Below are 144,179 nucleotides of genomic sequence, written 5' to 3' on the forward strand. Positions count from 1 at the left end.
AAGTACTTCATTAAAAAGTAGAGAATCGTCAGAATGTATTAAAAATAAATATGCTGACTATAAGAAAGCCACCTACAGTACACTTATATATAAGAATAAAAGTTATATATAGCAGATTGAAGGAAAAGAGTGGAAGAGATACCTCATGCAAGCATTAATCAAAGACAGCTGTGATGTTTACATTAAAATCGGACAAAGTAGATTTGAAAGCCGAGAAACTGTTCAGGAATAATGAGGGCTGCTAAATAACTACGATTGTCCATTCTCCGGGTAATACTGTTCCAAATGTATATGAGGACACAGATTTTCAAAACACATAAACAAAATTAGATAAGCCAGGTAAAAATAGCAACATCCAATTAAAGTTGAAGACACTAAAACTCCTCTCTCAGTAATTGGTAGACTTAGTAGACAACAAATCGACAAACATGTTGGAGAACTGAACCACACCATCCACCAATGGATCTAATCAACTTCATAACGCAAAATAAAAATTTAGCCAGAAAGCAAAGACAAAAATTAAAAGAAAAGTAAGATCATGTTATAACCAGGAAATTAAGAGTGGTCCAGCACACAGAAGGGTGCTATTACTGAAAGAGTTGGAAATAGTGACTTAGTTATTTTGAAACATTTTTGAAGGTGTTATTTAGCTGGAAATGACAGAAAGACTGACGATGGTGAATCTGGAGGTGGATCTTCCGTTGTCTGTATTTATCTTGTCTTCTTTTGAGGTCTGGGGTGTCTATACTTCCTCTGAATTACCTGACCGTACTACAGTGTCTGGCACAGAGCATCTCCCCAGTGAAGATGTATTAAATGAGTGGATAGTGATTGATAGATTCAAAAGAGTTGTGCAAGAATAGTGTCCGTTATTTGGCAAATCATCGAATGTGGGTGTTTGAAGGAAGACAATGAATCAAGGTTGACTAGAAAGGTAAGCCCAAGGCCAGACGTGGTGGCTCATTACTGTAATCCCAGCCCTTTGGGAGGCCGAGATGGGCGGATCCCTTGACGCCAGGAGTTTGAGACCAGCCTGGGCAACACAGTGAAACCCTGTCTCTACAAAAAAAATACAAAAATCAGCCGGGTGTGGTGGTATGCATCTCTAGTTCCAGCTACTCAGGAGGCTGAGGTGGGAGGATCCCTTGACCCGGGAGGCGGAGGTTGCAGTGAACAGAGATCGCACCGGTGCCCTGGCAATAAAGTGAGACCCTGTCTTAAAATAAAATAAAATGTAAAAGTTAAGCCCAGGCCGGGCGCGGTGGCTCACACCTGTAATCCCAGCACTTTGGGAGCCCAATGCAGGCGGATCACCTGAGGTCAGGAGTTTGAGACCAGCCTGGCCAACATGGTGGAACCCCATCTGCACTAAAAATACAAAAATTAGCCAGGCACCTGTAGTCGTAGCTACTTGGGAGGCTGAGGCAGGAGAATCACTTGAACCCGGGAGGCAGAGGTTGCAGTGCGCCAAGATTGCGCCATTATGGCGACCCCTAGACCCCTGGGATGGTGATCCCTAGACCACTTACGAACCAGATTTAAATAAACTGAAATAAACTAGGAACAAGAACATACAAGAATTGAGACAAGGGGAACAAATGATTAATAGATCATTAAAAAGTAGATCTATGGGCGCGGTGGCTCACGCCTGTAATAACAGCACTTTGGGAGGCCCAGGCAGGTGGATCACCTGAGGTCAGGAGATTGAGACCAGCCTGGCCAGCATGGTGAAACCCCGTCTCTACTAAGAATACAAAAAAATTAGCCAGGCATGGGGCCGGGTGCCTGTAATCCCAACTACTCGGGAGGCTGAGACAGGAGAATCACTTGAACCTGGGATGCGGAGGTTGCAGTGAGGGGAGATTGTGCCATTGCACTCCAGCCTGGGTGACAAGAGCAAGACTCCACCTCAAAAAGAAAAACAGTGGATCTATCTAAAAACTTATGTATAAAAACATTAAATGTAAATGATCTAAACCCATGAGTTGAAAACCAGAAATTGTCAGAATGTGTTATAAATGAATATGCTGACTATAGGAAAGTCACTAGTAATATGCTTATATATGACATTAAAAGTTACATAGCATATTGAAAGTAAAGAATGCGAAAAGACATGTCATTTAGGCATTACTCAAAGAAAGCTGTGGTGGATATATTCAAATCAGACAAACCAGATTTTAAATTGTAGAAAACTTCCAGGGATAAAGCTGTTACATAATTAGAGGTGTCAACACACCAGAGAAATAATGTCCCAAATGCATATAAGGACACAGGGCTTCAAAACTCATAAGCAAAATTGGATAATCCAGATAAAAACAGAAAAATCCAATTACATTTGCAGACGTTAACACTCCTCTCTCAGTAATTGATAGATCCAGCAGATAATAAACCAGTAAACACATTTGAGAACTGAACAACACTCATCCAGCAATGGATCTAATCAATCAACTTTCTAAAGCAAAATCACAATTTGGGTAGAAAGAAGAGGAAAAAAAATCAAAGAAAAGCAGGATCATGTTATAACTAGGAAATCAGGAATGTTCAGAGTGCAAAAGAGTGATATATTGAAACCGACATTTTTGAAAGCGTTATTTAGCTGTAAATGACACGGAGACTAAAATGGTATCTTCCCTTGTCCATATTTATCCTGCCTTCTCTTGAGGACTGGGCTGCTTGAATCTTTAGAATCTCCTGAACTTACAACAGTGTCTGGCACAGAGCATCTTCCCTGTGAATGTGTACTGAATCAACGGAAAGGAATTGACAGATTCAAAAATGTTTTGCGGGAATAATGTTTACTCTTTGACAAATCACTGAATGTGGTGTTTGAAGGAGAAAAATGTGTCAAAAGTTGACTTGGAAACGAAGCCCAAAAGGTAAGTAAAGGGGATTTGGGGAATGAGATATTTGGTGTGTGAATGAATGCGGTGCTGTGGAGAGGAGTAGGCAGTAAGATTGTGAACTGGAGCAGAGAAAAGAATCACGTTTTAAAATCTAAAACATCTTCTCCGTTCAAGCTTTGATACTTAGCAGCTCTGGCACCTTAGAAACGAAACTTATCTGAGGTTCCATTACTTCTAGAAAGTGCAGATTAGGACACATAGTTTTGTTGGTGAAGTTCCATTGGACTATATGAAGTAAACTCAATAAATCTCTCAGTATAATGAATGGCATACATGATTTGCTTTACGCTTTTTGTAGCAGGATTGTCTCCAGTCATGTAGATGCAAGTGGAGATAGAGAGTAAGACAAAGTAGTATGGACAGGAGACACCTTTAAAGACTATTTTTTCATTCCTTCATTCATTCAGTTGGTCAGTCAGTGAACTATTATGGACTGAACATGTCCTGTGTGTCTTTTCAAAAAAGGAGACCATGGGAGGTGTAAGAGTGGCTAAGATCTCTGAAGGAGGGAGAAGCCAGATGACTGGGCCACAAGAGGGAAAAAGTCAGCAAAACAGGTGCAATTGTTCCTGGCCTCTTGCCTCAAGATGGTTGTATTGTTAGGTGAATACTAGAAATGGGTAGATTCCGCCTGTCCTGAGGAAAAAATTCTTTGGTTGCAGGATTGGATTGGCTGATAAAGAGTGATTTCCAAGCACCATTGATTGTGTTCTTTGAAAGTTAGGAACTGATAAAGCAGCAGTGCTTGGGAAATAACATGTGGGATGTCAACTCTTAGGCGAGAACTGCCTTCTTTCTGCAGGAGGCCACACGTCAATCTCAAAATCTAAAGGTTTTGAGTTTGAACATCAGAGGGGATACAGTTTTTTTTGCTGCTATTTTGGTTGAGGGAAACAAAATGGGTGCACTAAATAATGAAATGCAAATGCTATGAGATAGCAATTTGAAGACTGACTCAATGTTAGCTTAGAATGGAAAAGTGGTTTAGGTTTTCTTTGTTTTTTGGGGTTTTTTTTTGGCTTGTCAGTGTAAAATGAGTGGTAAAGGGATATAGATGACACAAGAAACTGCAAGCTATATCATATAATTGGTCTTTCTCGCTAGCTGATGGAAGAAACAGGAACTTTTTCATCCAAATTCCTGCTCTCAAGGTTACCTAATTGTAATTATGAGGTGAGTGGGTGAAGTCATTTCTTTTAACCTACATGTATTTCTCGAGCACATATCTTGTTAAGAGACTGTTTGGGGTACAGCCATTTAACAGTGAAAAAACACATATATTCCCACCTTTGTGAAACTACCTTCTAGTGGATAGGAGTGAGGGGAGAAACAGAGCAGAAGCAAACAAGAAAAATACATAAGATGTTATGTGACAATGTCTACTGGGAAGGAATCCGTAGGCGGTAAGGGACTTGGGAGTGTGGAGGTGGCCCATTCAGAAGCTTTTAGGAGCGGAATCTGAGAAGTTGTCACCTTGAAGACATCCTTTATCCACTCCCCATCCCCTTCCCCACTCCCCACTCCTGCTTCTTCCTTCAATCATCTTTCTTCACATGGGAAATGAGGACTCTGGGATTCACTGGCTGGATCGCAGCACCTAGAGATGGATCTGATCAGTAAGAACTGCTCAGTAAGCATTAGCTACTGCTTTGGTTGCCTTCCCCCTGTGGAGTGCTGGCCTCTTGGATTGAGCTTGCATCATAGGTGTTCAGTAGGAGCTTGCTTAGTGGACTTACAGGTTGAGGTTAGAACCCACCAGGATTCTTCTCCTGGGAAGAACAGGCTTCCCTCTAAGGCTTCCACAGACGGTGGGTGAGGAAAGAGCCCTAAATTGCTTGAAAAATTGATTGCTCTTTGGGCAAAGCAAGAAACCCTCCTACGGAAGGGCATCATTTGGGCATCTATCGGGGTCTCAGTACAAAGATGAGTGCTCAAGAGGTCAAGATGCTCAAGCGGAGAATCTGACCAGAATGTTCGTGGTACAGAGAAGCAATCCTGTTGGGAGAAGGAAGACAATTGAGGCCTTGGAATATAAGCTAAAGAAGCTTCAAAGGGAATACTAAAAAGATTCAGGCACAAATCCTTTACTACATTCTTTTGTACAAATCAAATTTTGCCTAGAAAATCATACCTTACTATACATCCCTATTGTGTTCCTCCACCATCTATTTTATTTTTTTAAGCGTTATTTCATTTTTATGTTCACAGAAGCTTGTTGCTACAACTAAATGAGCAAAACAGCCAGTAGCAACAGAAATGCGTTAATCTCTCTCCTCAGACCTTGAAAGCATTTTCCTTAAAGGTGAACAATATTCCACATACAAGGACTTTTACAGCACTCTGTGCCAGAAATTATACTGAATGTTTATTAATTTTTATGTAAGTCGGTCAATACAGTTTTTCAGCTTCTCCCAGTATTATTACTCCAGTGTTATAAATGACACTGAAGTAAAGGACATATCGCTCTCTTTATTCTGTGTATGTGTGTCTGCTTACAGCTAAGGACTTCCCAAATTATAGTTTTGTAAACATTAGTTCTAAATCATGCCGATCACTTGAATTTTGAAAACGTCAAAGCCAATCACATTAGTGTAGTAGAAAATACGGGTTTGCGGTGCATTGGCTCACTGTTTTATTCGCTATGGATCAGTGGAGTAGAAATTCCCAACGCGGAAAGGGGTTCATTCCTGTCTCTCAGCCTCAGCAAAGTTAAGACATTTCAGACCTTTCCTGACTTTGGATCTATTGCGCATGCTCTGTCCTTTACCACTATCCAATCCTAGGGGCATATAGAGCCACTCAGAGCCTTAGAAGTACATTCAGCGAAATGGAACCAATCACCATATAGTGTAGCCTATTGTTCTTCAGATCAAAACGCACCGTGTTGAGATAGCATGAATTCTACAGACCCGTGAAGTCCATGTGGACCACAAGACACTCTTTCCATCCTGCCTGCACACATATCCCTCACTCTTCATTGATTCATGCAGACTTTTAAAAGTGTTTAGCAATAAGCATCCTACCCCCAAGAAGCTTATGATCTCATGGAGAAGATGGCCAAGCAACAGACAATCACAACGTGGTGAATGCCACAAAACAAATTGTACCTGGATCTCCGTGAGTGCTAGGAGGAAGGCAACCCAAACTCAGAAAACTAGGAGAGGTGTCAGGGAAGACATTTCCCAGAAGATGGTGTTGTGTCTAACAAAGCCGTGAGACCAGCAAAGAGGAGGTGAAAGGCTCAGCGTTCTGTGGGACATTTCCTTAAGTCCAGTATCTCTAGAATTGAGTGTGGGAAGTAAAAAGAGCGGAAATAGAAACGAAAAATGGGAGTTCTTGAGAGGCTTTTTTACCCTGCACAAGCCAAGGACTGGTCTGCAGGAAGTAAGCAGATGCACAGTTAAGAAAGCCCATATCAGGAGTTAGTCATGATAGAGAAGGATTTGTACACTTTGGAAATCGTAAAAGAATGAAAAGCCCAGGTCTTTATTTCCGTGTTTTCGCCTCTGTTTTTCACGTTCCTCCCGGATTTCAATTTCCTTCTGGAATCTCAGCTCTCTTCATCATCTGCTCTTGCAGGAACACTAAACTGCAAACGCAACCCTACGATTCAGGGAACTACGTCCCATCAAGATTAGTGGGTACGTATATATTTTCTTTCTTGTTCTCTTGCGACTTTCTATACCACTGCACACAATTGTTACCGTGAAATAAGCATTAAGAGTCTGCGTAGATTACCGGGTACATATACATTTACTTTCTTGTTCTCTCGTGACTTTCGATATCACTGCGCACAATTGTTACTGTGAGATAGACATTAAAAGAGTGCGTGTGGCCCGTACGGGGATCGAACCCGCGACCTTGGCGTTATTAGCACCACGCTCTAACCAACTGAGCTAACCGGCCCCGCTGACGGAGGGGCACCCTGCGTCTTATGAGAGGCTTAAAGGCGAACGTTATTCCAGTCACCAAAGGAAGTTTCCTGAAAGTTCTCGGAGCTGGAAAGAACTTACGGTCTTTGCTAACTTCTTTACGATCCTCGGCAAATTTCTTCGAACCCTGCAATTTCATTTAAAATACAACTCGGCGGAAGGAAAGTTCAAATGTCACCTGCTTCAGTGTTTCATGACGAGGGGTTTTAGTGACCACCCTTTTAAATGCAACGCCATCACCTTCCGCTGGTACTGTAGCCCGACCCTATCACTCCTTTCTACTTTGCTTCCGTAGCTTCTGAGCGACCCTTGAAGAAATTGACGGAAAACGGGAGGAATTACCGCCAGTTCCTCTCCACGGGCGGTCAAGGCCAATATGAGTCTCCACCCAGGCTCCTCTGCTCGTAACTTCTAGCACAGTTCCCACTGTGTTCGCCCATGTTTCCCGAAAGTGAATATTTGATCCCTATCCCACCCCATTTTTAGCAAACTCAGGAAAACGCTCTCGTTTTTCTACCTGAAAAGGGCACTTTAGAGAAATACGTCCCGTTACAGTCTTTGTGTTCGCATTTTATTCCATCTCGATGAAACAGGTATAAGTTCGTTTCGTTGGTATTTTATGCACAAGACAACTTTGAAGCCCGACTCATGGCCTTTGGCCTTTAGATTAGGAAACATTCTCCGGGAGCTCTGCTGATCGCTAGGTCTTACGAGGTTGACGCCTTCTGTCCCAAAGAGAACTATTTCTCTGCGTGTTTCCGCCTGGCTGCCCACTTCTCCAGTAGAGAAACGGCTGTTCCTCGGGATTCATTTTTGGAAGTGCTTTGGGTCCTGGGTAATGAGGCCGCATCCTGCAGCATCGACAAGGTGGTTGAATACGCAGGAGCACCCACAGTACCCAGGGACCAATAAATAGCTCAGTAGACCCATTTCGAATAATTGAATAAAGGAAGTCTCAACCAACCCCCTTGCTGTATTACAGATGGTCCGCCTCTCTGCCTAGACTATTGTGCTGACGTCCTGTTCCTTCTCCTGGCTTTTGAACTAGATTCTCACCTCTCTCCAATCCATCTTTCGCGGGGCTGGCCTGTCTTTCCGCCTCACTTCTGAAATTCTATCCATTGCCGCCTCTATGCAAACCGACTCTGGTTAATACTTCACTCGGTATGGCTCCCCTCTTCCTTCCGCACTTTGCACTGCGAGAAATGCCCTTCCTTGAGTCAGCTGGAGGCCTCCTTCTGCTGAGAGCTTAGTTGTGGACACAGCCTGGAGTAGAGGCGAAAAGGAAAGAAGGCCGGGAGATAATCGGGGAAACACACACACCTTTCGTGTGGTTTGAAAGCTGGTGCCCGAAAAGGGGAGCGAAAGAAACAAGAAAAAAACCACGCTCCAGAAGTGTCTGAGATTGCTGCGGCCATAAAGGAGAGAGCACTAACCGCGGTACGGATACGGGAGGGGAGGAGGGCTCCACCCCCGGGCCTGTGCCCACGGACCTAGGTGAGGACGGGCACTCCTGCCTCCGCGCCCAAATGTTGCATTTCCCAAGAGCACCCCGGCCCGCCACGACCCCATCCCGTGCCTATAAAAACTCCCGAGACCCTAGCGGGCACAGACACAAGCGGCTGGATGTGAAGAGGAACACGCCGGCGGGAGAACACAGAACACCCACCCTCTCTTTTAGTCACCCTGGAGGCGTCGGAGAAGGCGGTTTCAGGGATCCGTGAAGAGACCCTGAGTCTTTTACATCCCGGAGAATGACGAGAGAGAGAGAGTACCTAGGCGACGTTTACTTTCTGGGATTTCGGGAGATGCGGTTTTCTACACGCCAGGGGCCAAGCCTGAGAGATAGGTAGACGGCAGGGATAGGAGCTCTCTCCGCGCCCCAAACGCCCCTGTTCATACCTGGGTTCCTTGATTTTCCTGCCTATATAACCGAGCCTCCCATGGCCGGGCTCTGAGCTCTCATTCTGCGAACTGGGACAAAGAGGTTAACTGTGATGCGCTTTGTATAACCCCAGGATTCTACACTTGCCCAAGGGCGAGGCGCAAATCCAAAACCAGGCACAACTGAACACCGAGATCAGCTGAGCCCTGAGTGTCTCACGACATAAAGTCCCTACGATTTTAACAAGGGCTGTATGTGTGCTAGTACTGTTACTGACAAACGCATGTCAGATCCCATCTGTCTTTAGCTCAATGTGTGACGTTAGACATGTCGTTTTGCTCCTCAACTTTCTTATTTGTAAAAAGAAAAAAAAAGTGTTCTGGATTTGCAGAGGGCCTCTTCAGAGGTAAGTTCCAGTAGCTGTACTGTAAATTGATCTCTTGGGCAGCCCTGTTGGTGAGGAAAGAGGACAAATTGAGAAATGAACAAACAGAGAAGCTGCGAAAGTCTTGTGACTTACAGCACAGGACAAGTCTACAAACCATGCCACGCCGCACTAAGCTCTAATTGTTTTAACACCAGCTTACTCAGACCGGGTGATCCAAGATAAGACCAAAGCCAAACTGATCCAGCAACTCTGCACAGATCTTCATGTTCCGGCAGCTAAGTTCCGCTGAATAAACCTGTGATTCGCCTAGTTTAGAAATTCTGTCCAGTCCCTCCTGAGAAGGACCTTGCTAACTTTCCCCCTAAAACTGTCCTTTGAGTATCTCCAGTCCCCAAACCCTGTAAATTCTGGTCTCTGACTCGCCCTTGTTTTAGGCAGTACTGGGACTCCACAGAGGTGGGGCTCTTTGCTCAGCAAGTTTAATAAATCCAAGGTAGTAGAATCGATTTGTTTTCTTGGTCGTCTTTTTTTGGGGAGTGGGTCTTCTAAATGTTGATTCTGATCCCCGCCTATGGATACTTATAAATAAATAGATATTTGCACTCCATCATTATGTGGAGCTAAAAGTGTTAAATTTAACTGTCTAATTACCTCTAAAATAATCATGAAATTCAACGATCTGAAACTTATCTAATGAGTTCCACATTCTGGAATGAAGGGATGTAATAGGTAATAACAGGTCTCAGTCCCGAATGGAGAAATAATCACACAGACACCAGGTGAAAGATGAGTAAAGTGGAAAGCAATAGGCAGAACAATAATTTGCTTTATGCTACGATTTTTGGAGTGAAGCAAGAAAATTAACCAAGGAAACAAAGAAGAAATCCAAGACATAGTAGTGTTGGAGTTGCGTTTTTGTCATATGACACTACTTCGATTCTACAGGATTCACTTAGTCTCCATCTGACCTCCTCAGAGTAGACTGCTCTTCCCCAATCACTCCTGCAATTACCCTAGGAGATTTGTGATCCTAAAGTAAGGGGGAGTTTTAAATTTACTCCTAAGTACACCTGCATGATGCCATTACTCAGGACAGGGTAGCTGAACAAACTCAGCTCTGAATCCTTTAAGCAGAGGCAATAATTACTGACACTCTATTTAATCAGATTCTGAGCATGATGTGCCACTTTTCCTTTTGGGTCTGAAGTGACACCAGCCATTTTCACAGTTTCTTCCACTAGGAGGTCCTGGGAGAAAAGTGATAAAGGTAGATTCAAGAATGGTTAGTTTGAGAAGAGAAATAAAAAGGCAAGTGTATTTTTCACTCAGTTCACCTTGGTTCTAAGAGTGGGTCTATATAAAGAAATGGAACATGCTTCTGCTAATTAATATTCAGGCAGAAAAAGTCATGAATTTCACTACAAACCCATGTCCCTTCTTCCACATGACAAATTGATGAGGGTATTCTCTCTTCTGTCGGTAAAACGAAGTCTGGGATATAGATTGCAATATTAGCAGTGCCATAGTGCAGAATTTCTCATAATTAGCACTTTTTACTTAAATACATAAGAAAACAGAATTGGAATGTAAAGTTAATAAATTAATCAGGTTATAAACAATATGAACATAGAAGCAACAATTGCATGGTCTTTGGCATGCAGTCTTTGATTTGGGGAATGCATTCTTTTCTATTTCTATCAGGAAGGAGGAAGAGAAACAGTTCATATTCACATGGAATAGACAAAAGTATGCATTTATGCTCTTGCTCCAGAGGTATATCAAGTCCCCCAATTTTTCATAATCTAGTCCAAAGAGAATTGAACTGTCTGGACTATCAGCAAAACATTGGTACACTGTATTGATAGTATCATTTAAATCTTCAGTGAGCAAGAAGTGTCAAGTAAGGTATAGATTTTGTTAAGCCCTGCATGTTCCAGAGGATGGGAGAGAAACACAGAAACCATTCATCGACCTGGTCCGTGAATGAAAGTTTTTAGGATCTGTGAAATTCTCAGACATTTCCTCCAAGGTAAAGACTCATTGTTGCATCTCGAAGTTCCCATCACTTAGAAGGGAGTGCTGTGCTCACCATGTTTCTTTGGGCTGTGAAAGCGGCATGTCCCGCACTTGGAGGCCCTTCTCTGACACACTTACCAACAGATACTGAATTAGAATATTAACAAATTGAATCCAGCATTATCTATAAAGCATAATGCACCATGAGTTAAGGGAGATTGCCTCGGGAATAAAAAATTAGTCAAGCATTGAAAAGTCAATTAAATGTAATATACTACATTAACAAAACAAAAAATACATGTAATCATCTCACTAGATGCAGAAGAAATATTGGACCAAATTTGCCATTCATTCGTGGTTTTTAAAAATTATCTCAGTAAACTAAGAACGGAAGGAAAATTCCTCAGATGAATAATGGGCATTTAAGAAATTCCTACAACTAACAACAGAGTTAATAGTGGAAGAACAAATATGTACCCTTTAATATTGGAGAAAAGTGCAAAATATCTGTTCTCACTTCTTCTACATGTTACAGAAAGTCGTAGCTAGTGCCAGAAAGTAAGGAACACATGAATAAAGAATAAATGAATAAATAAATCATTTTAGAATAAGAAAAATATATTCATTTGCAAACAACATAATCAGATACACGAAAAATCCTAATGCATCTACAAAAATAAGCATTATAAGTAAATACAGCTATGTCACAGATTACAATATACAAAAATTAATTGGATTTCTATGTACTAGCATCAACAAAAATGGAAAATTAAGTTACCATTTTCAATAGGATTAAAACAAATGAAATATTTAGAGATAAACTTGTCAATGTGCACAAGACTTGTACATAGAAATCTACAAAAGATTGCTGAGAAAAACTCAGGAAAATCTAAATAATTGGTGTTTTTGCCATATTTACAGATTGAAAAATTTAATATTATTATGACATCATTTTTTTTCTCTGAGTTGATCTGTAGATTTACTACAATCCCAACAAATATCCCAGCAGGAGTTTTGTTTTGCTTTGTTTTGTTTGTTTGTTTCTACAGAAATTGACAAGCTTATTCTGAAGGACCTAGAGTGACCAAAATAATTAGGAAAAGAAAAACAAAGATACAGGACTTACACCAAGTGATTTCAAGACTTACTATAAAGCTAAGGCTAATCAAAATAATGTGGTATTGTCTCAGGGATACTTACACAGATTGATGGAATAGAATAGATAGTCCAGAAATAGACGAACGTTTGTGGTCAACTGATTTATGACACAGGTAAAATGTTATTTAATGAGCTTTTTAAACAAATCGTCCCAGGCAACTGAGTATGGAAAAAATGATTCCCTACCCTTACCTCACATCCTATACAACAATTAAATCAAAATGGTTTATATACATGAAGCTTAATGTTAAAGATATCAAACTTGCAGAAGAAAAGAAGAAAAGAAGTCTGCACATATTTGATGTAGGCAAAGCTTTTTCAGAAGAGACCAGGAAAGCATGAGCCCTTACAAAAAAAGATACATTGGATTTCATAAAATATTAAAATGCTTTTTCTTTGAAAGACAATATTAAGAAATTGAAAAGGCAAGACATAGACTTCAAAAGAAATTTAATATATGTTATATGCACACACAGTTGTTATACATCATATGTGTTATACATACACATATAACAAAGGACTTTTATGGAGAATATAAAACACATTTTAGAACTCAGTGATACAAACACTCAGTAAGGATAAGGGCAAAAAACTTGAGCAGGCATTTCACAAAATAAGATACTTATATGGCCAATAGACACACTAAAAGATGTTCAACAACATCAATCAGTACAAAAATGCAAATTAAATCTATCAAAGATTAACAGGAAACAACAGATCTCAAATCCCCTAAATGGAGAAACAATTAGTAACACAGATATTAGATAAAGATAAGTTACTTGAAGGATCAATTGATAAAAAGATACTTGGGTTTATTTCCAGGTTTGCGTTATCAAAAAGTGATGCATTCAACAGAGCATTTGAGGTAACTGCTAATTAGGGACGGTACTTCCTTCTCTTTCATCTAATGGGAGAGTGAAATCGGATTAGAACTAGAGCTTTCCTAATGAGATCTTTTCTCTCTTTGTCAGGATCCCGACTCAGATTGAAAAAGCAGAGGATGGTCACTGCCTTCCAGGTCTGAGGCCGTCTCCCAGAAGCTTCACTCCTGGCTTCGCCCTGGTAAGGAAGTTTCCGGAGGTGTTTGAAAACCTGGACACTTAAGTGGGACATGGAACGATATTTGTACTTGTGTCCCGGTTATAAGAACAGGCAGAAAGGATAAGTGTAATATGGGGGAATTAGCTCAGGTGGTAGAGCGCTTGCTTAGCATGCAAGAGGTAGCAGGATCAACGCCTGCATTCTCCAGCTTCTTTTAATCCCTAGTCTACCAACGGTGTCTGATAAATACTTTCAGCGGATTTACCGCTCTTTATTCAATTCAGTGTCATCCTGTTATGTACATCTTTTTCTTTTTAAGGAAATGATACGTAGTATTACATGGAAAAGCAAAAAAAGGAAGAGATTAGTCACAAATGAGTTTTGCAAATACAGGTTTTGGGGCTTCAGCTCGAAGTTAATAAAATGTATTTTCGTGGGGAAACCAAACCTTAGCCTTTTGGGTTCAAAATATGAGAAACAGCCTAGAAATAGTGTCCCGAGGCAAGAGCAGGAGATTTGAATGTGCCAGTCTTTTGCTTTTAATTACATTGACAACACATGGTCCGGTAGAGGATGAAAATGTGTCTTCTATCAGATTATCTGAGAGCTGGCCAGGTATTTAGAAGAGAGACATGCAGGAGAGAGGTAAGGAAGGAGTATAAGTGAAGGTGGGAACTAGCATATTAACTCTAGTAGTCGGATACACTCACTAAGAAAAGTGATATTCAATCCTTCCATTCAACTCTCTGAAAGCTCGTTGTGACAAAATGTGCTCAAAATAAATTGGGACCTAGGTCTTCCTCTAATTTCCAACACGAACCACAATGTAAAAAATAAATAAATAAATAAATAAATAAATAAATAAAATGTATTTTGGAAATTGCAACACTATCCTCTATTTAAAGAAACTACATGAGGCTCTGTATTAACAACACATAGGTTGACTTTAGCTCAGCTGGCCAAAGCAGAGCTCAAAATGCTGAAGAGAGTGGTCTTTGTGTAGGTGACTCCAGGAAGTTCTTGTAGGTCCCTGGGACGTGCCACTCTTTCCATCCTTCTTTCTTTCCCATCACTCAGATCTCTCTCTGACACCATTTGACTTCTCAGCATTGCCCTTTGTCAATTGTAATAGAAAGACCATGTTATTGATTACATGTTTTTCTATCTTATTTCCTTATTCATAAATGAACTCAAAAATGAATGTCAGAAATAATGAACATGTTGTTGAATTTTTGTCCCATAGGAGCAGCCTCTTGCATTCTCAGGATGTGCCCTCCTAATAAACTGGGACCATGAAGGAGGGACCTGAAGCTGCCCCAAACCACCTGCGGCTCCATGAAGGTCATGCCTCCACCCACTAATCACTCTGAAAGTAGCGCCCCTCCACTCTTCCCCAACCACATTTCCTTTTCAGGCAAAAACATTTCTACGGGTTTGTTAGACCCTAGCTTCTAATCCTTTCTTCAGTCTTTACTGATCTGAAGCCACTCTCTCCTTTGAGGTTTCTAAATTATCTGTATAGCCTTTCTCCATTCAGCAAATTTTCATCAGGCAAAATCCTACTTGATGCTACTTATACTCAGAGAAAAATGACTATGTTACTGTCTTAAATGAGAATTCTTCATAGGTGGAAAGCAGATTTGGAATCCACTACAACTCCAAGGCAGTGGAGCTAATGTAGCTTCCCCTGGGCTACAGGGGAAGTCTTCTTCGGTGGGCCTGGGAATTGAAGAACTAGACAGGCGTAAGAAGGACAAGTGTGGTGCCCAATGCAGCAAGAGAAGGGGGGAGGAAGCTGACAGGGAAGGAGAATGGCAAGGGAAGCACCTAAACAGCAGACACTGTATAGCCTGCATCTGTTTTTCCTTTTGCCTGAGAGATCCTGAGCTCTGTGGTGACAAATTTCCATAATTTTTCCATATAAAAAACCGAAGATTAGAAACTATTTCTAGGCATTTTACCTGCATTAATATTAGTATGTGTACAGCATCCAAAATAGGGCCTAGACGACAATTGCACAGTACTACTACTTGTTGTTGTGGCAGTTTCTATGTGGATCATTGGCCTCATCCACTGTGCCTGGTGCTGAAGAAGTGCTTCAGGAATGACTCCACAGATTGAGATTAAAAATTCTCAAGCTTTCTCTTTCTCAGCTCCTCCAAGGTTCTCTATCGCTTTCTGAGTCCTACAGGAGGAAAGTGCTCTTGAAGATGCGGCCGCGTATGGCGTAAGGCTCTGGGGCTGGGAGAAGGCGCCCCACTACTTCCGGGCGGCCTTGCCTGCAAGGAGCAGGTGACGATCACAACTCTAGAGCAGGCTGCAAGAGCCATGCCCGCTAGCCAGGCAGTTCCGGGTGGTGCTTCTCCGTCTGGAATGTGCTCTCTACTTCCGAGAGATGAGGAAGGCGAAACTGGGAAGTGAGGAGAGAGGGTCTCCCTCATGACCTTCTTTGGAAATCCCTATTCTTCACACTGTCAGGCTCATAGAACTTTGCTCAAGGCAGTATCTGAGAAGCTCCGCCCTCAATCTTGTCCTACCAGGGGTTTGGCGGCCCAGAGTCCCGGCAGGCTCCTAATAATCAGGAAAATGGGTGGGGCGCGGCGTTCCCCCAGTGGGGAATTAGCTCAGGCGGTAGAGCGCTCGCTTAGCATGCGAGAGGTAGCGGGATCGACGCCCGCATTCTCCAGCTTCTTGTCCGGTTTATGTCTCTTGGTCTGTATACCACGTTCTTTCTCCTGTTGACGACATCGGTGCTTCTTACCTGGGAGAAGATCAGAGGAACCCGCCGCCTCCCTGGAGCCCGTGTTTCCCTGCTCCCCATACAAGAGTCTTGTTGCCCTTGCTTCCAGCCTCCCTTCTTTTCCACTCCTGCCTCAGGTTTGGCACTTCTAGGTACCCAGGTCTCAAGGCAAATTTCCCGTCTTTCGGCAAGTACAGCTAAAAGTGATGCCACACGATCTCTCAGTTCCTGCTATAGCTTCACAAATATCGTCTCCTCCGGAAAGTATGTCTTTAAGTTATTCGCTTGTTTTTCTCTCCCCTAGATTGGGAGCTTCCTGAGTACCAAAACATTATGTAGTCTATGTAGTCTGTGTAGACTGTGCTCAACTCACTTCATCCCCATGTGTAGAGTTAAGGTTCTATAAAATACAGTTACTACCTTGAACAGATGAGGTGGGTGGTATAAGGAAACAGGGAGATAAAACACAAAGCAATACTTAAAAACATCATCCTGCCACATTTCTCAAATCTTAATAATGGCATTCACTAATGTATTTTGGTTTTTCTTTGTGCTTTCTCCATATCCATTTATTTATTTATTTATTTATTTATTTATTTATTTATTTATTTATTTTTTACATTTGACTGACAATTTTACTTTTTTTTTTTTTTTTAAATGACCAATCAGATTTTGCTATTTTCTAGTTAATTCCTGTGTTTCCTTCACCATTCTATTTTCTGGCTTTCTATCAGGCTGGTGATCTTCTTCTTCTTCTTTTTTTTTTTTTTTTTTTTTTTTTTTTTTTCCTTCTTTTTCTTACTTCGTATATTTAATGCACTGATTTCTTCTAATGTTTTGTAACTTGGGTATTTAAAGGTATAATTTAAAATTAGAAAGCAGTTTCTACAGAATCCTTAGAAATATGTCATTATATTCTAAGGAGCTTGAAGATATACTTTTGATTCGTTTCTAAACTGTGCATTTGAGAATCTCTTCATGTTTACTTTTATGTTCATTCTTTCAATGTTATTTTCTAATTTTTGTGCATCATTTCCTTTATCAACACACAAATATATGAGTTATATATACCTGTACTTATGAATGGCAGCGGAACCACACATTAGTGCTAATATTGGTGTATTAATAATTATTGGTTTACCAATTGTAGCAAATGCACCACAATGATGCAAGATGTTAATAATAGGGGAAATTGTAAGAGAGGGAGAGTGATGGAGTTTATGGAAATTCTATGTATTCTGATCAATTTTTCTTTAAACCCAGAACTTCTCTAAAAACATAATGTCTATCAATTTTAAAAACTAATATCAATAAAAGAAAGACCAGGGACCTTTTATGGATGAAAAGAGTCTTAAAAAACATAAAAATCTGTAGATTTTAGTTTATTATTTATAATCAGCCATTAAGAGAAATTTTTTTTTTGTATGGGTGACAATCAGAAAAAAAGTTAGTATTAGATCATATTTATGATCTATTACCAATTTGTTAACAAGTACTTAACACACATACAAACATGGCCCTAAAATTTCCTAGTTCTCTCAAGCGTTGATTTCATCCTTATCTCCACGGCCGAGTTCAAGAAAGCGAAATGTGTAATGGGTATTCCTCCTTTCCAAACTTCCTTCCAGTTCACAGCCTAGTGCAGTCTACTTGCATGGGATGTTTCTTTTCCATCACAATGCTCTGAGATAACTAAGTCAAGGGAAGTTTGAGCAGCCCTCCAGACCCTCCAGATTTCAAAGGAAAGCCCACTGCTGCTGGTCTGGGGGAGCTGATGCCTATTCATGGATGAGATGGACTAAGGACAGTGGGAAGCATAATGGACCAACAGTGTTGTTGGAGGGGACTGGGTGAGGAAGCAGGAGCCTAAACAATACTCTCCAGACACTGCCTGAACACTGTCTCCAGACCGGTCTTGTAGCATCAAAAATTACAGCTAAATATTGATTTCTTTCTGGTAATTATTTTGTTCAGCAACCTGGAAAAACCGACAAAAAATTATCTCATTCCCTTTCCTATCTAAAGTCTGAAATATTTCATTAAAATTTTAAAACTTAAAAAAAGTGCTTATTAGGCCAGGCTCGGTGGGAAGCCGAGGTGGGGGCGTGGCGGGGTGGGAGGTGGGAATCACTTGAGGCCAGGAGTTTGAGACCAGCCTGGCCAACACGGGGAAACCCTGTCTCTACTAAAAATACAAAATTAGCTGGGCGTGGTAGTGCTCGTCTGTAATCCCAGTTAGTCGGGAGGCTGAGGCAGGAGAACCTCTTGAACCTGGAAGGCAGAGGTGACAGTGAACCGAGATCGCACCACCGCACTCTCAAAAAAAAAAAAACAAAAACAAAACAAAACAAAAAAAAAACAAAAAAAAAAGTGCTTATTGAAATTTTTAAACTTGAAAGTGCTCTGACATATACATAAATCATTTTCTCTATATACATGGTTTTTGCACTTATACATGTCTAGACACCCTAGGAATGGTGGTGCCGTGGTGTGAACATGGAGCCTGGAATGGACAGCCCCAAAACCTCCTCCTCCTCAACTGTTGGCTCATCAACAGTCAGTCCGTAATCATAACTTCCTTAAAATACAAGAGCTGCAGAACATTCTGGGATATCTGTGCTAATTAATCTGGCAGTTCCCGCTGTGGCTTGCCCCAGGTGTGACGTGCTCTCTTTCGTGAAATTAGTAACTACGAACTGTAACGGGAACAAGGCAATTGATTGCCTCTGCACTCTTGCCCAAAGCGTTCTCTGAGATGTTTGGTAGTTATTTGGGTCCTTACTTGACCTTCGTGGCCTTAAAACTAAGGGAACATGGCATTTGTGAATCTGAAAGACTTGTGATAATTTTCTCATTTCCTCCAGGCTGTGTGCTGCATCACTTTGAGTTTGCGGAGGGAACAGCCCTTTCTCAGGGCCCCCTCACGTCCTGAGTGTCATCCTCAGAATGTGGAGCTTGGGCTCAATTTGAAGAGGGTGTGAAGGCCAGCCAAAATGCAGTCCTGCTCTGTAAATCCCTTCCTCTGACTAGCTTGATTTTAGGCTCTGAGAATGGATGGGGTGGGATTGCTCTTCAGTACTTTCTGCTGAGACATTTTTGTATATTCATTTCTATCTCAAGGAGCCTCTATAACAAAGAAGAAAAAACTGTCTCGGGTTCTGTGTGTGGCACATGAGTTTGAAGGATTTCTCAGACTATTGTTCAGGACTGGCGTTACAGATGAAACGCCAGTTAGATTCAGGACCGGTGATGATGGGATCCCTGGCAGGCGGATATAACACCTCGTTGAGGACAGACTGCCCACCACTCTCCTTCTTTCTCTCTTTCTGAATTTATTTTCTATAAATTCCACTGGGTATCAGAACCTTCCTTCGGCTGACTGGCGCTTTGCAATTTCCTCTCCAAGCCCGGATCTGTTCCCCCAAATTCTCTCGTTCCCGCTTCTAGCTTCTCTTTTTAGCTTCTCTAGGTTCGCGTCATCGGCTTTCCTTGTTTCCCAGGTTGAATCCCCAGTTCCAAGCAGCGGAGAGGTCTTCTTGTCATAAAATTAACTTCCCTCGGCTCCTGTAACCCTCCCACCCGCCGTGTAGCACTCTGCATCTCTGAGAAGAAAGTGACCACCCCAGCCCAGCACAGATTTTCTTCGTCTTTGAGCACCTGCTCGGAGTTCCCGCCCCTGGTCGCTCCTCGGTTTTCCCGCATGGCACACATACAGTCTGTTGGATGTCGGTCAAAGATATAAAGATATTGCCAGCCCCCGCCAGGGAACCATTTGGGGGAAAACAGATCAGTGATTCCCTGTCGTCTGTGTACCATAAAAATAAAAACATAAAAATAAGAAGATCAATGTATTCGACATCTGCACCCAAGCGTACAGCTCTTAGGTGATCAACTGGGAAGCGACGGTTGCCCACCCAGAGGGAAGAAAGGAGCAAAGCCGGAGAATGCGGACGCGGACCCTGCAGGCCGCTGCCTCCCAAGTGAGCTGGTTACAAATTCCGCTATCCCCAGCCCCCACCCCGCTATTGGCTATTTGAGGCTTGCGGGAGTTTTTTCCGGACTAGAAGTCTTATGTTCCACCTGGTTTTTTCGGGGCCACTCAACATTCCTGAGCTCCACCCCTGCCAAGGTAGAGCCAGCACAGGACTGCAGGCGGAGTCTCCAGACTCATCCAGAAACAGCCACTGCGCGGAGCCGCGAGCGCGTGTCAAACGAGCACCCATAGACAGCTACTGTGGGAAAGCTCTGGGCCCGACGCAATTCCACTTGCTTGATATTTTAGAAAAGAAGCAATTATACCCCAGCTGTAAAGGGAGTGGGAATTACAGCTACAACAGGTACCAGGAAAGTAAGCGTTCCTTGCAAAAGCTGCCCTCTCTGAGGCTCGAACTCAGGACCTTCAGATTATGAGACTGACGCGCTGCCCACTGCGCTAAGAGGGCGACGAAATGCGGGGCCCAGCGAGATTCTACAGGAATTTCCTACTTTCTTTCCGCAGGCGGGTAATTTTGGGGCTTCAGTTTTCTTCGCCCGGGGTCGCTAGTTCTCTAAGATTCTTTCCAATAGGCACGCGTAGGCTCCTTTTTAGCCCATCGGAAGAACCTCACACTCGGAAGCCATAGTGTACTGAACAATTATGCCTGACCTCATTTTCTATTGATCTGGATCTTCGTCCCCTCAGATGTATTAGGCAATATTTACTGTCCACAGTTTCCTTAGTTGGGATAGCGGGCTCTCAGTAAATTGCAGTTGAATGAATGAAAAGCTCCCAAACACGTCTGTAGTTTACACTTAACCTGTCTTAATTTAAATTTGCATTTCCACTTATGTCACCTGAGATATTCCCCTCAAAATACACCAACTGATTTTATGATGAGTCTTCATGTTTTCTTCACCGCTATGTTCCAAAAAACCCTATTGAAGATTTTATTCCCATAATTTCATTGAGTCCAGTTTATTGCCATAAATCTATACATCATTATTCCCATCTTACTGATGAAACTGAGGCTCAGCGGAACTAAATCCACAGCTGATAAGGGGCAAAACCAGACCTTGAAAGCAGATTTTGTTTCCAAAAAGTGCGTTGTGCTCTTTCTCCCTCTAGATCATGTAATCTCCCCTTTTCCTCTCCACACCACCACGCTCATTCGTTAAGCAAATAGTTACAGAATTTTAGATTCGTTGGTCCGTTCAACAAACGTTAATTCACCATCTGCCGTGTACCCGGCATTTATGTTCTAGATTTCCAAGGCATCCTTGGCCCTTTTATCCCTCACTTCTCTACAAACACCTTGAATCATGTGTTCTCAAAGTGCGGTGCCCAGACCCACCACATAATTCTTGAGGACACATTCCATTTCAGGTACTGTGCTACCTGAAGGCTTTGAGGATTCAGAGGAAACTGAGCCATCCCTGACCTCAGGAGCTGACAGGACAAACTGTCCTGTCCGGTCCAGGTCCAGTTCCTATACTCTCAAACTTCCGGATTCTTATAAATGCATTCTCCTAAATATTTTATTTTGATACTGTAACTCTTCTGCTCTGTACTAGTTTGCGAGGGCTGCCATAATAAATATCACAGACCCAGTGGCTTAACCCACAGAAAATGTTCTCAGTTCTGGAGGCTAGAAGGGTTGTTAACTTTGATTTCTCCTGAGGCCTCGCTCCTTGGCTCGCAGATGGTCACTTACCTTCTCGCTGTATTCTCGCATGCTCTCTCTCTATACACGTATTTCCATCTTTTCTTATAAGAACGCCTGTTGGGAGTTACGGTTTCAACATGAATTTGGTGACGGGTGGGGCGGGACACAATTCTACCAAAACATGCTCAAAATTGTTTACATTTTCACCTTCAAATTTGCCGTAGACTTTGTTACTGGAAAGCACTACGGGTTTTTTTGTTTTTTGTTTTTTGTTTTTTGTTTTAACAAATATTTTAAAGTCCCTTAATTAAACAGACCCACATACCTTTCCTTATCTAGGAATTCCCACTCCAATGCCCGGTCCACACCCCCATTATTTCTCCTCATCTCCGTTCTTCAAGGCCCATTCTTGATTCTTTCATTCTCATTTGAAGCAATGTAGCATGGAGGAATGTAGCACACTAGTTTTTCCCTCTGAATTGCATGACTCGTTGTCAGTAACTGTCTTACGGTTTTTGCTGTTATGACATTTAGTATGGATGTGTGATATTTTTCATTAATATCCTCCATCTAGTAGTCATTGTTTCCATAAGGAAGCGCAGCCAGTGTGAACTACAGTCCAAAACCTCACATATGCATAGACTGGTTATGTAGTCTAAAGAAATTCCTGGCTCTGAATCCTAATTCTGAAGGTTGTGGTAAACTTCAGTCCTTTGCTGTCTTATTCACTCAGGTTCATGCCAAGCTTATGGGACCCAATGCAGGTCCCAGGAAAAGGAGGGAGGGATGTAATGCTAAACCTGTTCCTATTTCTACCTGCCAGGTTTGTTGTTGTTGTTTGTTTGTTTGTTTTTCAGGTGGAAGCTCAACAGCATCCATGCCATGGGTGATTGATGCTATGTTTCTCTAATGTTAGGAGTATCTTTTTCTAACGAACTCTCTCCTTGATGATCTCTTGTCATCTGTCTTGGCCAATGTCAGTAAGGGGTCTGCATGTAAAAATGCTCATAGGCACTTGAGATGTTCATCTTTTCCTCCTTGTTTGGGTGAATTGTTTCTTTCTTAATGCATATATGCACGTGCACATACATGTGTACATACATGCGCACACAGCTGCACACGCACATGTGTAGATGCATGCACTTGTATGTGTACATACATGTACGCATACACGTATGCATTCTCATGTACATACATGCACGAATGCTCGCATGCATGTTTAGGTACCTGTATACAAACGTGATTCACACACAAATACGTGTGTGACACGTATTCACACATAAATACGTGTGTGCACAATGCATATATGTATGCATACACATGTGTGCATGCATGCGTACACACATGCATACGCACATACATGGATGCATACACACGTATGTGGGTAAACACATACACATGTACACACATGCATGCAGACGTGTGTGCACATGTCTATCTGCATGTATATCTACACACATACCTGCATACATAGTGTGTACACACATCCATGCATGCATACATACTGTGTACAAAATGCATGGATACACATACATCCATGCACACACACCCACATGCATTTGCACATACATGTGTACATATCTTTACACACTCACACATGCACACACGTGCACATGTATACATACACCTGTGCACATGTATACGTACACCTATACTCAAGTAAACATGCATGTACACGTTTGTACACGTGTGTACATACACGTAGGCATCTACACATACACGTATACACGCACATCTACACATACACGTATACACACATACACACATACATGGACACATACATACTGCATACATAATACGTGAATACACATAAATGCATGCCACACACACGTATTTTTACACGTTCATGTGTGTATGTATGTGTGCGCACACATGTATGTGTGTATACGTGTTTGTATGTACGTATAGGTGTACATATACATGTGCACAGACGTCTGCATGCATGTGTGGGTACACATGTGTATTTGTGTGTATGTGCGGGTGCATATGCATATGCATACATGCATGTACATGCTGTGCACACGTAGCTATACATTCCAGCTTGTATGTACACATACACACACATATACACACTGGGATGTACAGCTGTGTGTGTGTATGTGCACATACACACTCGGATGTATAGCTGTGTGTGTGTATGTGCACATACACACTGGGATGTATAGCTGTGTGTGTATGTGCACATACACACTGTGCACACACACACTGGGATGTATACATACACACACACATTTCAGTATACAGTCCAGTGTGTATGTGCACATACACACATGCTATAGGTGTGTGTGCACATACACACACACAGCTATACAGCTATGTGCACATACACACACAGTATATGTGTGTGTATGTGTACACACTGTGTGTATGTACACATACACACACAGCTATACATCCCAGTGTGTATGTGCACATATATACAGTGTGTGTGCACATACACACTGGACTGTATGCTATGTCCCAGTGTGTATGTGTACATACACACTGGAATGTTACACACACATGCTGTACATCCACAGTGTGTATATGTGTGTATATGTGTACATACAAGCTGGAATGTATAGCTACGTGTGCACAGCATGTACATGCATGTATGCATATGCATATGCACCCGCACATACACACAAATACACATGTGTACCCACACATGCATGCAGACGTCTGTGCACATGTATATGTACACCTATACGTACATACAAACACGTATACACACATACATGTGTGTGCGCACACATACATACACACATGAACGTGTAAAAATACGTGTGTGTGGCATGCATTTATGTGTATTCACGTATTATGTATGCAGTATGTATGTGTCCATGTATGTGTGTATGTGTGTATACGTGTATGTGTAGAGGTGCGTGTATACGTGTATGTGTAGATGCCTACGTGTATGTACACACGTGTACAAACGTGTACATGCATGTTTACTTGAGTATAGGTGTACGTATACATGTGCACAGGTGTATGTATACATGTGCACGTGTGTGCATGTGTGAGTGTGTAAAGATATGTACACATGTATGTGCAAATGCATGTGGGTGTGTGTGCATGGATGTATGTGTATCCATGCATTTTGTACACAGTATGTATGCATGCATGGATGTGTGTACACACTATGTATGCAGGTATGTGTGTAGATATACATGCAGATAGACATGTGCACACACGTCTGCATGCATGTGTGTACATGTGTATGTGTTTACCCACATACGTGTGTGTATGCATCCATGTATGTGCGTATGCATGTGTGTACGCATGCATGCACACATGTGTATGCATACATATATGCATTGTGCACACACGTATTTATGTGTGAATACGTGTCACACACGTATTTGTGTGTGAATCACGTTTGTATACAGGTACCTAAACATGCATGCGAGCATTCGTGCATGTATGTACATGAGAATGCATACGTGTATGCGTACATGTATGTACACATACAAGTGCATGCATCTACACATGTGTGTGTGCAGCTGTGTGCGCATGTATGTACACATGTATGTGCACGTGCATATATGCATTAAGAAAGAAACAATTCACCCAAACAAGGAGGAAAAGATGAACATCTCAAGTGCCTATGAGCATTTTTACATGCAGACCCCTTACTGACATTGGCCAAGACAGATGACAAGAGATCATCAAGGAGAGAGTTCGTTAGAAAAAGATACTCCTAACATTAGAGAAACATAGCATCAATCACCCATGGCATGGATGCTGTTGAGCTTCCACCTGAAAAACAAACAAACAAACAACAACAACAAACCTGGCAGGTAGAAATAGGAACAGGTTTAGCATTACATCCCTCCCTCCTTTTCCTGGGACCTGCATTGGGTCCCATAAGCTTGGCATGAACCTGAGTGAATAAGACAGCAAAGGACTGAAGTTTACCACAACCTTCAGAATTAGGATTCAGAGCCAGGAATTTCTTTAGACTACATAACCAGTCTATGCATATGTGAGGTTTTGGACTGTAGTTCACACTGGCTGCGCTTCCTTATGGAAACAATGACTACTAGATGGAGGATATTAATGAAAAATATCACACATCCATACTAAATGTCATAACAGCAAAAACCGTAAGACAGTTACTGACAACGAGTCATGCAATTCAGAGGGAAAAACTAGTGTGCTACATTCCTCCATGCTACATTGCTTCAAATGAGAATGAAAGAATCAAGAATGGGCCTTGAAGAACGGAGATGAGGAGAAATAATGGGGGTGTGGACCGGGCATTGGAGTGGGAATTCCTAGATAAGGAAAGGTATGTGGTCTGTTTAATTAAGGGACTTTAAAATATTTGTTAAAAAAAAAAAAAAAAAACAAACAAAAACAAAAAACAAAAAAACCCGTAGTGCTTTCCAGTAACAAAGTCTACGGCAAATTTGAAGGTGAAAATGTAAACAATTTTGAGCATGTTTTGGTAGAATTGTGTCCCGCCCCACCCGTCACCAAATTCATGTTGAAACCGTAACTCCCAACAGGCGTTCTTATAAGAAAAGATGGAAATACGTGTATAGAGAGAGAGCATGCGAGAATACAGCGAGAAGGTAAGTGACCATCTGCGAGCCAAGGAGCGAGGCCTCAGGAGAAATCAAAGTTAACAACCCTTCTAGCCTCCAGAACTGAGAACATTTTCTGTGGGTTAAGCCACTGGGTCTGTGATATTTATTATGGCAGCCCTCGCAAACTAGTACAGAGCAGAAGAGTTACAGTATCAAAATAAAATATTTAGGAGAATGCATTTATAAGAATCCGGAAGTTTGAGAGTATAGGAACTGGACCTGGACCGGACAGGACAGTTTGTCCTGTCAGCTCCTGAGGTCAGGGATGGCTCAGTTTCCTCTGAATCCTCAAAGCCTTCAGGTAGCACAGTACCTGAAATGGAATGTGTCCTCAAGAATTATGTGGTGGGTCTGGGCACCGCACTTTGAGAACACATGATTCAAGGTGTTTGTAGAGAAGTGAGGGATAAAGGGCCAAGGATGCCTTGGAAATCTAGAACATAAATGCCGGGTACACGGCAGATGGTGAATTAACGTTTGTTGAATGGACCAACGAATCTAAAATTCTGTAACTATTTGCTTAACGAATGAGCGTGGTGGTGTGGAGAGGAAAAGGGGAGATTACATGATCTAGAGGGAGAAAGAGCACAACGCACTTTTTGGAAACAAAATCTGCTTTCAAGGTCTGGTTTTGCCCCTTATCAGCTGTGGATTTAGTTCCGCTGAGCCTCAGTTTCATCAGTAAGATGGGAATAATGATGTATAGATTTATGGCAATAAACTGGACTCAATGAAATTATGGGAATAAAATCTTCAATAGGGTTTTTGGAACATAGCGGTGAAGAAAACATGAAGACTCATCATAAAATCAGTTGGTGTATTTTGAGGGGAATATCTCAGGTGACATAAGTGGAAATGCAAATTTAAATTAAGACAGGTTAAGTGTAAACTACAGACGTGTTTGGGAGCTTTTCATTCATTCAACTACGATTTAGTGAGAGCCCGCTATCCCAACTAAGGAAACTGTGGACAGTAAATATTGCCTAATACATCTGAGGGGACGAAGATCCAGATCAATAGAAAATGAGGTCAGGCATAATTGTTCAGTACACTATGGCTTCCGAGTGTGAGGTTCTTCCGATGGGCTAAAAAGGAGCCTACGCGTGCCTATTGGAAAGAATCTTGGAGAACTAGCGACCCCGGGCGAAGAAAACTGAAGCCCCAAAATTACCCGCCTGCGGAAAGAAAGTAGGAAATTCCTGTAGAATCTGGCTGGGCCCCGCATTTCGTCGCCTTCTTAGCGCAGTGGGCAGCGCGTCAGTCTCATAATCTGAAGGTCCTGAGTTCGAGCCTCAGAGAGGGCAGCTTTTGCAAGGAACGCTTACTTTCCTGGTACCTGTTGTAGCTGTAATTCCCACTCCCTTTACAGCTGGGGTATAATTGCTTCTTTTCTAAAATATCAAGCAAGTGGAATTGCGTCGGGCCCAGAGCTTTCCCACAGTAGCTGTCTATGGGTGCTCGTTTGACACGCGCTCGCGGCTCCGCGCAGTGGCTGTTTCTGGATGAGTCTGGAGACTCCGCCTGCAGTCCTGTGCTGGCTCTACCTTGGCAGGGGTGGAGCTCAGGAATGTTGAGTGGCCCCGAAAAACCAGGTGGAACATAAGACTTCTAGTCCGGAAAAAACTCCCGCAAGCCTCAAATAGCCAATAGCGGGGTGGGGGCTGGGGATAGCGGAATTTGTAACCAGCTCACTTGGGAGGCAGCGGCCTGCAGGGTCCGCGTCCGCATTCTCCGGCTTTGCTCCTTTCTTCCCTCTGGGTGGGCAACCGTCGCTTCCCAGTTGATCACCTAAGAGCTGTACGCTTGGGTGCAGATGTCGAATACATTGATCTTCTTATTTTTATGTTTTTATTTTTATGGTACACAGACGACAGGGAATCACTGATCTGTTTTCCCCCAAATGGTTCCCTGGCGGGGGCTGGCAATATCTTTATATCTTTGACCGACATCCAACAGACTGTATGTGTGCCATGCGGGAAAACCCAGGAGCGACCAGGGGCGGGAACTCCGAGCAGGTGCTCAAAGACGAAGAAAATCTGTGCTGGGCTGGGGTGGTCACTTTCTTCTCAGAGATGCAGAGTGCTACACGGCGGGTGGGAGGGTTACAGGAGCCGAGGGAAGTTAATTTTATGACAAGAAGACCTCTCCGCTGCTTGGAACTGGGGATTCAACCTGGGAAACAAGGAAAGCCGATGACGCGAACCTAGAGAAGCTAAAAAGAGAAGCTAGAAGCGGGAACGAGAGAATCTGGGGGAACAGATCCGGGCTTGGAGAGGAAATTGCAAAGCGCCAGTCAGCCGAAGGAAGGTTCTGATACCCAGTGGAATTTATAGAAAATAAATTCAGAAAGAGAGAAAGAAGGAGAGTGGTGGGCAGTCTGTCCTCAACGAGGTGTTATATCCGCCTGCCAGGGATCCCATCATCACCAGTCCTGAATCTAACTGGCGTTTCATCTGTAACGCCAGTCCTGAACAATAGTCTGAGAAATCCTTCAAACTCATGTGCCACACACAGAACCCGAGACAGTTTTTTCTCCTTTGTTATAGAGGCTCCTTGAGATAGAAATGAATATACAAAAATGTCTCAGCAGAAAGTACTGAAGAGCAATCCCACCCCATCCATTCTCAGAGCCTAAAATCAAGCTAGTCAGAGGAAGGGATTTACAGAGCAGGACTGCATTTTGGCTGGCCTTCACACCCTCTTCAAATTGAGCCCAAGCTCCACATTCTGAGGATGACACTCAGGACGTGAGGGGGCCCTGAGAAAGGGCTGTTCCCTCCGCAAACTCAAAGTGATGCAGCACACAGCCTGGAGGAAATGAGAAAATTATCACAAGTCTTTCAGATTCACAAATGCCATGTTCCCTTAGTTTTAAGGCCACGAAGGTCAAGTAAGGACCCAAATAACTACCAAACATCTCAGAGAACGCTTTGGGCAAGAGTGCAGAGGCAATCAATTGCCGTGTTCCCGTTACAGTTCGTAGTTACTAATTTCACGAAAGAGAGCACGTCACACCTGGGGCAAGCCACAGCGGGAACTGCCAGATTAATTAGCACAGATATCCCAGAATGTTCTGCAGCTCTTGTATTTTAAGGAAGTTATGATTACGGACTGACTGTTGATGAGCCAACAGTTGAGGAGGAGGAGGTTTTGGGGCTGTCCATTCCAGGCTCCATGTTCACACCACGGCACCACCATTCCTAGGGTGTCTAGACATGTATAAGTGCAAAAACCATGTATATAGAGAAAATGATTTATGTATATGTCAGAGCACTTTCAAGTTTAAAAATTTCAATAAGCACTTTTTTTTTTTTTTTTTTTTTTTTTTTTTTGAGAGTGCGGTGGTGCGATCTCGGTTCACTGTCACCTCTGCCTTCCAGGTTCAAGAGGTTCTCCTGCCTCAGCCTCCCGACTAACTGGGATTACAGACGAGCACTACCACGCCCAGCTAATTTTGTATTTTTAGTAGAGACAGGGTTTCCCCGTGTTGGCCAGGCTGGTCTCAAACTCCTGGCCTCAAGTGATTCCCACCTCCCACCCCGCCACGCCCCCACCTCGGCTTCCCACCGAGCCTGGCCTAATAAGCACTTTTTTTAAGTTTTAAAATTTTAATGAAATATTTCAGACTTTAGATAGGAAAGGGAATGAGATAATTTTTTGTCGGTTTTTCCAGGTTGCTGAACAAAATAATTACCAGAAAGAAATCAATATTTAGCTGTAATTTTTGATGCTACAAGACCGGTCTGGAGACAGTGTTCAGGCAGTGTCTGGAGAGTATTGTTTAGGCTCCTGCTTCCTCACCCAGTCCCCTCCAACAACACTGTTGGTCCATTATGCTTCCCACTGTCCTTAGTCCATCTCATCCATGAATAGGCCATCAGCTCCCCCAGACCAGCAGCAGTGGGCTTTCCTTTGAAATCTGGAGGGTCTGGAGGGCTGCTCAAACTTCCCTTGACTTAGTTATCTCAGAGCATTGTGATGGAAAAGAAACATCCCATGCAAGTAGACTGCACTAGGCTGTGAACTGGAAGGAAGTTTGGAAAGGAGGAATACCCATTACACATTTCGCTTTCTTGAACTCGGCCGTGGAGATAAGGATGAAATCAACGCTTGAGAGAACTAGGAAATTTTAGGGCCATGTTTGTATGTGTGTTAAGTACTTGTTAACAAATTGGTAATAGATCATAAATATGATCTAATACTAACTTTTTTTCTGATTGTCACCCATACAAAAAAAAAATTTCTCTTAATGGCTGATTATAAATAATAAACTAAAATCTACAGATTTTTATGTTTTTTAAGACTCTTTTCATCCATAAAAGGTCCCTGGTCTTTCTTTTATTGATATTAGTTTTTAAAATTGATAGACATTATGTTTTAGAGAAGTTCTGGGTTTAAAGAAAAATTGATCAGAATACATAGAATTTCCATAAACTCCATCACTCTCCCTCTCTTACAATTTCCCCTATTATTAACATCTTGCATCATTGTGGTGCATTTGCTACAATTGGTAAACCAATAATTATTAATACACCAATATTAGCACTAATGTGTGGTTCCGCTGCCATTCATAAATACAGGTATATATAACTCATATATTTGTGTGTTGATAAAGGAAATGATGCACAAAAATTAGAAAATAACATTGAAAGAATGAACATAAAAGTAAACATGAAGAGATTCTCAAATGCACAGTTTAGAAACGAATCAAAAGTATATCTTCAAGCTCCTTAGAATATAATGACATATTTCTAAGGATTCTGTAGAAACTGCTTTCTAATTTTAAATTATACCTTTAAATACCCAAGTTACAAAACATTAGAAGAAATCAGTGCATTAAATATACGAAGTAAGAAAAAGAAGGAAAAAAAAAAAAAAAAAAAGAAAAAGAAGAAGAAGAAGATCACCAGCCTGATAGAAAGCCAGAAAATAGAATGGTGAAGGAAACACAGGAATTAACTAGAAAATAGCAAAATCTGATTGGTCATTTAAAAAAAAAAAAAAAGTAAAATTGTCAGTCAAATGTAAAAAATAAATAAATAAATAAATAAATAAATAAATGGATATGGAGAAAGCACAAAGAAAAACCAAAATACATTAGTGAATGCTATTATTAAGATTTGAGAAATGTGGCAGGATGATGTTTTTAAGTATTGCTTTGTGTTTTATCTCCCTGTTTCCTTATACCACCCACCTCATCTGTTCAAGGTAGTAACTGTATTTTATAGAACCTTAACTCTACACATGGGGATGAAGTGAGTTGAGCACAGTCTACACAGACTACATAGACTACATAGTGTTTTGGCACTCAGGAAGCTCCCAATCTAGGGGAGAGAAAAACAAGCGAATAACTTAAAGACATACTTTCCGGAGGAGACGATATTTGTGAAGCTATAGCAGGAACTGAGAGATCGTGTGGCATCACTTTCAGCTGTACTTGCCGAAAGACGGGAAATTTGCCTTGAGACCTGGGTACCTAGAAGTGCCAAACCTGAGGCAGGAGTGGAAAAGAAGGGAGGCTGGAAGCAGGGGCAACAAGACTCTTGTATGGGGAGCAGGGAAACACGGGCTCCAGGGAGGCGGCGGGTTCCTCTGATCTTCTCCCAGGTAAGAAGCACCGATGTCGTCAACAGGAGAAAGAACGTGGTATACAGACCAAGAGACATAAACCGGACAAGAAACTGGAGAATGCGGGCGTTGATCCCGCTACCTCTCGCATGCTAAGCGAGCGCTCTACCGCCTGAGCTAATTCCCCACTGGGGGAACGCCGCGCCCCACCCATTTTCCTGATTATTAGGAGCCTGCCGGGACTCTGGGCCGCCAAACCCCTGGTAGGACAAGATTGAGGGCGGAGCTTCTCAGATACTGCCTTGAGCAAAGTTCTATGAGCCTGACAGTGTGAAGAATAGGGATTTCCAAAGAAGGTCATGAGGGAGACCTCTCTCCTCACTTCCCAGTTTCGCCTTCCTCATCTCTCGGAAGTAGAGAGCACATTCCAGACGGAGAAGCACCACCCGGAACTGCCTGGCTAGCGGGCATGGCTCTTGCAGCCTGCTCTAGAGTTGTGATCGTCACCTGCTCCTTGCAGGCAAGGCCGCCCGAAAGTAGTGGGGCGCCTTCTCCCAGCCCCAGAGCCTTACGCCATACGCGGCCGCATCTTCAAGAGCACTTTCCTCCTGTAGGACTCAGAAAGCGATAGAGAACCTTGGAGGAGCTGAGAAAGAGAAAGCTTGAGAATTTTAATCTCAATCTGTGGAGTCATTCCTGAAGCACTTCTTCAGCACCAGGCACAGTGGATGAGGCCAATGATCCACATAGAAACTGCCACAACAACAAGTAGTAGTACTGTGCAATTGTCGTCTAGGCCCTATTTTGGATGCTGTACACATACTAATATTAATGCAGGTAAAATGCCTAGAAATAGTTTCTAATCTTCGGTTTTTTATATGGAAAAATTATGGAAATTTGTCACCACAGAGCTCAGGGATCTCTCAGGCAAAAGGAAAAACAGATGCAGGCTATACAGTGTCTGCTGTTTAGGTGCTTCCCTTGCCATTCTCCTTCCCTGTCAGCTTCCTCCCCCCTTCTCTTGCTGCATTGGGCACCACACTTGTCCTTCTTACGCCTGTCTAGTTCTTCAATTCCCAGGCCCACCGAAGAAGACTTCCCCTGTAGCCCAGGGGAAGCTACATTAGCTCCACTGCCTTGGAGTTGTAGTGGATTCCAAATCTGCTTTCCACCTATGAAGAATTCTCATTTAAGACAGTAACATAGTCATTTTTCTCTGAGTATAAGTAGCATCAAGTAGGATTTTGCCTGATGAAAATTTGCTGAATGGAGAAAGGCTATACAGATAATTTAGAAACCTCAAAGGAGAGAGTGGCTTCAGATCAGTAAAGACTGAAGAAAGGATTAGAAGCTAGGGTCTAACAAACCCGTAGAAATGTTTTTGCCTGAAAAGGAAATGTGGTTGGGGAAGAGTGGAGGGGCGCTACTTTCAGAGTGATTAGTGGGTGGAGGCATGACCTTCATGGAGCTGCAGGTGGTTTGGGGCAGCTTCAGGTCCCTCCTTCATGGTCCCAGTTTATTAGGAGGGCACATCCTGAGAATGCAAGAGGCTGCTCCTATGGGACAAAAATTCAACAACATGTTCATTATTTCTGACATTCATTTTTGAGTTCATTTATGAATAAGGAAATAAGATAGAAAAACATGTAATCAATAACATGGTCTTTCTATTACAATTGACAAAGGGCAATGCTGAGAAGTCAAATGGTGTCAGAGAGAGATCTGAGTGATGGGAAAGAAAGAAGGATGGAAAGAGTGGCACGTCCCAGGGACCTACAAGAACTTCCTGGAGTCACCTACACAAAGACCACTCTCTTCAGCATTTTGAGCTCTGCTTTGGCCAGCTGAGCTAAAGTCGACCTATGTGTTGTTAATACAGAGCCTCATGTAGTTTCTTTAAATAGAGGATAGTGTTGCAATTTCCAAAATACATTTTATTTATTTATTTATTTATTTATTTATTTTTTACATTGTGGTTCGTGTTGGAAATTAGAGGAAGACCTAGGTCCCAATTTATTTTGAGCACATTTTGTCACAACGAGCTTTCAGAGAGTTGAATGGAAGGATTGAATATCACTTTTCTTAGTGAGTGTATCCGACTACTAGAGTTAATATGCTAGTTCCCACCTTCACTTATACTCCTTCCTTACCTCTCTCCTGCATGTCTCTCTTCTAAATACCTGGCCAACTCTCAGATAATCTGATAGAAGACACATTTTCATCCTCTACCGGACCATGTGTTGTCAATGTAATTAAAAGCAAAAGACTGGCACATTCAAATCTCCTGCTCTTGCCTCGGGACACTATTTCTAGGCTGTTTCTCATATTTTGAACCCAAAAGGCTAAGGTTTGGTTTCCCCACGAAAATACATTTTATTAACTTCGAGCTGAAGCCCCAAAACCTGTATTTGCAAAACTCATTTGTGACTAATCTCTTCCTTTTTTTGCTTTTCCATGTAATACTACGTATCATTTCCTTAAAAAGAAAAAGATGTACATAACAGGATGACACTGAATTGAATAAAGAGCGGTAAATCCGCTGAAAGTATTTATCAGACACCGTTGGTAGACTAGGGATTAAAAGAAGCTGGAGAATGCAGGCGTTGATCCTGCTACCTCTTGCATGCTAAGCAAGCGCTCTACCACCTGAGCTAATTCCCCCATATTACACTTGTCCTTTCTGCCTGTTCTTATAACCGGGACACAAGTACAAATATCGTTCCATGTCCCACTTAAGTGTCCAGGTTTTCAAACACCTCCGGAAACTTCCTTACCAGGGCGAAGCCAGGAGTGAAGCTTCTGGGAGACGGCCTCAGACCTGGAAGGCAGTGACCATCCTCTGCTTTTTCAATCTGAGTCGGATCCTGACAAAGAGAGAAAAGATCTCATTAGGAAAGCTCTAGTTCTAATCCGATTTCACTCTCCCATTAGATGAAAGAGAAGGAAGTACCGTCCCTAATTAGCAGTTACCTCAAATGCTCTGTTGAATGCATCACTTTTTGATAACGCAAACCTGGAAATAAACCCAAGTATCTTTTTATCAATTGATCCTTCAAGTAACTTATCTTTATCTAATATCTGTGTTACTAATTGTTTCTCCATTTAGGGGATTTGAGATCTGTTGTTTCCTGTTAATCTTTGATAGATTTAATTTGCATTTTTGTACTGATTGATGTTGTTGAACATCTTTTAGTGTGTCTATTGGCCATATAAGTATCTTATTTTGTGAAATGCCTGCTCAAGTTTTTTGCCCTTATCCTTACTGAGTGTTTGTATCACTGAGTTCTAAAATGTGTTTTATATTCTCCATAAAAGTCCTTTGTTATATGTGTATGTATAACACATATGATGTATAACAACTGTGTGTGCATATAACATATATTAAATTTCTTTTGAAGTCTATGTCTTGCCTTTTCAATTTCTTAATATTGTCTTTCAAAGAAAAAGCATTTTAATATTTTATGAAATCCAATGTATCTTTTTTTGTAAGGGCTCATGCTTTCCTGGTCTCTTCTGAAAAAGCTTTGCCTACATCAAATATGTGCAGACTTCTTTTCTTCTTTTCTTCTGCAAGTTTGATATCTTTAACATTAAGCTTCATGTATATAAACCATTTTGATTTAATTGTTGTATAGGATGTGAGGTAAGGGTAGGGAATCATTTTTTCCATACTCAGTTGCCTGGGACGATTTGTTTAAAAAGCTCATTAAATAACATTTTACCTGTGTCATAAATCAGTTGACCACAAACGTTGGTCTATTTCTGGACTATCTATTCTATTCCATCAATCTGTGTAAGTATCCCTGAGACAATACCACATTATTTTGATTAGCCTTAGCTTTATAGTAAGTCTTGAAATCACTTGGTGTAAGTCCTGTATCTTTGTTTTTCTTTTCCTAATTATTTTGGTCACTCTAGGTCCTTCAGAATAAGCTTGTCAATTTCTGTAGAAACAAACAAACAAAACAAAGCAAAACAAAACTCCTGCTGGGATATTTGTTGGGATTGTAGTAAATCTACAGATCAACTCAGAGAAAAAAAATGATGTCTTAATAATATTAAATTTTTCAATCTGTAAATATGGCAAAAACACCAATTATTTAGATTTTCCTGAGTTTTTCTCAGCAATCTTTTGTAGATTTCTATGTACAAGTCTTGTGCACATTGACAAGTTTATCTCTAAATATTTCATTTGTTTTAATCCTATTGAAAATGGTAACTTAATTTTCCATTTTTGTTGATGCTAGTACATAGAAATCCAATTAATTTTTGTATATTGTAATCTGTGACATAGCTGTATTTACTTATAATGCTTATTTTTGTAGATGCATTAGGATTTTTCGTGTATCTGATTATGTTGTTTGCAAATGAATATATTTTTCTTATTCTAAAATGATTTATTTATTCATTTATTCTTTATTCATGCGTTCCTTACTTTCTGGCACTAGCTACGACTTTCTGTAACATGTAGAAGAAGTGAGAACAGATATTTTGCACTTTTCTCCAATATTAAAGGGTACATATTTGTTCTTCCACTATTAACTCTGTTGTTAGTTGTAGGAATTTCTTAAATGCCCATTATTTTTCTGAGGAATTTTCCTTCCGTTCTTAGTTTACTGAGATAATTTTTAAAAACCACGAATGAATGGCAAATTTGGTCCAATATTTCTTCTGCATCTAGTGAGATGATTACATGTATTTTTTGTTTTGTTAATGTAGTATATTACATTTAATTGACTTTTCAATGCTTGACTAATTTTTTATTCCCGAGGCAATCTCCCTTAACTCATGGTGCATTATGCTTTATAGATAATGCTGGATTCAATTTGTTAATATTCTAATTCAGTATCTGTTGGTAAGTGTGTCAGAGAAGGGCCTCCAAGTGCGGGACATGCCGCTTTCACAGCCCAAAGAAACATGGTGAGCACAGCACTCCCTTCTAAGTGATGGGAACTTCGAGATGCAACAATGAGTCTTTACCTTGGAGGAAATGTCTGAGAATTTCACAGATCCTAAAAACTTTCATTCACGGACCAGGTCGATGAATGGTTTCTGTGTTTTCTCTCCATCCTCTGGAACATGCAGGGCTTAACAAAATCTATACCTTACTTGACACTTCTTGCTCACTGAAGATTTAAATGATACTATCAATACAGTGTACCAATGTTTTGCTGATAGTCCAGACAGTTCAATTCTCTTTGGACTAGATTATGAAAAATTGGGGGACTTGATATACCTCTGGAGCAAGAGCATAAATGCATACTTTTGTCTATTCCATGTGAATATGAACTGTTTCTCTTCCTCCTTCCTGATAGAAATAGAAAAGAATGCATTCCCCAAATCAAAGACTGCATGCCAAAGACCATGCAATTGTTGCTTCTATGTTCATATTGTTTATAACCTGATTAATTTATTAACTTTACATTCCAATTCTGTTTTCTTATGTATTTAAGTAAAAAGTGCTAATTATGAGAAATTCTGCACTATGGCACTGCTAATATTGCAATCTATATCCCAGACTTCGTTTTACCGACAGAAGAAAGAATACCCTCATCAATTTGTCATGTGGAAGAAGGGACATGGGTTTGTAGTGAAATTCATGACTTTTTCTGCCTGAATATTAATTAGCAGAAGCATGTTCCATTTCTTTATATAGACCCACTCTTAGAACCAAGGTGAACTGAGTGAAAAATACACTTGCCTTTTTATTTCTCTTCTCAAACTAACCATTCTTGAATCTACCTTTATCACTTTTCTCCCAGGACCTCCTAGTGGAAGAAACTGTGAAAATGGCTGGTGTCACTTCAGACCCAAAAGGAAAAGTGGCACATCATGCTCAGAATCTGATTAAATAGAGTGTCAGTAATTATTGCCTCTGCTTAAAGGATTCAGAGCTGAGTTTGTTCAGCTACCCTGTCCTGAGTAATGGCATCATGCAGGTGTACTTAGGAGTAAATTTAAAACTCCCCCTTACTTTAGGATCACAAATCTCCTAGGGTAATTGCAGGAGTGATTGGGGAAGAGCAGTCTACTCTGAGGAGGTCAGATGGAGACTAAGTGAATCCTGTAGAATCGAAGTAGTGTCATATGACAAAAACGCAACTCCAACACTACTATGTCTTGGATTTCTTCTTTGTTTCCTTGGTTAATTTTCTTGCTTCACTCCAAAAATCGTAGCATAAAGCAAATTATTGTTCTGCCTATTGCTTTCCACTTTACTCATCTTTCACCTGGTGTCTGTGTGATTATTTCTCCATTCGGGACTGAGACCTGTTATTACCTATTACATCCCTTCATTCCAGAATGTGGAACTCATTAGATAAGTTTCAGATCGTTGAATTTCATGATTATTTTAGAGGTAATTAGACAGTTAAATTTAACACTTTTAGCTCCACATAATGATGGAGTGCAAATATCTATTTATTTATAAGTATCCATAGGCGGGGATCAGAATCAACATTTAGAAGACCCACTCCCCAAAAAAAGACGACCAAGAAAACAAATCGATTCTACTACCTTGGATTTATTAAACTTGCTGAGCAAAGAGCCCCACCTCTGTGGAGTCCCAGTACTGCCTAAAACAAGGGCGAGTCAGAGACCAGAATTTACAGGGTTTGGGGACTGGAGATATTCAAAGGACAGTTTTAGGGGGAAAGTTAGCAAGGTCCTTCTCAGGAGGGACTGGACAGAATTTCTAAACTAGGCGAATCACAGGTTTATTCAGCGGAACTTAGCTGCCGGAACATGAAGATCTGTGCAGAGTTGCTGGATCAGTTTGGCTTTGGTCTTATCTTGGATCACCCGGTCTGAGTAAGCTGGTGTTAAAACAATTAGAGCTTAGTGCGGCGTGGCATGGTTTGTAGACTTGTCCTGTGCTGTAAGTCACAAGACTTTCGCAGCTTCTCTGTTTGTTCATTTCTCAATTTGTCCTCTTTCCTCACCAACAGGGCTGCCCAAGAGATCAATTTACAGTACAGCTACTGGAACTTACCTCTGAAGAGGCCCTCTGCAAATCCAGAACACTTTTTTTTTCTTTTTACAAATAAGAAAGTTGAGGAGCAAAACGACATGTCTAACGTCACACATTGAGCTAAAGACAGATGGGATCTGACATGCGTTTGTCAGTAACAGTACTAGCACACATACAGCCCTTGTTAAAATCGTAGGGACTTTATGTCGTGAGACACTCAGGGCTCAGCTGATCTCGGTGTTCAGTTGTGCCTGGTTTTGGATTTGCGCCTCGCCCTTGGGCAAGTGTAGAATCCTGGGGTTATACAAAGCGCATCACAGTTAACCTCTTTGTCCCAGTTCGCAGAATGAGAGCTCAGAGCCCGGCCATGGGAGGCTCGGTTATATAGGCAGGAAAATCAAGGAACCCAGGTATGAACAGGGGCGTTTGGGGCGCGGAGAGAGCTCCTATCCCTGCCGTCTACCTATCTCTCAGGCTTGGCCCCTGGCGTGTAGAAAACCGCATCTCCCGAAATCCCAGAAAGTAAACGTCGCCTAGGTACTCTCTCTCTCTCGTCATTCTCCGGGATGTAAAAGACTCAGGGTCTCTTCACGGATCCCTGAAACCGCCTTCTCCGACGCCTCCAGGGTGACTAAAAGAGAGGGTGGGTGTTCTGTGTTCTCCCGCCGGCGTGTTCCTCTTCACATCCAGCCGCTTGTGTCTGTGCCCGCTAGGGTCTCGGGGGTTTTTATAGGCACGGGATGGGGTCGTGGCGGGCCGGGGTGCTCTTGGGAAATGCAACATTTGGGCGCGGAGGCAGGAGTGCCCGTCCTCACCTAGGTCCGTGGGCACAGGCCCGGGGGTGGAGCCCTCCTCCCCTCCCGTATCCGTACCGCGGTTAGTGCTCTCTCCTTTATGGCCGCAGCAATCTCAGACACTTCTGGAGCGTGGTTTTTTTCTTGTTTCTTTCGCTCCCCTTTTCGGGCACCAGCTTTCAAACCACACGAAAGGTGTGTGTGTTTCCCCGATTATCTCCCGGCCTTCTTTCCTTTTCGCCTCTACTCCAGGCTGTGTCCACAACTAAGCTCTCAGCAGAAGGAGGCCTCCAGCTGACTCAAGGAAGGGCATTTCTCGCAGTGCAAAGTGCGGAAGGAAGAGGGGAGCCATACCGAGTGAAGTATTAACCAGAGTCGGTTTGCATAGAGGCGGCAATGGATAGAATTTCAGAAGTGAGGCGGAAAGACAGGCCAGCCCCGCGAAAGATGGATTGGAGAGAGGTGAGAATCTAGTTCAAAAGCCAGGAGAAGGAACAGGACGTCAGCACAATAGTCTAGGCAGAGAGGCGGACCATCTGTAATACAGCAAGGGGGTTGGTTGAGACTTCCTTTATTCAATTATTCGAAATGGGTCTACTGAGCTATTTATTGGTCCCTGGGTACTGTGGGTGCTCCTGCGTATTCAACCACCTTGTCGATGCTGCAGGATGCGGCCTCATTACCCAGGACCCAAAGCACTTCCAAAAATGAATCCCGAGGAACAGCCGTTTCTCTACTGGAGAAGTGGGCAGCCAGGCGGAAACACGCAGAGAAATAGTTCTCTTTGGGACAGAAGGCGTCAACCTCGTAAGACCTAGCGATCAGCAGAGCTCCCGGAGAATGTTTCCTAATCTAAAGGCCAAAGGCCATGAGTCGGGCTTCAAAGTTGTCTTGTGCATAAAATACCAACGAACTTACACCTGTTTCATCGAGATGGAATAAAATGCGAACACAAAGACTGTAACGGGACGTATTTCTCTAAAGTGCCCTTTTCAGGTAGAAAAACGAGAGCGTTTTCCTGAGTTTGCTAAAAATGGGGTGGGGTAGGGATCAAATATTCACTTTCGGGAAACATGGGCGAACACAGTGGGAACTGTGCTAGAAGTTGCGAGCAGAGGAGCCTGGGTGGAGACTCATATTGGCCTTGACCGCCCGTGGAGAGGAACTGGCGGTAATTCCTCCCGTTTTCCGTCAATTTCTTCAAGGGTCGCTCAGAAGCTACGGAAGCAAAGTAGAAAGGAGTGATAGGGTCGGGCTACAGTACCAGCGGAAGGTGATGGCGTTGCATTTAAAAGGGTGGTCACTAAAACCCCTCGTCATGAAACACTGAAGCAGGTGACATTTGAACTTTCCTTCCGCCGAGTTGTATTTTAAATGAAATTGCAGGGTTCGAAGAAATTTGCCGAGGATCGTAAAGAAGTTAGCAAAGACCGTAAGTTCTTTCCAGCTCCGAGAACTTTCAGGAAACTTCCTTTGGTGACTGGAATAACGTTCGCCTTTAAGCCTCTCATAAGACGCAGGGTGCCCCTCCGTCAGCGGGGCCGGTTAGCTCAGTTGGTTAGAGCGTGGTGCTAATAACGCCAAGGTCGCGGGTTCGATCCCCGTACGGGCCACACGCACTCTTTTAATGTCTATCTCACAGTAACAATTGTGCGCAGTGATATCGAAAGTCACGAGAGAACAAGAAAGTAAATGTATATGTACCCGGTAATCTACGCAGACTCTTAATGCTTATTTCACGGTAACAATTGTGTGCAGTGGTATAGAAAGTCGCAAGAGAACAAGAAAGAAAATATATACGTACCCACTAATCTTGATGGGACGTAGTTCCCTGAATCGTAGGGTTGCGTTTGCAGTTTAGTGTTCCTGCAAGAGCAGATGATGAAGAGAGCTGAGATTCCAGAAGGAAATTGAAATCCGGGAGGAACGTGAAAAACAGAGGCGAAAACACGGAAATAAAGACCTGGGCTTTTCATTCTTTTACGATTTCCAAAGTGTACAAATCCTTCTCTATCATGACTAACTCCTGATATGGGCTTTCTTAACTGTGCATCTGCTTACTTCCTGCAGACCAGTCCTTGGCTTGTGCAGGGTAAAAAAGCCTCTCAAGAACTCCCATTTTTCGTTTCTATTTCCGCTCTTTTAGCTTCCCACACTCAATTCTAGAGATACTGGACTTAAGGAAATGTCCCACAGAACGCTGAGCCTTTCACCTCCTCTTTGCTGGTCTCACGGCTTTGTTAGACACAACACCATCTTCTGGGAAATGTCTTCCCTGACACCTCTCCTAGTTTTCTGAGTTTGGGTTGCCTTCCTCCTAGCACTCACGGAGATCCAGGTACAATTTGTTTTGTGGCATTCACCACGTTGTGATTGTCTGTTGCTTGGCCATCTTCTCCATGAGATCATAAGCTTCTTGGGGGTAGGATGCTTATTGCTAAACACTTTTAAAAGTCTGCATGAATCAATGAAGAGTGAGGGATATGTGTGCAGGCAGGATGGAAAGAGTGTCTTGTGGTCCACATGGACTTCACGGGTCTGTAGAATTCATGCTATCTCAACACGGTGCGTTTTGATCTGAAGAACAATAGGCTACACTATATGGTGATTGGTTCCATTTCGCTGAATGTACTTCTAAGGCTCTGAGTGGCTCTATATGCCCCTAGGATTGGATAGTGGTAAAGGACAGAGCATGCGCAATAGATCCAAAGTCAGGAAAGGTCTGAAATGTCTTAACTTTGCTGAGGCTGAGAGACAGGAATGAACCCCTTTCCGCGTTGGGAATTTCTACTCACTGATCCATAGCGAATAAAACAGTGAGCCAATGCACCGCAAACCCGTATTTTCTACTACACTAATGTGATTGGCTTTGACGTTTTCAAAATTCAAGTGATCGGCATGATTTAGAACTAATGTTTACAAAACTATAATTTGGGAAGTCCTTAGCTGTAAGCAGACACACATACACAGAATAAAGAGAGCGATATGTCCTTTACTTCAGTGTCATTTATAACACTGGAGTAATAATACTGGGAGAAGCTGAAAAACTGTATTGACCGACTTACATAAAAATTAATAAACATTCAGTATAATTTCTGGCACAGAGTGCTGTAAAAGTCCTTGTATGTGGAATATTGTTCACCTTTAAGGAAAATGCTTTCAAGGTCTGAGGAGAGAGATTAACGCATTTCTGTTGCTACTGGCTGTTTTGCTCATTTAGTTGTAGCAACAAGCTTCTGTGAACATAAAAATGAAATAACGCTTAAAAAAATAAAATAGATAGTGGTGGAGGAACACAATAGGGATGTATAGTAAGGTATGATTTTCTAGGCAAAATTTGATTTGTACAAAAGAATGTAGTAAAGGATTTGTGCCTGAATCTTTTTAGTATTCCCTTTGAAGCTTCTTTAGCTTATATTCCAAGGCCTCAATTGTCTTCCTTCTCCCAACAGGATTGCTTCTCTGTACCACGAACATTCTGGTCAGATTCTCCGCTTGAGCATCTTGACCTCTTGAGCACTCATCTTTGTACTGAGACCCCGATAGATGCCCAAATGATGCCCTTCCGTAGGAGGGTTTCTTGCTTTGCCCAAAGAGCAATCAATTTTTCAAGCAATTTAGGGCTCTTTCCTCACCCACCGTCTGTGGAAGCCTTAGAGGGAAGCCTGTTCTTCCCAGGAGAAGAATCCTGGTGGGTTCTAACCTCAACCTGTAAGTCCACTAAGCAAGCTCCTACTGAACACCTATGATGCAAGCTCAATCCAAGAGGCCAGCACTCCACAGGGGGAAGGCAACCAAAGCAGTAGCTAATGCTTACTGAGCAGTTCTTACTGATCAGATCCATCTCTAGGTGCTGCGATCCAGCCAGTGAATCCCAGAGTCCTCATTTCCCATGTGAAGAAAGATGATTGAAGGAAGAAGCAGGAGTGGGGAGTGGGGAAGGGGATGGGGAGTGGATAAAGGATGTCTTCAAGGTGACAACTTCTCAGATTCCGCTCCTAAAAGCTTCTGAATGGGCCACCTCCACACTCCCAAGTCCCTTACCGCCTACGGATTCCTTCCCAGTAGACATTGTCACATAACATCTTATGTATTTTTCTTGTTTGCTTCTGCTCTGTTTCTCCCCTCACTCCTATCCACTAGAAGGTAGTTTCACAAAGGTGGGAATATATGTGTTTTTTCACTGTTAAATGGCTGTACCCCAAACAGTCTCTTAACAAGATATGTGCTCGAGAAATACATGTAGGTTAAAAGAAATGACTTCACCCACTCACCTCATAATTACAATTAGGTAACCTTGAGAGCAGGAATTTGGATGAAAAAGTTCCTGTTTCTTCCATCAGCTAGCGAGAAAGACCAATTATATGATATAGCTTGCAGTTTCTTGTGTCATCTATATCCCTTTACCACTCATTTTACACTGACAAGCCAAAAAAAAAAACCCAAAAAACAAAGAAAACCTAAATCACTTTTCCATTCTAAGCTAACATTGAGTCAGTCTTCAAATTGCTATCTCATAGCATTTGCATTTCATTATTTAGTGCACCCATTTTGTTTCCCTCAACCAAAATAGCAGCAAAAACTGTATCCCCTCTGATGTTCAAACTCAAAACCTTTAGATTTTGAGATTGACGTGTGGCCTCCTGCAGAAAGAAGGCAGTTCTCGCCTAAGAGTTGACATCCCACATGTTATTTCCCAAGCACTGCTGCTTTATCAGTTCCTAACTTTCAAAGAACACAATCAATGGTGCTTGGAAATCACTCTTTATCAGCCAATCCAATCCTGCAACCAAAGAATTTTTTCCTCAGGACAGGCGGAATCTACCCATTTCTAGTATTCACCTAACAATACAACCATCTTGAGGCAAGAGGCCAGGAACAATTGCACCTGTTTTGCTGACTTTTTCCCTCTTGTGGCCCAGTCATCTGGCTTCTCCCTCCTTCAGAGATCTTAGCCACTCTTACACCTCCCATGGTCTCCTTTTTTGAAAAGACACACAGGACATGTTCAGTCCATAATAGTTCACTGACTGACCAACTGAATGAATGAAGGAATGAAAAAATAGTCTTTAAAGGTGTCTCCTGTCCATACTACTTTGTCTTACTCTCTATCTCCACTTGCATCTACATGACTGGAGACAATCCTGCTACAAAAAGCGTAAAGCAAATCATGTATGCCATTCATTATACTGAGAGATTTATTGAGTTTACTTCATATAGTCCAATGGAACTTCACCAACAAAACTATGTGTCCTAATCTGCACTTTCTAGAAGTAATGGAACCTCAGATAAGTTTTCGTTTCTAAGGTGCCAGAGCTGCTAAGTATCAAAGCTTGAACGGAGAAGATGTTTTAGATTTTAAAACGTGATTCTTTCTCTGCTCCAGTTCACAATCTTACTGCCTACTCCTCTCCACAGCACCGCATTCATTCACACACCAAATATCTCATTCCCCAAATCCCCTTTACTTACCTTTTGGGCTTCGTTTCCAAGTCAACTTTTGACACATTTTTCTCCTTCAAACACCACATTCAGTGATTTGTCAAAGAGTAAACATTATTCCCGCAAAACATTTTTGAATCTGTCAATTCCTTTCCGTTGATTCAGTACACATTCACAGGGAAGATGCTCTGTGCCAGACACAGTTGTAAGTTCAGGAGATTCTAAAGATTCAAGCAGCCCAGTCCTCAAGAGAAGGCAGGATAAATATGGACAAGGGAAGATACCATTTCAGTCTCCGTGTCATTTACAGCTAAATAACGCTTTCAAAAATGTCGGTTTCAATATATCACTCTTTTTGCACTCTGAACATTCCTGATTTCCTAGTTATAACATGATCCTGCTTTTCTTTGATTTTTTTTCCTCTTCTTTCTACCCAAATTGTGATTTTGCTTTAGAAAGTTGATTGATTAGATCCATTGCTGGATGAGTGTTGTTCAGTTCTCAAATGTGTTTACTGGTTTATTATCTGCTGGATCTATCAATTACTGAGAGAGGAGTGTTAACGTCTGCAAATGTAATTGGATTTTTCTGTTTTTATCTGGATTATCCAATTTTGCTTATGAGTTTTGAAGCCCTGTGTCCTTATATGCATTTGGGACATTATTTCTCTGGTGTGTTGACACCTCTAATTATGTAACAGCTTTATCCCTGGAAGTTTTCTACAATTTAAAATCTGGTTTGTCTGATTTGAATATATCCACCACAGCTTTCTTTGAGTAATGCCTAAATGACATGTCTTTTCGCATTCTTTACTTTCAATATGCTATGTAACTTTTAATGTCATATATAAGCATATTACTAGTGACTTTCCTATAGTCAGCATATTCATTTATAACACATTCTGACAATTTCTGGTTTTCAACTCATGGGTTTAGATCATTTACATTTAATGTTTTTATACATAAGTTTTTAGATAGATCCACTGTTTTTCTTTTTGAGGTGGAGTCTTGCTCTTGTCACCCAGGCTGGAGTGCAATGGCACAATCTCCCCTCACTGCAACCTCCGCATCCCAGGTTCAAGTGATTCTCCTGTCTCAGCCTCCCGAGTAGTTGGGATTACAGGCACCCGGCCCCATGCCTGGCTAATTTTTTTGTATTCTTAGTAGAGACGGGGTTTCACCATGCTGGCCAGGCTGGTCTCAATCTCCTGACCTCAGGTGATCCACCTGCCTGGGCCTCCCAAAGTGCTGTTATTACAGGCGTGAGCCACCGCGCCCATAGATCTACTTTTTAATGATCTATTAATCATTTGTTCCCCTTGTCTCAATTCTTGTATGTTCTCGTTCCTAGTTTATTTCAGTTTATTTAAATCTGGTTCGTAAGTGGTCTAGGGATCACCATCCCAGGGGTCTAGGGGTCGCCATAATGGCGCAATCTTGGCGCACTGCAACCTCTGCCTCCCGGTTCAAGTGATTCTCCTGCCTCAGCCTCCCAAGTAGCTACGACTACAGGTGCCTGGCTAATTTTTGTATTTTTAGTGCAGATGGGGTTCCACCATGTTGGCCAGGCTGGTCTCAAACTCCTGACCTCAGGTGATCCGCCTGCATTGGGCTCCCAAAGTGCTGGGATTACAGGTGTGAGCCACCGCACCCGGCCTGGGCTTAACTTTTACATTTTATTTTATTTTAAGACAGGGTCTCACTTTATTGCCAGGGCACCGGTGCGATCTCTGTTCACTGCAACCTCCGCCTCCCGGGTCAAGGGATCCTCCCACCTCAGCCTCCTGAGTAGCTGGAACTAGAGATGCATACCACCACACCCGGCTGATTTTTGTATTTTTTTTGTAGAGACAGGGTTTCACTGTGTTGCCCAGGCTGGTCTCAAACTCCTGGCGTCAAGGGATCCGCCCATCTCGGCCTCCCAAAGGGCTGGGATTACAGTAATGAGCCACCACGTCTGGCCTTGGGCTTACCTTTCTAGTCAACCTTGATTCATTGTCTTCCTTCAAACACCACATTCGATGATTTGCCAAATAACGGACACTATTCTTGCACAACTCTTTTGAATCTATCAATCACTATCCACTCATTTAATACATCTTCACTGGGGAGATGCTCTGTGCCAGACACTGTAGTACGGTCAGGTAATTCAGAGGAAGTATAGACACCCCAGACCTCAAAAGAAGACAAGATAAATACAGACAACGGAAGATCCACCTCCAGATTCACCATCGTCAGTCTTTCTGTCATTTCCAGCTAAATAACACCTTCAAAAATGTTTCAAAATAACTAAGTCACTATTTCCAACTCTTTCAGTAATAGCACCCTTCTGTGTGCTGGACCACTCTTAATTTCCTGGTTATAACATGATCTTACTTTTCTTTTAATTTTTGTCTTTGCTTTCTGGCTAAATTTTTATTTTGCGTTATGAAGTTGATTAGATCCATTGGTGGATGGTGTGGTTCAGTTCTCCAACATGTTTGTCGATTTGTTGTCTACTAAGTCTACCAATTACTGAGAGAGGAGTTTTAGTGTCTTCAACTTTAATTGGATGTTGCTATTTTTACCTGGCTTATCTAATTTTGTTTATGTGTTTTGAAAATCTGTGTCCTCATATACATTTGGAACAGTATTACCCGGAGAATGGACAATCGTAGTTATTTAGCAGCCCTCATTATTCCTGAACAGTTTCTCGGCTTTCAAATCTACTTTGTCCGATTTTAATGTAAACATCACAGCTGTCTTTGATTAATGCTTGCATGAGGTATCTCTTCCACTCTTTTCCTTCAATCTGCTATATAACTTTTATTCTTATATATAAGTGTACTGTAGGTGGCTTTCTTATAGTCAGCATATTTATTTTTAATACATTCTGACGATCTCTACTTTTTAATGAAGTACTTAGATCATTTACATGTAATGCTATTATAGATAAGTTTTTAGATAGATCTGCTATTTAATAATTTATTCACCTTTGTTCCCTCCGTTTTAATTCTTCTATGTTCCCCTTTCTGTCTTGTTTTGGTTTATTTAAATCTGGTTAGTAAGTGGTCTAGGGATTACCATACACATATGTAACTTTTCACAATATACTTAGAAGCAATATTTTACCACTCAAGTTGAATATAGAAACTTCATCAAGAGTTAGGCCCATTACACTTACCCTTTTGTCTTATTTATGTAGTACGTCTACATACAATGACAACTGTTTCTGATAGAGTTACAATTTTCGCTTTCAATCACCAAACATACCTTAAGGAACTCAAGAGAAGAATAAGAGTCTGTTATGTCTACCCAGACATTTTCTATTTCTGCTGTTGTTCCTTCATTGATGACGTTCTAAGTTTCCTTCTGGTATCACTTTTCTCATCTCAAATCTTTGCTAATTATTTTCTAGCATTCTCGCTAAGAATGAGAATGGATTTACTCACCTTCCAATGAGAATGCATTTATTTGCCTTTATGTCTGAAAGATACTTTTGCTCCGCATAGTATTCTGGGTTGATAGGTCTTTTTCTTTTGTTACTTACTAAATACTATGACATTTTTTTTCTGGCCCCTGTGGTTCCTGAAGAGAAATCTACACTCATTCACATGGTAGTTTCTTTTCCATTTTCCTTTGACCACTTTCAAGATTGTTTTGTGCTTTCCTCGTTTTCAGCAGTTTGATTATGATATGTTTTGCAATGGGTTTCTTTGGGTTTGTCCTGCTTGACCTTTGCCGAACTTTAAAAACCTGGTTTATATCTTTTGAGAAATTGGATACATTTTCAGCCATTAATTCTTCAAAGTTCTATCCCACAAAGTCCTCTTTGTCCTCTTCTTTTCAGATTACAATAATGTGAATGTTAGATTTGTTGTTTTTATTTGTCCCTGAGGCTCTGTTCATTTACAAAAATCCTCCTTTCTCTCTATCATTCAGATTATGTAGGTATTCTTGTTCTGTTTTCAAGTTCGTTGGCTTTTTCTTAGCATCTGCATTCTGTTATTGAGATCATCCAGTTAAGCTTTTTATTTCCCCTAAGAGTTTTGGTTAATACATTTTTTTTTTAATTCTTAAGTTTAAAATTGGTTTTATATATTCCAGATATTTGCTGACACTTTCCAACTTTCCATTCACTTCACGAATGTTATCCCCTAATTCTAGGAGCATTGTTATCATGACTGCTCTAATGTATGCGTCTGATGATTTTGACATCTGTGTCCTCTCAGTATAGTTATTCGAGGAGTCTCTTTGCCATGTGAATTAAGATCTCCCTGATTTTTCATAATGCTGAATATTTTGGGGCTTGTAACCTGGACTTCTTTGGATTATGTGATGAGACGCTGTGTTTTGTTGAAATCTTAAGAATAATATTGCTATTTTTGTTTTTGCAGACACAAAAATTGCCTTGTATTCAAGTTCCAAGTACCAACCAGCCTTCCATGTGTTGTTGTTTTAAAGATAACCCTATTTGCAAAGCCTTTGCACTGCTGTTCTGAGATCTCCGGAATGTGTGCAACCCAGTGGTCAGTGAGGACTGGAAAGTTGGCCATTGCGCAGTTCAGCTCTCAGGCTCTTTTTTGGTAAGCTGTTTGGGATTAGAGCCACTTATTCACAGCTGGCAGGTGCGTCCACAAGCTCATGAACAACTTTATGGGTTTGCTTTCTATAGTATCTGTCCAGGCACATTCTAGTTACTTGACACATCCTGGTTTCAGTCCCCTGACCTGAAAGCCGGGGTGGTATTTACCCAGGTGGCGCTGCCCTGCACTTTTCACAATTGTCTCACATTTAGGACCAAGCTGCAGGCAGAAACAGGGAGAAAAGAACAGGTGTATATGTCCCTTGGCTTCACAGCTCCTTGAAGAAACAGAAAATGAATTACACAGTAGATCTACACTATACTGAATGCCAGGAGGGAGCCGTCACCAGCCCTGTATTGTTGCTGCTCCTATGTCTTGAACCAAAGCAGCATCCTCCTCTCAGACACTAACTTGGGTTTGGAGATCTGAGTTTTTGGAGACCCAAGGTCCGAATAATAAAGCTTGGAGAATGTGGGCATCGATCCCACTACCTCTTGCATGCTAAGCAAGCGCTCTACCACTTGAGCTAACTCCCCACATCAGGGGAGCTTTACTTATCCTTAGTGGGTGGCATGGAACACAGGTGATTTCAGGGACTTCAGCGCAAAAGCAGGACTCTACTAAGAGCAGATCTTCTCATTGATAGCCCAGGGCAAGGCCCAGTGATAGTCATTCTCTGCAAAGAAGGAGAAAAGGGAAAAAGGAGAAAATCACAAAGGGAAAACACGTGCTTCCAAAATGCCAAGTTTAGGATATTCCGGGAATATCCTAAACTTAGAAAAAGGCACATCCCAGCAAAGGAGGACTTGCCTAGACCTGCCCAGCTAAGGTGTCACAGATTTTTAAAAAAGGATTAAATGATAAAAAATGATTAAATGATTTTATGTGTGTGCGTGTGTGTGTGTGTGTGTGTGTGTGTGTGTGTGTGTGTGTTTTATAAAAGTGGGATGGCATTATCACTTGTTCCTTGTAGCTGAGACTGTCTGGGGGTTGTGAGATGGTACGCATTTCTGGAAGGCAGAAAGCTCCTGTTGTTTTCATAACTAGGCCCTTTCACGAATGAGGCCAGTGTGCTGACCACTCCCCTAGGAAACCCCTGAAGAGTGCTTCTTTCACTTACATCTGAGATATGGGTTGCCTCCTTGCACGTACAAGTTACGTGTCCAACTATACGTCAGAACAACAACAACAAAATTACAGAGCAGAGCCATGAAGAATAAGAGACAAGATCATATCAGAGTGTAAGAATATGTATAATATCAGAGTGTAAGAATCAAAATTGAGCTATGCAGAGAAGGAGTGGACATATGTTGGAGAAAACCGGGCTGTTTTTAGGAATTCCTGTGGGAAGAAATAAATCTGTTCGATTTAAGTGGAGTGTGTGTGTGTGTGTGTGTGTGTGTGTGTGTGTGTGTGTGTGAGAGAGAGAGAGAGAGAGAGAGAGAGAGAGAAATACACATGGAGGGAAGCAGTGATTGAAAAGCCTGGCCCCTTAGAAATATGTTGGGAGAGTTTTATGAAAACTTAAGATACATTGAAAAAATCCCAGGCAAAATGCTTAAATAATTCAAGCAACATGTTAGAGAAAGGTATTTAGTTTTGAATGTCCGAGCTCGAACATGAGAAAACAGGAACTGGGGAGAAAGGGAAAGAAGTCATAAAGATATTAAAGGATTGAGATTTATCTACATTTATCGTGTCAGCTCCTGAGGTGGACAGCAGGAGTCTTTCCGCAGCACCAGTGCCCATCACACTTCAGGGTGCAGAAACATCCTGCATAAATAGTGTAGCACGGATGATGACAGAGGTGAATGAAAATGAAGAAAAAGATTCTGGGGACGTTGTGCAGGAAGGATCTACAGTATTTGTCAAGACATTGGGTGGAGAGATTTGAGGGAGAGGAGACAAAGGCACTGGGAAGTTTGACCTAGTGTGGTAGACACAAAAGAGATTCTGAATTAATATCTGATGAATGAATCCACTCATTCATTTGTATTTGTTATGTGAATGAATGTTACAGGAATGCCCTGGTGTGGAGAAAACAGATGGTGAGACTATGTGCTAGGGTAAAGCAAGAGCTCAAGTTTTTTTGGTTTTGTTTTTTAATTTAGAAAGAAATCTGCTTTTCATATCTGGTTTTCCTGTTTAAAACTACATAATTTGAGGAAAATGGTTGAACTCCTCCGAGCTTTAGTGTCATCTACAAAATTTGGATAATGTTACTGAGGGAAACTGAAAAGACACATCAACCAACTTATATAAAGAATAATAAACATTCACTTCCATTTCTAATGCGTGGTGCTGAAAAGTCCTTGTATGTGGAATGTTGTTCACCTTTAAGGAACCTGCTCTCAAGAGCTGATGAGGGACTATTTTAGTGCAGCTCTGTTGTCACCGGCTGTTGTGCTCATTTAGTTGGCACCAAGAAGTCTCTGTGAACATAAAATAAAATAAAGATTGCAGAGGAATAGAATGCAAACACATCGTAAGGTGAGATTTGCACCACAGAATATAGTGAAGGATTTGTGCCTGATTCTTTTTGCATTCTCTTGGAATCATTTTTAGCCTTTATTCTAAGTCCCCCATTATCGTCATCCTTCTTCCAACAAGATTGTTTCTCTTCACCATGGATATTCTGGTCAGACTGTCTGCTTAACCATCTTGACCTCCTGAGCACTCTGTACTGAGACCCTGATTTATGTTCAAATGATGCTCTTCCATAGCAGGGCTTCCTGCTTTGCCCAAAGAGCATTCAATTTTTTAAGCCATTTAGGGCTCTTTCCTCACACCCAGTATCTATGTGAAACCTTAGAGGGAAGCCTATTCTTTTCAGGAAGAGAACCCTACTGGGTTCTAACCTCAATCTGTAAATCTGATGGGGTAACTGGGATTAGCTCAGATTAACAACTGGGGTTAGCTCAGCTACTCCAGAGCTTACTCTCTGAGAACGGATGGTGCTGCTACTTCCCATGAAGGCTGAATAAAAAGAGGCATCTTCAGGCAGGCGAAAGCGCTATGGTAGTTGCTGGCAGATTCCTTCTGACCGTTGGCTATCTCTCTGACCTGATGGGTGAAGGGTGACAAAAATTGGAGACTTGAAAAACAGGCAAAAAAAAAAAAAAAAAACCTCAAATTTTAAAAGAACCATGCACAAATTCTTAGATTCTTTTATCCAAATCCTTTTTGTCTGGAAAATAATACCTTACTATATATATCTGTATTCTATTCCTCCATAGTTTATTTTATTTTATTTTATTTCAATGTTCACAAGAAGCTGGATGCTAGCTACCAAATGAGCAAATCAGCCATGACAACAGAACTTCACTAAAACCTCTCATCAGATATTGATACAGTCAAGGCCCTCATGAATGCCTATGATACAAATTCAGTGGGAGAGGCCAGAATTCCACAGGGAGAAAGCAACAAAAGCAGTAGCTAACACTTGCTGAGCAGTTCCTACTGCCCAGATCCACCTCTAGGTGCTGAGAACCAGCCAGAGAATCCCACAGTCCTCATTTTTCATATGAAGAAGCATGCGAGGGATTGACCACCCCAGTCCTCATGTATCATCAGTTTTCCAACGAAGCCAAGTAGCCTTCTGTGCAAAAAGCTCTCCTAACCCCCGGTTGCCTTGATGGTAAAAGTACTCTGAAGACAGTGTTAGAAAAACATGAGCACAGGTGTCCCGGCAAGATGACTAGAAGAAGGGGAGGCTAAAGTTGTCAAGGTGACAGAGTCCCTGATTGTCCTCCTGAAAGCTGAATGTGCCACCTCCACATTCCCAAACACTTTACTGCCTAGCGATTCCCTCACAGTAGACATCGTCAAATCACTTCTTACGTATTTTGTGTTGTTTCCTGTCTGTTTCTCCCCACTCCTCCCAGGTAGGATGTAGTTTCACAATGGTAGGAATATTTGTGTTGTATACACTTTCTCCCCACTCCTCTCAACTAGGACATAGTTTCACAAAGGTGGGAATGTTTGCGTTGTGTTCACTCTTGACCCAAAACAGCCTCTTAACAAGATACGTGTTCAAGAAATATTTGTTGGATGATGAAAAGAATAAATGACTTCACCAATCCACCCAATAATTACTGTTAGATGAACCTGAGAGCGGGAAGTTGGAAGAGAAGTTTCCCCTGCTTCCTGTGTCAGCTAGAAAGACCGATGATATGACATAGCTTGTAGTTTCTGGTGTAATCTACTCTTCTGTTTTCACCACTCATTTTACTCCAACCAGTGGAAAGTCGAAGAAACAAGAAAACTTAAATAATCTTTCCATTTTCTACGAATATCGGGTCAGCATTTATGTTCCGATATTTAGTGTATGGAACTAATATACTAAAACAATGCCCTCTCTGAGGCTTGAACTCAGGACCTTCAGATTATGAGACTGACGCGCTGCCAGCTGCGCTAAGAGGGCTCCCGTTTATAGTTTTACAACATCCAATTTATCAAAGTTCATTTCCCACCTGCTTTACGGTTTCAGCTTTTAAAAACCACAATCAATTCTACTTGAAAGTTACTCTGTATCAATCCATGCCGCACTAGGAAGATTCCACACCCAAGACCAGAGGGGTCTACGCCTTTCCAGTATTTCATAGGACCGTCTGGGTTCTGCGTTACCAGGATCAATTGTACCTGTCTTTTGCTACTCTTTTTCCCTCTTGCAGCCCAGTGATACGGCTTTTCCTTCCCTCAGAGATCTTAGTCACTCTTACACTTTCCATGGTCTCCTCTGTTGAAAAAAGACACGAGGTTCTCAGTTCATGATAGTTCACTGACCACCTGGATAAGTGAATGAAGAAATGGTCATCAAACATGTCTCTTGACCATACTACTGTCTTCCTTCATATCTCCACTTGCATCTACACGACTGAAGACATTGCCGCTACAAAAAGCACAAACCGCTTATAATAGTACCGTCCTTGTTTCTTACTCCTTTGTTTTTTCCTGTGTGCTATTAATTACACTACGAGATTTATTACGTTTACGTGGTCCAATTGAATTTCGCTAACGAAACCATGTGCCCTAATGTGCACTTTCTAGATGTAATGGATTCTCAGATAATTATTGTTTCTAAGGTGCCACAGATGCTAGGTGGCAAACCCTGAACTGAGAAGTAGATTTATTTTAGATTCCAAAATGGGAGTCTTTTCTCTGCTCCTGTTCATTATCTCTCTGCCTGTTTTTCTCCACAGTGGTCCACAGTAGTCCATTCATGCATACACCAAATTCTCAACCTCCTCCTGGGCCTAGACTTCCAAGTCATCTTTGACTCATTGTCCTCCTTCAAACACCACATTCAATGATTTGCCAAATACTGAAAATTATTCTTGCACATCTCTTTTGAATTTGTCAGACAGAAAGCCAGAGTCAGGGAATGAAGGATTTGGCACAAACTCAATTCTTAGAAAAAGGTCCCACAGGCAGATCAGGAATAGGGTGTATGTGGCAGCAGGCAGTGAACTGTGGTTATTTCCATCTGCCTTGGGCCTCACCATTGCAGTACCCTGTCTACTATTTAATGTAATAACATCCAGGGAAAATTCCTCTGGATAACCTCCTATATTACAAACAGAACAAATGAGGACATTTTTCAGGGTCACACATGAAACCTGGCAGATTTTTTTTTCTCTAAGTGGACAATGAGCTGGACATCGACCTAATCTTGCAGTAAATGCTCAGCAGAACATGCTGTAAAGCAATTCCTTCCTCATCAATCCTCAGAATCTGGTGAGGGTGAGCTAAAGGGGAAGGGCAGGAAGGTGATGATCCACATTGAGCTGAGCAGAGGGACCGTCCCTGCATTTCACCTCAGGAAAAGTCTGCAAGGAACTGAGATGAAGCTCTGATACAAGGGTCCTCTGGAAATGGAGTGACCTTGATTGCTCGGGACTTTGGTGTGCAGTCTCAAGGCTTGAGAGAAAAAGAACATTTTCATATTTGGCTCTGCTGTCAGTCTGGTAACTGGGGTCCTCCATTGGCTCGTCTTCTGATTGCCCACAGAGGCCCAGACCCCAGCTGTAGGCCTCTGCACTCTACCAGTCTTGCTCCAGACCCAGAACAGTGGACTCATTTTCATCACTGAGGCCACAACTCAAATGTCACTGTCTCAGAGAGTCCTTCTTTGACCTCTCTGGCTGAATCAATGTCCTGCCTCTCTCTCCATCTTTTAAATAAAATTTTTAATAAATTGGAAAGCATCTTAAATTATTTTTTATTTTCGATCTCTCCCCTGGAATATAAGTTTCTTGAAAAGCTGACAATCTAGATTTCCCAGTTTATGCCCAGCGTCTACAGTTGTGATGATACTTTCTTGTATTTTCCTGTTCAGAAATCAATGACATGCAGAGGGAAAGCTTTCTTCTGTGTGTTTTCTTTCATAGGGTAAGTTCAAAAAGAATTCTTAAACCAAGATAAGATGGCAAGCTGTGAGCTTTTCTGGAATGAGCAAGATAATTGGTCACAGGTGAAAAGAAGCAAGATCAATCTACCCATGAAGATTTCGCAGTTATTTCTACTTTGTAATCATAAAGTATGCTCTTTTGAGCTCTTACTAGTTTGAGGAAAACGCAATTGGCATGACAAATTTGTAATAAATAGAAGTCATCAGCTTTTCCCAGTGGCCTGCCATGATCATACAGTGGTTAGTATTCTGCATTGTGGCTGCCACATCTGTGGGAATCTGAATATGGCAGTCTGAAATCTACTGCTTTGTTTTTTTTTTTCAATCCCAGAAACTGATTCTAAGGCTTTAATGGGGAGCTAGGTTTTGTGTTATTTAGATGTAGAAAGAAAACCTTCTTTGACTCCTTTCTAGGCACTGATTATCAAACCAGACAAGAATGATAAAGCATAGATTTTTACAATCCATTATCCTTCAGCTTCCCTTTTCTCTCTATCTCCACTCAAGGCAGTATCCACAGTTACATTTAAAAATGAGGAGCTATCCAGACGCCTTGCTCAAAGGTATTGGCAAAGTCTCAGAAGAATAAAACAACAGGTTTTGAAGCTGAATTAACAATGATTTTGTTTTCTGAGAGTGTGCATAGGATTTAATTCCAGGAGTAAAGCTGGAAGACAGGCCAGGTTTTTACGAAGGGCTTTGAATGTCAGGATAAAATGTTTAAGCACTATATGCAAAGTTTGCTGGTAAATGAATTTAGGACAGACTGTAACTGAATTTGCATTTCAGTATCATTCCATTAGGGCACAGAGTTGAGAGTTGAGTGCAAAGATCATGAGGAAGGTCAGGGCATTACCACAACGGTCTAGGCAGAGAAAGTATACATCTTTAACAGGGCAGGGCAATGGAGTGAGACACCTTCATTCATTCAACAAATCTTTATGTGGGGGCATATGGTATGCCCCTAGGCTCTGGGGACGCTGAGTGCCAGTCTGAGGATTCAGCCATTGAACGGTTGCTAGATGACATTGACCCATGAGTCACAAGTATGAGGCTCTTTCATAATTTAATCTCATGTGGAATTATATGGGGAGATTCCAAGGAACCACTGTTTCTCTACATGGAGAAATAGCATTCTGTAAAACAGTATATGGTACACAGGAAGAGAAATTAAGTCTAAGTTTTGAAGTTGAATGTGACAACCTCATCTGTTGATTGACTGGGGGAATTGGTAGAACTTTCCTTTCTTAATCTGAAGATCCTGGTGTGGGGGTTTAAAGCAAGTTCATTTTTCTGTGCATAAAATGTCAATTCACTTATCTGATTAACAAGAATATGAATCCAATCAACACAGATGTTAAGCAAACATATACAGTCCCTGATTTAGGATGGTTCAACTTACAATTTTTCAGTGTTACAATGGTGCAAATATGATATGCATACAGTGGAAACCCTACATCAAATTTTACATTTTAATGTTTTCTTGGACTAGTGATATGTGGTATGATCCTCTCTTTTGATGCTGGGTAGCGGCAGTAAGTCACAGCTTCCAGTCAGCCACGTGATCATAAAGGTAAAAAACTGATAGGCTACAGTGTAATGTGTTGCCAGATGATTTTGCCCAAATGTAGGCCAAAGTGCTCTGGCCACACTTAAAGTAGGCTAGGCTAAGCTATGATGTTTCACTAGGTGTATTAAATGCATTTTCAATTTATGATGCATTTATTGGAATGTAACCTCTCTGTAAGTTATGGAGCATCTGTACTTCCATAATTCCTTTTATAAAAGCAGGTTGGATCTGCAACCAGAAGTTGGTGCAAATTTCAGGAGAATCAGAGTATTTCCCTTTTGGAAAAATCGGTAGAGTTAAAAGTTGGAACTGGGAGAGAATCCAGGAGCAGAGAGGCTGAATGTGTGCTTCTTTGCCTTTGCACCTTTGCAACTTTGCTCAACCTGATAGGCTGGGAAAAGGAGGAAATTTTATCTTCAGTCAGCCTCTGAGGATCATCAAAGTACTATGGAGATAAAGCAGGAAGAAGGTCTAGAGACAGACCAGGATATGGGGGTAGCAGGTACGTTGCCTTGTAACAAGGGTCATCACACTAAGCAGGTGACATCTGAAGTTTCCTACTGTAGAGTTTCATAGAGACCAAAATTTCAGGCTAGATACAAAGAGGAGAAGATAAACTTTTGTCTTAGTAATGAACCTGAGTAGGGGAAAAGTAACTCTGAAGTACGTATTATTATTGACCATTCAGGGAAACGCCTTAGAGATCTGATCAAAGCTGTTAGTATTCTTGTAGTTCAGTTTGGTTACCATGGGCTGTCTTCAGCGCCTAGGGAGTAATATTACCTTGTTAGAAATCCCAAGACAAAGTGAAGCGTAACTATAACAGGCGATCTTGTACCAATGATTTTGCAAGCAGGAAGAGAATGCGAAAGCAAATTCATAAATACTTTTCTCCTGCGCGCACCCACAGTGCTACTGAAAGTGGTTGTCAGTGACGGGGCAACCTGGGCAGTGGTATTAGTGGCGTCTGTCTTTTCACCCCTGGAGCGTATCTCACCTTCTAAACGTTTAGAAAGAATACTTGAGCTCTATTAACCTACAAGGTCACGACAGAGCCAGGAGATAAGGCCCTGTTCAGAGAATCCGGGTCGCTCTCCCTGTCTCCGACTCCTTTTCCGTTTTCTGTCGCCGGAATTATTTCAGCCGCCTCCCGCACGCTTTCAGCGTTGCCCTCATTCGAACAGGATAGAAAAACCCGACCATTCACTGCCTGGAATTTGTCTCCTGCTTCTCTTCTGCGAACTGACCGGCCCACTGGTGCGTCTGCGTCCGTCGCGAGGCGTCGGTCCTTCCCCGACGGCGAGCGCCGGGCGGCGGCAGGGACTCGCCACCCGCAGCTCTGGAGTCGGGCCGTGAGCGCCTGCGCGGCGCTGGGTCGCTGTCCAGCAGATGTCTGCGCGGGAGACCCAGCTTGTGTGGCTACCTGCTCCCGGCTGATCCCAACCCGGTCCCCCAGCCATTCGATAGAAACACAATTCACATCGTCCCCGTTCCTGAGTGAAGATCTCGTCCCCCACGACCTGCTTCGCCTCGCTCGTGATGATTTCTTACACTTGACTGGGGATCCCGGTGCGTTCGGCCCTCCCTCCTTAAGCTTCTGTCCTCTATCTGTTATGAAATTGTGTAACTTGTTTTGGTGTGAACTGATATAGCTGAACTTCGGAAGAAATTAGGCAGGATTCCCCGAAAATGTGTGTGTGTGTGTGTGTGTGTGTGTAAAAAATAAATATATATATAACATATATATTATATTATACATGTAATATATATTATACATGTAATATATATATTTAATATATATTACTGCTCTTTGCGGAGCAGGCCAACCAGGTAGTGTGCCCAGAATAATCAAAATTTTTGTTGATTCTCAGGAGGGAGCATTAAAATGAAGAGCCAAAAGTTCTAAAACGGGGGGCTTTTCACTCGAAATGGGCTGATGCAGAAGATACTATTAGTCAATTTGTACCAGATTCTTGTTTTATTCTGTTGTAAATCTTTTCCAGCCTTCTTCACCTTCCCCCACCCAATCTTTCTCAGGTGTGTGAGGATCCAAAAAGAGTAATAATGTAAGTTTTATGAAGACCTCCTCATAAAGAAAAGTTTTCAGAAATATCGTTTTCTGTTTACTTTTTGATATGTGGATCAGAAATAACACCCCATCTTTCCAGAACACAAGGAGGGGGCAACTTCAAGCTAGCAGTTGAATTGGGAATCTTCTGATACATGATGCATTGCATCATTGGCCCTGCTTAATTAAGTCAACATAGTTTTTCAAAAAAATCGTATTGTGTTAAATTTTATTTGTAAAACTTTCTACCAAATAAAGATATGCAGATTAAATAAAATTTCTAAATGTGGTTGATAGCACTTGGCCTCCCTCCCATTTGTCCACTGTCAGCTTTCCAGCTGAAAAAATGTAAAGATTCACGGTCTACTTGAAGCATCATTAGTTCATTTCCTGCCAGCCTCAGGTCCTTGACCTCAGTGGTGAGGAACCTGAAAGCAGCAGATGATGGAGATTTTAGGATTTTGTTGTTGGAAAAGGAAACCAGGTGTCAGGGACCAGTATAAACAAATGAAATAACAGAAACACTGGTAAACACAATCAGGCTACTAATTCTTGAGAGTGGTGTTCCTTTCTGTACTTCTAGTGTGCAGAGTATGCATCTCAATTGTGACTTTTATTACAATTGTAAACAGGTGTTTCCTCAACTGTCTTCCCTACTCCATTGTAATATTCCTTGAGGGCAGCACATTCGGGGTCTACAAAAAGTAATTTTACATTAAAAGTCTGCACACATGCATGAAGGGTTGAGTGAAAAAAATGATTGCAAGCATCAGGAAAAAGGTTTAACTCTTGAAACAGGTAGGCTCACAGGTGTATGATCCTGTACTATTCCAACCAACACGTTTAAATGAAAAAACAGTGGACTGCTATATACAAAAGTGGTTTTCTGGATTTCTTGGATATAATAACTTTGAGGCTCACAGTGGCTCTTATATCCTTAAGGTAGGAGAGAGTTGGCGCTGGGCATGTGTCAATTAAACCTAAAGCCACTGACAGACCATAGGGCTAGGTCGGAGCCAGTGGCTGAGAAGTTGGCCTCCTAAGTGAAGAGAATGTCTAATTTATTGACAGGAAAGTAAAAGCTTAGTGAACCAAGTGCATGCCAGACAGACATTTTTCATACCGTTTATGTGGCTGGTTTGAGTTAATGCTAGTGATTAGGATTTAGAACACAATACCCACCAAACTTGTTAATGAAATATTTAGCACAAAGATCTCTACATTACTAGAAAAAAACTCGGGAAACTCTCAGCAACAGCTCTACAACATTAAAACCACTCAACTGGCTTAAACAAAGTAGATTTATTACCACACCTAGTAAGTCCAGAGAGTAGAGAGGTTCCATCATGTCATCAAGACCCATGATAAATCTTTAAATATTTTGAGTTTTTTGAACTTTGCACTCTGTCACTCTCAACATATGGGTCTCATGTTTTGGCTGGTTCCCCTGCAGTGCCTCAAACTCTCACAGTCTCATGATAAATTTCAGAAAAACAAACAAATTGACCTCTTCCTTGTATCTCTTGTTGAGGAAAACTTGTCCTATATGATCTCCAGTAGATTTTCTCTCACATTGTGAAAAGATCCCAGTCATGAAACTCCCAGAAGGCAGAGAATTTTATAAAAACTCAGGCTTCATAGGTGAAGAAAAAGCTTTGTCACTATTAGAAACTCCTGCCAGGGACCACAAATAACAGTGAGGGGGTGGGATGGGCCTAGGGAGTCTACAAGGTGAGGAGAAAGTTTTTCATTATCAGTCTCCAAGAGCCAAAGATGCATTCATCTTCTCCCACACAACTGTGTCTTCTCTCCTGTAAAAACCCAGGTTCCTAGACTCCTAATCCATATTTGAACAATGATTAGTGAAAGGCCAACTCTTTTCAGTCTTACACAGTTATTAAACTAGGGTGTGCGTGTGACTGTGAAGTCTTGAACGACAGGCTAGATATGAACTTTCAGAAGTTACCCTTGTCACTACTGCCAAGGTTAGCCTAGCCATCTCTACCCAGTTTCCTCTCTGTTTGATATTGGATTCACATTGGTTACCGATATTTACACGGGTTGCACTTGGATTGGTTGCAGTAAAGCACATCGAAGCCAACAAGGAAGAAAGCTGAAGAAGCAGAGAATTCCTAAGGAAAGAAATGATATAGATGAAAATGACTACAACATTTGATATTTATTTTAAAATTACAGTTTTTAAACGGGCTTAACAAATGAGAATGTTGTTTAGGTAAAGTACAGGTTATGCTGGTAGTAGGAGATCAGGAAAAAATACAAATTAAAAAGTTAAAAAATAAGTATAGGTTACTCTATTAATCCCATTTCTTTATCCCAGCCCTTGCCCTACTACAATTTATTTTACAAATTCTCTTATCTCCAAGACTTGGTTCTATCAGAATTTATAAGAGAAATAGATTCTTTGCCTTCTATGAAGGCAGAATTCTAACAGAGTAAGAACAGCCGTGACGAGCAAATGAGAAGCCATTGTACCAAATAATGCCTAGAAACTAGCAAGGGAAACAGTTGAAACTGATAGATATGATGGTCATAGATTCAGGACCTACCCCAACTTCCACTCGCAAAGGCCCAAGAACACTTACCAGATAAGGGAAATAGTGCGGCACTGCATCAAAGGATGAAAGGCGGGAAGAGAGGGGTGGTTTTCACTTTCTTGTATAACTTATTTACTTTCAAAGCCTACAAAGAGCGCAGCAGTAATGCAAGGAACGCACAGATACCTGTTACTCAAAAAAAGAAAAAAGGTGATGATCCATCACCTAGTTAGCTTAGTCTACTGCCTAAGGGCTAATTCCCAGAACCTTAAGTCGTCATTTTAGCTCCCCCTACTCTGGTTTCTTTTTCTCCTTTTTCCCTGAATCCTCCTTTTCCTTAGCAGTCCCTGAGCAGTTTCCAAGAGACTATATCTAATGGAACGCCACCCCACCCAGAATCAGGACTATTGAGGGAATCTCCTTCCTCCTATTTCTTACCTATAATGATGAAGGTGATTGTGCAGATAAGGTGCATTTCCAGGTATCATGAAAGAAATGAGGAAAGGCCAGGAGTATGAAGCTTAGGGAGAGAAGAAGGGTGCTGATCATGAAAATTCAACCAAATATGAAGTAGTCTGAATTCACGAAGGAGAGAGAAGAAAGGCTAACAGCTCTCTAGGGCCTCCTATCTGAGTCTGAGTGCCCAGACAGCTAAAAGATGCAGTTCAGGGACTTTAAAACAGGAATAAATGGCAGCTCAGGGGAAGTGCAGGGGTAGAGGGAGAAGAATGCTGCAAAAATATCTAGAATCATGAGTCTACCTGAGCTGTATTCCTAGAGGGCCCCTGGATAAGATATGCTTTGAAATGAGTTCCTATTACTGGTACGAATGTTTCCTTCAGGTAAACTAGGGCAGAAAAAGAGGCTGACAATTTCTGGAAGGGACTGGATTGGAGCTGGACCCTCTCTTTCAAGAACAGAACTTACTTGATTTTGATAGAGGAATCCAACATGTGACCTCACCACTGCAGACTGCAAAGAGAATACTAAGCAGACTTGGGAACTGCCTGGGATTTCCATATTCACCCAGGTCAAGAGGTTGAAGGCCAACCACAGAAGGGCAGAACCAGTGAGAGTGCAGATGAGGATTAGAATGCCATATAGTCTAATTATCCCAGGTTTCACACAAACAAGCACTGAGTGAAAAAAGGAAAAGACGTCAAATGAATTAAGATTTCCTCAGTCCCTTTGGGATTTCTTCCCATTCTTAAACACCCATCAAGGCCTGCCTCCTTGTCTTGACTCCTACTTAGTTTCTAGGATTCTCCCTCCTTCTTATTATACCCCAACCAAATCCTCTTGGGGCCACAGACTGACCCTCTGTCCCTCACCAGCAAGAACTGAGATCTTTCTCTTTAATCTCAACTTTTTATGTGAATCACTTACTTGCACACAATCATACACAGCTTTGTATTGTTACTAAGCTTTTCCTGGGCATATATCTTGTCTCTCCATCTAGATTAAAAGTCTCTAGAGGACAATTATCCTGAATTCTTCATTTCCCACCACATTTATCACAGTGCTTTCTTTACATGTAGCAGGATCTCAGTGAGTATCTGTTAACAGCAAGGAAAAATAAAAAGCCACACCACATGCCAAATACATTCCTTGGTGATGTCAAGAGAAGTAAAATTTTTTTCTGGTGCTCTGTATACTCAACATTCCCCTCCTGACTTCTCCCCTCAAATCACAGCCTTTTTTTCACTTCTACTGTTTATGTTCCCAGCTTACCTTCTCTTTTATTTCTTCTCTTAACCTTCTTTCTGTTTCTGCCTGCCAGGAGTGTTCTCCTTCAGCTTTCATCATTTGGTTATGCTCTGTTTTCGATAGCGCCTTTTTACACTGAGGCCTATCCTAGCCTTCTCCTCAAGAGTAGAACCCTGTGATTCCTTCCTCTCTCTCTATTGGCAGGAAATTTAGTGACATCATAAGTATGTGAACTCTGCCCCCCAAGCGTGAGATCCTACCTTGCTCCCCTTGTTTTTTCAAAACACCTCCCATACTCTTCAATCCAGCATGGCTCTGTTTCTCTTGGCACTTGCATGCCCCCAGAACTACAGCTTGCGCCCTTAGTTCTAACTTCTAATACTGACTGGGTAGGAATACTGTATTCCTACAAGAATGAAGGACACTTGAGAGAGAATACAGAATAATCTGGACAATATCTGGGAAGATGTAAGTGGAAACCAATTATGTGTTAAAGAACAATGGGATATACTACATCCTTTGCACTCTACCAGAATAATGTTAAGATATGTAATGCCGATGAAGGAATTAGCAAATAAGTGGGTAAATGAACATAAGCTGAAAAAGCAGACCGTTGCTAAAATCCCCCATTGAAGTTTACCAAATGTAAGCTCCAGGAAACTGGGATGATTTTTAGTGGTATTATCTCGGCCCACTGCAACCTCCACCTCCCGGGTTCAAGCGATCCTCCTGGCTTAGCCTCCTAAGTAGCTGGGACTACAGGCACACACCACCACGCCCAGCTAATTTTTTGTATTTTTAGTAGAGACAGAGTTTCACCATGTTGGCCAGGATGGTCTTGATCTCTTGACCTCCTGATCCCCCTGCCTCAGCCTTCCAAAGTGTTGGGATTACAGGCATGAGCCACCACACCCAGCTGATTTTTGTCTATTTTATTCACTTATGTGTTCTGAGCATCTAAAATACTATCTGGCACAAGACAAGTGCTATATAAATATTTGTGTAATGAATGAATGACTGATCCAGGAACAAAAGGCTCATCATCAGAAGAGAAGGTTGGCATATCTGCCAGTTTCCCCTGGTTGACTGTTTCTGTTGGATATGTATTATGCTAATATATGTATAGGATTAACTAGGATTTAGAGTGTGCAACAGCAATACATGTCTCATTAAATTTTAAAAACTAACTAGAATGAGTGTTTACAAAAATAACTTAGGACAGTGTAAAAATTTATACACCAAATAGTTTGTATTCTTAACCAAATTTTAAAACTAGCAGCACACAGGCTAGGATGAGTTATCATTGTATACATATTTGAAACTATGTTGGACACTGGCTGACGAAAGAGGGTAGCATACTAATGCCATTGGCTGGGGGAGAGAAGGGATATTTACAGCAGAAAGTCAGAAGTAATTCACCTAGGTAAAGATTGCTTCTGCCAATAATGTGCTCATGGAAACTCATCCCTGAGACTTACAAAGAACAGATATTATAAGGTAATATCTTTAAATCTCAAGGTTGGTGGGGACCCCATTGAGAAGAGTGCCTATTTTCTCCTGAGCTATGAATTGACCCAGGAAAACAAAGATGATGGGCAAATATATTTTTACTGATGTCAGAAGAGAAATAAAGGAAAACTATAAATATATTTAGCAAGCAAACTCTTCACTGCCTACAGCAGTCACCTACTCTTTCCCTTATATATGAAGTCTCAATCAATATATTAAAATCATAACTCTTCAATCCATACTCCCTTTAAAGCATATACTCTTTTAAAGTGAGAAAACTGTTCTTTGCTTAAAATGCTATATAAAAGAATCAAATAGCAAAAGCTGGAACCAGAAAACCTGTATTCAAATCATAGTTTTCCACTTACTATTTGACCAAGTCACTTCCTATAGTAAGGGATTACTGCTAAACTTGCTGAATGTGATAATAGTATGTGCCTATATAAATAAAACAAAAGAGTCCTTATGTCTAAGACATACAAACTGAGAAATTTAAAGTGAAATGTTATGTCTGGATTTCACTTTAAAACACTCCCTCCACCTCACCCTCTCTCCACAAAAAATGTGATGGGGAAACAGAGAAAACAGGATTGGCAAAACTGAGTACTGGGAAGTTTGTTAACTAATTATATCAACTTTTGTGTTTAAAATTTTCCATCATAAGAAGTTTAAAAAATATAAATTTGACATCTCAGTCACCCAACGGGCTAAAAGCTAATTTCTCTTTCTCTTAAAAACGCTGCTCACCAGATTGAAAATGTCACCTGCTCTCTATTACATTCAGTTGTGCTCACTGATATGTTTCATTTTAGATGGTATAACTTTTCCAGGTCTCTCAGATACAAACTCTACAAGAGGTTGTTTTGTTTACGTATACTCATTTTATTAGTCACATAAGTGATCAAAGACTGTTGCTTGACTATGCATTATTTTAACAAAAATAATACCTACCCCTATAGAATTGCTATAAAACTATATTTAGAAAACAAATGTAAAAGTATTTTTAAAAATGAGACTCCATATAAATGCTTCTTCATTATAATTATTATTGGAAATTTAAATCCTTTGCCTTATTTTTAAACATCACACCAAAATTGGATATTATGTATCACTCTATGGAGATTCCTCTTGTCTCATTCTAACTAGAATGAGTTTTTAAAATAATCACTTAGGAAAATGTAAAAATTTATACACTAAGTTTCTATTCTTACTCTAATTTTAAAACTAGCTGCACATAGGCTAGGACAAGTTATCATTGTATATATATTTGAAACTATATTTATTGCCCAGATTCAGAATATTTCAAAGTCAACTGCACTACAGCTGACCAATGATACAAATCCATTTTTGATTCAAATATTATTTTCTAAAGTTATCCAAACAGTACATTTAAGGAACTTTCCAGACATTCAATAAGAAACAAATTTCATTTCATAAGCAAAGGATGCACCAAAGTTTCCTAGGCAAGACATAGGAAAAACAAAACCTTGGAAAAATATTTTTCCCAGAGCATATACAGACAAAATGTATCAAAACAAACATAAAATGTTTAACCTGAAGAGACAATTTTGCCTTCCCAATAGACAAAATTCTAAGTGAGTAAGACAGATGACTGCCAACAGATTGAATTTCTCAGATTATGGAAATAAAATCATGTATTACTTGCATGAAGATCTCTTTCTAGGAATTGATGTTTTCCATTACTGAAGCCTAGTGCCATGAATTATGGGACTCCCCTTGCTATCATTTTATGCTCAATACACAATCTATGATAGGCTTAGATGGCTAGCTTACAAGGAAGGAAATAATGAATAATAATAATAATATGTTATTTAATAAGTATTATTCCAGGCATTTGATATAAATCATCTCATTTATGCCTTGTAGTACTCTCTTGAGATAGAAATTTCCAGGTGTTGCTCAATAAGACAGAGGTGATGCCTCCTGGAGAAGGGTAATGGCTGCATAGGCAGTTTCCTTAGTGAAGTAACTTCTGGTTCTCTCTCATAAGCTCTGACATATGATTTTATCAATAAACTGAGTGAGGCTGTCTCACAGGAGTACATCAACCAACCACACAGATACTAAGGAGATTACAAATCCATAAATGTTCAATGTGAAATAAAATTGTCAAGGGGTTTGCAACACTAAAGTTGCGGGTCTGTACATTCTTTGCTCACAGGGAAGCGGCACTAAAAGTCAAATTGTAATAAGAATGGTATTTTGTTAATTTATAGCAAAATAAAACTGTAAAGCAGATCAAGAGTTCATTCTCTTTCTATATGTTATCCACCAACAAAGTCAAATGTAAATAAGATGAGTATAAATTCATAGCAAGAAAACACAAACAATAGAACAACAGTTCTTCAGGACAGTTAGCCTGATAAAAACAATGATTGGATACCCTTACCTAAGACATTCTCTTCTGGCAAACACTGATGACATAAACATAGCACTGAGAGGACAGGCATCCTGGGATGTATATGCAGAGTGAAGAAAGGATAAAAATTTGAAAAAGAAAAAAACAAACACACGGCTCATCCACTTGTGTAAATCATGTATAATAAATCACAGTTCTATTTCGTCTACATTGCTAGAAAAATTAAAATTTTTTATCAAGATTAAGACAAAATCAGGCCGGGCACAGTGGCTCATGCCTGTAATCCCAATACTTTGGAAGGCCAAGGCCAGTGGATCACTTGAGGCCAGGAGTTTCAGACCAGCCTGGCCAACATAGTGAAACCCGAACTCTACTAAAAATACAAAAATTAGCCGGGCATGGCTGGTGCATGCCTGTAATCCCAGGTACTCGGGAGGCTGAGGCAAGTGAATCACCTGAACCAGGAGGGGAAGGCTGTAGTAAGCCAAGATCGCAATCTGGGTGACAGAGTGACACTCCGTCTCAAAAATAATAATAATACTAAAAATTAAAAAATGTGAGAGACTATAATTATCTTAAATTTGTCAAATACTTTTCTGTATCCATTAATATGATTATATAATTTTTCTTCTTTAGCCTATTGGTGTGATATATTGATTCTGGATGTGAATCAACCTTATATACCTGGAATAAATTCCACTTGGTCATAGTGTATAATTTTTTTTATACATTGTTGGATTCAATTTGCTAATATTTTGTTCAGAATTTTTGCATCTGTGTTATGAAAGACATTGATCTGTTGTTTTCCTTTCTTGTAACATCTGTGTCTGGTTATGGTATTAGGGCAATGTTGGCCTCCTAGAATGAATTAGGAAATATTTACTGTGCATCTATTTTCTGGAAAAGAATATAGATAATTGGTATAATTTCTTCCTTAAATGTTTGGTAGAATTCACCAGTGAATCCATCAGGGCCTGGTTTTTCTCTTTGGGCAAGATATTATTAATTCCACTTTTAAATAGATACAGGCCTGTTCTAATTGCCTAAGATATTATTAATTCCATTTTTAAATAGACATAGGCCTATTTCTCCTTGTGTGAGTTTTGGTAGATTGCATCTTTCATAGAATTAGATCATTTCATCTAGGTTATCAATTCGTGAGCACAGTTGCTCATATTACTCCACTATCCCTTTAATATCCATGGAATAAATAGTGATGATCCCTCTTCCATTTCTGATATTAGTAATTTGTGTCTTCTTTTTCTCTTAGTTAACCTGGCTAGAGTTTTATCAAGTTTTTTGATCTTCTCAAAGAATCAGCTTTTGGTTTTGTTGATTTTTCTCTATTTCTTCTTTTCAATTTCATTGGCATTTGCTCCAATTTTTATTTCTTTTCTTCTGCTTACTTTGGGTTGAAACATATTCTTTTTTAGTTTTCTAACTGGAAGCTTAAATTACTGATTTTATATTTTTCTTTTCTGATATATGCATTCAGTACTATAAATTTCCCTCTAAGCACTGATTTCACTTTGTATAGATACAAATTTATAAGCTGTATCTTAATTTTTATTTAGTTTGAGCTATTTTGAAATTTTAATTTCTCTTAAAAATTCTTCTCTGACCTATGTGTTATTTAGAAGTGTATTGTTTATTCTGCAAGTATTTTGAAGTTTTCTAGCTTTCTTTCTGTTATTGATTTCTCATTTAATTCTATTGTGGTCTGATAGCATATTTTGTATGATTTCTAGTCTTATAATTTGTTAAATTGTGTTTTATGATCCAGAATGTGGTCTATCTTGATGAATATTTTATGTGAGCTTGAGAATGGAATTTTGTTTCGAATGAAATAGTTAATAAATGTCAGTTAGATCCAGTGGAATGATGGTGCTGTTCAGTTCTGCTATATCCGTACTGATTTTCTGCCTGCTGGATCTGTCAATTAGTTAGATGGGTGTTGAAGTCTCCATCTCTAATACACTATTTTTTACTGCAGTTCTATTGGCTTTAGCCTCATATTTTGACGCTCTCTTGTTAGGTGCATACACATTAAGGTTTGTATGTCTTCTGGGAGAACTGACACTTCCATCATTATAATGCTAGAATGTAATGTAATGCTCCTCTTTATCCTTGATCTGAAGTTGACTTTGTCTAATATCAATTTAGCTACTGCAGCTTCTTTTGGTTAGTGTTAACATGGTATATATTTCTCCATCACTTTACTTTTAATCTATATGTGTCTTAAATTTAAAGCGGATTTTTAGGAGGTAACATACAGGTAGTTGGATCTTGTTTACTGATTGAGTCTCTTTTCTTGTTTTTGTTTTTTAGACGGGGTCTCACTCTGTCACCCAGGGTGAGTGCCATGGCTCACTGCAGCCTCGACCTCTTGGGCTCGCTCAGGAGATCCTCCTGCCTCAGTCCCTCCCTGTCTTGCCTGAGTTGCTGGGCCTTTAGGTATGTGCCACCATGCCCAGCTAAGTCTCTATATTTTAATTGATATATTCAAAATATTGACATTTAAAGTGATTATTTATATAGCTGGATTTATATGTACCATATTTGTTACTGTTTTCTATTCATTGTCCTTGTCCTTAGTTTCTTCTTCTTCTTTTTTTTTTTTTTTTTTTTTGTCTTCCACTTTTTCCTCTCTTTTCTGGTTTTATTTTGTAAGATTCCATTTTTATCCTTTCTTAATATATCAATTATAAATCTCTTTTTAAACCTTTTTGGTGATTATTCTTGTGTTTGCAACAAATATTTACAATCAATCCAAGTCCACTTTCTTTTTTTTTTCAAGATGGAGTCTTGCTCCATCACCCAGGCTGGAATGCGATGGTATGATTTCCAGCTCACTGCAACCTCTGCCTCCCGGGTTCAAGCAATTCTCCTGCCTCAGCCCCCTGAGTCGCTGGGATTACAGATGCACTCCACCACACGCAGCTAATTTTGTATTTTTAGTAGAGACGAGGTTTTGCCATGTTGGCCAGGCTGGTCTTGAACTCCTGTACACAAGTGATCCGCCCGCCTCAGCCTCCCAAAGTGGTGGGATTATAGGCATGAGCCACCATGCCCAACCAACACGTTATTTTTTTGACACATCATACCCACATATACATGGCAAATGGTAATTAGAAAACAAAACAAAGAGGACATCAGCAAGACAGTGGAATAGGAAGCTCCTAACTTTCCTTAATCCCACAAGCACACAGAATAAATACCTAGACATGAATTAATTCCCTTTGAGAGAAATCCAGAAACTAGTTGAGAGATTCCTACCTAGTGGGCAACTGAGATAATAACCACATTGCAGCTGAGACACACTAGTGCCATAAATCTAACCCTGGGCACAGTGCCTTGTAATTGGTAGGGAACCCCCAACTCCCAACTTCTCCATAAAGAGCAAAGAATTTGGACTACACATCTACTCCCCTAACTTTTACAGTTAGCAGCTGAGTGGCTAGCTCCTAAATCACCTAGCTCTGAGAGATGATGAGGCTTACCATTCTCAAGTCCCCAGAGACCACAGAAAACAAACAGGTGGTTTTAAATGGGTACAGGAATATTTCCACAGGCTATTCCCTCTGGCTCAGTGCAGACAGAGCAGGCAATAATGCCCAGCGGCCAGTATATCCATGGAAAGAGTTAGACTACACATCTAACATCCAGACTTTTCCAGCTGCTGCCTGAGGGTCTAACTTCTAACCAGCCTGCATCTAGGAGGTGAGAGAGCAGACAATTAGTAGTCTTCTGGGAGCCTGAATAGGTGTGTGGGCACCTCCTGCAGCTCCTTTCCGGGGCTCACTCCAGAGACAGAAACAAGCCTCCAGTTAACCTGCTTGTCTCTCAGAGTTATCAGCCAGCATTTGCTAGGCCCCTGGAGGTGACAGACAGCAAAGTAATGGTTTGAAAAATGTGCAGTTTGAGAGTGTAGGTATTTGCCCCAGCTACCCTCCTGGCTCAGTGCTGAGCAAATGATGATAAACTCCAGCTTACAGCTTCTACTTGAGGAGAGAAAGGATTGGATTACACACCTAACATCCCAACTTTTCTAGCTGCTACAGGAGGGACTGGCTCCTGTCTTGACTGTTTCAGGACACTAATGGGACTTGGCGTACTCTAGTCTTCTGGGGGTCAATAAGAACAAAGATGATGGTCTGTATGACAATAAAGATTTGAGAGGCTTGGGAGGCTGAGGCGGGCAGATTGCCTGAGCTCAGGATTTCGAGACCAGCCTGGGTAACACAGTGAAACCCTGTCTCTACTAAAATACAAAAAAAATTAGCTGGGTGTGGTGGCGTGCACCTGTAGTCCTATCTACTGGCAAGGCTGAGTCAGGAGAATTGTTTGAACCCAGGAGGCGGAGGTTGCAATGAGCTGAGACTGCGCCAGTGCACTTCAGCCTGAGCAACATAGCAAGACTCCATCTCCAAAAAAAAAAAAAAAAAAAAAAAAAAAGATTTGAGAGGCATCCAGTACCTCTGGTTGGACTGACTGGTGAGTTTCTTCTATATTAGGCCAGTCTGTGAAGACTGGGAGAGGTGGTTGTTTAATGTGCAGAAACCAATACACAGTCAAGAAAAGTAAAGAAATAAAAAAATATGTTCTAAACAAAAGAAAAAGACAAATCTCCAGAGATTGACCCTAATGAAATGGAGATAAATGATTTACCACATGGAGAATTCAAAGTAATGGTCATAAAGATGCTCACTGGGCTGGGTGTATTGGCTCATGCCTGTATTCCTAACACTTTGGGAAGCCGAGGCAGGTGGATCACCTGAGGTCAGGAGCTCAATATCAGCCTGACCACATGTTGTAAAACCCCCATCTCTACCAAAAATACAAAAAAAATTAGCTAGGTGTTGTGGCACACACCTGCAATCCCAGTTACTTGGGAGGCTGAGGCACGAGAATTGCTTGAACCCAGGAGGTGGGACTTGCAGTGAGCTGAGATCACACTGCTGTGCTCCAGCCTGGGCAACAGAGAGAGACTCTGTCTCAAAAAAAAAAAAAAATCTTTGTTTCAAGATGGCCGAATAGGAACAGTTCCAGTCTACAGCTCCCAGTGTGAGCGATGTAGAAGATGGGTGATTTCTGCATTTCCACCTGAGGTACCAGGTTCATCTTACTGGGACTTGTTGGACAGTGGGTGCAGCCCATGGAGTGTGAGTTGAAGCAGGGCTAGGCATCACCTCACCCGGGGAAGCGCAAGAGGTCGGGGAATTCCCTTTCCTAGCCAAGGGAAGCCGTGACAGATGGTAGCTGGAAAATCAGGACACTCCCACCCTAATACTGCGTTTTTCCAATGGCCTTAGCAAATGGCACACCAGGAGATTATATCCTGTGCCTGGTTCAGCGGATCCCACACCCACGGAGCCTTGCTCACTGCTACCACAGCAGTCTGAGATCCAATGGCGAGGTAGCAGCGAGGCTGGGGGAGGGGCATCTGCCATTGTTGAGGCTTGACTAGGTAAACAGCACAGCCGGGAGGCTCAAACTGGGTGGAGCCCACCACAGCTCAAGGAGGCCTGCCTGCTTCTGTAGACTCCACCTCTGGGGACAGGGCATAGCTGAACAAAAGGCAGCAGAAACTTCTGCAGACTTAAACATCCCTGTCTGATGGCTTTGAAGAGAGCAGTGGTTCTCCCAGCACAGAGTTTGAGATCTGAGAATGGACAGACTGCCTCCTCAAGTGGGTCCCTGACCCCTGAGTAGCCTAACTGGGAGGCACCACCCAGTAGGGGCCAACTGACACCTCATACGGCCAGGTGCCCCTCTGAGACAAAGCTTCCAGAGGAAGGATCAGACAGCAACACTTACTGTTCTGCAGCTTCTGCTGGTGATACCCAGGCAAACAGAATCTGGAGTGGACCTCCAGCAAACTCCAACAGACCTGCAGCTAAGGGTCCTGACTGTTAGAAGGAAAACTAACAAACAGAAAGGACACCCACACCAAAACCCCATCTGTACATCACCATCATCAAAGACCAAAGGTAGATAAAATCACAAAGACGGGGAGAAACCGGAGTAGAAAAGCTAAAAATTCTAAATATCAGAGCGCTTCTTCTCCTCCAGAGGAATGCAGCTCCTTGCCAGCAACGGAACAAAGCTAGACAGAGAATGACTTTGATGAGCTGAGAGAAGAAGGCTTCAGATGATTGGTAATAACAAACTTCTCCAAGCTAAAGGAGGATGTTTGAACCCATCGCAAAGAAGCTAAAAACCTTGAAAAAAGATTAAACAAATGGCTAACTAGAATAAACAGCATAGAAAAGACCTTAAATGACCTGATGGAGCTGAATACCATGGCATGAGAACTACATGATGCATGCACAAGCTTCAGTAGCCGATTAGATCAAGTGGAAGAAAGGGTGTCAGTGACTGAAGATCAAATGAATGAAATGAAGCAAGAAGAGAAATTTAGAGAAAAAAGAGTAAAAAGAAACGAACAAAGCCTCCAAGAAATATGGGACTATGTGAAAAGACCAAATCTACGTCTGATTGGTGTACCTGAAAGTGACGGGGAGAATGGAACCAAGTTGGAACACACTCTTCAGGATATTATCCAGGAGAACTTCCCCAACATAGCAAGGCAGGCCAACATTCAAATTCAGGAAATACAGAGGATGCCACAAAGATACTCCTCGAGAAGAGCAACCCTAAGACACATAATTGGCATTCACCAAGGTTGAAATGAGGGAAAAAATATTAAGGGCAGCCAGAGAGAAAGGTCAGGTAACCCACAAAGGGAAGCCCATCAGACTTACAGCAGATCTGTCAGCAGAAACTCTACAAGCCAGAAAAGAGTGGGGGCCAATATTCAACATTCTTAAAGGAAAGAATTTCCAACCCAGAATTTCATATCCAGCCAAACTAAGCTTCATAAGTGAAGGAGAAATAAAATCCTTTACAGACAAGCAAATGCTGAGAGACTTTGTCACCACCAGGCCTGCCTTACAAGAGCCCCTGAAGGAAGCACTAAACATGGAAAGAAACAATCAGTACCAGCCACCACAAAAACACGCCAAATTGTAAGGACCATCAGCATTTTAAAGAAACTGTATCAATTAATGGGCAAAATAACCAGCTGATATCATAATGACAGAATCAAATTAACACATAACAATATTAACCTTAAATGTAAATGGGCTAAATGCCCCAATTAAAAGACAAAAGACACAGACTGGCAAATTGGATAAAGAGTAAAGGCCCATTGGTGTGCTGTAGTCAGGAGACCCATCTCTCATGCAAAAAGCCCCAGAGGCAAAAACTCCTCTCCTATTCAACATAATGTTGAAAGTTTTGGCCAGGGCAATCAGGCAAGAGAAAGAAATAAAGGGTATTCAAATAGGAAAAGAGGAAATCAAATTGTCTCTGTTTGCAGATGACATTATTGCATATTTATAAAACCCCATCATCTCAGCCCAAAATCTCCTTAAGCTGATAAGCAACTTCAGCAAAGTCTCAGGATACATAATCAATGTGCAAAAATCACAAGCATTCCTATACACCAATAACAGACAAACAGAGAGCCAAATTATGACTGAACTCCCATTCACAATTGCTTCAAAGAGAATAAAATGCCTAGGAATCCAACTTAGAAGGGATGTGAAGGACCTCTTCAAGGAGAACTACAAACCACTGCTCAACAAAATAAAAGAGGACACAAACAAATGGAAGAACATTCCATGTTCATGGATAGGAAGAATCAATATCATGAAAATGGCCATACTGCCCAACGTAACTTACAGATTCAATGCCAACCTCATCAAGCTACCAACGACTTTCTTCACAGAATTGGAAAAAACAACTTTAAAGTTCATACGGAACCAAAAAAGAGCCTGCATTGCCAAGACAATCCTAAGCAAAAAGAACAAAGCTGGAGGCATCACGCTACCTGACTTCAAACTATACTACAAGGCTACAGTAACCAAAACAGCTTGGTACTAGTACCAAAACAGAGATATAGACCAATGGAACAGAACAGAACACTCAGAAATAATACCACACATCTACAACCATCTGATCTTTGACAAACCTGAGAAAAACAAGAAATGGGGAAAGGATTCCCTATTTAATAAATAAATGGTGCTGGGAAAACTGGCTAGCCATATATAGAAAGCTGAAACTGGATCCCTTCCTTACACCTTATACAAAAACCATAAAAACCCTAGAAGAAAACCTAGGCAGTACCATTCAGGACATAGGCATGGGCAAGGACTTCATGACTAAAACAGCAAAAACAATGGCAACAAAAGCCAAAATAGACAAATAGGATCTAATTAAACTAAAGAGCTTCTGCACAGGAAAAGAAACTACCATCAGAGTGAACAGGCAACCTGCAGAATGGGAGAAAATTTTCACAATCTACCCATCTGACAAAGGGCTAATATCCAGAATCTACAAAGAACTTAAATTTACAAGAAAAAATCAAACAACCCCATCAAAAAGTGGGCAAAGGATATGAACAAACATTTCTCAAAAGAAGACATTTATGCAGCCAACAGACACATGAAAAAATGCTCATCATCACTGGCTATCACAGCAATCCAAATCTAAACCACAATTAGATACCATCTCACACCCGTTAGAATGGCAATCATTTAAAAAGTCAGGAAACAACAGATGCTGGAGAGGATGTGGAGAAATAGGAATACTTTTACACTGTTGGTGGGTTGTAAACTAGTTCAGCCATTGTGGAAGACAGTGTGGCAATTCCTCAAGGATCTAGAACTAGAAATACCATTTGACCCAGCTATCCCACTACTGGGTATATGCCCAAAGGATTATAAATCATGCTACTATAAAGACACATGCACACAAATGTTTAGTGCAGCACTATTCACAATAGCAAAGACTTGGAACCAACCCAAATGTCCATCAATGACAGATTGGATTAAGAAAATGTATCACATATACACCATGGAATACTATGCAGCCTAAAAAAAGGATGAGTTCATGTCCTTTGTAGGGACATGGATGAAGCTGGAAATCATCATTCTGAGCAAACTATCACAAGGACAGAAAACCAAATACCGCATGTTCTCACTTATAGGTGGGAATTGAACAATGAAAACACTTGGACACAGGGTGGAGAACATCACACACCAGGGCCTGTCATAGGGTTGGGGGAGGGGAAGGGATAGCATTAGGAGAAATATCTAATGTAAACAAGAAGTTGATAGATGCAGCACACCAACATGGCACATGTATACATATGTAACAAGACTGCACGCTGTGCACATGTACCCTAGAAATTAAAGTATAATAAAAAAGAAAGAAAGAAAGAAAAACTCTTATGAAACAATAAAAAATGATGGACAATCCAAAAAAAACAAAAAAAGATGCTCACTGGGGTCAAGAGATAAATTCATGACCAGAATGAGAATTTCAACAGAGAGATTAAAAAATTAAATAGTGACAAACAGAAATCACAGCACTAAAGTATACAATAACTGAACTAAAAAATTCAATAGCAGGGTTCAACAGCAGACTAGATCTAGCAGAAGAAAAGGATCAGTGAACTTGAAGACAGGTCATTAGAAATGATACAATCAGAGGGAAAAAAAGAAAAATTGAAAAAGAGTCAACATAGCTTAAGGGACATATGAGACACCAGCAAGGTGATCAACTGACAGCAATACAATAGTAATAGATTTCAATACCCCACTTTGAATAATGGATAGAACATGTGGCATGTGGACAGAAAAATCAATAAACAGCTAACTTGAAAAGTGCTATAGGCCAAATAGACCTACAAACATATTTAGAACTTTTCACTCAAAAGCAGGAGAATATTTCAGAAGCACACATGGAACATTCTCCAGGATAGATCATATTTTAAGTCACAAAACAAGTCTTAACAAATTCGAAAAGAGAAATCATACGAAGTGCCTTTTCCAACCACAATGGAATGAAGCCAAAAATCATTAACAGCAAGAAAACAGGAAAATTCACAAACACGTAGAAACTAAATAACATAATCTTGAACAACCACTGGGTTCAGTAGGAGATCAAAATAAAATTTTAAAAAAACTCCAGACAAACAAAAATGAAAATACAACTTACCAAAACTTATCGGATATAGCAAAAGCAATACTAAGAGGGAAGTTTATAGTGACAAATGCCACATTACAAAACAAGAAAGCTCTCAAATAAATAAACTAGATTTCAAGGGACTAGAAAGAAGAACAAACTAAACACAAAGTTAGCAGAAGAAAGAAAATAATAAAGATCAGTACAGAAATAAATCAGAGACTAGAAAACAATAGAAAAATAATAAACAAAACCAAGAGTTTTTTTAATATAAACAAAATTGACAAACCCTTAGCTAGATAAGGAAAAAAAGAGAAACTCATAAATAAAATAAAAAATGAAAGAGGGCATTACAACAGATGCCTCAGAAACAGAAAAGATCATAAGGGATTATTATGAACAATTATATGTGAACAAATTAAATAACCCAGAAAGAATGGATGAATTCCTAGAATAAATAGCTTACCAAGACTGGATCAAGAATACAAAGCCTAAACATTTTAATAACAAATACGGAGATAGAAGTAATAATAATTTTAAAACCTCCTGTCATAGTCTGTTTTGTGTTGCTGTAACAGAATAACTGAGGATGAGTAACTTATTTTAAGACAAAAAAAAAAAAAAAAAAGAGGTTTATTTAGCTCAGTTTGGCAGGCTGGGAAGTCCAAAATCAAGCATCCCATCTGGTGAGGGCCTTGTGCTGCTTCAACTAATGGTGGAAAGCAGAACAAAGGGGAAGTGAGTGTGTAAAAAGAGATGAAACACAAGAGGCAGCCTCACTTTATAATAACCTGCTCTCATGATAACTGAGACTGCATTAAACCCTTCATGACTGCATTAATCCCTCCATGATCCAAAGGCCTTTTAAAAGTCCCACCTCTTAGCACCATTACATTGGCAATTAACTTTGAGTGTGAGTTTTTTGGGGACAAACTACATACAAACCATATAGCACCTCCCAAAAAAAGAGAAGTTCAAGACCAGATGGCTTCACAGCTGAATTGTGACATATATTTAAAGAAAAATTAATACCAATCCTTCTTAAACCCTTCCAAAAATAGAAGTAGAGGTAATATTTCCAAACTCATTTTATGAGGCTAGCATCACTCTGATACCAAAGACCAGACAAAGCCTCCACAAGAAAACTAAACTATAGGCCAATATCTCTGGGTGAACATAGATGCAAAAATCCTCAATAAAATAATAGAAAACTGAATTCAACAACATATCAAAAAGACTATACACTGTGATCAGGTGGGGTTTATCCCTGGGATACAAGGGTGGCTTAAAATACCCAAATCAATCAATGCAATATATCACATTAACAGAGTGAAAGATAAAAACCATATCATCATAGATGCAGAAAAAGCATTTGACAAAGTTCAACATCCACTCAAGATAAAAACTCTCAACAAAATAGGTACAGAAGAAAATTACCTCAACACAAGAGGGCCATTTATTAATATCCCACAACTAACATCATAATCAATAGGGAAAAACTGAAAACTTTTCCTCTAAGATCTGGTGCAAGGCATAGATTACCACCATCTCCATTTCTATTCAACATAGCACTGGAAGTTCTAGCAAAAGCAATTAGACAAGAAAAAGAAATAAAGGGCATCCAAGTTGGAAAAGAAGAAGTAAAACTGTTTGCACATGGCATGAGTCTATATGTAGAAATTGATAAAAACTCCACCCAAAAATCTATTAAAATTAATAATTAAACAAAGCTGTAGGATATAAAATTAACATACAAAAGTCAGTTGTGTTTCTTTACACAAACAATCTACCTAAAAAGAAATTTTAAAAAATATCTACTACGATTGGTACAAAAATTTAAATACTTAGGAATAAATTTAACCAAGGAGGTAAAAGATTTGTACACTGAAAACTAAAACGTTGATGAACGAAACTGAAAAAGACAAAGTAAATGAAAAGACTTCTGGATCAAAATAATTAATATTGTTAAAATGTCCATAATACTCAAAGCAATATACAGATTCAACACAATATCAAAATTCCAATATTTTCCACAGAAATAAAAACATTCTGAAACTTGCATAAAACCACAAAAGACCTTAAATATCCAAAGCAATCTTGGGAAAGGAAAACAAAGTTGGAGGCATCACACTACCTGACTTCAGAATGTACTATACAAAGCTATACAATCAAAACAGCAGGGCACTGACATGAAAACAGACACATAGACCGATGGAACAAAATAGAGAGCCCAGAAAGAAATCTACACATTTACAGTCAACTGATTTTTGACAAGGGCGACAAAAATACACACTGGGCAAAAGACAGCCTCTTCAATAAATGGTGTTGGGAAAATTGGGAACCCACATACAAAATAGTAAGATTACACCCTTATCTTACACCTTACATAAAATTCAACTCGAAATAGATTAAAGACACAAACAGAAGACCTGAAATTGTAAAAATCCTAGAAGAAAATATAAGGGAAAACCTCCTTGACACTGGCCTTTGTAATGATTTCTTGGACAGGACACCAAAAGCTCAGGAAACAAAAGTGAAAGTAAACAAATGAGAATACATCAAACAAAATATCTGCACAGAGAAGAAAACATGGGCAAAACGAAAAGGCAACTATTGGTTGGCAGAAAATATTTGTAAATGATGTATCTGATAAGGAGTTAATATCCAAAACATATAAGGTATGTCCAAAACATATTGGACTGCTCAATAGCAAGAAAACCAAATCTGATTAAAAAATAGGTAAATAACCTGAACAGATATTTTCCCAAGGATACATAAAAATGGCCAATAGAAAAAATGCTCAACATTTCTAATCATCACGGAAATGCAAATTAAACCCACAATGAGACATCATCTCACACCTGTTAGAATCACCAATTTAAAAATATAAAAAAATAACAAGTGTTGGCAATGGAGAGAAAAGGGAACCCTTTTACATTGTGGGTGGGAATGTAAATTAGTACAGCCTTTACGGAAAACAGCAGTATGGCTGTTCCTCAGAAAATTACAAATAGAAATACCACATGATCCAGCAGTACCTTTTCTGGGTATATAATGTGAAAGTAAAATATCTTATGCCCCCAAAATCACAAAAGGAAAATTCAAGCTGGAAAGTGCTCAGGGCAAATTTGCCTCCCATTCTATTCAAAGTCATCCCTCCGCTCACTGAGATAGATGCATACTCTGATTGCCTCCTTTGGAAAGGTTTATCATAAACGCAAAAGAATGCAACCATTTGTCTCTCCCCTACCTGCGACCTGGCAGCCCCCTCCCTGCTTCATCCCCGCCTTTCTGGAAGGAACCAATGTACTTCTTACATATATTGATTGATGTCTCATGTCTCCCTAAAACGTATAAAACTAAGCTGTGCCCCGACCACCTTGGGCACATGTAGTCAGAACTTCCTAAGGCTGTGTCATAGGGGTGTGTCCTCAACCTTGGCAAAATTAACTTTCTAAATTAACTGAGGCCTGTCTCAAATTTTCAGGGTTCATATCCCCAAAGTAAATGAAATCAGGATCTCGAAGCAATAACTGCATGCCCATGTTCACTGAAACATTATTCACAATAACTAAGACATAGAATCAACCTAAGTGTGTGTCCACCAACGAATGGATAAAGCACATATGGTTTATATACACAATAGGATATTATTCATCCTTAATAAAGAAGATCCTGCTGTTTGCAACATGGATGAACCTGGATGTCATTATGCTAAGTGAAACAAGCCAGATACAGAAAGAAAAATACTGCATGATTTCATATGTGGATTATAAAAAAGTCAAATACATAGAAGCAGAGTAGAACAGTGGTTACCAGGGGTGGAGACGTGTGGAAATGGTTGAAATGTTGGTCAAAGGATACAAAGTTGCAATTCTGTAGGATGAATAAGTCTAGAGGCGTAATGCATAGCATAACTATAGTTAATACTGCATTGTGCATTGGAAACTTGTGAAGAGTACATTTCATGTGCTCTCACCACTTACACAAAATAGTAACTGTGAAGATATGTATTATGTTAATTAGCTTGACTGTAGAAATCATTTCACTGTGTACATGTATCAAAACATCATGTTGTACACCTTGAAGATACAGTTTTTATTTTTAGAACACTGTTTGGGATTAAAAGACCAGCTAATTCTGCCTTAATCTCTCATTCTCATCCACAATGTCCACCCATAAGAAAGATGCCCGATACTCCGTGTAAACACACACTCCCCATCTCCAATACACATTTACCTTCTAGAGACAGCCCTTTTCCCCATCCTCTCCCCTTAAAACACTCTGAAGCACAAGGTCTTTAGCCTAGTAAGGCACTTTCTGAAAAACCTGGTTTAATCCAGCATAGAGGCCCAGTACGGGGCCTGCTTCAGTTGCTTTAGCCTAGAGATTTCAACTCCCAGGTCCCAGGGAGGGATGCTCCAAGGAAGAAATAGAGGCCCATTCCAGGGCTGTTTCTCGCAGACTAGCCGCAGAAAATGCAGCCCAGCACCACTTCCTTTCAGTAGCAACCCGTTTCCAACACGTTTGCTAAGCGGGAACGGAAGCGAGCGGAAAGGAACGGCTTTGGTAAATCCCACTTGAAGGATTTCGTAATCCTCCCAGGGATTCCCACCACCCGCACTCCACGCGCAGACGGCGGGCCTTCCTCCGACGCTGGGAGAAGGACCCTGGGAGAGGCAAGGGAAGGGCTCCGGAACCAGCGCAGTAGCGGGACGCTAGCCCGCCCACGCGGCGGCCACTGAAGGTCCTCCAGGGAACGCCTGAGGCAGTGGGAGCGTCCGCCCTTTCCCAGGTTTCCTTGGAAAGAAGTATTCGCTTTCGTTTCCGCAAACAAAGCATGCTCTGCGCTTTCAGGACCGGTGGCTCCCGTGGAGTCCGCAGCTGAACCCAGTCCGCCTTCGCACGCGTCTGAGGGAGAAGCGGCCCCAGGACTCAGGGCGCGCGGCCGAGGAACTTGTGATGTGACGACCAGAGCAAACACGGCGGATGTTCCTGTGTAGGCCGTGTAACCAGTGACCGGAAGTAGGGGCTGTGTGCTCCAGTGGCGCAATCGGTTAGCGCGCGGTACTTATAAGGCAGTATGTGTGCGAGTGATGCCGAGGTTGTGAGTTCGAGCCTCACCTGGAGCATTGTTTTCCAACCCAAGATAGCATCACTTGAAGTGCCTTCCCCCCTGTAATCCTACTCCACCGTCTTTAACGTGTTTGGAATTGTGTACACAGTTTATTGTTATTGGTTTCCTTAGCCCTTTTAGAACCAAGCAATGCCAATTACCAAAAAATCCATTGCGGTGCAGTGAGTTATCTACCTTCTATCTCCACTTTGTCCTGCATGTCGATCTGAGGTAAAGAACATCATCTCTTTACATCCTTCTTTCCACTTTGCTGTTAGGATCATCCATCATCGTTCCTCGGGAAGCCCCTGGCACATACTTACTGGTAAGAAACTCCCATCAGGTGATAAGCATTGAACTCCATTTAAGGAAACTTAAAAGTGGGAAATAGTAAAAGTTTCCTGTCGATTAAAACTCTGATTGAGGGGGGGGGAGGACTGATTTCTGACGACAGTTTCCCCTCCAGTATTTTCCCCCACTTGATTTTACCCTGATAAAATCAACAGTCATGGACGATCTAGCAGCTTTTATCAAGTGAGAAACAGCACCTGGTGTCCCCAGGCATTCAACTACCTGGACTTGAAAAAGGATGAGTGATAATAGACCCAGAAGCCTGAAATCTTTAGAACAGCATTACAAGAATAAGCATGTTGTTGTGGGTGAGTTGGGTAGGACGTAGATAGGGATTTTGACTTTAAAATATGCTTCCCCTCCCTATGACACCTGGGGTTTGCCTGGATATAGCTTTTATCATATGCTTCCCAACTCTTCACCAAGAGAGGGAATTGAACTGAGTAATTTGGAGTTGTTTTCCTAGCTATAAAGATTGCCATAAACCTGAAAGCACATGTGTCCCACTTGGGACATGTCACAGAGGTGAGTGGAATTAAGCTGAGCACAGATAACTCTCTCTTGAGGTCTGTATTCCTAAATGGATCTTGCATGTATCTGGACATTGTCCAATCACAGAGTATCTCCTGAGAAAGGTTAGGGAGATCCCATTCAGGAACGCACCAGATGATAATAAAGTGAACACTTTCTCACTTTGTAGCGCTTGGTAAGCCACTGGAGTACCTTAAAAGCTATCAAAGCATAATCTTCAAATATATATATAGTAACTAATCATCAAATATTTATTTAAGTCACTAATGAGGAAAGGAGGAGTATGGTAAACTGATTGCAATAACAATAGAAAAGGCTGGTAAATGTATGGTCAGTGGGGGAAAAATAATGCAAGAGATTGCAAGTTTGAGTAAAAAACTAGCTAATGTCCTATGGGGCAGTGAAAACTATGGCCTTTGGGATTTTTTTTTCTAAAAGACAGAAACTAGTTGCATCTTTACTGGGTAAAAATCATTCAAAACTTAATCTTCTACATAATGACATTTAACCTTGTAATCTATTTTCTAATCAATAGTAAATAGTGACCTCCAAAAGTTGCATAACTCAGAGGATTACTTGCCCCTTCAGTGGGCTTGTTAGACAATGCTCTAGTATTATTTTGAAAGAGTACTAATATCTTTTTTTGCCTTTTTTTTTTTCTGAATAGATTTAGCACCTTAATTCAATTATTTTATCTGTGTTCCTGATCAATTGAGGGTATTATTGAGTATCTGCAGAGAGTGTTTAAAAAATGTTGACTTTTGCCATAAAGAATTTTTGTGAACTGGCTTAAGCCAATTTTGTGATAGACAACTTTTGTTGCTTTTGGTAGATGTCCGTCAGCAGCTTACTTTATAGTATAAAGTAAAGGATAGTTAGCTACAAGATACCAACAAGTTATAGTGATAGCAGATCTTCAACAAAATTTTGTACATATATAGTCACTTATTAGAAAGCAAGCAAAAAACAGTCACAAAACCTGTTCTCTAAGCTCAAAGAAGTTCCTATGGTTTTGTCATTTGTTTTTGTTGTTGTCATTGTTGTTTTACTAACTCCAAAACTACCTTTCATAAAAGCTTTGCTTGAGGCAAATGCAACAATATTTCAGAATCGAGATTCAGCCAAACATCTCTAAGAAGAAAACCTCTGGACACAGCAGGACACAGGAATACTGACAGCTCCAGCCTAGGGCACCATCCCTCAAGTTAAAGGCTACAGAGCTCATTTAATTTTTATTCCCTTTGAACAGTATCTCTTAAATATTTAATTCATTTTGGGAACCACTAATTTACCCAGGGAGACTATATTTCTAATATTTGTTCCCTTCGTCCCATGGGATCTTTGTTTCTAATATATTAATTAACTAATTAACAAGGACAAATTTCATCAAAGAAACCCAGTATCCAATATTCCATTATGCTAATTATGACAGCCTCTGGTGTTTATCAAAAATAAAGAAAACTGAAGTACTTTTAGTGGGCACTTCAGCAGTGTGGTTTTGTTTATTATGTTAAATGACAATCCCCCAGACTGTGATACCAGGGCAAGGGACTGACCCTAGAATCATTTAAAATCATTTTAATATACACATTTGTATTATACAGTATAGTTGATTAAATCATTGCTCCTTCTCTATATCCACAACCTTTTTGTGGGTGGAGTGTTTGTCTTCACTTGTGGTAGATTGGATTCCTGAAAATGACTGAAACAGTATCCCTCAGTCCCTTCTGCAATGTGACCTTGGCACCTCCCCAGCTAGAAGTAGAGTCTATTTCCCTTCACCTTGAATTTGGTTTGGGTTTGTAACTAATTTGAGCAATGGAATGCAGCAAAAATAACATTTTGTGATTTCTCAGCCCAGGCATTAAGAAAACATTTTTACCTTTAAGGAGAAGCCAGCTCCCATGTAAGAAGTTCAAATGCCTAGAGACTGTGATGGTGTGCAGAGGCTCAAGCTAACCACATGGAAAGACATGGAGAGATATTCCTTGCCAACCCTCAACTATTCCAACTATTCTAAGACGTCAAACCTGTGAGTGAAAAAGCCATCTCATACCTTACAGCTCTAGCAGACGCCACATAGTGCAGAGATAAGCTATCTCTGTCATTCTCTGTCAAAATTGTAAAATCATAAGCAAATAAATAATAATGGTTGCTTCAAGTTACTACATTTGAGCGTAGTGTTTTAAGCCACTGCATTTGAGATGGTTTGTTATACAGCAATAGATAACTGAAAAACAAAGTCCCTTGACTTAGACTTGGCCACTCAACTACCTTGGCCAATGGAATGGGGTAGAAGTGGTGGTGTGCTTATTCCCAGCCTAGGCCTTAAAAGGCTTTGCCTATTTCCACTTGCCTTCTTGTACCTCTGCTATTGTCACAAGAAAAACAAACCCCAGATCACACACTGGTCTAAAGAGGAGGATGAGAGACAAAGAGAAAAATTTTCTGGCTGCCTCTGCTGCCTACAGATTGAAGAAGATCCATCCAGCTGAGCCCAGCCTAGACCAGCTGACTTCTCCAGTAAGCCTGTATGAAATAAATGCTTATTGTTATGTGACCTTGAGCTTTGAAGATAGTTCGTTATGCAGTAATTGTTGATTCTTTCACCCTGTTTTTGTTAAACTATTACATCTTAATAGGAGTTCACAATTCAATTATTCAGGCATGATCACAAAGTCATTAGGAATAGAACAGAGAATATGAAAAGCATCTGTTTTAGTTCATTTTGTGCTGCTATAGCAAAATACCTAAGACTGGGAAGTTTATAATGAACAGAAATTTATTGGCTCATGGTCTTGGAAGCAGGGAAGTTCAAAATCAAGGGACTAGCATCTGGCAAGAGACTTCTTGTTGCCTCACCTTATGGCAGAAGGTCAAAGAGTGGGTGGGGGTGGGGGGCAGGGGAGAGAACAAGAAGTGGCAGAACTCTTCATTTTATAAGAAACTCAGTCCCAAGATAATGGCATTAATCCACTCATGAGGGTGGAACCCTCATAATTTAAACACTTTTTGAAGATCCCACTTTCCAATACTGCCCCACTGGGGATCAAGTTTCCAACACACCAATATCATTTTATCCATATTTTCTCGTCAATATTTACCCTACCCTTTCTGAGGAATAAAAGGGAAGCAAGCAAATTTCATGTCCTTTGCAAAATTGTGGTCTGTAACCTCAAAGCCTATGGGTAACCTTAGACCTAATAATTTCCTCATCCACCCAGGACTGTTTTTGCATAATTTCCCCTATCTCCTTAATAGCCAAACTCCATGATAATGCTTCATTCTTAGCAGATAATCTTACATTTTACTTCACAAAGAATCTAGACTCTCCTCTGATTTACATCATTTCCCTCTTCTTTACATACATTTATAATTCATCAGCATCAGTTACCAGCTTTATTGCTTGCCTAATTTTTTTAGGGATGTCTCTCTGTTCTTTAAAGACTAAACTCTTCATCTGCACCTCCAAATGCCAACTCCCCATGATGACTTAACCTTAAAATAAAATATGTATAAACACACAGTCTGTCATCTTTAAATGGACATATACACTCACACTCTGCATGATCCAAAGATCTATATGACTACTCTCAAGAGACTGCTCTTTTTTACTCCTTCCCCTCAACATGTACTTCCAGAAAGAGAAACCTGGATGAATACCTTTCCTTTCCTTCCAGTCTTCAACCCACCGCAATCTAGCATCCACCTACCATTTTACCAAACTGCTTTGTTAAGGCTACTGAGATGACATCCTCACCAAGACAGTTTTAGACTTTTTTTCTAACTTGTACTCAACAATATTTGATGGTTGACTAATCTTTTGTAGGTGAGGTTTTACTCCTTGGTATCTCCAACTCTCCAGTTCTTTCAGCTCTCCCCTTTCCTTTGTAAATATGAGTTTTCCCCCAAGATTCAGTCATTGGTCTGCTTTTTAATATTAAGCTAAATTAAATCTATACTGATGAATTTCAGAGATATGTAACTTGCTAAAATTTTGTGTATTTCTTTTATGTATGTAAACCACTGCACAAGATTAAGAATCGTGAGTCTATATTACATAATCTTCATTGTTTAAGTTACATTTTATACCAATATTCAGGAGAGCCATCTTCTTGTGCTCCAAATTCTTATTTCTGACTTACTTCTTGGTATCTCCACTTCCACATTCCACATTGTATTACTAAGGGTTCTCCAGAGAAACATAACCAACTGGAGATTTTATATATATGTATAAAGAGAGAGGTAGATAAATAGATAAATTGGCATTTATTTCAAGATAGTGGCTCACATGACTGTGGTATCTGGCAAGTACAAAATCTGCAGGGTAGGCCAGCAGACTGAAGACTCAGGAAAGCATTCATGTTGCAGCTTGAGTATGAAGGCATCCTGGAAGCAGAATTCCCTCTTCCTTGGGAAACTCCAGTCTCTTTATCGTAAGGCCTTCAACTGATTAGATGAAGCCTGCCCGTGTTATATAAGGTAATCTGCTTTACTTAAAGTATACTAATTCAAATGTTAGTTTCATCTAAAACATGTCTTCACAGCAACATCTAGACTAGCATTTGACCAAATGTCTGGGTACCATATCCCAGCCAAGTTGAAGTATAAGATGAACCATCACATACAGGTATTTCAAAATTAATATGTCTAAACTTTATCTATAATATTCTCCCTGAAACCTGCTCTTCTCCACTATTCACTTCCTCAGTAAATTACCACAGTCCTACCACTGAAGATGGAAACTTAGACCTTCCACAGGTCTAAGTTCCTTTACATTTAATTGTTCACTAAATTCTGTCTTTCCTAATTTCTTCACTGAAGTTTTTGGGTTTTTTTGTTTTTTGTTTTTTGTTTTTCCAGAGGCAAGGTCTCACTCCGCCACCCAGGCTGGAGTTCTGGGGCACAATCATAGTTCACTATAACCTCCACCGCCTGGGCTCCCATGGTCTTCCTGCCTCAAACTCCCTAATGGCTAGGACTACAGAGCTGTGCCACAGAGAGATGGAGTATTGCTATGTTACCTAGGCTGGTCTTGAACTCATGGCCTCCAGTGATCCTCCTGCCTCAGCCTCTCAAAGTACTGGAATTACAGGCATGAGACACCATGCCCAGTCTGAGGTTATCTTCTGCCATTCTTTTCTCCCTCAGTTTGTCACCACCATACATTCCTTCTTTCTGTTTTTCTAACCACCCCCCCGCTCATTCCTGCCTCAGGCCCTTTACTGTTGGTATTCCCTGTGCTTTCAAGCCTTATCCTATTACAAAGGTGGTGCTAACATGTCAGAATTTTTTAATCATTTGATTCATAGCTCAACTGTCACCTCTTTAGACAGGCCTTTACTGACTACTCCTTATTTTGTTAACAGCTTCATTGAGGTATAATTTACATATCATAAAATTCACTAATTTTAACTGTACAATTTAATAACTTTTAGTAAACTTACAGAGTTGTGCAATTATCATTATGAATCAGTTTAGAACACTTACATCTCCCCAAAAGAGAGATTTCCAATCTCTCCCTCATGCCCATTTACAGTCAATTTTACCTCCAACCCCAGGCAATCTCTAATCTACTTTCTGTCTCTACAAATTTGCATTTTCTGGAAATTTTGTGTAAATGAAATAAGTAATACGTGGTCTTTTGCATCTGGACTCTTTCACTTAACATAATGTTTTTGAAGTTCGTCAGTGTTGTAGCAGGTATCAGTAATTTGTTACACTTTATTGCTAAGCAGTATTTCATTGTATGGATACACTCCTTTTACCTATCCATTCACCCGTAGATGGACATTTGGATTGCATCCATCCATATTTTGGCTACTATGAATAATACTGCTATGAACATTTGCATACAAATTTTTGTGTGACGTGTTTTCATTTCTCTTGGATACCTGGGAATAGAATTGCAGAACCATATGATAAATTTATGATTATCTTTTTTTTTTTTTTTTTTTTTTTTTTTTTTTTTTTTTTTGAGACGGAGTCTCGCTCTGCCGCCCAGGCTGGAGTGCAGTGGCCGGATCTCAGCTCACTGCAAGCTCCGCCTCCTGGGTTCACGCCATTCTCCTGCCTCAGCCTCCCGAGTAGTTGGGACTACAGGCTAGTTTTTTTGTATTTTTTAGTAGAGACGGGGTTTCACCGTGTTAGCCAGGATGGTCTCGATCTCCTGGCCTCGTGATCCGCCCGTCTCGGCCTCCCAAAGTGCTGGATTACAGGCTTGAGCCACCGCGCCCGGCCAAATTTATGATTATCTTAAAGGAACTGCTTTCCAAATAGGCTGTTCCGTTTTACATTTCCACAAGCACTAGATGAGGGTTCCAGCTTTTCCACATTCTCACCAACTTTGTTATTGTCTGTCCTGTGTTTTTTAAAAAATAGCTATGCAGGTGGGTACGAAGTAGTACTCATTGTGGTTGTCAACTGCATTGCCCTAATGACTAATGATGTTGAGATTTTTTTTTTCATGTGCTTAATACTCATTCATATGTCTTCTTTGGTGAGCTGTCTATTAGAATATTTTGCTCAGTTTTAAAATAAGTTTTTTTCTTATTGAGTTATGAGTTCTCTATATATTCAGGATGCAAGTTCTTTATCAGATATATGATTTTTAAATGTTTTCCCTTAGTCTGTGGCATGTCTTTTCATTTTCATAATGGTGCTTTTAAAAGTGCAAATGATTTTAATTTTGATGAAGTCCAATTTATCAATTTTTGTTTTTTTGTGAATTGTGATTTTAGTATATATCTTAGACCTTTTTGCCTAATTTAAAATCATGATGATTTTCTCTTATTCTTTCTTCTAAATGTTTCATAGTTTTAACTCTTATAGTTAGGTCTTCTATCCATTTTGAGTTAATGTTTTATGTGGTGTGAGTTAAGGGTCTAAATTTATCTTTGTTATTGTTGTTGTTGCATGTGAATATCCAATTATCCCAGCAGTATTTGTTAAAACAAAACAAAACAAAACAAAACAACTGGTTTTTTTTCCCCCCAACTGCCTTGGCAACTTGGTTGAAAATGAATGGAACACAAAGGTAAGAGTTTACTTCTAGACTGTCAATTCTGTTCCGTTTATCTACCTTTATGACAGGGCTATACTGTCTTGATTCCCTCAGCATATGATCTTCCATTTTAAAACCTGGAAGTTTAAGTTCTTAGCTTTTGTTCTTCTTTTTTCAAGTTGCTTCTACTCTTCTAGATCCTCCACAATTTTAAGTAAATTTTAAGATATACTTGCCAGTTTTTGCAGGATTTCTATAAGAATTGCATTGAATCTATAGGGTAATTTAAGGAGAATTGCCACCTTAACAATATGGGTCATACTGAGTCTTTTAATCTGTGTTCATGTTCCATGAACATGGACTACCTCTTCATTTATTTAGATCTTTTATAATTTCTCTCAGCAATGTTTTATAGTTTTCAGCAAAGGGCTTTATACATATTTTGTTATATTTGTTCTTAAGAATTATATTCTTTTGAATGCTATTGTGAATAGAATTTTTTTCTTAATTTCATTTTCAGGTTGTTCATTGATAGAATGTAGAAATACAGTTAATTTTTAGATATTGATCTTGTATCCTTCAACTTTGCTAAAACTCTTATTTGTTCAATGTATGTGTGTGTGTGCATGTGTGAGTGTGTGTGTGTATGTGTGTATTTCCTGAAATTTTTGGCATATAGGATCATGTCATCTGTGAATATAGATGATTTTATTTCTTTCTCTCAAGTATGTATGCTTTCATTTCTTTTTCTCTCCTGATTGTACAAGCTAGAATATACAGTACAATAGGAAACAAAAGTGGCAAGAGCAGACATACTTGATTTGTTCTCAATCTTAGGGAGAAAGCATTCAGTTTCTTATTATTTAGTATGACATTAACTTCAGGTTTTTCATAGAAGCCCTTTATTAGGCTATAGAATTTCCTTATATTCCAAGTTTAATGAGATTTTTTACAGGGAATAGGGATTGGATTTTGTCAAATGCTTTGTATCTATTAAGATGATCAGTGATTTTTTTTAGCTTTCTATTAATATGGTGCTTTATATTAATTGATTTTCAGATATTAAACCAACCTTACATTCCTGGAATAAATTCCACTTAATCATGGTGTATAATACTTTTTATATATTTCTGGATTTTGTTAATGTTCAGTTGATGGTTACTGCACTTATCTTCATGAAGAATATTAGCCTGTAGTTTTTTTTTTTTTTTTTTTTTTTTTTTTTTTTTTTTTTTTTTTATATATATATATATATATATATATATATATTTTTTTTTTTTTTTTTTTTTTTTTTTTTTTTTTTGAGATGGGGTCTCACTCTGTCACCCAGGCTGGAGTGCAGTGGTGCTATCTCAGCTCACTGCAACCTCCGCCTCCTGGGCTCAAGCAATTCTTCTGCCTCAGCCTCCCGAGTAGCTGGGATTACAAGTGCCTGCCACCTCACCCAGCTCATTTTCTTGTGTTTTAGTAGAGATGGGCTTTCACTGTGTTGATCAGGCAGGTTTCTAACTCCTGACCTCAGGTGATCTGCCTGCCTTGGCCTCCCGAAGTGCTGGGATTACAGGCATGAGCCAACGCGCCTGGCCAGCTTTTCCTTATTTAATATAAATATTTTGTATTCTAAATGTATAACTATATGAATATTTGTGGATTTCCTATTGACACTCTTTCTCCTCACTTTTACTCCAGCTTCTCTATTTCCTTGTGTATTTTGAATTTTTGAATGTGAGCATCTACCATTGCACTATATCTGTGGGAATTCTCTAATACCTGGGTTGAAGTTTCATGCTTCAAAAAGGATTTTTTTTGCTTAAGGTATTGTAGACCATACAAAAAATAAAAACAAAACTTAAAATTTAAAAAATCATGAAATCCTATTAAGGCCAGTGTATTAGTTTACTAGGGTTGCCATAACAAAGTACCACAGTCTGGGTGACTTAAACAATAGAAATTATTTTCTCACAATTCTGGAGAATTCTCCACAGGCATTGAGATGTGACTACATGCTTTCCTCTTATTAATACCCTCCTATTCTCACACTTCAGATTGCTGCTGTGTTTTCCATCTCATTCTATTAGATGCACCTTCTCTCTGTTTTCAAAAAAATTACTGAAATATTTTACCTACCCTACTGCTACTCCATTATCCTTACCTTTTACTGTTGATTGCTTTTTAGTTCCATTACTACCATTTTAATGTGGATTATGAGGGGAAAAAAGGAATAAATGTTTTTAGTCTTCCTCAACTGACAGGCCTTTAATTTTATAGACTAAAAGTAATACTGTAGAAAGTTTAGTAATAAACTTAAAGAATATGATTTTTAAAATATTTTGTAGATAATTAGGGCACGTATATTATTATATTGAAATTTTTCTAAGGTTGCAGTTTGAGTTTAACACAAAGAATAGTGCAGAATTACACTGATCTTCATATACAGAAACAAAAGTGGGACCTTTTGTTTCTTTTCTTTCCTGTCAGCATTATCTTGATTCATAAAGATGAAAGAGTCTGCATTTATGTCTTTTCTTATGGTCATTTTCTGTCACAAGTTCATGATATACTTCAGGCCGAGGGTCACACCTATCTTTGCCCTAATTTATAAAGATTGATCATAGTGTCATTAGAAGCAATGTCATATCATTGTGGAACAACTATCCTTTCCTCAAGGAAATTATTGTCCCAAGAGATTGAAAATTAAGCTAATAAAATGCAGGGCCATTTATTATTGCTATAGTGCTCTGACTAAAGAAAGTTGGCTGGGAATGTTTTATGAGCACTGAGATACTGGCCTAAAGTCAGTAATTGCCATATGATACTGACATTCCTTCAATGTCCAGAGAGCACAGTGCCCAGAAACCCCAGATCTACCCCAACTGTGTCAAAAGAAGTAGTACCCTGTAGAAGTAGTAGAATACTGTAACATCACAATGCCTGCTCAGCCCTGAGGATTCAAGTCCATGTCAATACTTCACTTGCTCATGTCTCAACTCACACAACATTCCCCAACTCACCTCACACCTTCCTGTCTACCCATAGTTTCATCATGGCTTTTGATTTAAGTATTTATTGCAGCTAAACTTCCTTTCCTTCTCCGTGTCTAACCTGAGTCAGTATTAATGACTAAATAATTAATTCAGTATCATGATAGATCAGTCACTCTGCCAGACAATTTAGATTTTTTTTTAGACAGAGCTCAGATAATGAAAAGCTTTTGAGGAAAGATTTTTGTATTCCAGGAACACAGATGGAGAACAGTCTTACCCTTGTATTTTCTCTCAAAGTGGTATTCATTCTGAAGTGACTGATCAAATGGGAGTTATCCATCACATAATTCTCCATATAAACAGCTAGTTGTCTGATTAAATTATCTTGAGGAAAGGAATGTGTCCCAATAAAAGTAATATTCCTTAGTCAACTTTGCCTTTAGAGATGGCTAAGTAATATAATTTTACCAATCAATTCAAATATTTTACGGGGATGTCTGTAAAAGTTTTGTTTTCCTAAATTATGTATGTATGTAGTCTCTATAATATATTTTTCTTTGTTGCTTTACCCTTTCTCTCTGTACTTAGAATGCTGGTTAAATAACTGAGCAATAATTGTGCCAGCCAGAAGATAAAAGCCTATGACAGGAATGACAGAATGAAAGGCCAGAAAGAATCTGTCTTTACAACTTCCTGGAACCTCTGCACAAGCCTTAGATTGCCTAGTACCAGGATTCTTCTTAAAACAAAAAGTAAATCTATTTTTAAAGCCTTGATTAAGTTAATACTCTGACATATGCAGGCAAAAGCAACCCCTAAAGTATACACCCTTAGTTCCTGGGGGAATCATTGCAGAAAGTAATTTCCCCCAATTTCCTAGGTGAGCACTCCAGCATTTAGCAATGCAGACATCTCTGCTGATCAGCACAAAGGGGCTGAGACTGGCATAACCAAATATTAGAAATGTTTGAATAATTAATATAGCAGAATCATTTGTCAAGATGGAACCTATGTAGAAGGAGAAAATAAAATCTGCCCAATAAAAGAAAAGGAAACAGGTCATGAGAGTGAAAGTACTTTGAGTAGCTCTGATCTCTGGACTGGAATTATTTGCAAACGTGGAGCTCTGAAGGTAGGAGACACGCTTGTGATATTTATACAGACAATAAGCCATGTACCCACTGCTCCAGCCCATGAGATTCTGAAAGATGATATCCCGAAGAGCCATGAGAGTGAGAAAAACCCACCTATTTGCTTAGAGGGTAGCGTATAGCAATAACTAATATGTGGTCTAATTTCAGACCTGTTCATGCTATTAACTGTTCTAATGTAGTAGAGCAAGTTGGAGCTAATCAGAAAATTAAAGATCCAAAAGAGGAAGAGATAAGGAAGAACTTGCCGTGCAGTCCATAGTTTGAGCTTTCTCCACAAGGTGGTCCTGGGACTGATGGTGATGGCCTGGACCACGATGAGGAGACAGGTGGTGCAGATGGAAAGGCCCCGAGCGACCCTCCCTAAATAAATTGAAGTTTTACAACCAACATTACCTAGGAAGTTTCTGAAACTAAAAACTGCAGTTATATTTCTGCTACTTGTAGTATAAATAATGATTACATTTGAGAAAGCCAAATGAAGAAGGATAAGTTCTATGGGTATTTTTCTCAGAACCCATGACAAAAGTAATATACATGTCCTACAAATATAAGGAAGTTTCCCACAAATCCAGGTCCAGTAAGGAAAAGGAAGACTATTGCCTGGATGAGGTTACTCTAAATCATCTTCTGACATCATGGACAGAGCTAGAAAAAAAACCTTTTGAGAAACACAAAGAAATAAAAATGACATGTTTCAGGTCTGTGGTTTTTCTCTGTGTTAATTTCAGAGAAAAGAACAGTTTCAATTATGAAATATGTAAGTGTACATGATTCTGTCCTAGCAAACCCCTCATCTCATTTTTTGATCTCTTTCTTCTTTTCTTCTTGCTGCCATTGATACGGAGATAACTACAATTTAAACATACACTCCATACTCATACACATTCACCTGCCTTTCCAAGAGATCCTTCTATGTATTTCTCATGTCTAAAATTTACATGACAGTTTTTCCCGGGACAAAAGCTAAGCAAAGGGCAACATCACTTTGTCAATTTCTAAGCCATGATCCTGGGTATTGTCTTCCATGTCTCCTCCCTTTCATTATGTACATTTGATAAATTACCTTGCTCTAGTGGACTGCATTTGTGCCCCACCTCGATCCTTTTTTCCAGCCTGTAGACAGTCATCCCTCAAATGAGGAGCAAACCAACAAAGAATCACAGCTACTCCAAAGAATTGTACTTGGCCAAATGAGAGGAGTTTCACAGGAAAGGCCATGTGGCTTACTCCTCTCCCCACACCCCGTGCATAGACTTAGGTCAATAACTAACACAGAAGTAGGGGAGTCGAAAAGTCCAGCCCCTTGCCTGAAGGTGGGACTAACTCCATGGTAAAATTTGTCATCCCAATCTCCCATGTGGATGAGATCAGATGGAAGCTAATTATTTTTTCTCCTGCCTATCCTGTTTTTCTCTCCACTTCTCCTGAGAACACTTGTAGTGAATCCTTATAATTTTATGTTGCCTTGCCATCCATTTAAAATATAAGCCGGACCTTCTCATACTAGCAGGGTTCAGTCACCCTTGACGCAGTTTGCAGCTGTATCTATCCCCTCCCTATGCCTAGTTCCTCAGTGTGGTTTTTCCAGATATCTGCTTTATATAACTGCTCCCTGGTGACCACCTCCCAATGGGACAGCTAAATGCAGCCTGTTTCACTGGCCCCACTGACCCTCACACCTCGCATAGACTGTATGGATATGCCCAGTGACCCCCTTTCAGTCACTGTGACTTCATCTCCTGGAATTCTTTCCTACCTGCTTTAAATCTGTCAATTAAAACTCTCCAAAAAAAAAAAAAAATCTGTTTAGGTAACACTCTGGACCCAATAAAGGCATTGGTCCACAGGTCCCTTTCTCTCTCTCCCTTCCTTTGCTCCCTGACCTTTGTGTGTGGCCTCCAGGTGTACCATGTATCCCTCAGAGGTGTAAGAACCAAAACTTCTTAAACTTTCACATTGTGGTTGTGTCATTAAAGCCATGCCTGCAAGAAACAGGCATGTTTAGCACATGGTCTCCATGCATACCCTTCTCTTCTGAGGGGGCAGTATAGTTCCCCCTGCGAAGGAATATGCTGAAGTGAGTACAAGCAGCTGAGACCTAAAGTTCAAGTGAATATTTTTCTAACCACAAGAGCATTGTTCTTGTGTCAGCTGAGTTAGGTAAGTGGTAGAAAAAAAAAAATGAGGGAAGAGAGGAGAACTTCTAATCATGTCCAGAATAACTGACCTGGGAGTCCATGTTAAGGCTCCATGCCTCCAGCCTCACATTCTGTAGGTCAGATGTTCAGTGGGATTGGCTGCCTTTTCTGCTCCAGTTGTCAGAAGGCTGAAGTCAAGGTGTTGGCTAATTTGAGATTTATCTGGAGGCTCTGAGGGGCAATCTGTTTCTAAGCTTAATTAGGCTGTTGACAGAATTCAGTTCCCTGTGTTGGTAGAACTGAAGTTCACTTTTTTCTTGCTATTAGCCAGGAACATCTCTTATATCCTTTAGGCTGCCTGTATTCCTCATCATGTTGGCCACTTCTTCAAAGAATGAACAATGCATGAAGAATCTCTCTGACTTCTCTTTTTGTCTCATCTCTTTCTTCTAAACAGAGAAAGTTCTGTTTTTAAGAATTTATATGATTACATTGGGCTCATCCAGATAGTTTCTTTATGGTTAAACTAAGGTTATGAGTTTGGGGGCAGAATACCACAGAGGTAAATTACCCTTCTCATCACATCTGTTATGGACTGAATTGTCTATATGGGGGATTGTCTTTCCACAAAATTCATATGTTGAAATCCCTACCTTCAATGTGATGGTATTTGAGGGCAGGGCCATTGGGAGGTAAGCATTTCTGGCATTAATATTTCAAATGTTGAGATGATTTTGCAAGATATTCCTCAATTTTATCCTTATTTAACATATTGTTCTCTGGATTTTTAGCAGACTCCTTGAAGAGACTTTTTCTTTCAACTCATTCAAATCATCTAAGTGGAGTTACAAGATCAATTTAATAAGGTTCTAGAAGTAAGAGCAAGGTGGAAAGATACAACAGAGTGAGAAGAGAGAAGAGAGGGAAAGGGAGAGAGAGAGGGAGAGGGGAAGGGTTGGCAGAGAGAGAGAATCAAAGTTGTCCAAAGAAGTTAGTAAAAAGGGAGTCAAAAAGAGAGTCTGATGGTTGTTCTGTTCTCCTACTATGAAAGGTAAAATGAAATCTTATGAAAGCCTTAGTTCAGCAATCTAGACATATACATCAAGGCACAAATTCAAAGAATTAGATAGTGAAACAGGAATCTACTGGGAGTAAACAAATTTTGGTCCTAAGGAATGGATGCAGGAGTTTAAATACTAGTTTTAAATGCTAGGGTAAAATAGTTTTAAATCATAATCATAACCCCTCAAATTTTACTGGTTTATTGTAAGATGCTTTTTTCCCTTGACTATATTCATGCATTTGTTATATGTCTACATAATAATTTGGTTTCACAATTATTTTAAACAGCTGCTTTTTCAGTTAAAACCAGTTTGTTTTTCATGATCATGTTGATAGCTTCATAACAGTCAATAGAGTAGTCATATAATTTCCCTTTTAGTCATTGTTCTATTTTAAAAATTTTGATTTTAGGATAATTAATTGGCTAAGGCTTGGCACCCCTTACAGATTAATTTTAGCAACTGATAATTTTAAAAATTAAGATATAGTTGACAAAAATTGTATATATTTATGGTATTACAATACGATGTTTTGGTATATGCATGCCTTGTGAAATGGTTAAAAGTAACTGACAATTTTGTTTTCAAATTTGTTGCTTCTTTTCACAATGTTACTGCTAAAGCTTAAGTAATCTAGATTCTCTGGTATAAATGTACAATCTGGTTCCACAATTACTTTAGTATTTTACATTTACATAACAATAGAGTATAGGTTATATATGTATAAATATCTGAGATCTCTATGTAGGAGAATATTTGAAGATTCTTCCCCAAAATTTCAAATAGTTTTCCAATTACGTTGTCTTTTGTTTTAAACCTATTATCTCTAAAATTATTTAAAGTTTTCCAAACTCTTCTTTTAAAAAACCAAACATTTTCATGTACCTCTTTCCTATTTGTATGTTGTCTTTGGAAAAATGTTTAGTCAAGTCCTTTGCCCATTTTTAAATTAGGTTATTTGTTTGTTTTTGCTATTGAGTTGTATGAGTTCCTTATATATTTTAATATTAGCCCCCTGTATGGTTTGCAAATAGTTTCTCCTATTCTGTAGGTTGCCTTTTCATATTATTGATTGTTTCCTTTGATGTGCAGAAACTTTTCAGTTTGATGTAGTCTCACTTGTTTATTTTTGCTTTTATTGCCAATACTTTTGGTGTCATTTCCATAAAATTGCCAAGATCAATGTCAAGGCGCTCTTCCCCTGTTTTTTTCTCATAGTTTTACAGTTTCAAGTCTCATATTTACATCCTTAACCCATTTTGAGTTGATTTTTGTGTATGGTGTAAGAGACAAATTTTGTTCTTTTGCATATGGTTATCCAGTTTTCCTAACAACATATATTTGAAGAGATTATATTTTCCCAGTCAGAAAAATGCAAATCAAAACCATGATGAGATATTACCTCACATTTATTTGCATGGCTATCAAAAAGTGAAATGACAATGAGTGTTGGTGAGGATGTCAAGAGAACCTCTGTACAGTGCTGGTGGGAATGTAAATTGGTACAGCCACTATGGAAACAATATAGAGACAGTATAGAGACTCCTCAAAAAATTAAAAATAAAACTACCATATGATCCAGCAATTCCACCACTGGGCAGATATCCAAACAAAAAGAAATCTTTATATCAAAGAGATATCTGCACTCCCAAATTCATTGCAGCATTATTCACAACAGTCAAGATTGGAAAACAACCTAAGTATCAATTTACATATATATAATGGAATATTATTTAACCTTAAAGAAGAAGGAAATCCTGCCACATGTGACAACATAGATGAACCTACAGAACCTTCTGCTAGGTGAAATAAGCCAGACACAGAAAGATAAATAAATACTGCATGATCTCATTTACATGTGGAATTTAAAGAAGCTGAATTCATAGAAATAGAGAGTAGAATAGTGGTTGCTGAGGGCTGAGGAGAGGGGACAATGGGGAATTTCAGTCAAGGAGTACAAACTTTCAGTTATTAGGTGAATAAGTTCTGGAGATCTAATGTACAGCAGGATGATTGTAGTTCATAATGTGTTATATACTTGAAATTTGCCAAGAAAGTAGACCTTAAATGTTCTCACCACACACACAAAAAGGTAACTGTGTGATTTCATGGATATGTTAATTAACTTGATTGTGGTAATCACTTCAAAATGTATACTTATATCAAAACCTCATGTTGCACATCTTAAATATATACAACTTTTACTTGTCAATTATACCACAATAAAGCTGTAGAAAAATTAAAAAACAAAATTTTATTATGGCAGCATTAAAACACACTGAGAATTAGAGAGAATTGTAAAAAATAAAAATAAAAATCTGCAAACTCATCTCAGTTTCAATAGTACCTTATATTATCTGACCTCACCCGTAGTTCTCCTCCCTGCCTACTTTTTCCAATTCCTTTCTTTGGGAAAATATTCTATAATTAAGAAACTGAAACACAGCAGGACCTTCTCCACATCCTCTAGAGCAGTTACCACCTACAAATCTCATAGTCCTACTAGCAAATATATAGAATCTGGTTATTTTATGATGAAGAGAAAAACCAACTGCGTTGAAGGAAAAGGAAATCTGAACATATTACTCTTTGATGAAACACTTGGCTTCACAGAAATAATGAGTGATCTGTGGAAAGCCAATATTTTCCTCTCAGATGAAGGTATCATTGTTATGGTATCACTTTTAGTAAAAATAATACGTGGGTGGCATTTTCATTGTAATGCAATAAGGCTGCTTGCTTTTATACCTACCAATGGTGATTCCGACTGATTGCAGTGTTCCTTTACGAATTCCCATTCATTTTACATCTTCCTCCCTCATTTTTTTTAACCAAGGACTCACTTCACAGCCAAACTCCCTCATTTTTGTACCCTAGATGACTTATCCTTGCCATTTCTCTCTACTAACATCTTTTATGCTTGTCCAAAGAGCAACTGCCAGAGAGCTTTGTCTTATATTCCTTATGTGTTGTGTATGACATATACTTTAACTCATTCATTCATTTTCACATTTATTCAGTAATTACTTCTAGAAGGTGGGACACTGGGCCCCCATGATGTCATGATGAACAAAACGTTGCTGCCCTTCTCAGTCTCAGACACCAATGAGGGGCTTTAAATCTAAAACAAGTCACCGCCAGTGTTAGGAGGGTTTGCTGAGGCATTGAGGGAGCAGTGGCGACATGTATTTTCTCATACTTCTCATACTAGCAGGGCTCAGTCACCCTTGACACAATTTCCAGTTCTATCTATCCCCTCCCCATGTAAGAAGAAATTGGCCTTTTTAAGTTCTGGAGAGCAGGAAGGGAGAGAATGGAAGCTAAGATTCCCTAGAGCACATTATGTGACCCAGAGAGGAAAATGTCCAACACAGCTGGCCTTTCTGAGCATGGACCTGGTATCATCACCCACTGTCATCTCCCTGTCTTCTATTATAGCCTTGATAGGGTTTGGATTTGTGTCCCCACCCAAATCTCATGCCAAATTGTCATCCCCAATGTCGAAGGTAGGGCCTGGTGGGAGGTGATTGGATCATGGGGGTGATTTCTCATGGTTTAACACCAGCCCCTTCGGTGCTGTCCTGGTGAGAGTGACTTATCCCAAGATCTGGTTGTTTAAAACTGTGCAGCACCACCCCACTCTCTTCCTCATGCTCTGGCCACATAAGAAGTGCCTGCTTCCCTTCGCCTTCCGCCAGTTTTATGTTTCCTGAGGCCTCCCCAAAAGCGGAGCCAATGCTGCCGTGATTCCTGTACAGCCTGCGAAACCGTGAGCCGATTAAACCTCATTTCTTTATAAATTACCCAGTCTCAGGTATTTCTTTATAGCAGTGAGAGAATGGACTAATCCAGATGTGCAGATTTTTCCTTGGAGAATTTGTCAAGTTTCTTACTTTCCTCTGTTTGATAAGCCCAGAAGCCTATGTAATACTCTCCTCTCAACAAGACGTGTGTGGCCCCTGCTCCTTAAGCCGTCACTTGCCTAAGTGCTCTGAGGAACACTGCCACCTACCACGAGAAAGAGGGGAGATTGAGAAACGCGGGCATCGATCCTTGGCTTTACCACACTCACGTCTACCATTTGGGTTATCCCTACCCCCACACCTGTTTTATCCGTTAGTAATTCAAAAACATGGACACCATGCCCCACCAGCACTTAAGGGACAAACTCCAGTCGGAGCCTCTTGCCTGATCCAGACTCATCTCAGCTCTACCCAACCCTGTCTGCACCCTAGGGGCCTTGGAGTCTTTTTTTTTTTTTTTTTTTTTTTCTTGAGATAGTGTCTCTGTCACCCAGGCTGGAGTGTCTCAGCTCACTTATAGCCTCGACCTCCCGGTTCTGGGTTCAAGCAATCCTCCTGCTTTGGCCTCCTGAGTAGCTGGGATTGATTACAGGAGAGTGCCACTGCACCAAGCTAATTAAAAAAAAAAATGATAGAGAAGGGGATCTCACCTAGGCTGATACGGGGCTTGGAGTCTTTATAAGGAGGACTTATCCAAGGACAAGGCGAATCCATTGCTCTGTCCATAGGAGGGTGGGGAAAAATTGAAGGTGGCCGCGAGAAAGCTCTGATTCACCAGTTTCACGTTCCTGATTGTACAGAGGAGCCTGGAGCAGATGGGTCCCAGCTGCGGAGGACGTTGCTGACATCCTCACAGTCCCCAAACTCTCTATTTCCTTGTTACTAAAACAAACGTGGTTGTGATGTGGTTGTTACCCATGTGCCAGAGGGTGGAGGTTTCCAGTGGCTGTCATCTCAGTCCTCAAGATTCTCTGACCACTCAGTTTCCAGGTGATTCAGATGTGCTCCAAGCACTCCTGCTAGGCCCTAGCAGGCTTGGGTGAGCTGTAGAGCCCCTTTAAGACTCACACTCCCAGAACATGGCTCTTGAGACTTTTCACTTGTGTTATAAAAAAATGTGAAACATACACTCAAACCGAATAGCATAATGCCCTACTATAAGCAGGGATCTACTATTCAGTGTCAGTCATTAACATGTCAAGCCTCCTTTTCTCCCCACCACACCTTCAGTATATAATTTCATTCCACTAGTAAATACTTCAGGATATATTGCTAACAAAGATATTTTTTAAATACTAAAACATAGTAACAACTATGCAAATATCACACCCATCAATGATACTAATTCTTTGATAACATATAATACTGAACAATTCTTCAATAGTCCTTGTTCAAATTCCCCTGATTATCTTGACTTCTTATTATTAACTGCTTATGATTTATCTGGAATAAGTCCCCAATAAAATCCAATGCTGTATTCTTTTCAAGTATCTCTTCTTAAGTCTCTTGCTATCTATAAAATTATCACTCTCCCCCAACTTTGTTTTTAATTTTTAAATTATTTATTTATTTATTTATTTTTGAGACAGAGTTTCACTCTTGTCGTCCAGACTGAAGTGCAATGGTGTGTTCTCCGCTCACCGCAACCTCCACATTTCAGGTTCAAGCGATTCTCCTGCTGGAATTACAGGCGTCTGCCACCACACCCGGCTAATTTTTTTTTTTTTTTTGTATTTTTAGTAGAGATGGGATTTTACCATGTTGGCCAGGCTGGTCTCGAACTCCTGACCTCAGGTGATCTGTCTGACTTGGCCTCCCAAAATGCTGGGATTGCAAGCATGAGCCACTGCGCCCAGCCATTCTCCCCTTTTTATAAAATCTCATGACATTTAATTTCTTAAGAAATCAAAATATTTGTGCAATATAATTTTTTATATCTGAATCTTTATCCATTCCCATGGTGCCATTAAACATGCTGTTTCCCCCATATATTCCGTAAATTCACAACTAGATGTATAAGCTTGATTAGATTCCGTATGATGTTTTGGTTTTGGCCAGATCCAAATTTTCCACTAGAGGATCTAAAATAGGTAATCCAATTATGATTGACATGACTATGGCAATACAGGATGTTTTATGGAGAAATGAACATTCTGAAATAGATTTTAGAGCAAGATAGGATTTAGAGCAAAACCATGCACACTGCAGAAAACAATTCAGAAACAGTTCCCAGATTGTTTGTGATTCCAGCTAGATGTAAGTGGATTTTAAAGGTGTAGGATCAAGGTAAAAGGAATATAAAGTTGGATCAGGTCAGATTTATTGATATGGGAACATTAAGCAGAGATTATGAATTCAATTTAGCTTGAGGGGTTAGGAATGGCTGTAAATATTGCTACATTAGTTGATTGAAAAAGGGACCCAAATTGGCCTGCAATAAATGAAGCCAAAATGTCAAAACCTCCTTAGTATACTGTAGAGGGACTTATCTAAAGCCTATGAGTGATTGAAATGCTAAAGACAATTTATGGTATAAAATCTGCTCATCCAAACCAGGAGACTATAGCTGTGACGAATTCATGAGGATAGCCCCAGCACCCTAGTAGAGCTCTGTGGGGGATCTTCCCTCTTAGATGGAATCCCTAAACACAATGGGATGATTTGATCCTAAGGTGACAGGGGCCAAGAGGAGGCACTTAACCACCAAAGACAAGGTGAATATGGTTACTATAATGATGAGTAAGACCCAGAGAGATCTTTGGCACTCACCAGTTGATCATGGTGTCTGTAGACCTGAAGTGTATGAGAGGTCTACTGAAGTTTTGTTTGATCTGTAGAAAGAAACATCCCTAATCTAGTAAACAGAAATCTGATTTGAAACATTAGAACAGATAATCAAACAATTCCCAGATTTATCACAATTCCTGTGATTTAAATCAATTCACAGATGTGTAACCTCTTGAATGAAGGGGAAGCCAGGTCCCCATCTCAGCTACACTGCCAAAAATGTGTACTGTTAATCTACCTTCCAGCCTTCCACAAAGGGACCTGCAGTCATTTACTAGGATACCATGTAGTAGGAAAGGAAACTCAATTGGACTTTTCAGATATTAATGGACACTGGCTCTGAACTGACATGAATTCCTGGAAACCTGAAATGTCACTGTGAACCACTAGAGTAGGGATTTAATAAGGTCAGGTAATCAGTGCAGTTTTGTCTCAGCTTCATGATTTCTTATGAAAAATCCAATGTCATTTGAGAACCTTTGTTTTCTTACAGGTAATCTCTTGCTTCTCTCAGGCCATTTTCAAGGTTTTTTTCTTTGTTATATGATTCAGTTTTAATATGTCATTCTTACTATTATTTCCAGATCCTTACATTTTTTCCTTTTGAGTCAAATGCTAACACTTACTTTGTCTTATTTTCTATGCTAGATTGATTTTGAAAAACGATGTAATCATATGTTTAATAAATAAAACACTACAGAAATATACGAAATGAGATTTATGAAATTCTATGTACTATGACTCTATTTTCTTAGTTTCTGCCAACACTTACAGTCTCTTTTGCATCCTCCAGAGATTGTTCATGGATATAATAACAAATTAAATATATATTCCACATTTTTTGAATACTATTACTCTTGCAAAGCTGGGTTATGTTGAGAATCAGAGCTTAGAACAACTGTTTTTAAAAACAGCAGTGGAGCTAAGAAGAATGGGCGAAATACCAAAATAAGAGGCAAATCAGAACAGGGACAATTTGTTTGTTGCTGGCAATTTCTGTAAGAGGCAGTCTCCTTTACCTAGGTAATAAACAGTACCTTGAATCAAGTAGCTTTGTCTAGTTTGGACCAGTAAAGAAATGTTTCCCCCTCAAATGTCAATGTGATTACTCACTAAAAGCATACGTAATTCATGCTATTAAGTGTTTTCGAGTAGACTCACTGTACAAGGCAAGCTTTCTTGTTCAACCTATTTATATGTTAAGCCTGTTTGTCTGTTTATCTCATGAGATTTTCTTTTTCTTTTCTTTTTGCACTGTCCAGCCCTCCCTGAGGGACAGCTCAATTTATTTCCAGAACGGCTAATTCATATGCAGGTTCCACACTTGAATTACTAGCATTCAGGTAATCAGTAGTGTCTACAGTGGTCTATCTTTTCTAAGATGAAAAAGACTAATGATAGGTTAGGCCAGTGGTATCAAAATGTGTTTAAGTTTCCATTAGTTGATTCACTGTAATTAAAATGGTTTTTAAATTAATAAATCTAGGGCTGGACACAGTGGCTCACGCCTGTAATCCCAGCACTTTGAGACGCCAAGACAGGTGGATCACCTAAGGTCAGGAGTTCAAGACCAGCCTGGCCAACATAGTGAAACTCCTATCTCTACTAAAATTACAAAAAATTAGCCAGGTGTGGTGGTGGGCGTGTAATCCCAGCTACTCAGGAGGCTGAGGCAGAAGAATTGCTTGAACCCGGGAGGCGGAGGTTGCAGTGAGCTGAGATCGCACCACTGCACTCCAGCCTGGGCGACAGAGGGAGACTCTGTCTCAAAAATAGATAAATAAATACATAAATAAATCTAGTAAAGAAACAACATGATACTTACTTTTAAAATTTGAATAACTTGTAGATTATTAAAGCTGTAACTTTATATCATTGTACTAATTATAGCATAAAGTCATGAAATTAAAAAAGACTTGGTTTTGAATTATAAAATAACTTTATTGTTTTGAATTCTAAAAGAAAAAACATGTGTACATGATTTTAAAAACAGTAAATTAGAGACTATCTGAACAGCAAATTTTTATTTGCATTTATTAGTAGTATAAAGTCATGAAGTTAAAAAAGTGTAGTTTTAGTTATAAAATATTTTATTGTTTTATTTGAATTCTAAAATTACTCAAATTTGAATTCTAAAATTCTAAATTTTTATTTTTAAACGTTCATATTGTTTTGTTTGAATTCCAAAATTTATTTGTTTTGATTAAAGTAGCCATGGAAAAACATTTAGAACTATATATGACATATATATGGCATGACTAGATAAAGAGATATAATGTACAGCTTGAAACAATCCCCAGATTCCTATGAACAGATAGGTGAAATATACCTCCTCCAAACAATTCCATGAACATAAATCTGAATGTATCGATTGCTAAATACTAATTAAAATTACTTTTATCCATTTTATGTTTTGCGATACCTTGTAGGCATTCTTTTGAAGTAACATTTTCTAGTAAATAATGAAAATTAGGTTGTAAACAACTTCATGAGTGAGGACTGAGTGTCAGAGGTGTTGAGGAGGAAAAGGGGTTTCTGTTTGAGTCTTGTTGTTTTCAACAGCAGAGGAAGAGGAGTGACTGAAGAAGAAAGAAGATGGAGGTGGAGATGTGGAGCTCATATTGAGTCTTTGGAAAAGTGAAAATGGTTTTTAGTATCCAGTAAGAAGAGTAAATAGAAGCATTTTAGCCACAAATGGAAAAGAAAACGTCCCTTCCTCAGCCCAAAGAGACAAGCTCTTGTCAGTTCCTGTAAAATTTAATGCTGGTGGGCCTGGAAGCACATTTCTCGGACACCCTAGCAAATAGGAATGACCAAATAATATATTTTTGCCAATAAAAATATGCACAATATTTGGCGGAAATTTCTCACAAAATCTTGCTTTCCTCACATAAATGTTTCATCTTCATGCTTGTTGCTTTCTCTTTTTCCTTTCTATTCAGAAAAGAGATGGATCAATAATTGTACAAGCATGAAGACAAATGCCATATCACAGCAATGGTGAAAAGAAAGCCTGGAAGAAATTTGTCTTCCCAACTTTTTTAGAACCCCTGAATCAGGTTGACTGCCTCGAAATAGACTTCTTTTTACACACACAAAAAAGTAACCTCATTTTTAACAGCCATAAGACTATACCTTGTGGACCACAAATATTGTAAAATTATTTGACCAGGTCTCCCAGCTGTTCTATTCCCAAATGCTTTGTTGTGTTTGTGCTGTGGCCCAGTATCCCATGAACTGTTTTCAGCTAATAACTGAATGCTTAAGGGATACTAAGACAGACAAAATTTCTGGGAGACCGAGGACTCCTCCGACAGCTGAATTTAACACTGCAAGGTGGCCTAGGTTGCTTCTATCCAACCTTCTTCCTTCTAATCTTGCACTGTGATCTGATGATTCTCTCAGCTGACATTTTCTCTGACAGGTATTTCCCCTAATAACACTTAATTTTGTCTTGATGTTTGGCTCTGGGAGGACCCAGCCTAGCACACTATTTTTATGAGACACTGCTAATTTATGCAGGACAAACTTTTTGCTGAGCAAACAAAACAAAACAACAACAACAACAAAATCACCAAATAATATACTGTCAGGTTCACAACTATGCCAATTGTCATGTTGAGGTCTGAAGGGAGTGGGTGGATGAACAGAAAGAACACTTGGGGAGCCACAGGCAGGTGAAATGTTTTATTCAGCAGTAGCTCTCATCAACAGCTTACTCACACTAGCTCTCTCACACTGTCTACCTTGTCTGGCTGTCTGCTGCAGCTCTGCAGCTCCTCTCAGCAGCCCCCTTCCACACACAGCTGCATGGCCGGCTCTCCCCTGCCTTCAGGGTCATCAGCTTAACTCTTTCTCTCTCTGGGCACAAGAGAGAGTTGTGCTGTGTCCTGGCTCCCCACTGTCTATCTGCAAAGAGGGACAGCTTTGACTCTCTCTTTCTCTGGGCATGAGCGCACCTGCACAGTGTCAACAGGGCAATTATACATTTTACAGACAATAGTGGCTCAGAGCCAAGTGATGGTCTTCCCATGTTATGGCTACATAGTTGTGTTTATGGCTACATAGTTTTGTTTACATTATCCATGGAATTGTGCACCTGTGTTCCAAATTCGCTGAGTCATTCTGGCCCAGATGTCTGCCTTGGCCTATTCCTTGACCAAAGCACAGCCATGTTTCTTACATATACCTTTAGTTACTGGAGGAGTTAATGTAGAAAGTAATTCTCCCAACTTCTTAGCGAGTGTGCCAGCAGTTAACCAAATGGAATCCCTGCTGATCAGCATGAAGGGACTGGCATAGGCATTACCTAACGAAGTGTTAGAAATATTTTCATACGTAATATCATAAAATCATTTGTCAAGCTGGAACCTATGTAGAAGGAGAAAATAAAATCTGCCCAATAAAAGAAAAGGAAACAGGTCATGAGAATGAGAGTACTTTGAGTAGCTCTGATCTCTGGACTGGAATTATTTGCAAACCTGGAGGTCTGAAGGTAGGAGACACGCTTGTGATATTTATTCAGATGATAAGCCATGTACCCACTGTTCCAGCCCATGAGACTCTGAAAGATGATATCCCGAAGAGCCATGAGAGTGAGAAAAACCCACCTAACTATTTGCTTAGATGGTAGTATATAGCAATAACTAATATGTGGTCTAATTTCAGACCTGTTCATGCTATTAACTGTTCTAATGTAGTAGAGCAAGTTGGAGCTAATCAGAAAATTAAAGATCCAAAAGAGGAAGAGATAAGGAAGAACTTGCCATGCAGTCCGTAGTTTGAGCTTTCTCCACAAGGTGGTCCTGGGACTGATGGTGATGGCCTGGACCATGCTGAGGAGACAGGTGGTGCAGATGCAGAGGCCCCGAGCGACCCTCCCTAAATAAATTGTAGTTTTACAACCAGCATTATCTAAGAAGTTACTGAAATGAAAAGCTGACATTACATCTGAGATTCCTCTGGCACAAAGTGTCATTGCATTAGGAAAATCCAGGTGGATGAGAAGAAGGTCTATGGGTTTTTTCTTGGAACTCATGACAAACATGTACATATGCTCCACAAACAAAAAGAAATTCCCTCCAGTGCCAGATCCAGTAAAAGAAATGAAGATTATCCCCTGGATGGAGTTATTCCAGATCATTCTCTGACTTCATGGACAAAACCAAGAGGAACCTTATAAGAAAAACAAATAAAGTAAGGATAACTAGTTTGTTCTGAATTGCTATACCAGAACACCTGAGACTGGATAGTTTATCAAGAAAAGAGGTTTGTTTAGCTTGTAGTTCTTCAGGCTGGGGAGTTCAAGGGCATGGGCTTGGCTTCTGGTAAAGGCTTTCATGCTATTTCATAACATGGTTGGGGGAAGTAGGCACATGTGAAGAATCAAAATCCAAGTGGTATCCTGGCTTTATAACAACTCATTCTCCTGCATTATACACCATCTACCTGATTCCACCAACGTCACTATTTTAGTCTGTTTTCTGTTTCTTATAACAGAATGCCAGAAACTGGGTAACTTATAAGAAAAGCAATTTATTTATCATAATTATGGACACTGAGAAATCCAAGGTCAAGTGGGCACATCTGATGGACACCTTTTTGCTGGTGGAAACTTTCTGCAGAGTCCTAAGGTGGTACATGGCATTACATGACCAAGGGACTAAGCATGCTAGCTTGGGTTTCTCTTCCTCTTCTTATAAAGCCAGCAGGCCTAATCCCATGCTAACACATAATCCATTCACTCATTAGTCTATGAATGGATTAATCCATTCACCAACACAGAGCCCTCATGATCCAATCACCACCTATTAATACTTCCACATTGAAGATAACATTTTATTTTTTTTAATTTTTTTTTTTCCCGAGATGGAGTCTTGTTCTGTTACCCAGGCTGGAGTGCAGAGGCGCGATCTTGGCTAACTACAACCCCCACCTCCCGGGTTCAAGCAATTCTCCTTCCTCAGCTTCCCGAGTAGCTGGGATTACAGGCACGTACCATTCCCAGCTAATTTCTGTATTATTAGTAGATGCAAGCTTTCATCATGTTGGTCAGGCTGGTCTTGAACTCCTGACCTCGTGACCCACCTGCCTCGGCCTCCCAGAGTGCTGGGATTACAGGCGTGAGCCACCGCACCCAGCCAGGATAACATTTTAAAATGAGTTTTGGAAGCGACAAATATTGAAACCATAGCAATTGCCTTCTGTATATGTTCACATATATGTGGCAATATTCCTCCCCACAATCCTACTATACTTCATGTATTTCCTAAAGAATAGTAAATTCCTACTCTCTAATCCTGAATATTATCTCCCCTCACTTCCAATATTCAACTAGCTCTATATTATCCTGAACATTGTGAATTCCCCTTCCAGATCTCCTGGATATAGCCCATGCATCCATCTCCCAATTCCTGTGAATATTGGTTGGAAACGGTTCACAGCTGGCACTTTCTCTAGAGAATTTCCCTTGACTGAAAGAGAGCAATCTCTACCAAGAGAACGAGCACTCTCTCTCTCCTTACTCAGAACACCTAGGCCAATTACTGACTGACATGGAAGGTCAAGCTTCCCCACAACTTCAACCTGTGGGTCCCTCTTTTATTTTGCTCCATAATCTCATAGACTGGAGGTGGCTGACATATTTTATTAGCTGAGACTGTATTGTGGGCCTAACGTTGCTCATCTGCCCAAACTTGCTTTATCCTCCACTTCCTCTAACTCCCCCAATAAATTATGTGAACACAAATTCCATTTTCAGAATCTGTATCCAGGGAACCCTGCCAAGATCAACATCCTGTTGATTCTATCTTTTAACACTTGTCTAATTTTACCATTTTCTTAATCAGAAATGCTACCCTAATATCTCATATTTTGATTGACATAATAGTTTTCTTACTCATTACTCTTCCTCCAGGTTTTTCCATCCATTTTCTGCTGGACTGAGATTTCAAATTAGAAATCTGCCTATTTGAATTTATGTCTCATAATCCCTTGATAGCTTTATATCCATGCAAGAACATTTGTCTTCTTTTGATTTGTATAAAGCTTACACTTTTAGCCTCCTTTCTTATCAAACCCGTACTGAATTTCGGAGGTACATTGAATTCCTGCAAAAAGTTTAATCTTTATACTTATCCATAGATATATGCACAAGCTCACTATGACAATATTTTACCTCTGCCACCACCCATTTCATAGCTACCTCCCATCCATCCATCAGAAACCAATTTAGACTTGTTTTGTCTGTTAAACACTCACTGACCTCATAGTGCCAAATTGTCACTCTGCATTTCTCACTTTTCTTCTGCCACCTAACTGTGGAGACTCACTTTTCATCTAAGTCACCTGGCTATATGCCTGCAAAATAATATTCAATAAACAGTTCATAAATAAAAATCAAATAAGCATGTAGTTATGGTTGTTAAAGTGCATGTTAATCACAGAGATGAGGTTAGGAGCCAACTGGGGAGCAGCTGTTTGAGCAGAATCTTCTCTATGAATCTAGAGACTAGATGACATGGAGAACTCAAGTCAATCCATGTCTGATGACATTCATTAGGGACTTCAATGTCTTCCCAGATGTATATATAGGTTTAAACTTTAAGGCTGCCATTCTTGTTACCAGCTCCAGTAAGTCACATGTACCATCTTTCAAGAGCCACAATAAACTCTGACATATTTACGTTTACTCTCCCTGCATTGAAATGCTTCTGATTAATTAGTTATTTTCCAAACATACCATTCTGAGATACCCATAGCAGTTTTTGGAATGAGAATTTTGTCTTTGCTATCTAGAATAGGATGACAAATGGACTGGGCAAGTGATACTTTTATACTCGCTCTGGTCACTGGGAGTGGGTGACAGGTCACACAAATTTCTTTTTTTTTTTTTTTTTTTTGAGACGTAGTCTCGCTCTGTTCCCAGGCCGGAGTGCAGTGACGCTATCTCAGCTCACTGCAACCTCCAACTCCTAGGTTCAAGAGATTCTCATGCCTCAGTCTCCTGAGTAGCTGGGATTACAGACACGTGCCGCCACACTCAGCTAATGTTTGTATTTTTAGTAGAGATGGAGTTTCACCATGTTGGCCAGGATGGTCTCGATCTCCTGACCTCATGATCTGCCTGCTTTGGCCTCCCAAAGTGCTGGGATTACAGGCATGAACCACCGCGCCCGACAGGTCACACATATTTCTAAGAAATCTTTTGCAAGGCTTTTATAGCCAATATTTAAGGATCAATTAAAGGTAACCTGGAGAACATAGGGTATACCTCTTGGAGTTGTTTGGCAGAGCTTTTCTACATGAGAGATAGCATGACCCCAAAGTCAAGTGAGATAGCTGGCCGGGAGGGCTAGTGATGTTTAAATCTCTGCAGATATGGGTTTCATTAATTACACTGTTTTTCAAGTCTCTCTCTATATATACGTGTGTGTGTGTGTGTGTGTGTGTGTGTGTGTGGTTTTTGTTTTTGTTTTTGTTTTGGAGACAGAACCTCACTCTATCACCCAGGCTGGAGTGCAGAGGTGTGATCTTGGTTCACTGAAACCTCCACCTCCCAGACTCAAGTCCCAGCCTCCCGAGTAGCTGGAACTACAGCCGCACACCACTATGTCCAGCTAATTTTTGTATTTTTCATAGAGATGGGGTCTTGCCTTGTTGCCCATATTGGCCTCAAACTCCTGGGTTCAAGTGATCCTCCCACCTCGACCTCCCGAAATGCTGGGATTACAGGCATGAGCCACTATGCCCAGTCCAAGTCTATAATTAAGGGGTGTGGCTTCAATATTAAGAAGAATTGCGGAAAGATTTAAACACTTTATAATGATATACATTAAGCCCACCTTAACTTCTAAAGCCTTTATTTATAACCAAGTGTATGTGAATCTCTAGCAAGCACTTTTCTATCAGATTTGAGGCCTTCAAAATGGGTTAAACTCAGACACTGTTCTGAATGAAGGACTTATGAACCTGCAAGAAAAATATGATAGATTAAAGAAAACATTTATCCAACAAATGTACCTGGATATTTCACCATATAATAGGCCCTGAATAAGATACTGGAAATTAAATAGAAAAGTACCATGTGGTTTCGCCATCAAGGGCTACTCACTGATAGAGAAAGATAGCATGTGGAAGAGCCAAGACAGATGTCTGCAGTGAGTGCCGTGGGAACACATGATGTCAGGAGAGTGTGGTCATTTAGAGGAGACACATGAGAAAGGGCTTTTATATAATGTGGCATTATGGTAGACCCAAAAGGAAAGGGTTTATGAATATCCACAGTTATGGGCTGTGAAAGGTAGAAATGGGTGAGCAGAAGGAACAAATGAAACTTCATAAGCAAAGGCATAGGGTTACCAAGGCGAGGTACAGGGAAGGGAAACAGAAAGTAGGTCACGTTGGCCCCACTGGATAGTACATGAATTGTGGGTGGCAGCCCATATGTTGGGCTCTCTTGAACAAATCTCTAATTTCTTGTAATTTGTTGTTCACACCACAGAACTAACATATATACTTTAAATGATTCTAATGAATGTATTAGCACTCCATGCTCCAGACACGATGAACGGTTTATAGTTTTAAAATGCATTTTTCTTGTTCATATTCCTGTGCATGTCAATGCCTCTGCTTGGAATCCAGCTTTCATATATGTGTTATATATGTATGAATATATAAATATATTTTTTAAAAAATCAAGATAACTTAAAAAAATCATCTTTTAAATGTCATTCATGTCATCTTTCTTGTAATGCCACCCTTAACATTAGCTAGATTTATTTTTTTATCTGCTCTATTTGCTGACACTTTTGACCAGTCTCTACTTAACACTTAGTCAACCCTAGTATTGTTGGCTTAGGTATCTCACAGCCTTATGTGATTGCTTCATGTAGTGAAATCTCAAAATGGAAATAACTATGTGAGGTAATGTATATGTTAATTAGCTAGATTTAGTCATTCCACAATGCATATATTTCAAAATATCATTACATATAATTTCATCTATTTTAAAAAAGAAGAAAAGAAAAAGAAATACACATTAAAAAAAATCTCAAAATTGAAGTTTTGGCTGAGTCATTAGGGCACACAGGCATTTGTTAATCATCTCTGAATGCCTCTTGGGCAGATCTGGTTTTACAGTTTTTGGATCCTGGGAGCCTACAACCTAGTCGGAGGCTTTTCAGTGGGTAAGAAAGTGCAGTTTAGAGAAGATTATGGGAAGAAATCAGAAGAGAGCTATATTGTGAACCCTGTCAAGTGAGAGGAGTGAAGGGTGATGCCACATCTAGAAGAGGACCTTTCCTCAACCACTTAGGAAACATGAAGTGTCTGCCTTGTGGTCGTTACACACGCGGGGTGTTGGGTGTGGGGGGACAGCTGGTGTCTGACTTGGGCTAATTAAAATGACAAAGGTCTCCCATAGCAGAGGAGAACGATGTAACTGGGATGTAAAGGTGCTAAAGGTGATGGGTGATCAATGCTGCAGACCTTTCAAGGACTAGGTTTGACAGTGCAGTAGGGATATCAGCCATGAAAGTGGTCCAACGTGCATGCACAGGAAGAGCCTGTGTGTATATCACAAGCAGCAGAATCATTGGGGTTTTCAGGAGTAGGTTTCCTGAAGGAGAAGCATTGCTTGCCCAGGGTGAGTTGCAGCTAGAAGTGCCCAGCAGAAATGCCTCCAAAGAATTTACAAAAGTGTCTCGGAGAGAATTGGTTTTAAGTCAGATAAATAGTCCCTTTGTTCTCCTATGAGAACACATAAATAATAATTAAATAGATAAATATGAGTCAAATAAATAGTCCCTTTGTTTTCCTATCTACTGTGAGGCAGGAGACGCAAAGAGAAAAAGCAGGCCACACCCCTAACTCAGCTTAAAGTTTCACACTCTGCTCAGAGGGAAGAAGATTGTACTCCTGATTGGAAGTGCTTTTGTGATTTAAACTGTCGTTAGGTAATTTTATTGCCTAAATCTGAAAAGAAAAATCAAGGATCTGCCTGAGTTGACATCAGGTATAAAGGACAGGAAACAAAAACAAAGTTTCCCTTATAATTACAACCATGGGATTTGCTATTTCCAATGTATCCACATTTTCAAGGCCTGTTTTCCTTTATAAGCCTGAAAACAACATGTCTTTTGGGTTGATGATAAAAGAAGCATTATGAACATGGCCATTAGACAAGCATAGGTATACATCCCTGATTTGGGAAGTTACTAGTTCCATGATTTGGGGAGCATGTGTTTTCTTCCCTGGGACTCTATTTCTTCATCTTTAAAATGGTTATAATATGATCCATATTGTGGACTATATTTATGCATTGCATTTTCCAGAACGTCTTCCTCTTATATAGTGCTTGATACACAATTTAATAATAGGTGGCTCATGCTTGTAATCTCAACACTTTGGGAGGCTGAGGCGGGCTGATCACGAGGTCAGGAGATCAAGACTAGCCTGGCCAACATGGTAAAACCCTGTCTCTACTAAAAATACAAAAATTAGCCAGGCATGGTGACAGTCACCTGTAATCCCAGCTACTAGGGAAGTTGAGGCGGGAGAATTGCTTGAACTTGGTAGGTGGAGGTTGCAGTGAGCTGAGATTGTGCCACTGCACTCCAGCCTAGGTGACAGAGCAAGACTCCATTTCAAAAATAAATAAATAAATGAATAAATAAATAAATAAATGTAAATAAATAAATAATAATTGGCGACTCACTACAACAACAAAAACAACACTGATTAACAAATAAAAACTCACAAAGTTGTTAAATAGTTTGGTCAAGACCTGGAATATGTTCGTAAGGAATATTTCAATTCATTTTATTGACTTATTTTCCCTCCAAATACTTTGTTCCATCCCCTCGATCTTTTTTGTTTGTTTGTTTTGTTTGTTTTGAGATAGTGTTCTGCTCTGTTGCCCGGGCTAGAGTGCAGCCCGGTGCACTTAGACCTGCTGGGTTTAAGCAGTCCTCCCACCTCAGCCCTCAGCCACTTTCCCACCACAGCAGAGAGTACAGGCACGTGCCATCACGCCCAGTTAGTTTTTACTTTTTAATTTTTTATAGAAATGAGGTCTCTCTATGTTATCCAGGCTGGTCTCAAACTCCTGAGCTCAAGCGATCCTCCTGCCTCAGCCTCTCAAGGTGCTAGAATTACAGGCATGAGCAACCATGCTCAGCATCTCATCCCCTCAATCTTTGTGATCATCCTCTTTGCTACTCCTCTGATCACTCCCTCCCAGGTCAACTTATCTAATTCCTGCTTCCCACCCTGACTGATATGCTCACTGTCTCTGAATCTCCTAGATGTTTATCCAGTGTCTTGGGTCTAGGAGATACAACTGCACAGATTCACAAGAATTAGTTTTGTTTTCAGTAACTCTGAAGTTCAAATCTTGGCTTTCTTAATTTGTATCTGCATATTACTTGACCTCTGTAAGACCCAATATTCTCATGTGTAAAATAAGGGCAGTGCTTTGTACTGTACTAGTCTCTAGTGAGGACTGAATGAGCTGATGTAGGAAGTGCTCATATATGTGCTTGGTAACTAAGTACTAAAGAATAATTTTCCATAAGGTAACTATTAGTATTATTATGATGTGTTCTTTACATCTGTCCTATTCCCCACATCTCAACAATTCTCTAAAAAAGTACACCATATTATGTTTTGGAGCTAGGGTGTTAATTTGAAGAAAAATGCAGAATAAATTTAAACATCCTCAGAATACTAAACCTTATTAAAGAAGACAAAAGTGCCACGTAAAGAAAAGGCCAAAGGGACACTAGAAATAATACGCATAGCTTAACTAAAAATTTCAACTGCTAGGAGAGAAAGTGCACAAATGCTGAGGGAAGACTGCAGAGGATAAGTGCTCCCACACATCTAGTCTGACATGTCATTGATGTCTGATGTCACCTATACCCCTCTTCCTTGTATAAGAAGGGGCAGCTCCAGGCACAGTGCATCAAACACTGCTGTACAATGGCTCTGGCTCCCTTGTGGACCAAAAAGAAGCAGATGTTTCTGGATGTGAGTTGGGAAATGATCAGCCACCTTCTCCCTGGGCCCTGGCACCTTCCTCTTCTACAAATGACAGAGGACCTCAGACTCTTCTCTCTCATTGCCTACCCCTGACCAGCTCTGCCCTGGGCGGCCCCCTTGCAAAGCCAAAGGCAGCCCCAATCCACAGTTGTCAGGTACACTCACCTGGGGAGTCTGTGTAGCACGGCTCTGAGTGGCGGTTCTGACAGAGCAGCACCAGCCACGGCCTGTTTATATTTCTCCAAGACCCAATGCTCACGGGCAACTCCCGCTGGTGTCACAATGTCAACGTCATAATTTCTGACTTTGCCAGGGGAAAAGGGGTCCTTCTGCACAGTGTCAATCCCTGGGTACAACTCTGCCCTCTCCCTGTGGCTCCATAATTTGCTGGGCCCGGAAGCATCTTGATCCTAATTATAGTAAATGTGCAGTAACGAGTAGAAGGCACTGTAATGAGGAACAGTTTACTAAGGTGTCTGGGTTTCTTCATTTTTACTGTATTCTCATCCCATCTCCTCCATTCATCACCAAAGCTCAGGAACCAATTTGGAAAAAAAAAAAAAAAAAAAAAAAAAGACCTGAGAATCTGGAGTGGTCACTTTCCAAACATTTTACAAGTGTATTCTACGTTGATAATGAAAGATCACTGATTGCCAAAATCAGAGCCTTCTCTTGGGGTTTAGTGTCTAGAACATGGCCAAAGTGGGGCCTCTGGTTGCTGGTACTGTCTGCTTCTTGATCCAGGTGCTAGTTTTATGCATATAAATTAGTTTACACAATTCACTGAGATATTCATTAATGATTTCTGCACTTCTTTGTATGCATATTTCATTTAAAAGTTCACTGCCAAATAAAATGTACTGTCACTGGCTCTGGAAGCTCATGCCCGGGAGTCAAGGTGCAGACTAGCTGAGTAGGATATGCACAGCCCTGGCTATCAGGGTCCCTAATAGCTTTTCCAGAAATAGTTCCATTAGGCAATAAAGAGATGCAAAGAGAGGAAGACAGCTGATTTTGATATCCACCATCTAGCAATACGGCTTAGCTTAAATAATCTTTCTCTGATCTTCATGCATACCCTTCCCTTTTGAGTGACCATTACAGTTCTTGATGCGAAGGAATGCACTAAAATGAATTCCAGCTGAGACCTAAAGTTCAGGTAAATATTTTTCTAAACACAAGAGCACCTGTGCTTATGTCAGCTGAGTAAGGTAAGTGGTAGTTTAAAAAAACAACAATAACAAACAAACAAACAAACAGGGAAGAGAGGAGGACTCCTAAGGAATGGAATTGACCTGGTAGCAGAGGCTGGGGTCGGGCGGGGGGACGGTTTCTTTCACAATCCTGAATCATGCAGCATGATCATTGCAGTTTCCTCTGCTATTGCAGCCTGGGAGACACATTTCCCTCACTTAGATTTTTATTCAATTCTTACAAGCCCTCAATGTGATATCTGAGCTCCCTCTAACCTCAAGTGTGTGTGTGTGTGTGTGTGTGTGTGTATCACAACCACACATTATCTGCTATTTACAGAGCTTTTGAATCAGGATATTAAAAAATCTAGGCATAAGTAATTCCATTAGATGCACAATAGATTTTCAAAATTTTCTGCTAAGTGCATGTGAGAAGATGAACACAAATATTTAATAATGTGTTATATATCTACAGGATTTCATGTAAATTATTTGAACTTCATGACAACCATGGAAATAAGATGCTGAGGCCAGGTGAGCTAAATTACTTCCTCAAGGATGCATACATAAGATGCCAACCTAGATCTCATGACTTATGCTCATGAAAGTCTTCCTGAATTAGTAAAACAACAAGCCACTAACTGACAAAATATATTTACAACAAAGTATTCTGAATTAGTATTCAGAATATATATTAAAACTGGCTTAAAATAGACCAGAAAAGGATAAAACTTAAAAAGCATTAAAAAAATGGCCATTTCGTAGAAGGATAAAGAAATGAATGGAATATAAAAAGACACGGATACACTCAATCTCAATAATTTTATGGCAATGTGAATTAAAACCAAAATAAAAATAATACTTTTAATCAAATTTAAACAGACAGAATACCAAGTGTTGGTGGGCATATAGAACAATGGGGACTTGTGGCTGATAGTATTAATTGGAACATCAGGGGAAATAATTTGACTTATTATTAACTAGTATGTTTGAACAACTCATATCTTATGACTAAGCAACAAATTACTACATATATACTTTACTTTTACACTCATGTGTCACTCAATGAAGGACATATGTTCTGAGAAACGTGTCATTAGGCAATTTCGCCGTTTGGTGAGAACATCACGGAGTATACTCACACAAACCTAGATAGTATATAGCCTACTACATACCTAGGCTGTCTGGCATAGCCTGTTGTTCCTAGGCTACAAATACGTTAGTGCACTGAATACAGTAGGCAACTGAAACACAATGGTAAGTATTTGTGTATCTAAACGTATCTAAATATAGAAAAGATACAGTAAAAATATGATATAATTTTATGGGACCACCCTCGTGTGTACAGTCCATCATTGACCAAAATGTTGTTATATGACACATGACTATACTATATACTTTAGAATATTAGCTTTCAAAATTTGGTCTTGAGTCCGGAGTCACTAACATCACATGTTAGAAATGAAAATTCTATGGCCCACCCCAGACCTACTGTATTTCAAGACTCTTCAGGTGGCTCCTAGCAATCTGTGTTTAACAGACCCTCCAGATAATTCTGATGCCCACACTAGTTGGAAATACTCCTCTTGCATATTTGTGCAGGAGACAAGGAAGTTAGTTGAATTGCTTTTAGAGCAAAAAGAACAACAAGAACAAAAAACTATAATTAACTGAAATTTAAGTTGATAAGAGAATGAATAAAGACATAGTATTTATGGCACTTAAACAATTAATTGCATCTGCAACTACAAATGGGTGGATCAAATGGCAGAGTTATATAAGCTATGATACTACTTTAATAGAGTGTCAAGCAAAACTAAAATAAACACTGTTTTGAAATGCATGCATATGTGATAAAATGAAAATAAAGCAGAGAAATGCTAATTTTTAAATTATTTTAATATTTATTTCTTATTTAATGGTATTTTAATGTAAAGGGTTTTGTTGGTTTTTGTTTTTGTTTTTGTTTTTGCTTTTGCTTTTGCTTTTGAGATGGAGTCTTGCTCTGTCGCCCAGGCTGAAGTGCAGTGGTGTGATTTTGGCTCACTGCAACCTCCGCCTCCTGAGTTCAAGGGATTCTCCTGTCTCAGCCTCCTGAGTAGCTGGGACTACAGGCATGCACCACTACACCTGGCTAATTTTTGTGTTTTCTGTTGAGACAGGGTTTTGCCATGTTGGGCAGGCTTGTCTTGAACTCCTGACCTCAGGTGATCCACCTGCCTTGGCCTCCCAAAATACTGAGATTACAGGCGTGAGCCACCCCACCCAGTCCTATAATGTAGTTTTAATTATGCTTTTAAAACACATTTTGAGACTTAGTTTATGGTCTATGATGTTTTGTAAACTTTCTTAATAATGTACATGTTTTAAATTTGAGGAACCTAAAATTCTATATATGTTCAATTATTAGTTATATTGTTCTAATCATCTTTATTTCTGGTATCAGAAAATGAAAAGATCAGTATCTTCTATCACTAAATGAAAAGATATATTAAAATTTTGTGATGCTGGGTGTCTATATTTCCCCTTATAGTTCTATCACTTGCTTTACATATCTGAGGCTTTTCAAATGTGCATAAAATTGAGAATTGTTTTACTATACAAGTTGGAACTTTTATCATTATGAAGTATGATGGCTAATTTTAGATGTTGACTAGATTAAGTAATATCTAGAGAACTGGTAAAGCATTATTTCTGGTCTGTGAAGGTGTTTCCACAGGAGATTGGTGTGCGAGTGGATGGACCTAGTGGGGAAGTTCTGCCCTCAATGTGGATGCACACCATTGAATTGGCTATTGCTTGGATAGAACAAAAGGGCAGAGGAAAGGCAAATTGTTTTCTCTTTCTCCTGGAACTGAAACACTCTTCTTTTCCTGCCAAGACTCTCTCAGCCTAGGACTCCAGGATTAGAGGCCCCCAGATTCTCAGGGCTTTGGTCACAGATTGAAAGTTATATCATTGGTTTTTCTGGGTTATGACACTTTCAGACATGGACTGAGCCATACTACCAGCATTCTATGGTCTCCAGCTTGCAGACAGCCTTCCATCGGACTTCTCCACCCGCATAATCATGTAAGCCAATTCCCTTATTAAATCCCCTTCTATCTACCTATCGTCTGTCTATCTATCTATCATCTATCTATCTACCTATCTATCTCTTATTTGTTCTGTCTCTCTGAAGAACCCTGGACTAATACATGTAGAAACCCTCTTTAGTCATAATAATGCTTTTTGTCTTAACAGCAATTAGTCTTTTATTAATATAGGTTCTCCAAAATACTTTTTGCTTAATATTAGCTAAGGTAACTCACTTCATAATTTTCCTTTCAAAGTGGTCATTATGTACTGGACAGGTCTCTTGAAAAGGAAAAATAGCAGTAGTTACTATCTAGTTTCATCTAATACAATATTCATAGATGACCAAGAATAACAATTTGATCTATGGCTTCTGGAGTTACTTTTCCTGAATTTGATGTCTATGCCCATCAATTGCTAGCTTTTGGAAAAGTTATTTAGTTTCTTGGTGTTTTCTCATCTGTAAATTAATAATAGTAAAATTAAATATTTAGGAAGGATTATATACATTTTTGATGTTTAAAAGAGTAAAAATCTGTCCAGGAATGAAAGAATAAAAATCAGCTCACATTGTAAAAGGAAAAAAGCAGCATTGTCATTTTTCTCACTAGGAAAACACACAGAGATTAAAGAAGGCTGAAGGTTTACAGGAAACATTGTTTTTCTACCAAGATCATGGAATAACTGTAAAACTCCCCAACAGACTCGTCTTTGAATGGTTTCTACTTTCTTTCCAAAGATGCCCCAGGCCTGCCTTGCTATATCCATTTGTTACAGGGGATACCAAACTACTAAAGCACCCCCAACTCTTTACTGCACTAAATCTTTAGTTAATCCTTCCTCTACTTTCTAGTCCTGTCCTAGAAACATCAACCAAACCAGAACCAACGTTGAAGAATACCTGCTTCTCCTTGTCTCTCTTCAGAACCTTTGAGCAGAACTCAAACCTTATAAAAAGTACTTCTCTCTTCTCTTCTGTAGAGCTACCATTTCAAGATTCCTCTCAAACATCTTCCTTCCATTACTTGACTCATTAATCTGATTTTGTCAGATTACAGGTTTGTTTCTAGTGGTTTAGTGGCTCCTGGTTAAAGCTGCTTAGCCTGCAACTTGTTATTATACCAGCACTGATATACTTGGACTTTTTTCTGATGTCTTTTGGTTTGTATTTTTCCCACATTTGAGTTTATTTCTTTTTTATTATCTTTTTTCTTTACTGTCTTTTTAATTGGATTTTTTATTTTGCTAGTTTTTCCCCTTATTGATCTACTCATGTGAAAAAATTTTTCTTCTACTAATCTGTATATTTATCTATTCTTTGTGTGCTTACTATCAAAATTTTATTAATAGTTAACTTCATAAAGTATAAAGTTAATCTACTTTATAACATATTCCAAGCATTAACATATGTTTACACGCACATTTTGAGACAGGATCTTGCTCTGTCACCCAGGCTGGAGTGCAGTGGTGCCATCAGGATTCACTGCAACCTTGACCTCCTGGACTCAAATGATCCTAATTTTTTTAGGCTAATTTTGGACCACCCAGCTAATTAAAAAAAATTGGTAGAGACAAGATCTCACTGTGTTGCCCAGGCTGGTCTCAAACTCCTGGGCTTAAGCGATCCTTCTACCTCAGCCTCCCAAAGTCCTGCTATTGTAGCCATCATTCCCAGCTACAATATTTTTAAAGAGCTTAAATCTAATTACTCTCATCTGTTAAACTATTCTTATCTGTTATTTTAGTTCTGGCTTTTTTCAACCCCCAAAACTAGACATTATTATTATTATTATTATTATTATTATTTTATACAGGCAATATTTGCTTAGGCTTATCTGTTTCCCAATTTATTTTCTTTCATTTTTTTATCACAGCTTATCCCTTCTAGGGTTATGATTTTGTTGTTCAAGTACAAACTTAAAGATTCTATAGTAAAGATTTTTAGTGGAAATGTTGCTTTGCTTTCCCTCACCCTTAAATTGTATTTTATCCTCATTATTGAAAGACAAATTTACTACAATGGTTTGAGTGTATTCCCCAAAAGTTCACATGTTGGAACCTTAATTCCTTAAAGTGGAAGGATTGGGAGATAGGACCTGGTGGAAGGTATTTGGGTTATCTCTGCCCTCATGAAGAGATTCATGCAGTTCTGGCTAACTGGGTTAGTTCTCATGACAGTGAGTTGTTATAAAACCAGTCAGCCTGCTTCTTCTTCCCTCTTTCACCCACATTCTCTTGTCTTGTTGCTTTTTCACCACGTTGTGATGCAGAACAAAAACCCTTGCCAGAAACCAGTCCCATGACCTTGGGCTTCCCAGCCTCCAGAATTGTGAGCCAAATAAACTTATTTTCTTTACAAATTACCCAATCTAAGGTATTCTGTTATAGCAACAGAAAATGAACCAAGACATTTACTTTGTATCAACTTTTGAGTTGACATGTTTCTCTCAACAGTTTGAAGATACACTTTTACTCAGATTGGACTTTCACTTTGTGGTTTCAAAAACCTACGGCAATCTGAATGTTATTTCTTCAGCAATCTTCGTTTTTTCTTTCCCATTGCTTTAAAAGTCTTCCTTTAGTCTTTAGTATTGTTAATTAATTACAGTGTGTCTGGTGAGATCGCTTTCTATTTGATCTGCTTGGAATATGTTGTGCTTTCTGTGTCTGTGAAGTCATATCTTCCCTTTGTTCGGAGAAATTATCAGCCATTATATTTGTAAACATTGCCTCTTCCTATCCTGCAAGTTCTAAGTGTTTTAAAAATGTTTTCCATTGTTTTAATATCTGTGCTACTTTCTAGATAATACCTTCCATTTTATCTCTTTTTTAAAATTTTCTGGACTACTTTTAGAGTTCTACATTTACAAAAATATTGATCAGAAAGTACAGAGTTCTCATATACATCCTTATAGTGTGATACATTTGCAGCAGTTGATGAGACAATATTGATGCATTTTTATTAACTAAAGTCCATAGTTATATTAGTGTTCACTTTTTGTGTTGCACATTATAAAGGTCTTGACAAATATACAATGATCATTACAGGATCATACTGAATAGTTTCATAACCCTAAAAGTCCTCTGTGTTCTACCTGTTCATCCTTCTCTTTTTTCTGCCACCCTACCTCCTGGCAACCACTGATCTTTCCACTATCTTTATAGTTTAGCATTTTCCAAAATGTCATACAGTTGGAATCATACAGTATGCAGCCTTTTCAGACTACCTTCTTTCACTTAGCAATATGCATTCAAGTTTCCCCGTGTTTTCTGTGGCTTCATGCCTCATTTCCTCTTATTGATGAATAATATTCCACTGTATGGACATACCACAGTTTGTTTATCCATTCACCTGAAATGATATTGGAAACCCATGAACAGCCAACAGCCTTTCCAAATTTCTATAGTCTACCACACCTGTTTCTTGTTTTAAAAAATTGAAATAGGCCAGGCGCAGTGGCTCATGCTTGTAATCCCAGCACTTCGGGAGGCCGAGGCTGGTGGATCACCTGAGGCCGGGAGTTTGAGACCAGCCTGACCAAGACGGAGAAACCCCGTCTCTGCTAAAAATACAAAATTAGCAGGGCATGTTGGCTCATGCCTGTAATCCCAGCTATTCGGGAGGCTGAGGCAGGAGAATCACTTGAACCTGGGAAGTGGAGGTTGCAGTGAGCCGAGATTGTGCCATTGCATTCCAGCCTGGGCAACAAGAGTGAAACTCCATCTCAAAAAAAAAAAAAAAAAAAAAAATTGAAATAATTTAAAAAGGTATAGTAGTCCCTAACTCTACTATCTTTTCTTTCTCCTCAGTCATATTCACTCTCTCCCCAATTCGGTTTTCTAATTTTACTACTTTTCTCCCCAATTCAGAGTTTTCTAGTTTTACTACTTATGGAAATATTAAAAATAATAAATAGTGTTGTTTTACAGGATTTAATATATTCAATGAATGGTATCTTACTAAGTAATTCATATTTTTGGCCAAATATTTTTTCTTGAAATTATTAACATAACATTTGCTATGTTTGTTGATGTTTTAATCATAAATACCCCAGGGTTTATTTCTTAAAAGCAGAATATTATTTTACGTGACTACAGTGCAATGATTAAAATCAGGAAATTGATATTAATACAATGGTACTATTCACTTGATAGAACATGTTTATATTCAACAATTGTCCCAATGATACAATTTAGAGTAAAAGATAATCCAAGATCACATGTTACATTAATATGCGGTTGTCATCTCTCTGTAGTTTCCTTCATCCAGTAGAAGTTCCTGAGTCTGTCTTTGTATTTTATGACATTGATGTCATAAAAGCTTGAGACATTTCTACAATGTGCTTCAATTTGAATTTTTCTGATTTTTCCTTGTAATTAGATTCAGGTTGACCCCTTTGGCAGGAATATGGCAGAACTGATGATGAGTTCACAGTGCATGATGTCAAGGCTCACATGTTGTTGGTGTGTCTCATTCCAAGCAGTGTTAGCTGCCATCACTTAGTGTCTACTGGTGCCTATTTGGTGTTCTATGTAATGTTACTGTTTTACCCTTTGTCATTAGTAAATCTTTGGGGAAGACACTTCGAGGCAATGTTGATATCCTGCTCACCTAAACTTCCACCGATTAGTTTTAGCACCCATTGATGATTCCTTCCTGAAGAAATTATTATTATGATAGTCATCGAGTGGTGACATTCTAATTTCATTATTTCTTTTACATTAACTAGTTGCGTTTTCATTGAAAGTTAGGTCTTTTCCTTCTCCCTCATTTATTCATTTTAATTGTGGACTAATGGATTCTTATAGTATTCAGTAAATAACAATCATTTAAAATCATTATTCAGTTTGATTCTCAAATTTTCTCAAATTTGGCTGGAGGGAGTCCCTTCAAGCTGGCTCCCTGTTTGACAGATTCTCACCATTCTTTGAGCACTTCCTTACTTTTTGACACAACAAGATTCTCTAGGCTCATCTTGCATCTTGTTTTCATTGTCATTTTACATAAGAGAAAGTATAGCAATGGAGAGGCCAAGTAATTCATCAAATACTGCCCACCCAATGTAACCCAGCCAGAAATCATTAAAGTTCACGTGTAAACCCCCAAACTGTTGAGACAACCGAGTAAAAAGGGCTCCCTGGAAAACCTCCGACCCACCTGCGCACTCTGTGCACTGGGAAAAGGGGGTGGAGCCACGAAGTTAGCGTGGTTTGCAGAGGGGAGGAGCCCAGCCTCTTGCGTTCCTGTGTGGTGGGGCAGAAGCAGGTTAACAGGCCTCCCTCTCACTCTGCTGAAAGTTTTTCTTTTGCCTTTTTCGCGCAATGAATTCCATTTTTCTCACCCTTCTATGCATCCGCAGGCCTAATCTTTCCTGATTATGTGACAAGAACCCGGTTTTTAGCTAACTAAGGAGAAAGTCCTACAACACTGCCACCGTGTGGCAATTACTCCAAATAGAAGGAGAGGCTGAAGGACACACAACCAGGGATGCAGAGAAAAAGATGGAGACAGAGGCTGTGTGAGATGGGATTCATACTGAGACTCGGGGAGCCACCTCTCCTAGACAGTGAGACAGATTGCAAGAGAGGCTGACCCAGAAAGATACATACAAAACAATGGGAAGTAGAACAAATGACCTGAAATCGATTATCTGGGTTCAAATCCTGATTTTGCTGTTCATTATCTGTGTATCATTGGGCAATTTACTCAATCTCTCTGTGCTTGAATTTCCTCATTCAAAATCAGGGATGAAAAGAGTACTTATGTCAAAGGGCTATTTGCTCACTTATTGCACAAGTAATTTGACATCTGATATGTGCCAGGTGTACCTCTAGATGAGGATACTGTCACATTGAATGAAGTGAAGATCAGTGACCAGAATCCTGCCTCACAACCTAGCTCAGTGAGAAAAATAATACCATTATCACCTCTAATCTCAACCCTGTGCCACCATTTATTTATAGTTCTTTGCATTCGTGTCTGGAAAGGTCATTTTTCAAGGCAGAATGAATAACCTATAGAAGGATCATTCTCGGGTATAATGAATTAAAGAAGTATTATGAAGCTTTGTAAGGCAGGATTAGCTCATAAAAAATGGAGGGTTCTTTTGCTTTTCCAGTCCCATTTGTTGTTTCACAGACAAAGAATAAAACAACCACTGATGGCAAAGACCGCAAACTGCCAATGTTCATCGGTAGAGCAAGGTGACGCTTGTCCCGTCCAGGCCTGTGGTTGAGATAAGCTCAGAAAGCAGAGTCTCCAGGGCTGGTCATCATTTATCATAACCCTGTGTATAAAGAAGGCATTGAAAAAGAAAAGAAGTGACTTATTATGTGTCTCATAAGCTGGTTCTCATTTTTATTCATAACTTTAGAACCTTAGGAAGATGAAGAGAGGGCCAGAAAAATGGGAAACCCTAGATACAGAAACTTGGCTAGTTGTTTACTTTTTCACTGTACATCTTTCTATTACAATAGTTAAACCCCAATTAAGATTGAAATAACTCCTGAGGCAAACAAACGTAATTCTGGAGAGAGAGGGGAAAATGTACTTCAGGGACTAGGATTCTGCAGAGGGTTTCCATCTTCCTGACAGGACAACAATTTGAGAATTTGAGTCCTGGTAATAGTTTGTTATCCAAGAACTGTACAAATCCAGAAGGCACAAATATGGCTTGGGGAGCCTTACCTTGCCAGAAGGACTAAACCAGAGCTTTACTACACTATAGCTACCAAGGTGAGTAGACCTGACAGTTCTTTTATTTATTCACATATGCCATATAAAATTTCCCTCTGAAGTATACATCTTGCTTTGTTCTTTGACTAAGCAAGGGAGTTTATGTGAGCCTGAGGACCTTGATTCTGCATGTAATCTTTACCTGGGGTCATAAATATGAAGGGGACCAGTTCCAGGAGATGACCCTAGAAATGCTTGAGCATCTTTATCCCTGTGTTCAGGATCTTGTACCATAAGAGAGGTCTGGGGTGGGTCTTCCTATAAGGTTCCCTCTTTGGTTTCATCCAAAAATCAGAAAGATAAAAAAGCTTTTCAGTTTCTAGGAAAAACTCTTTTTTTAAGCTTCCATTTTCACCTGCATTATAAGTCTATCAGCATTATTAGCTTTCATAAAATCTCTTCATATCACTTTTGGTGCATTTCTGTGTTTTGCAGGTGGGCCAACTTTGTCTTTACCTATTAAGTTGTTAATTCATTAAGAGAGAGATAGAGAGAGGGAGTGTGTGTGTGTGTCCGTGTGTGTGTGTATCTTGAAGGTTTTCTTTCTGCATCCATCCTTAAAGTCTCCTAATCCAATTTGTAATATTGTACCATACACGTAAGTCAACTTCATTAACCATATGCCAGTTTAATGGGAGCATCTGTTAACAACCATTATGATTAAAAATTATACTTGCTCTTCAGAAATTTTCCACTTTTATTTTTCACCAGGCTATAAGTAAGTATAACCTGAGGTAACCCTATAAATTTACCTTGGCATTATGTAGCAGGGAGCACTAATCTCATTTTTATTTGAGAAAACTGGAGCTAAAATGGGTGCACTTCCTTACCTGCCTAAGCTATTAGGTATTAGACTTGGATGGAGCACTACACATCTATCTGAATGTGAAGCATGTTTTTTTTAAATAGTTTTCAATCATGATTCCAAAAACAATTTGGAAGACCAGTCACCCTTCCCTTCTCTGATATTTTTCTTATTATTCAGTAAAAAAAAATGGAAATGTCTTACTAGTATCACAGAAGCTAGTCTCTAATCTGAATCAGAGCTTTGGAACCTTGGGAAGATGAAGAGAGGGCCAGAAAACTGTGAAACCTTAGAAAAAGATAAGAAGAAACAAACATAAAATACTGGATAAGGACATAATGGGTGGTGAAGTGTATGCAGGACCTTCATTTTTGACAAATTCCAGGTTTCTGGCTAAATATGTAACCAGTTCTTACTCCGAACCTATTAGTTCATACTGCTCTTCTTGTTATTAAAGCCTGTAGTTCATTTCACTATGGGCTATCCAGTTCAGATCATGTAATGCTTTGTTTAATGCATTGGTATAGATGTTAGTCTCTTCATTTGGCACCGGAGGAAACTAAGGCAGAAAGGCAATAACTAATATTCCAAAAGTTATAAAGTTTCCTGGCACAAGACCTGAATACAAGCCTAAATTCAGGCAGTTCTCATGCTGCCAGAGACCTTTAAGACAAATTAAGATAAATCTAATGCATCTCTTAGTGATTGGTAGAAAATGAAAGGGGACAAGTCTTGTAGAAAGGCATTCCAAATATACAGATAGAGGTCAATCCTGGTTAGATCAAACATCCTGGTTTATTTTGTTTTGGGGGATTTATTTGTAGTTTGATGTAAGTTCTAGATAAGAAGTGAGATTGGAGAGGTTAATTGTGAAAGAGTAAAATACTGTTCAGACCTAAAAAGGTAAAAATCAGCTTGGAGTGGTAAAGATGAAAGTAGCCCTCCTGTTACCAACGTTGAGAGAATAGACACAGGTAGATCTGGTTACAGAGTCAACTGGACACATTGGTTACACAGCAGCTGTAAAATGCCATAATTGCACCTTTTGAGTAATGACTCTTTTTTTTTTTTTTTTTTTTTTTTTTTTTGAGACAGAGTCTTGCTCTGTAGCCCAGGCTGGAGTACAGTGGGCAGATCTCGGCTCACTGCAAGCTCCGCCTCCCGGGTTTACGGCATTCTCCTGCCTCAGCCTCCCGGGTAGCTGGGATTACAGGCGCCCGCCACCTTGCCCGGCTAGTTTTTTTTGTATTTTTTAGTAGAGATGGGGTTTCACCGTGTTAGCCAGGATGGTCTCGATCTCCTGACCTCGTGATCCGCCTGTCTCGGCCTCTCAAAGTGCTGAGATTACAGGCTTGAGCCACCGCTCCCGGCCAATGACTCTTTTCTTACCAATGTGGCCCCAACCTGCTTTGTATATCCAGACATCAGAGATCTCTAATTTATAAACTGTCTTCATCTCAGGACAGTATGCAACACCTAATTAATCTACCTCTCCTAATCCCCCTAATCAACACATCAACAACTCCCCTTAGAGGTCCCTCAGATCCATCAGTAGGAACTCAGACCTCTCCTAAATGCCCTTGTAGAGTGACATTCCATGGTTCCTCTAGAGCACCTTCTCTGGCTACATCCAGTACATGTACCTCATTGTTTTTCAGCCCACAGGCTTGTTTCTGAAGGTCTTTGGCTGATTAACCATTAACAGTTGAGGTCCTACAGTGAAATGCTATGCAGTTTGACTTGATGTTGAGTACTTGGAAAACCCACTGAAAACTTGTAACTACTGAAATCACAGATTCAGTTTGGGGTCTTGAAAGACAGCTCTGAAATATTAAGGAATATGAATCAAAGATATGAAAATTAGAAAGAAGAGATAAATCAGAAATTGTTATACTAATCAAAATGATAGATATATAGGCATAATGAATAAAAGAAGTATCACAGAAGATAAAACATTGTTAAACTTGAGAAATGTTAAAGACATTGAAGCAACAGGATTTTATGAGTGTTTGTCTGTTGAATGCGGAGGAGGTAGAGGGGTTACGGGTGAGCATCAGGTTTTTGAAATTGGCTGATAGGAATATGAAGAATTAAATAGAAAATGCAGACACTCAGGTTGGGGGAATTTTTTTAGTTCAATTCAGCATATGCTGAGATTTAAAATATGTGAGCTATATCAGAATTTGAACAAGCAAGTTGGTCTTGCAGCTATGGAGATCAGGCAAACAAAATCTGTTTCCCAAATTTAGATTTTCGTATCCTCTTCCAAGATGACATTTAAGGTCACATGGAATGTTCATCAAAGAGTGTCACAGGGAAAGGATTACATTTCTTTGGACAGAAATCTGCTCTGTTACATATATTATGACTGTCCTTTATCCACTAGAAATGTGCTATGATATGATTTTTTTTTTGCAGATACATATATATCATCATAACTGGTACTTTATTCATACAGTGTTTCCTGGATCTAAACATTTTCTGCCCATGAAGTTAGAAATGGTTTTGAACATTATGAAGGGAACAATATTCCTGTTTCTAACTGAACTTGGCATTGTGGGGAATGTTTTTGTTTTTGTAAACTATATGTACATTTTCTTTTGGGGCACTGAGAAGAAATCTTTACACTTTATTCATATCCATTTAGCTTTTACAAATATCATACTTCTGTTTTCCAAAGGAATGCCCAAGACAATAGCAGCTTTTGGTTTGAGAAACTTCCTAGATGATATAGGCTGTAAAATTGTTGCTTATCTGGAGAGGGTGGCTTGAGGCCTTTCCATCTGCACCAGCAGTCTCCTCACCGTGGTCCAGGTCATCACCATCAGTCCCAGAGCCTCAGTGTGGGGGAGGCTCAAGTTGAGGTCTGCATGGCATGTCCTTCCCTTGTTTCTCTTTTTTTGGATGTTCAATTTCTTGATAACCATGAACTTACTTCATTCCATCACAAATAGCAACATGAACAGATCACAAATTAGTTATTTTCTAGCAGGGAGATGGGTAATAAGATGGATTTTTCTCACACTGATAGTGTTGCAAGATGCTCTGTTTCAGGGTCTCACGGGCTGGGCCAGCAGCTACACGGTATTTCTTCTTCACCAGCATCACAAGCATGTTCTCCACATTCGGAACTCCAAATTTCTGTACAAAACTCCCCCTAAGAGCTGCTCAAAGTGCTCTCCTTCTGATGATCTGTTTTGTTTTCTTTTATTGGACAGATTACATTATTTCTTTATATTTAATTTTATCCTTAGAGAATAATTTCATAATATCAAATATTCAAGAATGTTTAGCCCTTGGTTATGCAACTCTCAGCCCATTTGTGCTGATTCACAGAGATAGACGTGCGGCTGAATGTTGGCATGTTCAGTAAGACTTCAGAAAATGTCTGTTTTTTGATCTCTTCAGTAAGCAAGTTTGAAATAAACTTGCTAGTTTTGCTATGCTGTGTATTTTTAAAAATCAAAAAGAATTGCTTAAACATATAAGGATAAATTCTCATACAACAAATCTGGTGACCAGCAGCTCCGATCTAATGCAAGAGATCATAGAAATCCTAGAGAGACTCAGCTCTCTTCTTATTCTCTATCCTTCCACCCTTCAAAAAGTAACTAAAATTCTGTGTATTTATGATGGCTCTTTTACCACCAGGCTTCCAGGAGTAAAAAATAGTAGAACAATCTGGTAAAATCTATCAAAATTACTGGCGCATTCGCATTTTGACTCAGGAATTCCATGTCTGGGACCTAATCCTTCAGATATACTTGAGCATTTAAGAATTAAAGTAGGAAAAATACACATTATGATACATTATTTTTAAAATACAACAAAATATCTAGCAAAAGGAGCTATTTAAAAATATTGATACATATTCATTCAAACAAAGAGATTTTATGGTACTTATGAAGAAGTGGATGAGTTCAAAATATATTGACATGGAATGATACTCAAGGGTTTTTTTTTAATTGAAACAAAAGCAATGTGAAAGCTGTAGCATTCAAAAAGCAATATAATAATATAATTAATTTGGAATTATCTACATCATAAACTTCTGCAAGAATAAAAAAAAGCTGTAAGAATTACTCCCGATTGAAGAGAAGCTAAGCAAATGGAGGCATAGTAAATCGAATTTTATTTTATATATTTCTCTGTTTTCTGATTTGTTAAACATGTAAGAGTATCTCTCTTCAAGGTATATAAATAAATTAAGTTAGATAACAATTTATGACTTGTTTCTAGACATCATTTTTTAGTGCCCTGGCACTCCCACAATGTTATCAGTCTAGTCTCTCTATTATCAGAGTTAAAAAAAATCTCATTCTCATTAATTTAAATGAAGAACTTGGTTTCAATTTTTCTTAAACTGGAACCAAAATACATATTTGGATGGAATGTATAGTTCTGGCAGTAAGGTATCTCATCAAGCCATTTGGAAAAATACTTGATAAAATAGAAGTGAAATGAAAACTATAGATAACAAGAGACTTAAGAGACATTTCAAAAGAACACATGTTCAGTCTTACTGAGGTCTTGCTTACTTGTTTTTATTTGGTCTTTTTTTCTTGACCAAATAAACTAAAGTAAAAGTTAACAATTTTCGAATAAATGTATAAGTAAATGAACATCTGATTACTAAACAAACTGTAAGAAATAAGTGAGAAAAAGTGATTCCTGATTATAGTGCTCATTATATCAAGTATAAGGAAATGAAAGCAAAGGAAACCAGAAGAGAGGAAATAGTATTGGACAATAAATTGAAATAAGTGTACTGTATTGAAAGTGAATGAAAATTTTAAGTAGCAGCAATGAGCAGCTTGGGAACGATTGGCAAGAAATATTTAACTGGTCCATGGAAGCTTCTATAATCAATATTTAATAACTGATTAAACTGATGGAACCATCATAACAAACCACCATTCATTTTCTCCCCTTTTGCTCAAAATGGATGCATAAGAAGATCATAATGCATGAAAGGTGAAATAGTGCGGAAAGCAAAAGGCATATGAAACTCTGAAAACCAGAAATTAATGTAGATAAAGAGGTTGGAACTTCTAAGTAAGGTAGAGAACACAAGTTTGCGATGTCAGGTTCATTAATGTATGACTCAATTCTTTTTTTCAAGTATTTTAAGTCCTGAAGATATCCTTAATGTGCATTTGGTAGGTGGGATTTTCCCTTTTTACTTCTCAATTTCTATCACAGTCTTCTGGAATATATAACACAGCATATTGGAGATAAAGGAAAACTACATTTATTTCTTGAAGGATAAGCAAAATAAAAAATCAAGAAAACTCTGGGCACAGTGGCCCACGCCTGTAATCTCAGCACTTTGGGAGGCCAAGGCAGGCAGATCACGAGGTCAGGAGATCAAGACCATCTGGCCAACATGGTGAAACCCCATCTCTACCAAAAATACAAAAATTAGTCAGGCGTAGTGGTGGGTGCCTATAATGCCAGCTACTTGAGAGACCGAGGCAGGAGAATCGCTTGAACCTGGGAGGCAGAGGTTGCAGTGAGCTGAGATCACGCCACTCCACTCCAGCCTGAGCAACGGAGCGAGATTGTCTCAAAAAAAAAAAAAAAAAAAAAAAAAAAATCAAGAAATACAGAGTGAGAGAGAGGATGAAAGGAAACCATTGCCTTAGAGGTTTCTCCGGTTGTAGTTATTACCAGTCTCAAAGAATTCATGATTCATTCAGTGATGGAAGCATTTCAAGGTTGTAATTTGGGTGCCTGCTTTCACTAACTCGGGACTTGAACACAAAATTCTCTGTTTAAAATGCAGATATACTCTTGACCAAGCTATGCAAACTGTAAAATATCTTTCAACTAAAAGATAAAAGGATTTTGACCTGCTACCTAAGTCCTTTTTTGTTCTTTTGAAGATGATTTTTGACATCCTCTGATCACACACAGAACATCAGCCTTTAATATACACATTACCGATTTTATACTACTAAAATATACGTTCCAGATTTGTTGAACGAAAGTGTTTTGGTGCATGTTGTTATATGGATGAAATGCAAGATCTTGTTATGACCTTGTGATCCTTGAATAAGCTCAAAATTCAAAGACCTTGGTGATTCCACCACCCTGCCTGAGTCTGTCATTCCCACTTCCATACTACTGCTGAGGCAAAGCTCAGAGGAGCTTATCATGAGCAAAATAGCAGCTTTCATAAAAAGAACTTTCTTCAGCCCTATCCCAGCCACATATGGGGTGTAATAAAGTCCTGTCAATCAAGTGGCCAAAGTGTAACTTGTCATTTTTTAATATCCTATTGATACATTGTGTCAAAGAGCATGAATTTCTGACCTCGATTATCATTTTTTCATGAAAATATTTCAAGACATGCACACTCACACACACTCACCCCGCAAAAATGAGAAACTTGAATTGGCAAAAAATTACTGGAGGAGTCCAGAGAACTTACTTTGAAGTTGTGTCTGCCTATTAATCACACTGGTTAACTTAGATTTTAGTTTTATTTATAATGCCTCAGAAAAGCTGATGGAGATTTTGAGGAAGGGATAGAAAGGCAAATTCCACTTGTCGTCTTCTTGGTTTTTTAATTGTAGCTCTGCCTTGGTTGGTCAGTGTGCTGTATCTGTTTGTGGTTCGGTGTCTTTATCTCTGAAATGGAATATAGAATAACAGCATTATCTGTTTTTAGGGCTATTGTGAGAAGAAAAAGGTAGGTGCCTTTAAAATAGTACATAGTAGATACTAAGTATGAGAAAACAAAAGACTTTTGATTCTTATAATTGTGTACTCTATTAGCAAACATTTGCTATGTTGCTTGACATTTTGGATAGGCTACAATGAAGACAGTGTCCTAAAAGAATGATTTCCTTTAAAATCTGCCTCTTGTGGGCCGGGCAAGATGGCTAACACTTGTAATCCCAGCACTTTGGGAGGCCAAGGTGGGTGGATCACCTGAGGTTGGGAGTTCAAGACCAGCCTGGTCAAACATGGTGAAACCCCGTCTCTACTATAAATACAAAAACATTAGCTAGGAGTGGTGGCAGGTGCCTGTAATCCCAGCTACTCGGGAGGCTGAGGCAGGAGAATCACTTGAACCTAGGAGGTGGAGATTGCAGTGAGCCCAGATCATGCCAGTGCACTCCAGGCTGGGCAAAAAGAGTGAGACTCTGTCTAAAAAAAAAAAAAAAAAAAATCTGCCTCTTGTACCCTGCAATTACATATGCTTTAATTCTGTATTACCAATCACTTTGTGATTTATGTTCATAATAATTCCATTTTCTGGCACTTCATTAGTTCATGAAAACTTCATGACAGGCACACTACTGTTGGTGATTCAGCTGGAAGAATCAATGCAATTGTGTGAGCCACATTCCTGCCAAGTGTGTATTTTACTTTACATTTGTCTTTCATATTGTCATCATCATCATCATCACCCCACCACCATGACCATCATCACCATCATCTCACCACAATCATCATCATGACCATCTTTATCAATATTCTCTATCGAGCAATATTGTTCAACTTCCAGCTGTCAGTCAATTGGTTGGAGGCCTGTGGCCAGACTTACAATAAAGATCCTGGATTGGCCCATTTCCTTAGTCCTCTCTCACCTGAATAAAAATTCAAGTGAATAGAAATGTCACCTGAAGAGAAACCTTATGAAAACTTCAGCAAGTAGAGAACCTCCCAAACTATAAAGATTTGGGAGGCAGTTTACACTGCTTGACTAAAAAGATGGGCTTCTAAGAGGAGATTTTTTAAAGTGTCGTATCTTTGAGGGATTCAGTATTTGGTTTTAGTGGAATATAGAGACTTCAGAGTCATAAAACAGACACAGTAATAATGATTTGTGATTGTGATGCAACTCTGTTTCAGGAGCTCTTATACTGATATAAACGTCTATTTTTAATTAAACTTTGTATTGCATCTATTTAAGACGTATAAAATAATTTTTGATATACATAGTGAAATGGTTACTATAGTCAAGCAAATTAACATATTCATCATCTCACAGTTATCCTTTGTGTGTGTGTGTGTGTTAAAATTATCCAAAATCCACTCTTAGAGAATTTCCAGCATAATACAATACTATCACTATTGTCCTCATGTTGTACATTAGATCGGTATACTTACTCATCCCAGATATCTACAGCTGTGTACCCTTTGGCCTCTATCTCTTCATTTCCTCCTCTACTCTTCCACTCCGGATAATTACCTCTGTACTCTGTTTCTGTGTATTTGAGATTTTTGTTTGTTTTTGTTTTTTAGATTGCATATATAAGTAAGATCATGTAGTATTTTGTTTTCTGTGCCTGGCTTATTTAGCTTAGCATAATGTCCTCCAGTTTCATCCATGTTGTTGCAAATGGCAGTACCTCCTTTTTTAAGGCTGGATAATATTTCGTTATATATACTCATATCACATTATACCACTATACACACACACACACACACACACACACAAACACTATAATATATATTGTAATTTTTTAAATTTTTTTTTTTGAGATGGAGTCTTACTCTGTCACCCAGGATAGAATGCAGTGGTGCGATCTTGGCTCACTGCGACCTCCTCCCCCACGGTTCAAGCAATTCTCCTGCCTCGGCCTCCTGAGTAGCTGGATTTACAGGCATGTGCTACCATGCCCGGCTAATTTTTGTGAGAGACGGGGTTTTTAGTAAAGACAGGGTTTTGCCATATTGGCCAGGCTGGTCTTGAATTCCTGACCTCAAGTGATCCGCCCACCTCGGCCTCCCAAAGTGCTGGGATTACAGGCGTTAGCCACTGTCCTCAGACGTATAATATATATATTATATATACACATTATTATGCACACGCCTGTGCGTGCGCACACTCACACACATCCCCCACAATTTCTTTCTCCATTCATCTATTGAGGAACATGGAAATGCAAATACCTCTACCAGGTGCTAATTTTATTTTTTGGGGGGTATATATCCAACAGAGAAATTGCTGAGTTATTTGATATATGTATATATGTGTGTAGGTTTATGTGTATGTGTGTATATGTATATAGAAATTTGGTGAATGAATCTTGTCATTTGTCGGGAAATTTTATATCCATTGTTCTAAGTTGTCTTTGGTATCTGTATCTTCAAGCCACATTTTCTATTTTCCAAGAAATTTGAGTTTATGAATATATTCATATTTGCTAATGTAACTAAGCATGTTATTATGCATGATCTACATGGCCTAGAAAAGGACAGTAAACATCTCTGTAAAATGACTGGAATATAAGTCCTACGTGGGTCCCCTGATGTGTGTAATGACGCTGATGTTTAGTAATCTTTAAATAATGACCTTTCTTTGGAATCTGAGTTCCCACTGGTATAAAAGTAAATGAACTATTTATTATCCTTAGAAAAGTTGGATTTGGGAAGGGAAATGTATATTATACTATGAAACTGAAGAGAGAATGAGGGTTTGGGGTTGAGAGTGTGGGTCTGTATATAAAGTATGTGATCCCAAGACCATTGTGCTGAGTTCAGAAATTAGTAAACTAACCTATTCAGTTGACTTCAAGATGAAGAGAAGTGCTCTAAGTTGTGTGTCAAAGAACAGGTTATCTGGGAAATTGTTGGGTTCAGAATGAATAATTATTTTCCACGCTGAAATATTTAACCTTTGATTTAACATCTCAGTATAGTCCTAAGTCCCAGCTCCATCTATGCATGAACATGAGATGCTATTTCTTGAGGAGAAAAACATATTTTCATGGAAGTGGAATGTTGAGTCTGAACCATAGTCACTTCTAAGTATTAGGGCAGTTAGGAATGATTACTACTCCTATGTGTGCATTTCAGAGGGATTAGTCAAGATTTTTTAGGCTTTCATAGTACAAAGAAAGCAGTTGGATTGCAAAAGAATCTCACTATTCTAACATTAGTAAGGTGGGCAGGAGTTAGAGGAATGCCTAGTAGTCTCATAATTATTTTGATCCACTCAGTAAATCCATGTCAAAATTCAAATTAAGTATTAGTTTAAATCTACTCTCCCTTTCAGAAAAGATTGATTTCTCTTCACACATATTCAAGATAATCCTTGTTTTGATTTGTCCTTGCAAGAGAGTTTCATTTTTAGTAAATAAATAAACAGGTACTCTGTAATAATTATTAGATAATTGAAAGAATGAACTGAATGAGAACTAGCTTTTAAATTTTTGAAGGCATCAAATTCCGGACAGCAAAATGAAATTGAAAATATGCATTAATTTAAAACATAAATCTTAACATGAATATGAAATGCGACTTAGATGTATCAGCTAATGATCTGTTGTAAAAACTTTCTTTGCATTTAACCAAAAGTTTTTGTAACTTTCTTAAATTTGTATGTAGGAGGAAGTTAGTAAACTAACCAAATACATCTTGGTACCTCTGAAAAGCTGACGTTAAGAAATCTCTTATGAGTAGAATTTTGCTGAGATTAGGAATATTCTTTCTGAAAAATTTCTGGTAGCGAAAATATTCCTTGTTAGAGCAAATAATCTAGAAGTCCCTCAGTAACAGTAATATCCAACTTTCAAAAAGGGTGCAAGTGAGATAAGGAAACTTGAAAACTCAAATTTTTCTAACATATTTTAATTGAAAGCTAAAAATGGGAAAAAATGAGTTAAATTACTTAGAGTAGTATAGCAAAGTAGAATAAAGGAGAAATGTTTCTACAGGTTACAAGTTTTAATTTGTAATTAAAGCTACCAGCTTGTACGGTAGTTTGGTATGGTAATTTAAGCTACCAGCAGACCATCCACAGAAATAGCCTTTCCAACCCTTTCATTTATGTAAATGATTGATGGAGTGATAAATATTATTTGGTAACAAATCCTTTGAAGAATAAAAATAAATAATTTGGGAATAAATCCTACAGTAAATATGGGAAAAAGCCACTTCTAAGTGGCTCGTTGGTCTAGGGGTATGATTCTCGCTTCGGGTGCGAGAGGTCCCGGGTTCAAATCCCGGACGAGCCCACTTCATTTTCGCCCAATAAGCTTTAAGGATTTTTAAAGTATTTCCCCCAAATATTCATACCCAAAACTATGTACTTTCACCACATGAACAGTAGAATTGTCTTCGAAGCAGGCAAGTACTGAATTCCGGACCTCCTCTAAGGCCAGACACCGGAATGTTGATGCGGCTGCAGCGGCGCTCTCCCACCTCTGTCCATCTCTTCTCAAACCCCGAAAGAAATGCCGTGGGCAGCTCGTGCGCGCTTGCGTGTGCGTGTTTGGCCGAGTGCTGGAGGGGAAACGTGAGCTGCAGTTAACCGATTATCTTCCTCTTATAGGAAGGAGAATTTTAATTTCCACTTTTAACTCCAGCTTCGGTCATCACTCTCTGACTCCTAGTGTTTACTACTCCCGCCACACTGGAAAGTAAGTCTCCCCAAGTGCTGCTGGTGCCGCCGCTCCCACTGCAGTCGACTGTTAAGGTGTCACACTCCTGCCTCTCCTGCTTTCCCGGGTCAGAGTTCATTCCTTTATTCCTTCAACGGATGCATAGCCAATGAGCACGGCATGTCACCTTCAGTGCCGAAAGCTATGGAGGCAGTGATGGAAAAACATGGTTTCATTTCTACAGAACTTAATATTACAAGTACTTAATTATTTACCATGATGACGCGTTTTGAGAAAGTATGGAATTCCCATGGAAGTATATAGCACCAGGGCTGACTGTTGACTCTTCGGAATATTGCTAGCCCAGGTTCGTCTAACTGGAGAGAGAGACCACGAGGAGCAGTCATTAAGGCTGGAATCTCAAAGTTTTTCTCAATCCATGTTCTGGAAATTTGCGGGTACTTTGTTGAAAATGCTCAGGAGAATTGATTAACACTGGAATTCGAAAGAGGAAAAAAATGGAGAGGAAGATATCAATCCAGTTATTTTGCTCATGCTGTCTAAATTAAAATATTTCCTCAGAATAGCTGTTTTGTTTGCTTTTGTGGCCAAGACTGAAAGTGAACACTACTCCCCGACCCCAGTTTCGTTCTAGCTTCATGGACCTCACGGAGACTCAACTTGCCCTGCTCATCTTGGGATTCTGAAAGTGTGGATCTTTTCACCTTTCCTTTTTCTGACTAATTTTATGGGCCATTGAGTATGAAGATGCAGATCCTTATTCATAGGTGGGGTGTAATATATTGTCTCTTTTTATAAATAAATTTATTTATTTATAAAATTTATTATTTATAATAAAAATTATTTATAAAATGTATAATTTATTTGTAAATTAATGTGTATAATTTATTTGTAATTTAATTTTATAACTTGGAATGGTGTTACTTATTAAGTTTGAAATTCAAAAGGAACTTCCTCTGACCTCTGTTAAGAATTTTCTCTGAATTCAGAAAGTCAGTTTGATGTCATCTAGGCAGAAAAGATTGAATGACCCTTCTTTACAAGGAATTTTACTATCCTAAGAGGGATAAGTTGGACATTTTGACATGTAAGAGTCTGATAGTAAATGACACAGGCAGGCCATTCTAAAATGGTTCCCAGAGTCAATAAATTGGACTAATGGTCTTAGTTTCCAGCTATTTTTCAGGGCTTAATTATAATTATGGACCAGCAATCAAAGATCACTAGGCATCATTAGACACTGAAGTTAGTGTCTAATCTGAGAAACAGGGATTTTTAAAAAGCTTTTTTTAGAAAGGGAGAGAAAGGATGCTGTACAAAAGGATAACTCTATAGAAGTCTCTTGAAATTAAAATTATGAGAGTAGAAAGAAAAACTTAGAACAATTGATATAATACCTGAAGGGCATCTCCAAAATGTGGAGTAAAAATATAAAGGGAAACTCCAGCAACTGTGATCTTGATATATACTCAAATGAGTTGAAAACCCATGTCCACACAAAAATCTGCACATCAATGTTTATAGCAGTTTTATTTGGATTTGCGAAAACATAAACAACCAAGATGTACTTCTGTAGGTGAACGGATATATTTAATGCAAAGTGTGGCACAATGGATGGACTATTATTTCATGATAAAAAGAAAAGAGCAGCCCAAGTCGGGAATATGGCCGTAAGGTCGCTGTGGGCGGGCCGGCTGCGGGTGCAGCGCCTACTGGCCTCGACTGCCGCGTGGGAGAGCAAGGGATGGCCACTTCCATTCAGCACTGCCACCCAAAGAACTGCTGGTGAGGACTGCCGTTCTGAGGACCCACCTGAGGAGCTTGGGCCCTCTCTTGCTGAACGAACCTTAAGGGTAAAAGCTATTAAACTGGAGAAAGAAGTCTAGGATTTAACATTGAGATACCAGAGAGCTGTAGCTGATTGTGAAAACATAAGGAGGCGAACCCAGAGATGTGTGGAAGACGCCAAGATATTTGGAATTCAGAGTTTCTGTAAGGACTTGGTGGAGGTGGCTGACATTTTGGAGAAGACTACAGAGTGCATTTCTGAAGAATCAGAGCCTGAGAACCAAAAGCTCACTCTGGAGAAGGTCTTCCGAGGGCTGTTGCTTTTAGAAGCAAAGCTGAAAAGTGTGTTTGCCAAGCATGGCCTGGAGAAGCTGACACCCATTGGTGACAAATATGACCCCCGTGAGCATGAACTCATCTGTCATGTGCCAGCTGGTGTTGGGGTGCAGCCTGGCACCGTGGCATTAGTAAGACAAGATGGCTACAAACTTCATGTCCGCACCATTAGGCTTGCCCGAGTGGAAGTGGCAGTGGAGTCTCAGAGAAGACTGTGAAGAGGCCATCAGGAGCTGGATGTTCTCCCAGAGCGCAGTCACCTATGTTTCTTTTATTTATTAAACTAGGTTTGTATTGTACATGAGGTACTTCATGTGATATATTTTGGATTTAGTCATATTGGCTTTATTTCTAAGATATTCTATTGATTTAATGTGACCTGTTTGGTCTCATCAGAAGTCTTACCATTGGGCATTTGAACAGTGTGACAAGTGTTCCAATGGCCTTTATCAAAACATGTTTAGGAAAATTGGTACTGTGATAAATTTGAATCCAAAATCCTTTTAACTAGGTGTTTTCAACTATGTGTTTCTTCCTAGCGGTCCCTATAATAGGAATTGTATAGTATTGTGTATTTTGTGGGAAAAGGAGATGGTGGGGATTGGTTCAACATTTGGGTATGTAGAGGATAAAGCTTCATGGTTGTATAAATTTAGATCATTTGGATTGATTTTTATACACATAGATTTTCAGGACTTTACCTTTTGTTTTGTTTTTTCCTTTTAGCCATCTTTTGTTCTTGTAATCCCAGCTAGATAGGCTTTATGCTCACATCATTGTCCCATACCACACCCCTTTCTCATCCCCATTTGCAGGAGCTAAAGGTCTAGGTGAGACTTGGAAGGCAAGGAACATTGAAATTTGAGATACCCAGGACCCTTTCAAGCAAGAATGGCCAAAAAGCCTTGTGCTCTCTTTGCTCTGAGTTATCTTCAAATTATTTTCAGCCTCCCTGTCATATAATCATTTCAGGCAAATTGAGGCAGCACTAACAGCTAATGACCCAGATGGCTCTATTTGGGTAATTTACCTACAACTTAACTCCACCAGCCCTTATCCCTCTTCCCCTTTGT

General features: G+C 39.7%; 1 protein-coding gene, 3 long non-coding RNA genes and 8 other non-coding genes across 15 annotated transcripts; 6 read left to right on the forward strand and 6 right to left on the reverse strand.

Moving 5' to 3' along the window:
• Nucleotides 1-6,735: 6,735 nt before the first annotated feature.
• TRNAI-AAU (transfer RNA isoleucine (anticodon AAU)) lies at nt 6,736-6,809 on the reverse strand. Its single transcript has one exon. It is a non-coding gene; the product is annotated as a tRNA-Ile (tRNA).
• A 13,623-nt stretch (nt 6,810-20,432) lies between these two features.
• TRNAM-CAU (transfer RNA methionine (anticodon CAU)) lies at nt 20,433-20,505 on the reverse strand. Its single transcript has one exon. It is a non-coding gene; the product is annotated as a tRNA-Met (tRNA).
• A 7,002-nt stretch (nt 20,506-27,507) lies between these two features.
• Nucleotides 27,508-27,580, forward strand: TRNAM-CAU (transfer RNA methionine (anticodon CAU)). Its single transcript has one exon. It is a non-coding gene; the product is annotated as a tRNA-Met (tRNA).
• Nucleotides 27,581-41,147: 13,567 nt separating this feature from the next.
• Nucleotides 41,148-41,221, forward strand: TRNAI-AAU (transfer RNA isoleucine (anticodon AAU)). The gene has a single exon. It is a non-coding gene; the product is annotated as a tRNA-Ile (tRNA).
• An 8,856-nt stretch (nt 41,222-50,077) lies between these two features.
• Nucleotides 50,078-50,150, reverse strand: TRNAA-AGC (transfer RNA alanine (anticodon AGC)). Its single transcript has one exon. It is a non-coding gene; the product is annotated as a tRNA-Ala (tRNA).
• Nucleotides 50,151-53,964: 3,814 nt separating this feature from the next.
• On the reverse strand, nt 53,965-54,037 carry TRNAM-CAU (transfer RNA methionine (anticodon CAU)). Its single transcript has one exon. It is a non-coding gene; the product is annotated as a tRNA-Met (tRNA).
• Nucleotides 54,038-59,899: 5,862 nt separating this feature from the next.
• LOC126953557 (uncharacterized) lies at nt 59,900-64,239 on the reverse strand. 4 transcript variants are annotated; one of them, XR_007725249.1, is made up of 4 exons: nt 63,948-64,239; nt 62,265-63,352; nt 61,718-61,793; nt 59,900-60,089 (listed from the first exon to the last, which is right to left on the reverse strand). It is a non-coding gene; the product is annotated as an uncharacterized LOC126953557 (long non-coding RNA). The 4 variants fall into 4 exon arrangements; XR_007725248.1 differs by lacking the exon at nt 59,900-60,089 and having other exon boundaries at nt 60,945-61,793; nt 62,265-62,402; nt 63,144-63,352; XR_007725247.1 differs by lacking the exon at nt 59,900-60,089 and having other exon boundaries at nt 60,945-61,793; nt 62,265-62,736; nt 63,144-63,352.
• Nucleotides 64,240-64,322: 83 nt separating this feature from the next.
• Nucleotides 64,323-86,402, forward strand: LOC126953562 (uncharacterized). Its single transcript, XR_007725254.1, has 2 exons — nt 64,323-64,391; nt 85,732-86,402. It is a non-coding gene; the product is annotated as an uncharacterized LOC126953562 (long non-coding RNA).
• On the forward strand, nt 82,883-82,976 carry TRNAI-UAU (transfer RNA isoleucine (anticodon UAU)). Its single transcript has 2 exons — nt 82,883-82,920; nt 82,941-82,976. It is a non-coding gene; the product is annotated as a tRNA-Ile (tRNA).
• A 41,665-nt stretch (nt 86,403-128,067) lies between the features above and the next one.
• On the reverse strand, nt 128,068-141,137 carry LOC126953558 (uncharacterized). The gene is made up of 3 exons (XR_007725250.1): nt 140,657-141,137; nt 136,056-136,255; nt 128,068-128,368 (listed from the first exon to the last, which is right to left on the reverse strand). It is a non-coding gene; the product is annotated as an uncharacterized LOC126953558 (long non-coding RNA).
• Nucleotides 140,524-140,595, forward strand: TRNAP-CGG (transfer RNA proline (anticodon CGG)). Its single transcript has one exon. It is a non-coding gene; the product is annotated as a tRNA-Pro (tRNA).
• A 1,325-nt stretch (nt 141,138-142,462) lies between the features above and the next one.
• On the forward strand, nt 142,463-143,608 carry LOC126953502 (grpE protein homolog 2, mitochondrial-like). Its single transcript, XM_050788936.1, is given in 1 exon segment — nt 142,463-143,608. A coding segment is annotated over 1 exon segment (732 nt). The 5' UTR covers nt 142,463-142,592; the 3' UTR covers nt 143,325-143,608.
• Nucleotides 143,609-144,179: the final 571 nt, after the last annotated feature.

The sequence above is a fragment of the Macaca thibetana genome, chromosome 4 (genome assembly GCF_024542745.1).
Source record: "Macaca thibetana thibetana isolate TM-01 chromosome 4, ASM2454274v1, whole genome shotgun sequence".
Taxonomy (NCBI): domain Eukaryota; kingdom Metazoa; phylum Chordata; class Mammalia; order Primates; family Cercopithecidae; genus Macaca; species Macaca thibetana.